Source organism: Diplotaxodon limnothrissa, linkage group LG4 (genome assembly GCF_057381915.1).
Source record: "Diplotaxodon limnothrissa isolate DT_005_m linkage group LG4, D_limnothrissa_male_GT1.1, whole genome shotgun sequence".
Taxonomy (NCBI): Eukaryota; Metazoa; Chordata; class Actinopteri; order Cichliformes; family Cichlidae; genus Diplotaxodon; species Diplotaxodon limnothrissa.
In genome coordinates, this window is record NC_140599.1 from 29,212,976 (window position 1) to 29,357,154 (window position 144,179).

The window sequence follows — 144,179 nt, forward strand, 5'->3', positions numbered from 1 at the left end:
ACTACTAGCAACAATGTGTTTGTTTTACGGGCTTAAATTGCCTTCATGCTTATATATGGAACTATGATTATGCATGATTATGATTTTATAGCTGCTCTTGGCCAGTGGGTTGTGAACTCCTGGTTGATGACCTGGCATTGAAGGAATAATAATTGTCTATCAGCGTAAATACATAAATATACTCCACAGTGAGGGAAGTGGGCCCCAGCCAAAGACACTGTGGCACTGTTATCAGCAATTGTAGAAGCTATCTGCGGTGGCCATGTTTCTACGCATACAGTATACAGACACTCCCAGGCTTCGTATAGCCTATTTGATTATGAATGTGTGTCCAAAAACACATTTTCATAAACATTTAGGGAACTTCAGGAAAATGTGACAGCAACATGAAAAACTTTCCATTTGTGGTGGCATAAAAATATGTGAAATAAAAGATTGTACAGACTTGGAGGAGAGCCTCATTATAGCAGTTTGAAAATCTATAACTCAAAGCAGACTTTTAGACTTCTTAATCTGAAAATGAAAGATAAAAGAGAAAGAAAAAAGAGAAGGGGAACGTTTGCTGAAACACATCACAAAATGTTGAAAAACCTGTTTGCAGTTATGTGTGAGTGAGCTGTCTTACAACATATTTATGTGTACAGTAAATATGAAAAATATTCATCTAGCGTGCCATCTGGTTTTTGTAGTCACGTAATTGGTTAAATGGTGTCACCTGAGTCAAGACATCTGACTAAAGTATATGGAAGGTGACACTTAAATACTCTTTAGAGGCACTGCACATTTTCAGTGCCCTTATTGGAGCACTAAGGCAGCAGAGATGAGCTCTATCAGGATTACAACAAGCAGGCTGATGGGAGTTATCATTGCAGGCCAGAGCCAAACACCAAAGACACACCTAGACAAACTATGCAACACTTGATTACACAGAATACCATTTCTTATTAAAAAGCAGTAAAATATTTCAATGCATTTCTTTTCAAAATAAAAGCCTAATCACATTTATGATTCAATTCATAATTACATTAGTGACCTTTTAATATTTGCCTTCTAAAGTTTGCTAAATCTACCAATCCACAAATAATGAGGCCCAACATTAACTTTCAGCACATTTGTTAAGACTGTGTGGGTCTTCATAAGCTTATGAATGGACAGTGTCCTCAGTGCATACATACAACCTGAAAATGCATTCAGAGCCTTGGTTAATAGTATCGCCTTTTTATGTATAAAAACATAGTTTATAGCTAAAAAACAAAACAAAACCTCGAAGGTTGCGAGACTTTTTCAGACAAGCAATTTCCTTATTTGAATTCTTTCCGCATTTGACTTCAGCGTGACACTCTTTGACAGAGGGTATGCTGGAGGCAAAATACTTGTGATGGTAGTCTTTGTTGAGTTTGGCGCCCCTTAGTGCAAAAAGTATGGCAAACAACTTTAGAACCAAGTTTTATTTATTTTTTGTCTCTAGCCCTGCTTCAGTATCTTTATGCCACATTTCTGTGTTAAATGTTGTGCCAAGAAACCCACCAATGGCAGGTTCTATCTGATCTGTTCATTCGTGTTAAATAAGTAATTATTTCATTTTCCTATTGAGGTGAGAGAAAATAAAAAAAACCCCAAAACAATTAGCATGCATAACAATAGGAAGTAGAAACCTAGAGAACGGGGTCAGTATTTATGTGAGGTACCCTTAACTAGTATGGCCCTACACCCATTTGTGTCAGAGGACAGAGACAAAACAGGAAAAGCCTGCTGAACTCGGCTGTAAAATAGTTGGCAGTTTGTGTGCGATCCTCCCTAGAGGTTGACAGCCTCGGCCCACAGAGGAAAAGCTGTTTTGCATGCAATGAAAAACACCTGGTTACCAGTTCCAAGAACCAAATACGTATGAGGACAACAATCACATGCAAGCATTTTAAGAAACCTATTAAAGATAAGACACCTTTAATTGTGAAAAAGTGACACACGCAGTACTTAAAGAACAATTGCCTTTATTTCTTGCTCCAGTTTTAATATCAGAAAACAATGCAAAAGGATTTATGGAATATGAGCTAGCATCTAGTATGTGAGCTTCATAGACCAGCTGGTGACGGCCCTTAGAAACACACATTTCATGCGAAAGTACTTTACCGAAACAAATTAGAGCAGAAACTTGGCTAAGCTCAGGTGCTGCAGACGATAGCATCATTACGTCCAATTGTTTTAATGTTGTACTCCTTTCAAATTTGATATGGATTAAAAAAAAAGAAAAAAAAAAAGTCAAGATTCCCTTTGCATCCACCAAGCCACAAATATGACAATGCAAATCTATTCAAAACCAGCAGAGTGAATTACTACTTTATGAAAATGATGAAATATCATAAAAATGCTTTAGTGACAAATTATTATGCATAGTGTGGTGCAAAGATAATGTATTTCCATTTGTATTGTTCCAACAAAAAAACCAAACAAACCTACAGTGAGAAACAAAACACAACTAGTCGGGTAGAAAATGACAGGCAATAGGACAAAAAGGTGAATTCCCTCCATATCATCTGCAACATCATCTCCCTGTCTTTGCTCCTATGATGAGGGAACTCCAGGGACAGATACATCATACCATAACCTTTAATAGTTGAAGCAACGGTAATCATTAATACCCCGGAGGACCACTATGGGAACAGAGAGAGGAGCCATGAGGCAGAGCAGAGTTTGGTTTACTGCTAGTGCTTCTCTTCTGGGTGTGTAAACCACAGCTGCACGGTTGTGTAGCAGTAGGGAGGTTTACATGATGACGCATGGAGCGCGGCTTTTGGTGATCTTCTGCAAAGGTTTGCCATCATAAGCATTTTGAATCGCGTTCATGACCTGTGCCAAGAAATACACAGTATAAGTGTACAATGACAATAAAGGGCTATTCTTTTCTAATTGACATATGATAGGCAAATTGTATGCACAGTACTTACGTCATCCTCATAAGGGAATCCACCAGTTTCAACCTTGGAGAAGACCAGCTGCCCATTGATTTCAATCTCAAAGCTACCTATAATACCAAGGGCAGCAGAAATAGGACGTGAGAATGGCGCTTTGATGATCTAAGCTCACAATAAAGGGAGGGGCGGAATTTAAGGCTGGAGCTATGAACTCGTGGTTTGTCTCATCTGATATGAAACAAACCATGAGTTCCAGCTCCAGCTTTATCTGCAGCGATCAACGATGACTTACCGGTTCTTCCCACGAAACCTGTCACGTCCGCATCGCTAAACTCATCCTTGACAACACGGGCGAGCTCACGATAGCGGGGCTCGTAACCTCATCCACCACTAAATTAAATAAAAACACAGGTGCGTAAGAAAATCATACAAGCAAAAGCAGAATCAGCGCTCCTTACTCTTGGCTCAGGCTGCTGCCTGCGCAGGCACCTAGCTTAGCTATGAGCTAGCCAAAAGTGAAACTGTGTTTAAACTGACAACAGACAAAAAGTTAACTGAAAATATAAAGAAAGTACGTAATATGAAAAAAAATACCAATATTCCACTCTGACTTTGACCCCCATCGTCGCTGATCCTCTAATGACCACAGAGCTCCGAACGTCTGCTTTGGTAACCACCGACTGTGTAAAACCAAACCGGAAGAGGGGCGGAGCTTATTTACCCCACAAACCAAGAAAAACCTGATCTGTCGAGAGAAGTCCGAGCACAGAGCTACACAATACATTTCTTTCTTTAAAAAGAAATAAATGTTAAATTAATTTTTAAAAACATTAAACTTTAACTAATTAGGTTATTTTGAATGGCTTAACCGGAAGTACTGCATGTAAATATCATTGTTAAAGTGCAGAAAAAAAGAAAATAAAAAAAGTGCAACGTTAGTGTTACACATTAATTATTTGAAAGCTAATTAGAGTTTTAGCTATTGTTTCATGGTTTGGCGGCACATTTTATTTGATTTTATTCACTCATCAGGCGAATAAAAGAATAAATAGAAGCAGGAAACAGGAAAACCTAAAATTTGCAGTTAATTTGAATAAAGGCATTTAGTTACATGGCGACACTACAGGATCCCAAAAATTGAGTGTGATTATGGTGTTAGTTTTTTATTTTATTTTTAAAATGTAATGTCCCGTGATTGCAAAATTACTTATTAAATGTTTTAACCCCCAAACCTCTCTGAGTATTATGAAAAAAATACAGTTTTTGTTTGTGTGGAGTAAATGATAAATGGTTATTAGTGTTTATGGCAGGCGTGTCTCATTGCTGACTGCAGATGACCTTCAGACTCTACACACTACCATGACTCCTTCAGTGTCTGCATTTTTCACACAAAGGCTGGAAACATGGAGTAGACGTGAGAAAATGATGATTGTTTTATACATTACAGGCTTATAGACAGCACAGATTTGGAGATGGCAACTAGCAATCTGTCAACATGTAAGTGTTAATATATGATTCTCCTTATTCACCACAAAACGTACACAATTATGTCTGAAACCCAAAGACTTTGTATTATTAGTGTCATGAAATGATTTCATAATGTTTCATTAACAAAGAAATTGGTCACAATGGATTGATTAGTGATGTTTCCACATTGTTTTGTTCATTTTTGTTCACTATAGTTTCATTGATAAGTAGCATGGAGTTTAATGCTGTTATGTAATACAGTGTTGAAATGTTTCTATTAATCCATGATGAAAAAAACCATAGTCAGCCATAAGGTATATAAGCTTTAATAAATCTTTCATGCTTCATATTTACTCATTTTTATACTTGCCTCATGTTCTAATAGCTGTTTCATTTATCCTTGGTTAATTTCTTTCTTCTTTGTTTAGAAGAAGTATCTTTAAAGCGTCTTTTAGTGCAATGCTGAATCAGGGGAAACTGCACCCATCTGTGATTCAAAGTGGCCGCACCCATAATAAAGCATTGCTTTAAGGCCCTATCACAGAGAAAATGGATGCGTGATATCACAATTTACTCCCGCACAGTTATCAAGAAGGGGCTAATTAGTTGTAGAGTGTGAAATGATTTATCTTTATCAGGGTGAAAACATGTTTTGGGATCTGATATAAACAAAAATACTTTTAAATTAGTCTGCCTTGTTCTTGTTGTTTGAGATACATGCATTTCTGATTTCAGTCTTTTTGATATTTTATGTCATGGATGGGAATTCATCAACAAGTAAAAAAAGAAGATTTTGGGATTAGCTTTTCATTCTTGCCTCTTTTCCTTAATGTGTATTTCTATTTTTCTTCTTTAGTGGATGGTTGGTGTACATCACAGTTAAAGATTGTCCTTCTTGGTGGCAGAGACTCTGGAAAGAATGCTGTAGGAAACTTAATCCTGGGTAAAGAAGAGTTTGGCACAGAAGAGAGGACTTTATGCTCCAGGAGGATTGGGAAAGTGTCCGAACTGCGGGTCACAGTTGTGAACACTCCTGGCTGGTGGTGTGACTCCAGTGCTCAGAACACACCTAAGCTGGTGAAGATGGAGATCATAACCAGCGTTGCTCTCTGCTCGCCAGGCCCACATGTGTTCCTTATAATAATTAAGGCAACCTCTGTCTTGTCAGAAAAGCGTCGGAAGGCTTTGGAGGAACACGTGGCCCTGCTGGGTGACGCGGTGTGGAGTCACTGCATGGTTGTCTTCACCTGTGCTGAGAAGTACAAAGACACAAATTCAGAAGAGTATGTAGAAAGTGGGGGAAAGGCCCTCTGCTGGCTCAGTGAAAAGTGCAGCCAGAGGTGTCACAGTGTTGTCCCGAGTGATAACTCTCAACGCACAGTGCTGCTGGAAAAGATACAGAAACTTGTCACAGAAAATGGAAACAGTGTGTTTGAAATGGAGGCAAAAATTTTATGGGTGAATGAAGAGGAAAAGAGAGAGATGGAGGAGAGGACTCGGCTGAGGTTAAAGAAAATGAAAAAACACAGATCTCTGATACAAAGTGAGTTGATGTGTATGTACGTATGTATGTGTGAAAGTTATTAACACATTTGTTGAAATCTTAAAAGATGAAAAACAGAAAGTAAGAATAATCTTCAGTGAAAGAGGAAGTAATGAAAAGACAAAGTACTAACACAGAGACAAAAAGACCCATTAAACAAGATGACAGTGAAAAGGGAAGACAGGAGAGAAAAGTAATTAATACTGAAACCAGATAATAAGGGAAACATTGCAGGTGTAGCAGAAGGAATAACAATGAAGTCAAAGTGGGAACTAAATTCTGAGACTAAAAGTCATCATGTAACAGAACATTAGGTAATGACAAAGAATAATAAAACAGAAGTGCAAAAAAAATAATCTTTAAACACTAGAGTAAAAATAAAGACCAAACAGAAAAACAAAATTAAATATATTAAACAAGAATACAAAACTCAAAAACACAAAAGCTAGACCCTGACAGTAACATGCAATCCAGTTTACTGAAACTGTGTGTTTTGGAAAACCCTTCGGGCAGTTTTTGCCCTGACGCAACTGGCAGATGTCATGTAACCATTTTGCAAAACTCAAAACCACAAGAAGCAGAAGTTTCAAAAAAACAAAAAAACAAAACCTCACCATGCACAGATGTCATTTCTCCAACTGAACAACTCCAAATTACCTCTATTTGTTTGTTAAATTGTGATACAACCTATATAACCCTCAAAATCTCATTCTCAACAAAACTGTTTGCCTGTGCTTAAAATCACACAACCAGCTAAAATCATAAGTGCTGAGGACTGATTACACACTAAAAAAACAGAACACAGTGTTCACTACCCGTAACCGAGGTCTTTCCAAATTCGTGTGCTGTCTTGCGCTTGTACAAAAGTTACAACACACGAAATAAAAATTTCCCTACGGCAAATTTAGAATCATGAGTTAACTTTGCAGCATATTTTTTGTCTGTGGGAGGAAGCCATGATGACTGTGCAAGCTCCACACAGAAAGGCTCCAGCTGACCACCTGAAACCTATAACCCTGCTGTTCATTACTAACCATAGTTGGCATCAACCCTTAACTTCCCTTTTCTGGACTCACACTCAACTGTTAAGCTGTATTAGTAGCAAGTGTGAACATTTATTTTAGTGCTAGTTGTGTTTCTCTTCTGCCTCACATTATGCATTGTGCATCACGAGTGAATCCCTTTGCCCAGTGTGTCATAGTGAGCTATTAGTGTACACAGAATTTGTAAGTGTTTTAGTAATTAGGAAAAAAACTGTAATAGTACCAGTAATCTTCCAAAACAGCTGAGAGCTTTAAGAAAGAGGTCCTTTATATATTCTGTGATGAAACTAGAAAGTTCAGAAAGCTCAATCCATAGCCGCTTACAGCAGAAAACAGTGTTGGCTACAAAGTATATGTCCAAGAAACTTCCACTTACTTTGACTGCTTCTTTGCTGACCATCGCCACCCCAAATGTCATCTGGAACATACACTTAAAATTGTGTCTGTGTAGGTGTGTTTATTGTGTCAATATAAACACAATCTACTTAACCAACCCTTGTTCTTCTTTACTTCTCTCAGATAAGTCAAAGGGAGTTACTAACATCAGGATTGTGCTCCTTGGAGCTAAGGGTTCTGGGAAGACTTCAGCACTCAACACTATCCTGGCAAGAGAGAACAACCCTAAACCCATTAGGACAGTCTGTTGCCAGGCTGGACAAGAAATGGTGCTTGGGAGACTGGTAACTGTGGTGGACACACCAGGGTGGTGGATGAACTACTTCTGTGATGAGAGCTCCAACTTTGATCGGGGGGAATTGGCGCTGAGTTCTTATTTTTGTCCTCCGGGACCTCACGTATTTCTGCTGGTGATCCGTGTGGACAGAGCATTCACAGAGACCTGCAGAAGAGCAGCACAGGAGCATCTAGATATGATCGGTGAACACATCTGGAGTCACGTTATCCTGCTGTTTAGTTTTGGGGACTGGCTCGGAGACACGCCTATTGAGCAGTACATTGAGAGTGAGGGAGAAGCTCTGCGGTGGATTGTTGAAAGATGTGACAACAAGTATCATGTTCTGAACAGTAAAATGAAAGATAAGGAATTTCAAGTCAGGGAGTTGATTGCAAAGATTGAGAAAATCATCACTAGCAGTGACAACGGCTGCTATTATAAACTAGAGAGGAAAGTGTTGGAGCAGCTGGAGGGGACGATGCGAAGAGAGAAAGAGAGAGCCAGAGAAAGGCTAATGAAGAAGAAGAAACAAAGGCAGATGGCAAGAGCTCAGCTGGGTGAGTTGGATAATTAACAAAGTCAACAAGATCTTGTTTTACTCATTTTAACAATATTTAATTTAGCAGCATGGTGGCTTTCTGTTTAGATTTTTAGAAATAAATAAATATATAACACTTCTGTTTGCCAGAGAACCTCAAACCTTTGACAGAGCTGAGAGTCGTGCTCATTGGTGGCCCAAAAATAGGCAAAAGCTCCTGTGGAAACACCATCCTCAGCAGAGACTGCTTTGACACGGCTGCTCAAAGTACTTCCTGCACCGAAAGGAAGGGAAATATCTGTGGCAAGATGGTGGTGGTAGTAGACACACCAGGCTGCCTCTCTGTGACATCGGACTTCTTGAAGGCATCCTGTGCTATACTTCTGGTTGTCAATCTTAGCTCGTCGTTCAAAGATACCTGGAGGAAAACCTTGCAAAAAGACCTGGAGGCAGGTGGAGATCAGTTATGGAGCAGATGTATGGTCCTGTTCAGCTATGGTGACATGCTGGGTGACACAAGCATCGAGCAGCACATTGAAAGCGAAGGAGAGCCACTGCAATGGCTTGTTGAGAAGTGTGGGAACAGATATCATGTTTTAGACAATAAGAACTGGGGAGATGGAGCTCAGGTTAAAGAGCTAATTGATGTGATGGAAGAGATGCTGGTTGATGAGAGGCAGGCTCTTCTTCACAGAGGTGATCACATGTGGAAAAGTTTTGCTTCAGCTCAAGAGCAGCAGATAGGCACAGAGCCACTGTGCAAAAGGGGACCAGAGGATTTCATGCGCAGCAGACCTGAGCAGTCCAATAACTGTGAGTAAACCTAATGAAACTATTTCTTTTATATGTCTTTTGAATTTGCCAATGGGTTTAAAGACTATTAACAAAATGAAAATTAGACAGCATTATGAGCTAATTTAAATAGAGAAAGTAAAAAAAATGCACATAATAAACATCACAGAGGAAAACACAAAGAAAGACTCATTTAGTATGTGGTCTATGTGTTTTATACTGTTAATAAATAATAGTCTTAATTAGGGATGGGTATCGTTTAGGTTTTATCCGATACCGGTGCCAAATCAGTACTTTTGAAACGGTGCCGGTGCTCAAACGGTGTTCAAACCGGTGCTTAAAGAATGGAGAACACAAAATTGGTCCAAAAACCTCTCATGTTCAGCTGTTTTTTGTAAAAATATAACAATGTTAGCCTTTTCTGCAGCTATGGGGCATATATGGTATCACTCTTGGCTGGAAGCAGTGCTTAAACAATGGAAAAAACACAAACTTTGTCCTAAACCTCTCATGTTTAACTGTTTTCCACTTTTTCTTTGGTCATTTTAGCCTTTTTGGCCAGGGTGAAGGGAGTATCTGCCATCAAACAAGAAGACAGCCGCATGTAGCTATGATGATGTTTGCTAGTTCACCTTACATGCATTAATGTAATAACGTGGTTAGCCTACTCAACGTAAATTAGCTACTCACGCAGAGAAGAACGGCTGCTGCCACCATCATCCGTCATCATTTCTGCTACACTGGCAGGGCTAGGGGCCAGGACTCTCCTCTTCGTGTTTTTGGGGGATGTTGCATAACAGGCAACCCACCCGCAGTAGATGTGCTCGGTGTGAGGTCTCGCAGCAAGCTATCAAATACGGCGCATTTCTGGGCTTTAAAAAAAAAACGCTATGCGTCGCCAGGTGTTTCATCGGATTTGAGGTGTTACTGTGATACTGTCAAAGGAGGTATCAGCTTAAAGCACTTGTTGCAGGCTGCTGAGTTTGCATAGTTTGCAGTGAAGTACAGCCAGACTTTTGACCGCTTCGCCTTGGACATTTTTAATCTGTAGCTCTGCTCTAACAGAACGTACGTACCTGGCCCCGCCTACTATCCTCGGAAACGTAAAATGATTGGCTAGAATCTAAAGTGTATCACAGCTCAGGAAAAAAAAGCACCGAAATAAAGCACCGAAATGTGCGCTGCTTTTCGGTCTGGTTACTACCGTTTATGTCAGAACCGGTGCCATCAAGGCACCGGACACCGGTACCCATCCCTAGTCTTAATAGTGAAGACTTTTTGTTGCTCACAGGAAATCACATCAAGTGTCATTATTTCCTTCACAGTGCCTGAATCTCTCCCCTATCGATCACCAAAGCTCTCAGAAGATTGTTCTCAGTTAGTAGCGTTACCAGCAGGAAGAACCACAGAGTTGGCTGGATGCATCATTGTGGACCAATATCACTTCATGTCCTATATATTCTCTCCGCTTTCTGGCAAACAAGTACTGAGGTTGCCAAAAGTGACTCAGCATGTCCCATCTCCTGCTCCTCACAACCACCTGAGAGTGAACAGGGAGGGTCACATGGATCCCATCCCACGCAGACTTGAAACAACGCATCTGGTTTCATCTCAGACACAGAACGAGGCATGTGTAGAACAAGATTTGATCAGTGTGCAATCACTCTGCCATCCTGCACTGATAGAGCGGACTCTTAGGAGGGTCTCTGAGTCTGGAGGCCTGCAGACATTCATTGATCAGTGGGGCAACAGCAGCCTGGAGGAACTGGAAGCCTTCGTTGACTTGCACTTTGAGATTGTGTGGGAAGAAGCCATGAGATCATGTCAGCCGCCTGAACCGAGCCACGCCGTGCCCGAGCAGGATAATGCTGTTGGGGAAGCTGGAGAGGAAGTGTTTACATCCATTCACAGGAAACTTTCAAAGCTGGAGCTGCTTGAGGAGATAAAGAGGGATCTGGCAGAACAGAGAAAGCGCGTGGAGCAAATCTGGAGGATCATACAGCAACTTGCATACGAAATCAAACAGGGCCGTAATAATACAAGCTAATAAAGGGGTCTCAGTAATAACAGAAACAAAGATCAATAATAAAAGCAGAGAATGGAAGAGAGAAATTGGTATTTTATCGAGTGAAATAAAAATTCAGAAGCAGTTTTTGGGAGGTTTATGTAAATAACAAGAAAAACTAAAGCAGATTTTATGGTTTTTATCCACAAGATGGCGCTATTGTATAAGGGAAGGTTGGGTAAACCATGTTCCTCTCACTCATTTAACTTTTTTTCATGGAAAATATTAGAAATGGATTATACAAATAGTTTCTGTCATCATTCATTAAATCTGATGTAACACACTGATGACTACACCTCCAGAAAAAAAGATCAAAGGTTAAAAATTGTTAGAAAAACATTTAAAACTGTCATAAAATCAAGGAAAAATGAAGATGCTGTTTCTTAAGTATACCTTTACCTATGGCATACTTAAAACAATATTCCAACTTCTATATAATAAAGTGACAGTGTTTAGATTGTAGATTTACAACAGGCATCTTTAAAAATGTGTCTAGTAGACAATGCCACAAGTGAGCGCATTTTAAATAAATAATTATGAAAATTCTTGTTTAAATATGGAAAAAGACAGTTGAAGATCTTGATAATCACAACCTAATGTTGTCCAAATATCTTTCTCTTTTTATTATAATACTATAAGAGCACAACTTAGGGAGGAATCTCTGTAGCGTTGTAGATGAAAGCAGAGAAGATTGTACGTCTAAATAAAGAATATAGCTTCTTGCAGAATCGTTAAAGCCTTCAAAGATTTAGATTTGCTGTGTTTGCTTATGCAGGTGTCTCCACGTCTACTTCACCCAGTTTTTATTCAAACACTCCAAAATCCAAGAATCTGACAATGGTTAACAAACAGGAAGTCAATCCTGCTTACTTTCTTTGCAGAGAAAATAGAGAAATTGCAAAGCTTACATTTAAAGTCTTTCCGCCCTCCAGTGTTTATCAAGGGCTTTCAAGTGAGTCACACACAGACAGAATGCAGAGGCTGATAGGGCTCTGGCAAAGTAATGCTGTGAAAGTCCACTGCTTTCAAGGCTAACTCTCAGATCTTTCCAAATATACATGTATGCCAACACCAGGAGGCGGGTAGCAATTTTTGATGTAGGTAAAAATTACTGATGTGTATTCTGAACCTAGATGCAAATATGAAACAAATACATCTGACATCTGAGGCCTCAAAAGTCTGGTGTGGTCATTCTTCCCAAGCAACATCACTGTGTTTCTCTTTATTAAACATGCATTATTCAACTTTGGAAATAGGTGTCTCCACATGGTAGTGAGAGATAAGACACCTGCTGCCTTCATGGCATGGTAATGCTTTATACTTATTGCCTTATTACAATGTTACTAGTGCGCAGAAAGCTATGTGATGCCAGGGCACGGATTCATGGATTTAGATGAGACATGGGATACAAATTTAAACCCCTACCTGTGGTCTCTTTGTGTGAACCTATTGTAAAAAGGATAAAAAACAAGTGATGAAAAATCAGTAAGGACAAAAGTGATCATGGTGACTCACTATCCTATTTTGAGTGACAAGAAAAAAAAAGTCCACAGCCATATCAGCTAGTCTGTGAGTTCATATTAGTAACCTAAGGCTGGTGGGAAGAGCCCTAGTTTTGCTGCTATTTGATCATGAATTAGCAAAGTGTTGAAACAAACCAACATTTTGACTTGAATGTGAAACTAGATGATAAGCCATATGTAGGGATGTGATCATGTGGACCAAAGTTCAAATTCAATTACAGGACGGGATAGTATCCAATAACTTTTGAGGCATTTCACACTAACCGCACATGCTGACCCCAGTGCGGCCCTAGAAGAAGAATTACAGGATCAGCAAAGAATTTGGGATTCATCCTTTGGGGATGGAAAATGTCTTCAGTTATTGAGATACCTCAGTCACGATGAAAGCAGTGGAATTATCAGCTGGCCTCCAGGCTAAAATGGACTGAAGCTGTGCACCCATGATTTGGCAACAGATGCTCCAACTCTGTAATCAGTGAAACTGGCTACTGAGAACAGGGTATAAGTGGCACATATATACTGGGAAAAACAAGCCTTATATCACAGTGGCTATGCTGAATGTGGGGCAAAATGTATCTCTTTAGTGGTTACACCTGCAGCACACTTTCTGTATTAGGACTGCACACACCTTATGTGAAAAAAAAGAAAAAGAGAAGACAGGTCTGTTTGAACTTTTGGCACATGCACACCTCTTATGAGTTGCTCTCATGCCTGATGGATCCACGGATGGTCGGCATATGCAGAGCATTCAGTGTAGCAACGGGGTCCAGACTACAGAATATTTATCATGACTGCATTTGAGAAAAAAGATTGATTTGAGAGACAATGCAGAATATATGTTGGTCTCCAGGAAGATGACAGGTATTAACCTCTGGATGCAAGGTTTTAAACACACTATGACCTGCACAGTTGTGTGTATGGTCATGGCCGTTTACTCACCTAAAGATTTTTGTGCATAAAGACACACAATTGTTGTGGAACTCCTGTGTATTAAGTTTTTTCAGTGCTTGTTACTGGGCTTGTTCTCCGATTGCAGCATCACTCACTCTCCTATCATCCACAATTTTATTTTGTTATGGATTTTCCTCTGCCAGCCTCAGCTCTGCACTCAAACTTGTACTTATTATGATAGCTATGAAAAAAGACAAAGAAATCTAAATGTAGGGACCCAGGACAGGGATGGAGACTTTTCGAGGATGGAGTTACGGGAGGCATAATAGCAAAGAAGTGATTTGTCGGCAATCATGGTCTATTTATCTCTGTCAGTCTTCATCTTGCCATTTTCTCTCTTTGCATTATACCTTTATATCATTAGTCCTTCAATCCTCTCTCCCTCCTGTCTTATCATCTATCTTCCTCTGTTGTCAACATGTCATTCCTCTACTTTATTCTCCCGCTGCCCATTTTCTCTCAGCCTATTCTCCCTTTTCTATCTCTCCACATGTCTTTTCTCTCAGCCGTCCCATTCGCTCTGCAGGTCTCCATCTCATGGTCTCCCCTTCCTTCTCTCAAATCAAGTCGTGAGTGTTCAGCCCTCCCCTCTCATTAAGGGAGTTCTGTAGCCCAGGAGGAAGTGCAGTAGAAATGGATCCCCCCCCTCTCTCTCTTCGTTGTGGAGGCTGTTCAGGAGACAATTCTGAGCCCACATCCATCTCCATTAGTGGGACAGCACAGCGACCGGCACGACCCCCCCCCCCCCAGCCGCTGCCCCGTGTCACGTTTCACTGCCTGCTATTTTTCCAGGTGGAGAGAGAAAGCCGGGCAGAGGGACGGCAGGGTAGATGCTGGGAACGGGTCTAGAGAAGAAGGAAGAGAGGAATGATTTAGACCTGGAGTAAAGAAATCATCCGTCCTCCACTTCTTTTCATGCTCTGATACACTGACTTCCCCTGGGGGTAATGTCTGGGACATGACGCAGTGTCCACCAGTGCACCTCAGCGGGAGTACTGAAACTTTCTACCTTTTTAAAGAAAGTCTGCATGATGATCTCACAAGTGCTTTAGGCTTACATAGCTAGTACAGCACAGAAACAGCTGCTATTAGGCCAGGTCATGTTTGTGCGTGCTACAGCTAAATGGTGAGTTTAGCATTAATCCGACAGGATGACACTTAATTCTATCAAGGCTGTGATTAACAAAGGCTTTTCCACAGAGACATACAGGGTATTTAAGGGATTATTTTAAATAGTAACTTTCTCTTTTTGTTTTTTCTCTTTAAATTCCACAGTTATGCCACTAAATTATGGGTTTTTTTCTTTTGGGGCTGTTCACGGCAATTTAAAAAAATACTTTGGCTAATGTTAGATTTTAGTGTTAACCAGCAATGGTTGTGACTCATGATTTCTAGCACAGCACAGTCATAGACTTGCAGTAGTAACTTTCTGTGAATCCACATTCCATCCATCTGTTCTCTACCACCTATCCTTATCAGGCTAGAGTATCCCTGCTACCACAGGGCGAGAAGCAGGGTACACTGTGGACAGATGGCCAATCTGTTGCAAGAGTAACACAGAGAGACAGACAACCATTAACACATTAACACCTATGGCCGCGCATAGACTTAACCCACTAACTCTTTTGGACTGTTGGATGGAGCCAGAGAGAGGATGCAAACTCAACACAGAAAGGCCAGATGGTGGAGTGGAACTTGCTGTGAGGGAAAGCACATTCTATCCACGTTTTCGTGATTGATTTCATTTGCCACCAATCTTTTGGGAATTTTTAACGGAAAGATTTTATAACTTTTGACTGTAGTACCAAGAAATCCTAGACTGTGTATAAAAGACTGGTGTAGCCACTGTGATGTTACCTGTTTGTTAGTGAGTTCCTGTTGTTGGTAAACGTGAAACATTTTACTTTTTCTGCAATGGCAGAATCAAGTGAAATTGTTAATCTAATCTGCCAAAACAAATGACATTCCCATTATTCTCAGCAGTACTGCAGTTGAACCTGGTCCCAATCTTCAAAGCAACTATTCCAAAGACAAACAAGACTGCAAATTTACTGTTTATTGCAGTAATTCTGGTGTGGTCTCAAACCCCCATTTCCCCTCGTGTGACTGTAGCATTATCGTGCCTGGAATCAGAATTTAGGTCAAAGTAACCTGGGCATAAGGAAGCATAAACAGCATGGTCATACACATGCATCAAGTGTCTGTAGTAAAGAGTCTTTTGAGAGGCCAAACGGACTGCAACTTAAGAAAACACCAGCAATAAGAAAAACGCTGCAAAAGCAAACAAAAATAGAAAAAACGAAAACAGAAATAGGAAAAAACTGATTTCCAAAAGCACAAGGGAAGTGTTTCTAGGGAGACAATAACCTGACGGACCAGTTGCAATAACTTAATCGCACTAGGAGACCCTTAAAAGAAGTGAAGGGTCTATCGGTTTTGTGAATAAAGAAAAGATGAGAGTTAAGTGTGTTAGCCTAACTATTTGCCTAAAAATCCGTCATCAGTATTATATGAATAATGAGATTAAAACACACTTACCTAGCATGTTTTGGTTCCTCCAACTGGTCCGTCGGGTTATTGTCTCCCCAGAAACACTTCCCTTGCACTTTTGGAAATCGTTTTTTTCCTATTTCCGTTTTTAACTATTTCCGTTGTGTTTTGTGTGCTTTTGCAGTGTTTTTCTTATTGCTGGTGTTTTCTTAAGTTGCAGTCCGTTTGGCCTCTCAGGGCCACTGTAGGGTATTACCACTGGAAGAAATCCAGTACATATCAGAGCAGCACATGCGGTCAGAATGTGACTTTTGTAGAACCATCTAAAAATAATAGCAGCTGTGCTGGAAGCAGTGCAGCTCACAGAAATGACCTTGAAGGCAAGATCAACCAAACTTAAAGGTACGATTTCTGTTTTTCATGGACAGGGTTATGGAATTGGATGATAACACCATCTTCAAGAATGACCATTCAGAACATCTACAGACACTGGACTTTGGATAGTCCATTTGACACTGTGCTTGATTAAGTTGGATAGATAAAGTTTAAATTCTCTGTTTTTAGATTTGTCTGACAGGGCTTCAACTCTCAAGTGCACAACTCTTTCATATCAAACCTCTAGGAACTATTATATCTAAATATGCAGTTTGCTCTATACGTATTCTAAGTAGTGTCATGGCTCTGAATCCTCAATACATGTAGAATATATAAGGGAAATAAATACTGTCCTCTTTATTTTTTCTCATTACAGAGCTTAACAAATTTATTAGACCAACACCCAATTGACCTGCCCTAAATTAACACGATAATAAAAACATTAATACCCCAGTACATGCAAGCTCTGTAATTGATATTTTAATGCCAAAATATAAAATTTAATGTTTTTTAAAGGCAGAAAAAAATACTAAATAACATTCATATTTTTAACTTACAGCACTCCTTTAGTTGTAATTCTGTTATACTTCTGGTCAAAATCAATGATGCATTAAAATAGCATCACTGTTTACTGCTTTCCTGATACAGGATGCTTTAGATGCTAAGAGCTTTGATGAAAATGTTGTGACAGAGGCAGTGAGAGGAGTATTGGGTTGACTTGGGATGGAGAATAAAGGGATGCATGATAATCAAATACTGTCTTTGTTTTTGTTGCAGACACAGGGCAACATTTCTCAAAAGTCTTCAGCTGTTTCAAAACTAGTTTAACCAATGAAACACAGGACATTAATGTGGGAACCCCTGTGCTCATTAAGTCCTCTTTAAAATGTCATTTAGCTTGTGGGAATTTCACTAAAAATGTTCAGGAGTACTATGAATATATCCAGGCTTCAAACATGGAGATGATGGAGGAGTTTGTGTCAGAAGTAAATGAGGTACTTTTGGCTTTGCTGCCACCTGGCCCAGACCAGAACAGCTGCATTTACACACTCACACCCAGGCCTCCCCATTCCATCTTCCTAAATTCATGTCTGTCATTTTGCCCCATCAGGATATGCCGGGTCAGGGAAAACCTCAAGGGCAAAGTTCAGGAAACAATTAAGGAAAATAACTGCACGCCAGTTGAGTAAATTCCCATTCCATTTTGAATTTGTGTCTGTTTCTCACAAAGTCTCACTCGTTAAATCATTAACCCCGTGACTGGAGACCAATAAAGTAACACAATTGTATGTTAAAAATTTAGAACTGCTTTGCAAGTGACTATTACAGGACCTATTACGGAGAGTGAAATGAGAGAATAGCTCCCCGTAAATCAATCAGCGGTGGCATACTGGGTTTGTGGTCTGACCCTGAAGTGGATTTCACCTTTAGACATTATCTTCCCACTCTGGCCAGGCAAAATGCTTCCCCAGCACTTTATTATTGGAACATGTCAGTAGCACTTAAATAAGATATATATCATGGATCTCTTATAACTTAACCACTATCTGTGTGCAGGATTGCAGTGTAACACTGGAGCTTGACTCCTATAGAAATGCAGTTTGGAGTCCAAATACATATGAAAACGTTTTTTATTTAATAGCTTTTGAGCATCATGTGTGTCTTTGGGCCAGTGTTTTTTAACTTGGAGACTCCACTGGATGATATGGTAATTTACCATGAAACTTTGTACAGACACTCACAGTTCACAGACAAAACACAGATAAAACACACTGCTGTAACTATCCATGAACTGTGAACTCTAATAACACTTGGGTGATCATTTTACTTTTTCTTCTGATGCCATCACCGGGTCAAAATTTCAGTTTACCCAAATTCTTTAATTTATACCCAAATGTTAACCAGTGCCATTCCCATCACAATCTTTAAGTATCAGCAACTCAAGATGCTGAAAATGTAAACATTACCCATCAAACACCAGTACATTACTGTTATCATCGTGATCATGTTAATGCAATTTAGCTCAAAGTACATCATGCCTAAAAGGATGTACATACAGGAAGAGGCTGGCACCAATGCAGTGAGCGGAGACCATGTAGTGTAAATTCAATTTAGCTTAAGCTTACCTAACCATAAGCTACATCTTTCTCTTTGTCTTGCTACTTCAAGAAACGGTGTGCAAGAAGTCACAGCTTTAAATTATGAATCTCAACTTTAACCTATTTTAGGCTCATTTTTACTTTCAAAGACATGATGGTAGCACCCTCTTGTTAACACATGTAGATTATTTTTTATATAGCAACAACTAAGGCAAAATGCAAAAGTGGTGGGTAAACAGCTAAAGAAACCCCATGATTCAAAAGTTTGCAGAACCTCCTTTTGCAGCAATAAGTCGAGGAAATTATTCTCAGTATGAGTTTATCCATCTCTCTCATGTTTATGGAGAAGTTTTAGTCCACTTTTCTTTACAACACTGATTCAGTTTATTTACTTTTGACTCCAGAATTGACTTCAAATTGTTTGGACGTGGCCTTATAACCCTTCCCAGATTGATGAGGAAGACAATACTGAATTGTTTCTTCGTTAGCAGTGTGTTAACACACACCTGAATACAGAGGTATTCACACTTGCTGATAATCAACTAATCAAGTGTATGTGATTATTAGTACCTAGCTGCTACGTATCCTTTTAATTCCTAGTAGCACTTAGTCTTCCCTCCACAGCTTCAGCATTTGGGCTTGGTTTTTGTTAGATAAATAATACCACGGTGTAATATGTCATATGCCGTTGTATTTACTTGGTAATTAACAGAAGATTAAAAAAAAATCCTGATATGTAAAACCTAGAAGAGGGTGTAGTTTCTTTTCTCCACTGCAGTTTTCATTAGTGACAACGTGTCTGAAGCACATTGTGTCCATGCTGTGAAAAACCTCTTGACCAGATTCTCCTGATATTTTTCAGATTTCATGAGTGAAAACAATCATTTTTTACTGGATGTTGATTTCTGATCTTTAATCTTTTCTTTATGGTCTTGGAAAGAAACCATGTGGAAGTATTTCATTCAGAATAACTGCTGTGGTTGGTTTTGTGTAGCCTGGCCTGCAGCTATCCAGACTGCGTGTGGTTGTGAGTCATAATAAGTTACATCATATTTACATCATTTTGGGCGTCACAAGAAACATTTTTTAGAAACCATTTATCAAGAGCACAAATATACTGATGTGCTTATTTGCTGTGACACATGAACACATTAATAGGGGTTATTTTATAAATGGCAGGATCCATGAATTTAGTCTGGTTTTTAAACAGTATTTAATCATGTGCAGCTATTTGACAGTTCAGCCATTGGTCTTTTTTTTAGGCAATAAAAAGGTTGGCTGAGTGGAGAAAGCCTGAGGTGTATGGCTTGAATAACAAAAAAACATATAGGAAAGTGAGGAGGTTATTGTAATGTGTAATGTGAAAAGAGGGATACAGGGAAATGAAATAATGGAAAAAACAGGGACAGGAAAGAAAACCACGCCAATGAATACAGATTTAATGTTCAGAGCTGTGAATTATGACAAATGGACATATACATTACAGACGCACATGCATGCACGCGCGCACACACACACACACATGCACACACGAGTTTATTTTGTCTCTGTGCCGAGGATTTCCAGCACATTAGCAACCAGCCATGTATGCCGTTTGAAGGAAGACGACTTGAGAACACAAGGCCTTTGATCACTGCCAGTGAAACAGAAAGCATGATGGGGCTGAAATGCAAGGCTACCACACACCTAACACACACAAGCAGAGAAACACAAACGCCTCTATCAGCCTTGCTGCTGTTCTTGCATGCAGTGGTTGAATCATATTAGGACGTAAAAACAAAATGCACACCCAGATCCGCGTGCACAAAAACGGATTAAGTAATTAAAACTTTCGTTACTCAATATTTTTTCATAGTATTGAGCTGCTGTGGAAGATCACATTCTAGATGTAAAGGATTGGAGGAAGGTAGAGGAAGAGGATCAGGTTTTGTATTATTGCTATTCAATATCTTCCACCCAGCTAATCACATTAGTCTCTTTTTGGTGCCCTGCTGTCAATGCACGTCCTTGGATTGCTCTCAGTCAACTAATCCCTTTTTGCTAACACATCTATCCTTCGCTTTGCTCCTAGCACTTCTTTTCAGATTTTCTTTTTCAGATTTCTCGACCGCTTCTGTCTCATTTCATATGACGTCAACTTTCTCCCAGATGCTTAAGAAATCAGAAGACCATCGGTGGCCTTTATGATCCCAGGTTGCACATAAAGGCACACAAAAAGGACATCATCCTCCCTTATTCATAGACATCAATTTGTGCACCATGATAATAACATTTCTGTTCGATTCAGAAGAAACGGCAGTCTTACGTACGGCGGTGCTCGATGCAATCTCAAGGTGCAGAGCAGGTTTAATAATGCCATCAATATTCCATCACCATCACCTTGAGTGAAACAGCTCATCCATTTGGAGGATAATAGTGGTGTGTTTAAGAAAACTAGACTTTCATGTCATTTTCAGGACTAGCAAAATGATCAAAGCAGCATCTCATAAACAATAAAACATGACAATTAAATTTTAAGTACCCATGTGGAGTAATAAAAGGCAGGAGATGAGTATAATAAAATAGCATTACCCCTCTTATCCATGGCTAAATTCATCTCACTCTTCTTTTTCTCGCAGTCAAGTTTTACAGTGGTTAAAGCCCTAAACACAAAATCGTCATGCTAGATATTACAGTGAATTGTTGGTGAAGAAGGGCAAATATTCAGTATGCAACCTAGTTTCCAGAAAAACACGAATGCAGGCTAAAAATTTAATGAAAGAAAATGATTGTATTTGTGATTTTTTTAAAGTCTATCTTTATTGTAAGACAGTAAAGATATTAAATGTTAAAAATGAAATAAATGTTTTGAATTATGTAAGCTTAGTTTGAATATTTATGCCACATTTATTAATGCAGGGCAGATTTAAAAAGACAGCAAGAGATGGTTTTTAATTAAAAGAGACAAAACAACTGGGTGACTATACATTTAGGTTAATTAGTAATGCCACTGGGCATGAAAAGAGCATGGCTATAGGTATATAGCTCCTAACTATACATCCTTCCATACATTTAATTTCACTTTTTCAAGTCAGGGTCACAGTTGGGCTGAAGCCTATCCCAGCTGTCATGAGGCAAGAGGCACTGTACACCCAGAAGAGCTTTCTAGTCTGTCACAGGTCCCAACTGGTCAGCAGATTAAAACCCAGGACCCTCTGTGAGGCAAACACTGCACCACTGTACTGCTAGGGCTCGAAGATTAAAAAATTCATACTAAATGAGAGGAAATGACTCGTTAAGATGGCCGTCTTTGCACGGATGTGTTCGTTTTCTGAGCCTGTGATCCTGCGCTCGCAGCGTCTGGTTCCTGTTACACTGGGACCATTTGTACTTAGGGGTCACATGTTTTACAACTTTGTACTTTCATGCTACTGCCTCCCCACGCAATGACAGCAGGGGATCTGCAGGTGAATCTGAATGTGAACACAACCCGACCACCAGCCATGTCAAGACAGAGGGCACAGACAGGCCACGTTTTATACGACCGCCCGGGAACGTCGCACCTGCTCAATAACACAGTTCGTCTCGGTGAGGTTTATCAAGTATGAAACAACTGGTATTTGGTGGCCGAGTGTGTGTTGGGTCACTGTAAATATGGTGAACCATCTCAGAAGCAATATGACACTCACTCAGATGTTTTACTACACCTCTGCGGCATCCTCCGGCTGCCTGGAAATCCATCCACTCTGTCACGAAATAGAGGCTTTCTGGCAAGATATGGTCATCCAGCACATGTGAATCAGACTTATAAGAATGAGGGCACCATTGGGGCACTTTTTCTGGGAAATGTTAAAAATAGCAACATCCAGCCAAAAAGTTGTAGTCACTCATTCTAACTAATTAATGCTGATGATTTATTGAACAGTGCTTATCCAGTAACCACCGGATTTCCTTCTGTTTTGGTTCAGGCAATACATTTCCCTTGTTTTGCTCACGTCAGAACACCATCTTATCACACGCAGAAAAAGGGTTAACCTCTGGAGACCTGGGGTGCAGTTGTATTTGGGGTAAATACACCATGCAATCTTTTCCACATTAGTATTCTGGTTTAAAAAGAAAAACTTCTAATAAAGCAATTCTTTAGAAAACACATAAACATTGATCTATACTGTTTCTCATTAGAAGAGATTTTTTAATGAGGCAGACCAGGCCTGCAACACCAGTTTTATTGTATAAAGTTAGAAAAAAGGACACGGTCTTAATGTCCACACATGCAATGGATGAGGAAGACTTTTGTGTTTTTTATTATCAATTTATGACACAGGACAAAAACAGCAGGGTTACACTGTAATGCTAAAATAGATTAAAAAAAATAAAAATAAAAGACATAACCCGGCCCTCACCATGCACCTTCCAAATCTCTCATTAGGGGATCTGACCATTTCTGCAACCTTCTGTATACTACAATCTGACATTTACACCCACTTCATGGTGTGATTGTACAGCTGTGTGGAAGTGAGGGAAAAGCAAGGTTTTGACCTTCTCTCGCTACCTTTCTAACTTGTCATGTGGCTGTTTCTATAATCAGACCTGTGCACAATATAAATTCTTTCTTAGAGGTATTATCTGAAAATATGCTATGAGATATGTTGTCCCATGGCTTACAATACAGAAACCTCTCTAATATGAAAAGCTTTATGTGTTGTTGCTTTTCAGGTTTTCTGTTATCCACAGTTTATGTTTTGTTTGGTTGCATTTAGGCACAAAGCTACTTGGGTGATCATAAAAAGGTTGGCTTGGGCTAAATCCATCCGTTTCATTGTTTGCCCTATTCTGCCCCATTCACAGGTGACAAAACAAGCTCACATTTCACATGTAACTCTTCACATGATCTGCAGGTCGCAAATCCAGCATGTACAAATTACACATAGTGCCATTTTGGCTGTAGATCAAAAGTTAAGGGATCAACAGTTCATCCTGAAGGGTGAACTGTCGAGTCAATGCCTGTATGAAACTTTATGCCAGTCCATTTATACCAACTCTTGCATGGCTAATTAGTTGGATGCACAACTACATTCATATGCATAAGTCATTATGAGAACAAAAGATTAGCTCAGATTTGCAGCTGATACTTGTTCAGAGTGTTTTGTAATTTGTCTTTGTGCAATTTAACAGTTAATCATCAACAAGTTAATCAGGAGCTACTTTGTTAATGAGCCTTTACGTCCTGCTTTATTTTTATGTGTTCCTTGGAAACTGTTCAGGAATTTGTCTAATTTATTGTAAACTTGTTTGCTGCTAAATCAAGTTCAGCTTTCTTTTCATTTCTGCCTCCAACTTGGCATCCTGTGTGAGTCGCTGGCGGCAGGTCATCTTTCCTGTTCCTTCACTATGGAATGTATATGGCTGAAAACACGGCTTTGAACGTCCAAGCACGACAGATGAGCAGGAAACTCTAAGATGAAAAGTCTTGAATTTTGACTCTCTGCTTTGATTTTGGGCAACACTGGTGTGTTTCCAATTAATTGGCCTTGAGATGAGAAAGAAAAATCTGGCTTTGTAAAAATGCACTGTAAACATGAGTCACTGAAGCACATTTCCCAGGGGGACAGTTTCTTTCACAAACATACACTCAGACAAAAAGGAAGCAACAGGAGAAAATAGGATTCATCGTGCTCTGTGGATAAAAATGCAGCTGAAGTCATTAATCACAAACTCACTGTAATTAGAAGAGGAGAAAATGTATGCCTAAGTAAATCACTTAGCACTGCTCAGAGGGAAAAAGAATTGTTAAAAACATCAGCCATGTGTCTTAAAATGCATAAAACAGCCTGTAAATGAGTGCAAGATCTGGTACTGCTGTTGTTTTGTTTTTTTCAAAATACATACAGTCACAGCAAAAAAAAATTACACCCTCTGTCAGTTTGAAGGTTTTAAATATCAGGACATAATAAGTTTTTCAGGGCATTTGCTTATGCACAGGTCTCTTAAGGTTCTGGCACAGCATTTCAATCAGGTTGAGGTCTGGACTTTGACTGAGTCATTGCAAAAGGTTGATTCTTTTCTGTTTCAGCCACTCTGTTGGAGATTTGCTGCTGTGCTTTGGGTCACGGTTCTGTTGCATTACTTAAGCCAAGCTTTAGCTGTTGGACAGGTGGCCTCACATTTGGCTCTAGGATATTTTAGTATACAGAGGAGTTCGTGATCAATGTCTGCAATGTGCCCGAGTCCTGTGTCTGCAAAATAAGCCCAAATCAGCACCCCTCTATCCCCATGCTTGACAATTGGTATGAGCTGTTTGAGCTGATATGCTTTGTTTGGCTCTCACTAAATTTGGTGCCGAGTATTATGGCCAAAAATCTCCACTTTGGACTAAAGGACACTGTCCAAAAGTCTTGTGATTTGTTCAGAGAGACCCTTACAAACAAGACACCCATGTTCAGTCTTTTTTTAATTGTACCGTGGTAAACTTTGACATCCTCACAAAGGCCCGTAGAGCCCAAGATGTAGCTCTTGGATGTTTGCAGTTTCTCTGAAGATTGACTCAGTCTGACCTTGGGGTGAATTTTTTGGGGCGTGCACTCCTGCAAAGATTGGCAGCTGTCTTGAACGTTTTCCACTTGTGAATAATCTTTCTTACTGCAGAATAATAGACTTTAAATTGGTTGGAAATTATGTTACAACCCTACAATCGTTAATGTCCCTCCACTTTGCCATTGTATTAAGAAACATCTGAATGCTCCAGACCAGCAAACTGTGAAAACGTCCACTTTTATAGAAGTGGTCTCACTTGCTCATTATCAGTTAATTAATTGCGTTTGATTATAAACAGCTGGCTGCTACTTACCCTAATAATTCCTATGGAAGGAGTGAGGGTGTTATGGTTGTTACTTGATGTGTAAAACCTCAGAAGCGACATGGGCATACTGCCTTTTTACTAAGCTACTGGGAAGAAGAACCCTTATATTTAAAACATTTATTTCTGCTTGTAACAGACCACAAATTCTGAGATGAAATATCCAGTTGAAATTTACAGTATCTGTTTTACATAAATATATTTGAAATATGGGAACACTTTTGTAAGAAAACCTCTCTATTTCATGAAATAATACCACAGCATGGTGCGTTAAACGCTAAAGGATCCGTTTTTATTCTTTGCTTTGAACCTTTGATATTAAGTTAACTAGGGAGAAAGAAATACACACACACACACACACACACACACACACACCATCTATATGACAGCCTAAAGATAGCCTGTCAGGAGGAAAGTGTATGCTCTCTTCCAGCTCTGGCTCAGCTCCAGTCTTCAACGTGTACTTTTTGTGGTTTTATATTTGCAAACGATTTGTGAAGGGTGAAAGCACCTCCTCCTCTGTGTTGAATCTCATCTATAATTCTTGTTTTTAGATCTGTAACCAGTCACAGGTGATGTACTATCCCCTACTTGGCAGCCAGTTAAAAACATGTGGCGTCCACTCTCCCGACTCCGTATGGCTCCCCCGGCATGTTTCCCAATGCATGCTGAGACATAACTGTATACAGTGGGCCTCCAACTGTTACATCAGGCACAATGTGTCACCTCAACGGCAAACAGATAAGAAATCAGTGTGGTTAAACATCACACAGGGGTCATCCCGTCTTTAGACTCAACAGGAGAGGCTCTTGTCTCGACTAGACTTATCTTTGTCTAAACACCACAACATCTGTATTTTATATCCACACCAGTATCCAAGAAATCAAATCCATTCCCTCAGTTTACATCGTTCTTTCAGATCTTATGCCATGTTTTTGACAAAGCAGTATTAACCTTAACACTGCTTTCCCCACATTTCTGCAGTCAGGTTGTGAACAAAAGGCAAGTATTGAATATGTGAATATTTTTTATTCTATTCATGGAAGGCAAAAAACCCCCATTTCCATTATGTTCACATTTAAATAGAATAAGTTAAGCACATATCAATATCCGGCAGAGAGGTGGTACACAAGGTAGGCCAGTTAGCTCAGTTGGTTAGAGCGTGGTGCTAATAACGCCAAGGTTGTGGGTTCGATCCCCGTACGGGCCACAAGCTGTTTTGGGAGGGGAAAGCTCAAACCCCTGAGCAAGGTACCGTCCCTACACGCTGCTTCAGTGAATGAATGCAGAGAGTAAGTATATAGGAAAAAACAAGACTGAGTGAATCTGAGACCATTTCATCATTGGAGATCATTTCAAAAATAAAAGGGGATTGTTTAAGAATACATTCATAAATAAAGGTTAGCCACTGTGGCTACAAGTGTACAAAAATGGTGATTACACCCACAGATGTGTTTTTCTATGATTGGGTGAAGACCAAACAGTAGCATCTAGGGCACAAAATTGCCAACAAATCTCATTTCTTGGAAAAGAAAGTCAATCCACATATACAGTCCCAATCAAAAGTTTAAGACCACTTGAAAAATGGCAAAAATCATATTTTGCATGGTTGGATCTTAACAAGGTTCTAAGTCGAGATTCAACATACAACAAGAAGAAATGGGAGTGAGACAAAATATTTCTGTGAGCATGCAATTTATTGAAAACAATGCTTAAACTGAAAGAGGCTGTTTTACAGCTGATCAAAAGTTTAGGACCACACCTCCAAAACCCCCCGTAAACCCCCCCAAAAGAGAAATCAAAGGTCCAAACATGAACTCAGTAATGAGTAGTTCCACCCTTATTGTTGATCACTTCAAAAATTTGTTGTGGCATGCTTGGCATGCCTCGAAGGGCATCTATTGTCTGGAACTGTTGCCCATTTTTGTAAACTTTCCTTGCCATCTTTCCCCAATGGTTCTCAATTGGATTTAGATCAGGGGAACATGCAGGATGGTCCAAAAGACTGATGCTATTCTCCTGGGAGAGCATTGGCTCTTTGAAAAACCCTGTCCACATAGACGAGGACCCTCAGTCATGAGCAGTGTTGGGCAAGTGACTTTGAAAAAAAAAAATCAGACAAAAAAACATAAAATCAGAGTAGAAAAAGTATTTTTTTTTTACTGTAACAACCACAAACATGTTTAATGAATCATATTTCATAACTTTAAATGCAAATATAACTTGTCAATTTTAAAATCCTATGCACAAGTTTGGCAAACAACAAAGTTATTTGCAGCCATTTACCTTTTACCTTGATTTTTTTTAATAACCATTTCAAACTATTTACAGAACAATCAGTTGTTCTGCATTCAATAAGATGCCACACAAATTATTTGTGCCACTCCAAAAAAATAATTTCTGTCCACTATAAAGGAGAACATCACAGCCTGATACCTGCAGGTCTGACAGCAGGTGTATCACTCCTGTTTCTACCTGGAGACAGCAGTCGCCTCATCGTTCTGACACACAACACAAAACTATCCACAACTCTACACACTAACTACACAAGAAAACACATTAACTACACACCCCAAACATGCTAAACGTCACAAATCTCTCACATCTCAAAACTCGCTCTCTCTCTCTCTTTTTCTGCTGTCTCTCTCTCTCTCTCTCTCTCTCTCTCTCTGTCTCTCTGTATATATATATATATATATATATATATATATATATATATATATATATATATATATATATATATATATATATATATATAAAAAACACCCAGCACGCCCCTGCGGGCGGTTTATCCTTCAAGCTCGGGTCCTCTACCAGAGGCCTGGGAGCTTGAGGGTCCTGCGCAGTATCTTAGCCACCATTACCTTCACCCTCCACATCCTCTCGAGCTCTTCTCTGAGCCCTTGGTATTTCTCCAGCTTCTCGTGTTCCTTCTTCCTGATACTGCTGTCATTCGGAACCGCTACATCGATCACTACGGCCGTCTTCTTCTGTTTGTCTACCACCACTATGTCCGGTTGGTTAGCCACCACCATTTTGTCCGTCTGTATCTGGAAGTCCCACAGGATCTTAGCTCGGTCATTCTCCACCACCCTTGGGGGCATCTCCCATTTTGACCTCGGGACTTCCAGGTTATACTCGGCACAGATGTTCCTGTACACTATGCCGGCCACTTGGTTATGGCGTTCCATGTATGCCTTGCCTGCTAGCATCTTGCACCCTGCTGTTATGTGCTGGATTGTCTCTGGGGCATCTTTACACAGCCTGCACCTGGGGTCTTGCCTGGTGTGATAGACCCCAGCCTCTATGGATCTTGTACTCAGAGCTTGTTCTTGTGCTGCCATGATTAGTGCCTCTGTGCTGTCTTTCAGTCCAGCTTTGTCCAGCCACTGGTAGGATTTCTGGATATCAGCCACCTCCTCTATCTGCCGGTGGTACATACTGTGCAGGGGCCTGTTCTTCCATGATGGTTCCTCGTCTCCCTCCTCTTTCTTGGGTTTCTGCTGCCTGAGGTATTCACTGAGCGCTCGGTCAGTTGGGGCCATCTTCCCAATGTATTCTTGGATGTTCGTTGTCTCATCCTGGACTGTGGTGCTGACACTCACCAGTCCCCGGCCCCCTTCCTTCCGCTTAGCGTACAGCCTCAGGGTGCTGGACTTGGGGTGAAACCCTCCATGCATGGTAAGGAGCTTTCTTGTCTTTATGTCAGTAGCTTCTATCTCCTCCTTTGGCCAGCCTATTACCCCAGCAGGGTACCTGATCACGGGCAGGGCGTACGTGTTGATGGCCCGGATCTTGTTCTTACCATTCAGCTGACTCCTCAGGACTTGCCTGACCCTCTGCAGGTACTTGGTGGTTGCAGCCTTTCTAGCGGCCTCTTCATGGTTCCCATTTGCCTGCGGGATCCCCAGGTACTTGTAACTGTCCTCTATGTCTGCAATGTTGCCTTCTGGTAGTTCATTCCCTCAGTTCTGACTACCTTCCCTCTCTTTGTTACCATCCGACTACACTTCTCCAGTCCGAACGACATTCCAATGTCATTGCTGTATAGCCTGGTAGTGTGGATCAGTGAATCGATGTCTCGTTCACTCTTGGCATACAGCTTGATGTCATCCATGTACAGGAGGTGGCTGACAACTGCTCCGTTCCGTAGTCGGTATCCGTAGCCAGTCTTGTTAATGATCTCACTGAGGGGGTTCAGGCCTATGCAGAACAGCAGTGGGGACAGAGCATCTCCTTGGTAGATCCCGCACTTGATGGTGACTTGTGCTATGGGCTTGGAGTTGGCCTCTAGTGTTGTACGCCACATCCCCATTGAGTTCCTGATGAAGGCTCTTAGGGTCCCATTGATCTTGTACAATTCTAGGCATTCCAGTATCCAGCTGTGGGGCATTGAGTCATAGGCCTTCTTGTAATCAATCCAGGCAGTGCACAGGTTGGTCAGTCTGGTCTTGCAGTCTCGGCTGACTGTTCTGTCTACCAGTAGCTGGTGTTTTGCGCCTCTGGTATTCTTGCCAATTCCTTTCTGTGTCCCACTCATGTATTGACCCATGTGCCTGTTCATCTTAGCCGATATGATGCCTGACAGGAGCTTCCATGTAGTACTGAGGCAGGTTATTGGTCGGTAGTTGGAGAGGACCGGTCCCTTCTTGGGGTCCTTGGGGATCAGGACCGTCCGACCTTCGGTTAGCCATTCCGGGTGTCTCTCGTTAACTAGCAGCTGGTTCATTTGTGCTGCCAGACGCTCGTGGAGTGCAGTCAGCTTCTTTAGCCAGTAGGCGTGAACCATGTCGGGCCCTGGTGCTGTCCAACTCTTCATACTGGAGACCCTTTCTTGGATATCTGCCACTGTGATGGTTACTGGACCCTGTTCAGGGAGGTCGCTGTGGTCTGCCCTCAGATCCACTAGCCACTGAGCATTGCCGTTATGGGTTGCGTCCTTCTCCCATATGCTCTTCCAGTATTGCTCTGTCTCCAGCCTTGGTGGTGCTGTTCTCTTATTATTGTTCCCTTGCCACTGAGAGTACACCTTTGCTGGTTCTGTGGAGAACAGCTGGTTTATTCTCCTGCCTTCTATCTCTCTGGTGTACCTCCTCAAGCGGCTGGCCAAGGCTGTGAGTCTTTGCTTGGCAGTTTCCAAGGCCTCAGGTATGGACAGCTTGCTGTATTTCTTATGCACCTTCTTTGTCGCACCTTTCTGCAACTCCGTTAGTTGGCTAACCTCCCTCCGTGCTACTTTGATCTTGCCCTCTAGCCTCCTTCTCCATGGAGGGTACTGCCCCTTGTGGCTGTTCAACTTGTAGCCAAGCATCTCACTGATCACTGCTGCCGTATTGTAGATCAGCTTGTTAGTGTCGGTAATCGTGGTTGTAGGTATTGTCCGTAGTGCTGCATTAACATCATCTAGCAGACCTTCTGAGGGTACTTCACGTAATCTTGGTAACCAGCTACGGGGTATCCAGGTTTCAAGCTTGGCCATTATCCTATTTTTCAGGTCAGTTCCTCTCGCACTCAACGATCCTTCTCCTATCGCACTTGGGGCTATGTACCCAATCTCGGGTGGGGGTGATGATATCTCCCCCCTGACCTGGCGTCCTAACTCCTCCTTGCCGTAGCATTTGTGTTGTACCTCGTCAATCTCTAGCTGTGAGAGCAGTCCCTTCTTTCGAATGTTGGAACACTGAGCTACTAGTTGTTTCGCCGTCATTGTGGATGTTGGGTATCGAAGAATCCATAGGTCCGTCATCCTATTCATGTAGCCCCTTCCGCCGGGGTTACTTGCGTAGTAGCATTCCAACAACGCCCTGTTTTCGTCTCTTGCCCACCGATGCCTTCTTGTATATATATATATATATATATATATATATATATATAAAACACCCAGCACGCCCCTGCGGGCGGTTTATCCTTCAAGCTCGGATCCTCTACCAGAGGCCTGGGAGCTTGAGGGTCCTGCGCAGTATCTTAGCTGTTCCCAGGACTGCGCTCTTCTGGACAGAGATCTCCGATGTTGTTCCCGGGATCTGCTGGAGCCACTCGCCTATCTTGGGAGTCACCGCACCTAGTGCTCCGATTACCACGGGGACCACCGTTACCTTCACCCTCCACATCCTCTCGAGCTCTTCTCTGAGCCCTTGGTATTTCTCCAGCTTCTCGTGTTCCTTCTTCCTGATATTGCTGTCATTCGGAACCGCTACATCGATCACTACGGCCGTCTTCTTCTGTTTGTCTACCACCACTATGTCCGGTTGGTTAGCCACCACCATTTTGTCCGTCTGTATCTGGAATATATATATATATATATATATATATATATATATATATATATATATATATATATATATATATATATATATATATATATATGTTAAAATTTCTAACTGTAGAGGAGGAAAAAAAAGTGGTCCTTCGAGACAACTGTATAATTAATCTTTTATGTAACTAATCTATTTAATAATCAAGCATCAAAATATTTACAGTTTTGTCTGAATGCTTAAACCCTAACTGTGATTCCTGTAGCACAATCTCTAAAACTATTCAGACTTATAGCGAAACCACTCACTGAGTTTGCAAAACTAAAAGCACAAAAACTGCTTTGCTCTCAGTTTGCAATTTTGTAACACACACTTTGCAAAACTGTAGGCACAATTCACTGCACAACACTCAATTACCAAATTTCCAACACACTCCTAGCAAAAGTATACACATGTATGGCTATCATTAACACTAATTTGCCAACTGTCTGGCACACTTTCACATGTGAAAACTTTTTTAGATAATTCGTTCACTTTGCAATCAGGCTAAGCACTATAATCCAGGTAAGCTGTGTGTGCGGAGTACAATGGAGGGAGCAGAAAGAGTGAGAAGTAGAGGAGGCCGAGGAAGAGGACGTGGAGGTGAAGAAGTAGGATGAAGAGGACGACAAGGACAAGGAGGAGCAAGAGGAAGACGAGGAGGGGGGAGAGGAAGATGAGGAGGGGGAGAGGAAGATGAGGAGGGGGGAGAGGAAGGGTAGGAAGAGTAAGAAATGGAATTGCTGATGACATCAGAGCTACAATAGTGGACCATGTAATCAACCGTGGAATGACCCTGAGGGTAGCTGGCCAACGGGTCCAGCCTAACTCGAGCCGCTACACTGTAGCAAGCACCATAAGGACATCTTGAAATGAGAATCGGTTAGTACAGTCACTTCGCACAAAGATTTGTAGCACTGCCATATGCCAATGAGAAACACACCAATACCATTGATGTAAAAATACTGAAATTGTTACTTTACAGAATTGCTAGATGACCAGATGCTGGGGGCAGAGGAAGCATGTTCACTGCAGACCAAGTAACCCATAGAGTCATTATGGCGACTGCAAATAATCCTATACTTGGAAATAAACACTTGTGTTTGTTTTGATGTGTTTGAATAAACACCAGTACTTGAAGTTTGGATCCCTCTATGCTTATGGATCTATGACAGAAGTATGAGCTCAAACTGACATAGCCTACCTTGTGCACAGAGAAAGCAAAAGCCAGATGTGTTTTGTATTCATACCATCAGTGTGCAGTTGGCGCATTGTGTGCTTAGTAGATGATGGCTTGTGTGTACTGTTTGATACGGAAACACCATTTTTACGAAGGTGTGAAGAGTTAATCCAGCTGTGTTTGCTTTTGCAAGAGAACTACAATGTTTTGATGATTGGGTGACAGGTTTTCTTATTTGTGTGAAGAGTTTTGCAAAATTAGCCAATAGTTACAAAAAATGTGCTTAAGCAATCAGAAAAAACTGTAAGTCGTAGAACGGCCAAAAGTTATTCACAGTTAAGGGTGTGACTGTGACGGTTGGTGCTTTCAGTGAGAGTTGGGTACGGTTTTGTCTTGTTCAGCATTCAGTTATAGTAATGCTCAGCGAACTCCGCCGTTTTCTTTCACACAGGGATTCAGACAAGATGAAACCCTATGAAAATACGAGATGGAGAAAATGAGGTTCATCCTGTTCAGTAGTGGAAGTCATTAATCACTAACCCAATTAGGAGAGGAGCTAACTTAATAAATCACTTTGCACAGCTCGCAGTGAAAAGAATTGTCCAAAAAACCCAAACTTGGTTATGCGTTTGTGGCTTTTGTCAATGCTACGCAAACACCTGACTTTATTTGCACACACTGCACATCATAAAGCTTCTGCTCATTAACTCAAAGTTTCTTTCCAGCACAGTTCACAGTCCAGGACCAGCTTCGCTTGTCCACTTGTGTGTCAGCAATACAGGATGAGTGCTCCACCTCTCTTGTGGCTGAGGCCAAAACTACACCCAACCACTGCACTCTTTTAAATTGCATAAAACGGAAAATATGTAAAGCGTGGGTGGACTTCATGATTATATGTGAGCACAGTGTCATCATTGGAATGTTTTTATAGTCACTACTTGAAGACCAAGTGACATCCTTTGTCTGTGAAAGACAGAAAATTCTGTTCTTTGACTCGTAACTTGGTGCTTGCTGGGTCCACTGAAATTGAAAATTTTCTATCCTACAATCTCTCTCTCTCTCTCTCTCTCTCTCTCTCTCTCCCCCCCCCCCCCTCTGCTTTTGTCCAGTTTTCCTCTTCAGTACAAATGAACTTTACTACTACTCACATATTTAAGCAGCATTAATTCTCAATGCACTAAAAGATACTCTAAAAGGTATCAAGACTGGTTGCGACAAGCCAAAGTTTTTCTCACATAGGTAAAAACCAATAGGAAGGTATGAACGTGCATAAGAGGAAGGACATACACTTTGCTCATTATTGTCTTAATAACTGGATTTGTTTTGATAAAACATGGTTAATTTGGCCTCCAGCTGGGTTACAAAAACATCAAAATTATATGGTCAAAAATTGAGATGAGTCATTTTTGATCACCAGATGCAGATACTATCTGCTCTTCCAATTTGTAGTAAATAGGTCATTTGGTGCGAGGATGAAGGGAGTCTTAAACTGCTATTTGCGATGTTTAAATGCTCACTGTAGTATAATTTGTGCTTATTGTGCAGTTAAATTAAGTTTCCCTTGGTCTGGTTTTGACTAAAAGAAGAAGAGATAAATAAATTACATACAATTAGATACATAAATAAATAACACTGTGTTGCCAGGAATGTCAAGTGTTGCTGCCCTCAACTAACGCCTTTTACCATGCAGCAAGCCCTCTTCATCAAGATTATATTATAATTGTGACCTTGCCGGCTGACATAATGTTTCCTTTTGCCGACCAGCAATAAGACTGAAACGTGATACATGCAAAAAGAATGTATCCTACCAAAGGCCTTGTAAACATATATCAGTTACAGCACTAATAGAGTTCACATTCAGAGGGCATTTTTCTATTTATGGCTGTTTCCTCTGCGTGTTGTAGAACATCTATGTTACACTGTTAGAACAGTGATGACAGCATCAACAACAAGGTTGAAACAAGCTAATTATTAACATTTATTTAACATGTGCAGGAATGGCAGGACCCGTGGTAATTACTTGCACTTCTATAGTGGCTCTACTGACACTGTAGTGATTATAGGTTGTAAATCCTGGCTCAAGCACGATCATCATAGGAATGCAATATCAAAGACGCTAGTATTGATGGAGAAGAGCGCTGTCAAAGTCGTGAGAAGGGGGTTAGATAGAGATGATACAGGGGTGATCTTAAAGGAGGATATAGGAAGTGGGAAAATTGATGTGTCCCGAGATCAATAACGAAGAGCATTCGGATCTCAACAGTGTAACTGAATCGCCTTGTGGCTGCTGCTGCTGTTTCAGGGACATCAGCCTCTGTGTCCCCTGAGCTGATGATCAGTGTGAAAAATGTAGAAATGCTAGTGTCAGGGAGATTGTAGAAGAAAAGGTTGGGAGAGGTTTGAAGCAGATAAAGCTGTCCAATTTTTGGTGACTCCAACTGGTTCGTTGCCACGTTTTCTTGGATCAATATCCATCAACACTGGTTTTCCTTAAATGTAAAGGCTAAGTACCTCAATGGGCATCAAACACAATTACAATCCTTAGACGTGCATTAGTGGTTTTGGAGTGGTCTCGCCAAATTTAGTATGATCTTGACAAAAAAAAAAAAGATGAAGCAGATGGCACTTAATGGGACTAATGTGATCTAAACTTCAATAAACCTCAACGTGTCTGGCAGGTTTCCAAACAAGTGTTTCAAAATGCACTATTTCAAAATGCAGTCAAAGTGTGAAACTGCCAAATACTGCACTAGAAAATGAGTCATGATTTAAAGAGACTTTTCAGCTTGGTAGATAAAATTCAGGACTAGACATCAAAAACACATTTATAGTCTAAACCCCTTTCAGGAGGCTCCTCTTCAAGTACGCACAGCACTAAATTGTGCCGTAGCATCAGCAACACACAAAACCAGAATTCAGTGAAAATCAATCCTTTTCACAGTGCACTTCTCGCTGTGAAGTGGGAGGAAGAAAAACCTCATCTTTCAGTCTTAAGCTCAAGATCATCACACAAGACTGAGCTGCTGCTGATCTGTGGCTCAGCTGAGTCGCCCTCTTGTGGTGCATGGCGACAATGCACCTTGAAGTCCATCATAGGACTATACTTTTTTTTTTTTTTGCAAAAGATTCACAACACATTCAAAATAATAATGACAATAAAAAGATAAAGTAGTAAACTAAAACCACTATTAAATATAAAAGAAGGAATAGCTGCAGTGATTTTGTGGACTTGTTTTTCTGTTGACCTAATTTTAGAGGTAAGTTTGGAGACTACTGGAATCCGTGGTGCTCTTTCTTTCTGTTTCCAATATCGTGCCTCCTTCCTTCACCTTTAGAAACATTAGAAGCACACTTTAGCATAATGCAATCCAGCTCAACAATGCCATAAGCTACAGCGAAGTCTTTGGCACACCAGCAGCTACTCCACCACAAAAAACACGATTAATTGAAGAACCAAACGCTACATTAGCATAAATATGCAGACACTCACGAATAATTGTCATTACTCGTAAACTGGCTGATACTCGGTGATCGACTTAGCCCAGGTGTTAGAAAGAGGGTTTCCCCAAACCTCTCACGTGACTCTTTCGTATAAGATATAAAGATACAGTATCATTAATTTTAGTAACGTGCGCGATGATATTAGATCAAAGGCAGGATAAAAGTGGCATGAAAGTGTTACTGTGGGGCCAAAAGAATGTAGACAGATGTGTCCACATACTTTTGAGTATATAGCAATAACAACAAAGACGTGTGTGGGGATTATTACTGAATGTGCAAAACATTCATGTCGGTCTTTAATAATAAATATGAATCATTTTCATTATTTGATATTTTTCAGCTAGTGAGACCTCACGTGAGACTAAAACGAGAGAGAGAGAGAGCGAAAGAGAGAGAGAGTGCGTGTGTGTGAGAGAGAGAGGGAGAGGAGCAGGTTGCACTGCAGGAGCATCAGGAGTAATAAAGTGGAGGGTGGACGTGGCCCTCTCCTCTTTTCGCCTGCCTCCTCCGCAGTGCACTTGCAGTACTCCGGACAGGACGGTCTCCTGCACCTCCTCCTCCGCCTCGTCTTCACTCTGTGTGCTGGTGCGTTAGTGTGTAAGTAGTGGCGCTGCTGAGGAGGTGCACCTACACTTGCAACTGACTCCGGTCCAGAGGTCCCGGACAGACGCGCGATGGTGCGGACTCATTGATAAAATCCGTGCCGCTGGAATTAAAATGAGCACTTCTGCTGAGCGGCTCTCCTCATACACATAGCTCTGCTTTCTCTGCACAACACCTCTTTTATGTGACTCCGGCTGACGAATCAGGATGACTTCTACCTTATCGCTGGTCATTTCATGCTCTTTGGTAAGTAGTCTGTGCAGTAAGTGACTGCAGCAGTACCCTGCTTCTTTAATGCTGTCATTCTTTAAATGGAGTTTCAGTGACCCGATGGACTTTTTCATTTCACTTTTTCATTTTTTCAGGGATTTCCTTTCACTGTGACGTCTCAATAATGATTCCCTCAGTAACATGCCATCTGAAGCTGAAATTGTTTCCCACTTTGCAAATCTGTGCTGTTGCTGCTCCTGTTGGGACTTTCGTGGTGACTTTTTCTTGACCATTGTATGGCATTTATAATCCGTTTTGAGAAATTTCTGTCATATCTTTGTAAATATGTATTTTATTGCTGTTGTGAGGCAAGCAGTAAGTCGTTTATCTGGTTAAACGTGACACGCGGGTGCTGCATGTAGCTACATGTCAACTCATTTGATTATGACTTTGTGGACAGACCAGTTGATGTTCAGCTGTGCGCGCACCCACCAACCCACCCACCCACACACGCACGCACGCACGCACGGAAGCACGCACACACGTTCCCCTAAATGCGCACTTGTACCTCCCTTTTGGTTTTCACGCATGGGAGAAAAAGTTCAGAAGCACTGCTGGAATTATGTTTATGGAAAATATCTTCGATATCTTCTTCACCCTGGGTCACATGCATCCACCAGAAGCTTCTGGTGGATGCTTTGACCTAGAGTTTAATGAGTTTATAATAATGTTTTGTCAAAATGTTTACTCTTTAGGGTATTTTGGCCATATTTGGGGTGTTAAATGAAAACCAGAGAAAGATGCTTGAATGTTCATGCAAAAATGTGGATTTTTTTGTTTTTGCTTAAAATCATATCATTCTTAAAATTAAAGTACTGATTATAGGAAAAAGGTTGATTATAGGAGATGGTGGTAATAAAGCCAGAAGCAGAGGTCACATCCTCCCAGCACTCTGTTAAGTGCACAGCAGCTGGTCTTATTGGGCTGTGTGGCTCAGTCATCATGTGAACAGCCCTGGATGTGAGTGGACACTCTGTTATGACAGCTGGTTTAAAGAGTGGTGACGGTCGGATGCACTTTGGTAGAATTAAATTTAGAAATAAACTCTCAAATTGACCATGAAATTGAAGTGGGAGCAAACCAAGCATATCATAGCTGCGTCACTGTACATTTTTATTAATATGTGTATGCATATTCCTGCTGCCCATTTCACTGTATTTGTCATTAATCTGTGTTTTAGCTGAGTGAAATTCCTGTGAGACGTAAAAGGAAGGGGAGAGCAGTTAGAGACATGAATCCATCCCCTGTAAGAAGGAATGTCTTTTATGGTTTTGGGATCCACCCAAGTTTCATTTTTGCAGACTCAAAGTCTGATAATTTACTCTCACAGATGCAGAAATTTGTGCAAAAACGTTGAGATAACAGGCTGTAAAGTCAGGAAAAATGATTAGGAAGAGGAATGCACCTTGAGAGCAAAAAGTGGAGTGACAGATAGGGGGAAATATTGAGCAAGAGAAGTCGGAATGAGAGAAAGAGAGAGAGCGGTGCTAGCTGCTCAGTACATCTGTTTCTGAATGAAAGCAGGGACAGTAGAGAAGGAGGGGGGGGGGGGGGGGGGCAAGGAAGGATGACAGAGAGAAAGACAGAAAAAAGACTGAATTGATGTCTCAGCAAATGTGAATTAAGTGGAAATGAGCTTTTGCTCGTTACATAATAAAAGCCACAGGACATGAAAGTGACTCAGTATAACGCTTTTCTTTGTTCTCCAACGTCTGGGTATGAATTCTTTTCATTTTGCATTGTTGTACACACGCCAGCGGAACAAGCCTCAGTTCTTTTGCGAGTAAAGCTGCATGGAATTTATATCAGAGAGGACTGAGGGAAATGAAACACAGAGGAGGTGATAATGGGGGAGGATGGGGCATTACCAGACAGGATATTAGTGACAAAAAATTTGTGCATTCATGAAAGAAACACCATAAAAAGCATTTAGAGTGCAGAGACCACATGATTAAATGTGGTGCTTAAATATGCAAAGAAACAAGACTTTAGAATTAATTCATGACCTCAGCTGCTGACTCACACGAGTGAACTTTTTTTTTTTTTAATCTGGGGCCTATCTCCCATTTATTGTTAAAAGTCTCCACAATGTAAACTTTCACCTTCAAACTTAATAAAAAAATGAACCTCCATCATGTAGACCAATTTGAGTAAAGGATGGATTTACACATTCATGTTATGGTTGAGGGAGGTTAGTGAGAGGAAATGCACTTTTACAATTTATAAAGTCCTCACAAGTGTAGAAATACAAGTGCTTGTGCGCATGTGCCAGAGGAGATCGGAAGCAGAGGCTGACATTCACAACAACTTTCACCTTTAGACAGTAATTAGGACAGGCATGTGTATAATGTCGTGCACCCATGATTTTATGCTTACTGCCCTGGCTGGAGCATGTCATAAGTTTACTATTAGAGCTGATGTGCCTTTAGGGGAGCTATTAGGACAGTTTAGACGACTGCCTTGTTTAAAGTGTGTCTAATGTAGGCGGAGACAACATGATTTATGATGAATCCCAATGGCAGTTAGAGTTAAGGAACAGGTTGGACACCTGGCAGTAATTTTCATCAATTTGCTTTGCCTTGCACGCCACAGCGGTCCTGCGCAGCACGTTTGTCTATGTGTGAAAGTTTGCTCTCCGATTTACTGTGCCGGTGTCCCGGTGTGCCAGGTGGCAGCGGTGCTGGCCTCCAAGACGGAGCGGGCTGTGCTTCTCTCCTGCGAATCTCGCCAGTTCACCAGGAATGGAGAATGCTGCATTGAGTGTCCACCTGGAGAGGGAGTGTTGAAGAAATGCGGCGTTACTCAGACCGTCTGCACTCAGTGTTTGGACAGTGAGTATTGTATTACTGTTATTATTGTGCATGCAATTAAAAATGAATAGAGTAATCAAATCAAAGTTACAAAGCAAGTTTCTCTGATGTTGGTTAATATATCATTATTTGGTGAAATGTTTGTTTTTTGCTTTAGGTTAAATCCTAGAATAGATGTGTGGAGAGTGAGGCTGCATATCCACTAATTAACACTTTGTTAACATTTACAGCTTTCAACTTGATTAAATACTGTGCAAACGCTCTACCAATGGCTTGCTATTATTTATGGCTGCAAAACACACAAGAGCCAAGGGGATTTTTTTTCTCATTTACATGAGCCAAAAGCATTTTTTTTCCTAACTGTAAAAATAGATTTTTTTCATTTCCACTAGGAAAACACATTTTTTTTTACTGATCAATAGGCAACAATGCATAAACCAAGCAAATTTCAAAATATTGTATTAAAAGATAACACTTTTGAAACCATTTTGTGATATTTACGGAATTTTGTGTTGCCTTTCCTATTTGTGGCCCTGAAACTTTCCGCCTAAACAAAGCTCAACAACAATGAGTCTTACCGCAACCAAAATACAACCACAAACCACACAAAGAGTTTTCATATAAGTGCAGAGTGGTTCTAATAAAGCAGGTCGAACATGTTTTTTTTTTTTTATCACGGGCATTAAGCAACCAACTCTTAAATCTTTGCATTATAGAACTTTAGGATGCAAAAAACCTGACTCTACTTCTTGTAAGGCCAATGTAAGAGGATTAAAATAAATCCAGAAACAAATCAAACACAGTATATACACATATAAACTCACGCACAGCTGCAAAACTGAATGTGATTACCAACATAGACACATGTGATCAACAAAAACTTTTAACAATTGCATCATCTTTATTTACACATGCCATTCATATTTGGGGGTCTCAAGATCCAAACTAAAAACAAAGATTTTCAAAGCCAGAAATACTGTTATTGACCAATTTGTATAAACTGTATGATCTGTCTCTATCAAGTTACCCCCAAATAATGCAGGAGTTCATCAGTTTGATGCTTGTAAGTGGGTCCAAATGTGTTCATTTAAAGCTCAGCTGAGGCTGTAAACCATTAGGGACTTGCTCTATGCTTTCCCAGAGTTGGGAATGGTTCCAACTTCGCAACAACACAAAGAAGAAAATAAGATTTTTGCATTTTGTCGTAGCAGTTCTCTTGTTCTGTAGCTCTGTCAGCATGCAAAGTAAAGGTCTCGAGTGTCACTGCGTAGTTCAACAAAAGCTGCAGAACTGTTTAACACTGACTTGTGGCGTGAATCCATTATGGCAACATGTGCTGAAAAATCCTTTCATAAACAAGAAGTGCTGAGCAAAAGTCTTTTAACATCAAAATCTTCCCATGTGCTAAACAGAACCCTCCAAAATATCAACTGGATGCCATTACGAGGGAGATGATTAAATTGTGGAGGAATGATTACGGACTGGCAGGAATACTTTTTATCCACAGAGAATTCAAGTCTTGGACTTGTGAATTTGTTTGCATAACAAATTGCAAATCTCTGAGCCACATTATGTTATTTAAGCATCTCAAGTCGGTCTAATTTCAATCCTTTGAAGTTTTTTGCCTTGGGTATCTCAAGAGCTGCAGTTGTTGGTGCAAGAACAGGGAGCCAGTTTTCTACATGTAGAGCAAAACAGTGCCACAGGCTGAAAAAACCCCGGGTAAGATACAATGAGTCAATTTCATATAAACCTACTGTGTCAAAGCAAAGGAAGAGGCATGAATTTGACAAAAATGGGCTGATGTGCAAAAGTAAAAGTGAAAATTTTTATGATTTTCCATCAGCGCTGTTGAAAATCCAGATTAAGAATTAATATTATAAATATTAGTTAACATTGAAAAACGCATCTGATAACTTGGAATGACTAAGTGGTGTCTGGAGTCTGAGGATAAGCGCGCTGCTATTTCATGGGCGTCTGGACTTTATCACTGCTTTGACGTCGTCTTGCACACCATATTCCTTTTCATATTGCTACAGCAAACAGTGGCAGATGATGTGCAGATGCTAAACCACAGCTCTACTTTCCTATAATGTGGGCTGGCTCTCTTGACTGTATTTCTGAATAGACGTTGTTTCATTCTCTCCCTCATCCCCAACTCCTCTACACCAATTCTTGTCGTGTCTCCCTTCATCTCCTGTTCTCACTTTTCTCAGCCAGCATGCCGCCCCCCTCCCCCTTCCTGTTGCTATGACTCATCGTCTGTATTAGCGGATAAAATGGTATTAGAGAGCCAGGCACCAAAGGGCACGATCTGCTCATTTATCATGCATACTGTTACATCAGTGCATCTTTACCAATTTGATCCAGCTAATTAAACCATATTGAAAAGCCTATTGTGCCTCTAACAGCGAACAATTATCTTGCTTTGCAATACAGGAACAGTATTCACCACTGATAAACACTCAACAATTAACCTCAAATACCCAGGAGGTTAAATTCAATTTCCGGTGCAAATGCATTTTTATACTTTTCTGCATTGTTTTTGTTTCAGCAATTTAAATATTAATGCACCTGAAACCCCCCAGGAGCACAGTCGCTAAAATAAGGCTGAGTGGCGTTTATATACAAGCAAAGGTTAGAGGCTAAAACAGCGACCTTACTCGAAAAATGAATGCTATAAATACATTTTCTAAAGTGCAGATATGAATAATTGAGAAGTAAAATCCAACACATCCATTTCCTGTTTCACGGTAAATAAGGGCAAATCTGTATTCACCTCGACCCCCTTTAATATCCCACTTCCTGTATCCCACTTCTACTCCTCCACCTACCAATGGTCTCCCCGGTCCCAGCTCGGGACGAGTGCCAGCATCAGCAGCAATAAAATATTTATCAGTCTCCTTCACTTTCACTGCTGTCATGGGAGATAAGACAACCAGACTTGCCTCACTTAGTAAGCCATTCAAAGGTGCTTGAATGCAATATGTGGGGCAAAACCCCAGGAGTCAATGTGGAAGAGCCCTGCTGGCCAACTGGACTGGGACTCACTGGAAATTAAAGGAAAATTCAAATCATGGAATGTCTGGGGACGGCTGAAGCAGAGCATCAAGTTTCTTTTAACTTTGGATAAAGAAAGGGAAAATGGAGATTTTCTCCTGGCAGGTCTTCTCTGGCTGTAGCAGATGTATCAGATGAAGATAGTTCCCTACATAACACCCTAAAAAAAGTGACATTAGTACGGGATGCAAGAGCGGACATTGATTGCTAAATTATATTTTGCCTAATTTGGTCTTCCTTTTAATAGCTCTGGTTAATAATATTCCCTCTATGTTTGAAACACCTGTTTTAAATCTCGGGGAAGCGGAAGTGGTCCAAAGAAGCAGGGTGATAATTACAGACAGAAACGATTTGTGTTCAAAAAGCCAAATAAAGCCGTCACGCAACTTTCCAAATGTTGATAATTTATCCTCAGTCAGCAGAGGGTCAGCGTTTTGGGTAGCGTCTAAGCAGAAACACGGTACTTTCTGTGAAGGGTAGGAAATGTCCAGCATTGCTCATGGTCACACCTAAAGTGCTGATTGTGAACATCATCAAATAGCCTCAATGCCATCGAGAACTACATTATTGATGACACTAATGGGGCTGAAACACATCAGCGTTAGATGAGGGGGGTGGTCCTCCTGGGCTGAAGTGGCACAATTTAAGTGCATCGCGCCCCCATTCACGACCACATTTCCCTTTACCCGCAACCACCTTTATAGCCAAACACGGTGACACTAAACGCTGATGTGTGCTCATCAGATCTCAGCTGGGGACAATTAGAAAGAAGGCCATATTTGATTAAAGAATGCACTCTCACCTGATGGCCTTTAACTTTCTTCCTTTCTTCTTTCCACATGAAAGCGCTGACGCATGCACCGCAGACACACGCCCACACACATCTCTTCTGACAGTTCCTGCTGAACACTCGCTGCATATGGTCACATTTAGGCATGTTTACGCACAAGAACTGCAAAGGGGACTCATGCATGCGAGTTAAAATTAGCGAGGAAGCCTGTTCGCAGCGGGATAATTGAAATGAATGAGGAGGGGAGGTTTACTGGTTGAGCCTGACTGAAATCAAAACAAAGGTTTCAACCTCACAAATTCAAATGATTATTTACTTTGGAGGTCTGGTGTTTGTCTGTGTCTGGATCATTCAGTTAGTGTCACCCTCCTGTATCACTTCTGCCTGCAAACAGTAATAAGAGCAAAGGGTGATGACAGACTCACCCTTAAAGAAAAAGCACAGGATTTGATGCTGTCTAAAAGGAAACTGAACGCACATACATCCCTGCTTGCCTCATTTCCCGTGACCCTTTCTCCTCCTACTTGTACACCAGCCCTTCCTCAACACTAGAATATGTTCTTTTTGGGGGGGTTTGGGACCACCCTCACAGACTGCTTATAGTTGTGCTGCGTCAAACAATCTAGAGAATCATTCGAGAGAATCAAGCGACTGCTCGCGCAGAGCTTGTTGATCATTCTACCTGTGTCTATATCATTACTTCCATCTGCTCCGCTCAGTCTGCTTGTATAATGTGACAGGTCTCATAGTCGGCCTCTTAGCAGCGCTGCTGTTTACAAGGTGTTTAGAGCTTCAATTGGTGCCAGTGTTTACTTGCCGGAGCCGCTTACAACGTAAAAGCAAGCGCTGGGACATTGCTGCAGGGTTTTTCACACTGACAATATGTTGTTTCTCAACACGACACCCGCTAAGCAATTCCTGTGAAAAACACATATTCCGAAGCATATGGATATGCAGATAAGAGCTCTGCAAGTCCCAGACATCCACACAGGCATGTGGCTTTATTTATAGTTCTGCCATTCCCAATGATTTATTTCCCTTCAAGACAAACAGCACGGAGATGGCGAGGAGATTTTGAAGAGTGTAAACTTGCTACGTGCTCCATTTTTGTGAAATTCATAGTAAAACGAGCAATGTCTGGTGTTAATTAAGCAGTTTATAAAGCTGCATTCTTGTCGCAAAATCTCATGTTGTGAAACCTTTATTCCAAACAGCTTTGTACCCATTGAATGTTGTGTACAACACAACAGTCTTTGTGGTGTTTTTGCAGCTCTCTCAAGGTGACCGCTCTTATATTATACACACACACACACACACACACACACACACACACACACACACACACACACACACACACACACACACAAAAAGGTATTTGAAAAACAGTGACACTGCCTCTGTAATGAATGTGAGCTTTAGTGTCGCCCCCCACCCCTGTCGGCCTTTCTACTATACTCTCAACTCATTCAACTGCTAAAGCACACTCATAGGGCACACAAACACTCTCGCTTTCACATTGTATGCATAATTCAGCAGGCATCCAATTATATCTGAAAATAAGTCTATATGAAAATGCAATATTAATAGATTACTTTGTGCCCCGAGGAACTCTCAGTGTAAGAATAAGCTAATTTGAGGTCATCATTTCCTCAGTCATGAACTCTCCCAAATCCTCCTGACTCCAAATAGCACAGAAGAACAAATCTGAAGAGCTTGGAGTAATTCAAAGGCAGCCAGTAATAAGTCACCACAGCTTTTACCTCATTTCTCTGATAACACTACTGTGGTCTGATATGTTTTTTTCTCCCTTTGCACACAACTCACAACAAAAACTTATACAGTGAAATGTGCCTTAAACTCAAGGTTTTTTGCACACACACACATACCCTGTGAAGGTTTAGCAAACATATGACACAAACCAGAAATAACATGTGTTTTATATAGATGATGCTACTACTCAGTCCGCCAGTTTACACACTCTTACTTCAGGCAGATCAAGCTATCCTACTGAACAGTATCTGCTTCTTATGTTGTTTGGTACCATGCAGTTAGACGTTTATGCCTATTATCAGCATTTGTGATGATGGTTATTATTTAGTCTTACTTCAGTTACAAAAAGCTTAAATAAAGGCGGGAGTTACATTGGATCATTAATGTAACTCCTGGAAGTGTTTGCCAATTTACATTAAAAAAATCCAACCTTGGTAATAAAGTGTTATTTTCTCTGGGTTGTCTTTATCTGTCTGAAGCAACTTGGTAAGAACTCAATGCGCCTTTTGCGATACATTACTGGGTAGTTCAAATAGAACAGTTTTTGACTGTAGCGCAATTCAAATTCCATATCTGTATTTCTCCCTCACCTCATGGTGTTATCCTTGAAATCAAGGAAGATCAGCAAGGAAAAGAAACAGGAGGTCAAGTTTTAAACATACGACTGCAGCCTTACATTATGTTATGATATATTCAATTATGATATGGCAATTAAAAATTCTATTTGTGCTTTTAGATCAGTTTATATCATGACCAGGTAACAAAAGTATCTTAATTTACTTAAGTCAGTGATGATGACTTTTAAAGACAGGCTTTCAGTGGAAGGATGTGGATGCACCTGCATTTCACTCCCCGTGTATGACTGAGATTAAAGCAGTTTACTCAGCGCAGCACAAACACTCTGGGATCAATATCATAATGAGCACAGCAGGCTTTTGACTCGCTCCCCAACAAGAGCACCTTTCTTGTCCCGAAGCACAAATCACTAAAGAGCCCAGTGGATCAATGTGTCCTTCCTTTTAATGAATGTGCAGTAAACATGATTAATGTCATATTACTCACTGTTTTTCTCCCTGTTTATCTCCTCACATTTCCTTCACTCTTCATCTTCTAATCTCTTTTATTTTTTTACTCATCTCCATTCCTTTCAAACCTTTCCTCTAATGTGTAGGCGAGACCTTCTCTGAGAACTACAGTCATACAGAGGAGTGCAAGACATGCACTCAGTGCACCGGGTTGATGCGGATGGAGACGCCATGCACCGACTCCAACGATGCCAAATGCATTTGTAACTATAACTATTTCTTCAACACTGTAACTGGCCGTTGTGAGCAGTGTACGGTATGCCCTTTGGGACAGGGCGTGTACTCCCACTGTGATCACGATCACGATACGGTGTGTGAGGAATGTGTCGACGAAACCTTCTCTGACGAGGAAAACTCCCTCGAACCCTGCCTGCCCTGCACCATCTGTGATGAAAACGAAACACAACAAGCTAATTGCACGCCAACCAGTGACACTGTCTGCTACAGTAAGTCTGCACTGCACGCTCTGCACACTCACGTTGGTTTCATATAGTTGAATTTTTTTTAAAGGATATTTTTTCACCTTTGAACGAAACCAAGGTAAAAACGAACCAAGATGGTTTCTATGCCAAACATATCAGGGGTAAAAGTCCGTTTAAAAAGTTAGAAGCTCCACACTAAAACTGCACAGTAGCTACAAGTAATTTTAAAACAGCATCATATATGTCTCAGTCACATTTTGCACAAATCAGCAGGGGTAACTTCCACATGTGTGGGAACAAACGTGGTCAGAGGTCATCCCTGGTCTGATTTTTAAACAGCAGGATGCTCAAAGTTTTAGCATTAAAAGGTCAAAGTTTGCTGCAGTGTCAACAAAGGGACAATGAATAATCGTCTCGACCACAAAACAGAAGCTCAGAATGTCAGAGCTAAGTCAAGCTCCTTGTACCAAAGGAAGCTATAAATTCGCTTGGGTTAGACAAGGCGTGAAATTGACCTCATCAGGGGGCCGCAAAGTTCAAATCTATGGGGTAAAATGTCTTCGCTGGTATTGCTCTCGATTTCCTGTATGAAAAAATGTTCTTCTGCATTATCTTATGGGAAAGCATGCTTGAACCAGTGAGGCAATTTTGAATAAATGCTTCAAAGAATGATCATAATAGATGGAACACTGGCTAAAGGCCTACTAATCTCTTGTGCACATTATCAATGTATTGAAAAATGTTTATGTATAAATTTTGGTATTCAGCAAGGAGCTGTAATAATCCCCTTTTAAACGTTGAGAGGGTTGAGATTTCATGGCCTCAAACACTGGTGGTGGCAGGTGGATATACCAAGTTAATGAGCCTCAGAAATTTGTCAAGCCCATGTTGTAGTAGAGAGGATGACTTGAAGCTTCTTATAATAGATTCTAATGGCAAAAAAGACAGTGGAGAAATGAACTGGAGGGAAAAAAAGCAGGAATAATGACTCTAAACATACATAACAACTTTTATATGAGCGCCACATTTAGCATTTTATTATTAATTGATCAGTAAGATAATTTTTTACACCATTCAAATTATGGTCTATTTTTTATATTGTTTGCCACCATGATAAAATGATAAAGAAATCAGACAGATTAATTGCTATTTTCAAAACTAATTAATTAGCTAAAAACTAAAATTTTTAAAAAATTAAAATTTAGACTTTAGTTTTAGTTGCCTGAATAATGCATTGGCTCATCTCAAAAATATATATGGTCCAGGCATATAATCTACTTCCACTTGGAATTTCAAAGTAATGCCTACCATTAGCCTGGCCTGTCCAAAAATATCTGCTGTCCCGTAGGCCACAATGCAGCCTTTTGCTGCCCATTTAGCGCCCACCCAAGCAGATCAACTGTGACCCGCCTTGTCCTGAGTGATGGTACTGCAGCAGCAGTAACGGTGGGGACTGGAGATGGCATGATATGTGACTGTTTGAAAAATAATAGCACCAGTGGGCCTGCGGGTAATGGCTGCAGTCACATGCGGTCATGATGATGCTTGCTGACCTTACATGGTGGTCTTTGATACTGTGCATACAGTAAGCTTGGTATGACAAAGGAGAAAGTGCCTTACTGGCAATTTTTACAGGAGGAATTTTTATATTTTATTCTTATCCCGCTGCCTTATTTTTATACAGTAAATAAGATGTGATTAAAGCATTTTAAAGTTCCCAGATCTTCATATCCAGCTGTCACCAAGTGTCAATTACATGATACAATGACAGAGTCAGAAAGAGAAAGAGAGGGCTGCCGCATATGTGCTGTGCTGGTATTCTATGCAGAGGGGTCGATATCAGTCCAGGGATTTCTTCTACTTGTGCTCAGGTTTCGCTGAGTGACCTCTATGAGCACCCACACTTGACTACAGTATGCACACACACACACACACACACACACACACACACACACACACACACACACACACACACACACACACACACACATGCAAGCTTAGTCGTCTCCAACTTCAGACACACAAATGTTTTATATGAGCATCCCGAATCAATACAACTGATAGCAGGCTAACATGACGCGCGCACACTCTTCCCCTGCCAAGTGTGATTTTATTCCTACGTTTTTCATTAAAGACGCTGCACATGCGTGAACCTTTTTGATCTGAAGCTGTAAACACCAGGGGTGGGTTTTTATAATCGATTCATCGATTAAAATCGATTCTGGCTTGGATAACGTAAAATCGATTCATTAAAATCCTGAATCGATTTTTTAATATAAATTTATTTTGTCCGAAATGCCAGAATCTCTGGTGACATCTCACAAAATTTCAAGAACCACCAAACAGTAAATGAGAGCAGGTACTGATTCTGACCCGCGGATCAGAATCAGTTAGATGTCGCCTTTCTCACAGTCGGGGCTGAAAGCCGACAGCTCGCTGATCCGGGTCCGCGCTTTGTGTTCACGCCCTTTATGCGCTGATTCTAAAGCTGTTAGTTTGATCTCTCTCCAAACAATATTGACCGAACCAGCAGCAAAAGAAGATCCAAACGCTTCACATAAACATCGTCATGAATTCACTCTTTTACTGTTTTGCTTCCATTGCGATGCGCAGCTCTCTCTCTCTCTCTCCCTCTCTCCCTCCCCCTCTCTCCCTCCCACCCTCTCTCTCTCTCTCGAACAGTTTCGCTTTCTTCATTATTCGCTTGCTTGTTATGCACAAGTCTACTGTTGTTTACAGCGCTGTCGGCCGCTGTTTTTTTCCCTTTTACATTCTTCCGAAAAGAAAACCTCATTTCTGCTGTTCAATACTGAACAAATTTTAACTTTTTAATATTATTCAAAATGCAAAATGCTTAGCCGTGTGTCTAATAAAACCGCTGTAACGTCAGAGGTAATGTTCATTAATTAATGGTTTTCTTTCGTTTTTGATGTACTGCAGAATATTTTTATAAAATCCCAGGCCAGGAAAATCACCTTCATGTTTTTCTGTGTTTTATCTTCAGCTACTTTGACACAAAGGCATCTGCTGTGATGCTCACACCTTGGATAAAGTCTTGCGAGTGTCAGCTTCCTTTTTATAGATACAAAAATATGTAAATGTTCTGATCTGAATTATACTTCTGACTGTCAAAATTTCCCAGATTTAAATCGAATCGAATCGAATTAAATCGAATCGTGGATCGAATCGATTTGGGACCTTGTGAATCGGAATTGAATCGATTCTAGAAATCAGTGACGATACCCAGCCCTAGTAAACACCTCCGCCACATTTTTATCGAAGATCTTTGATCCTGTTGGCCTTGAGATAGCTTTTCCAAAAGGTGTTGTCCGGCCTCCAGTTGAGCAGGTTTGCATTAAACGTGAAATGCTGAGCATCTGTTTGACAGCTTTTCCAAGAGAAGCGGAGTGAAAGATTAAAAACACAGATAAAGCAGACTTCTTTGCTCTTTTTTACCCCACGCTCATCACCTTCTCTCCTCCCCCTCTTTCTATCTCTTCCCACAGTGGCCCTCAAGTGGCTCGGTAAGCGGAGTGGTGGAAGTTGGCCAGTGTGCATTCAGTGCCTCCACTGCTGCAGTATAATTACTCCTGCTAATCAGAGCACTTTACAGCAGCTCCTCTGTTCATCTGTACCCCCTCCTCCGTCTCTCCTAACACTCTGCCTCTCTGTCTATCCTCCCCTCTACTCTTCCTATTAACCCCCCCTCACAGAAGACAGAGCGCTCACTTGAATAGTTCGTAGTACGTGTGCGTATGATAGATGTGTGCACGGCAGGCAATTGAGATAGAAGCTGAGCTGAGACAGAGGGAGAGTGTTTGGTGGCTGATAAAGAGGTCATTGTGCGTGTTCTGCGCCTGATAGTTGCTCATCTCCACCCTGAACTGGCAGCAGTCAAGACATCAACCACTGCTCAAGACCCTGGGGTTAACTTCACCATAAAGACCTCAATGGCTCATAAAAATTCAATCTTTTTTTTTCTCCCCTTTTGGTCCACACCCCACTAATAAACACATCTCCCTGAACACACAGGCCCACGCTCATAAAATCCAGGGTTAGTTTTATTTAGCGTCACGATTGTTTTAAACCCTCTGCTCCGAAAATTCAATTGTTAAAGTTCCACTGCTGCCTTTAAGCTCCTGCTCTGTTCCAGTTAGTGTATGCAGCCTCTGCAGGCTTATATTTGTCCTTTGGTCTACAGCCAGAGTTTTTTTTTCTTCAACCTATAGAAATGAGAGCATGAAGGAGTCACAATAAAGATGTAGCACACTGTACTTTATGTGTTGAGTCAGAGTTATGCAAAGGATGCTCCCAGGAGAGCTGTCGTCTTGGCTCGGAAAGAGATAAACGATTTACAGCAAATCCTAGGTGAGACTCGTACTGTAAGCATACATCTGCATATAGGGAGCACTGATTGCACCAAAGCGTACTTACAGAAGAGTGACATGATTTAAAAGCCAGTGTGAAGACAAACGTGTAGGGATTGCAACTTATTTGACAAACTGTATATAAGCCTAGACCATCTGCACACTTTCACACCTTCCATTCAAAATGTGCTCTATTTGTGAGCTCAGGTTGCATTGCTAATACCATTAGCCATCCCTGCATTAGCCGGATGATGTATGGCAGAGCTTAGGAAACCTGACTACATCCCAGGAAAGGTCAAGAAATGCATGTAATACAAACACCTATGTTCCACTCCCTCCTTTTAGACAGATCCCAATCAATAGTGCCGCTTTAAATAGGTCTCCGCATTATTTCTGTTTCTAAGTATGGCTCTGTTGTGCTCTGTTTTTCTGTCCCACGAAATATTTTTTCTGCTTTTTCAGCAACCCAATACCCTTACGACAGAACTGCCCCGCCACAGTCATGCAGAAAGACAGACCAACGTGGACTCTTAATGACAAACAGAAAAAAAGTCCAGACAAATTGCCCATCAAGATGCAAATGAACTATTAAAAGAATCATCTGTATGTAATATATGCAACAAATCACCATGAAGAAACCTGAGTATTTGCTATATCAGAAGAAATAGGACAGCTATTGGCTGTCATGGTCCACTGAATATCTTTTTCGTGTTGTTAACATCAGCGGTCACAGCAATCATGTGGTGTGGTTTTCCTTCCATTACTAGTCTTGTCTGGAAGATTGTTCCCTTACTCAATATCCAACATTCATATAATACAGAATATAAATGACATGACACTGATACATTCGAACCATGCATTTAAAGTACGAGCTAGAGGGGAGGTGGGCTGCAAAGTAGCTTGTAGATGTGTTAGCAGGAAAGTTGACCCTAGTTTTTTGGTGGAGCCTTCAAATGAGTGATTTGCCAAAGACGTGTGAAACAGAGTACCAGCTGACTGACGGTCACCTGTTGGAGTTTTTTTTTCTTTTTAGGTTAAATATAACTATGCCATTAGAATAAATTCTATTTAGGGGGCGCTAGCGAGCCAGCAATGGAGTAGGACGTGTTTCTGAAGGCTCCCGCTAACCGAGTTTCAGAATAAATTCTATTTAAATTTTAATTGAATTCTTTATATATAATTATTATTTAAAAAGGATGTTATATCTGATTTTAAATACACCATGTTTAAAGGTTATATTGTACTTATTGATAAAAGCTTAGAACACAGAAATATAATACGTGGAAACCAGATAGCAGCCCTAAAAAAATCATAACATCTGTAAAGAGGGGACACCGAAAGTATTTCGGATTGAGTGTCCCGGTGTTTGGCCATGAAGGAAACCCCAGGAGTCTCCACAGGGTTAATCCTGCAAGTGCAAGACAAAGCTAATGAGGCGCAGCCTGAGGTTCTGGTGGGAATTACTGGCTCAGATCTGAACCAGGCTGCACAACTCCGTCCCCACTCTGCTGTTGTGCTCAGAGGGGTCTTAGATTTGCCTGGACAGACCTCTTACTTGGCCTGCTCGACCACACTTTGACAGAAGGCATAATCTGTAACCTTCTCTGCAGAGCTTTTCTGTCATCTAACAGAATCGCTGCTTTGTAACTTGCAGAACTTTTCAAAACAAATGCATAATATGACAGGAGTGTTGGAGAGATATGATGGATGCATTGTTTTTTCAGAAGAAGCAATGCCATGGAGCTGCTGCAAAATGGAAAATTACATTGAAATAATTAATGGAGCTCACAACGAAAGAGGAAATAGGACAATTTATGAAAATTACTTCTTTACAGACATAGCTATGATAGAAACCAGACCCGTCCAGTAGCACAGTGCTCTTCTCGCTTCTCTGGCCTCAACAAAGGCTAAACTCAATATGATGACCTCGCTAAAACCCCAGACTTTGTTCAGCTAGAAACCATATGGCCTCAATGTTGTGCAGTGCGCAAAGATCACACAGATGGAGATGTGGCGAGGGGAGACCTGGCATGTAAGGCCCAAACTTGGTGTGGGGAAAGCTGAGTGTGTAGTGGGTGGTGGATATTTACCCCCTTAGTTAAAGAGCATTCCTTCTTTCTGCACAGAGCAACTCAGGAAGAACCCATCTGTCTATCAGAAACAGCTGCTACATGAGTGCAGCACGCCAGACATCTGCTTGGGGACTTGGTGACTTGTTTGATTATGGTATATGCACGGGAATATACAATGAAATTAATACATTAAGGTGTTGATTTATACACAGGAAGTGAATAAAGTTTATATGTATATTATACTATATACTTCTATGACTTCTTGGTTCTCAGAGAACTTATCTCTATTTTTGTAATGTTTGGATTTTTCCTTTTTTAGACAGTAATGGATGAATAAAAAGATTTTCCCAGAAGTTTTCATACAGTACTCCCCTTAACATTACAAGCAGGGCAAAATTTTCCAGTGCTTTGGTTTATGATAAACTATATATAGCAACAACAAGTGGTGTTGCTGTGAAACTAAAATGGTGAACGCTGTACAGAAAGCTGGTAAAAGTCTCCATGCTGGCACTGGCACAGCCTCCTCAAAATATTGAGCTCAGAGTGCATCATGTTAACTTCTGAAAATCCTGTCAGCAATGATGCAGTGGAACCAACTTAAAACAAAAGGGCAGTTCTAGTGAAAAGTTTACCTACATTCATCACGGACATGAATGCCATGGTAATTTGGAGCTTCCATGCAGTACACAGTCAGAGACAGAAATAAATATTTTTTTCGCCTGCAATGTGGACAGAATTTAATTGTGCTCTATTTCTATAGCTGTATATAAGCAGTTTAAATAACATGTTTCCTGTCTCATAAATGCTCCTGTCTCTCTGTTTTCTTCCTTATAGATCCTAGTTTACCTACCGATGTCATTCCTACCTCCGATTTGGATATATCTTCATCCTCCCTCCCTGATCCCTTCCTTCCTGATGCCTCCTACAGCCCACTGCCAGGAGGAGAAACGACTACGTCCAGCGCTGGTTCTCCTCGCTTCCTCGGTCACGGCCTCAATGAAAACCTCATACCTATCTACTGCTCTATCCTGGCTGCCATGGTGGTGGGTCTTGCCGCTTATCTCATCTTTAGGAGGTCAGTTTGTGAAGAGAAATAATTAAAAGCAACTCTATGGTCAAGGATATTGGCTCATTTGGGTTTTACAACTTATTCAAAAATATTGCCTGGTGTAGAATGAGTGAACAATGATGGTGGTCTGGATGTTGCTTGGAGCGACATCTGCCCCAGGCAACATCTGGTTGAAAAGTAGTAGTAAGGTGGCTGGTCGAATATTAATTCCAGTTGTGGTTGAAGAGGCTTTAAGCCATTTGTGCTAAAACACACCATAACAAAAAAACCCCAAACTCAGTTCTTAATACTTCAGAGAGCTGTCTCTCTTTTGCTCTCTCTCTCTCACACACACACACACGCGCGCACACACACACACACACACACACGCACACACACACGTTAGTTAGGACGTGCAACATGCAAGCACTCAGACAGACAGATACAAACCCAGGCTATAACACATTTGAAGCAAGTAAACAAGCTCATTAAGGGCATTGATTGTTTGAAAAGTGCCGACCAGAGGAAATTTGAGTGCCAGATTTATCAGCACAGTCACGCACACATCTGGTTAATAACCTCATGTACTTATTGACATGCATAGACAGACTGTAAATTACATGAATTTCTTTAACACCCAGTATTTTATAAGAAGAGGTGTTTACTGTACTGTACCACTAAATACCTCATGAATATTTAAATTACTGATTCACATTACTTTATCTTCTACAAGAAGAACACTTTGTTGTATTTCTTTTTTATAGTAGTTTGTATATTTATTTTATTTAGTGTTTCTTTTTCTTGTAGTTGTATTCATAACACTAATTATAATTCTGCTTTCTAAGATTCTAGTACAAAATATAACTATGCAGTTTACAGTGATAATGATGACCCACACTGAAAAAAATATGTTGTTGGATTTACTTAATTCAATGGTGGACATTTGTTGCACACAGATGTTTTGCTTTGGCAGCAACTTAAACAATTGAGTTAAATTAACACAATTTATTCATGTTCAATAAACCTGTGCAATTTGTGTTGATAAAATGTGACTTAAACATGTTTTGATGAAGTAATTTGAGCTCTTGGAATATTTTAATCCTTCACAATTTTCTCACGTTATCCCAACACGATTCAATAACTTTTACCCAATACTACTTGGTCACTTAAATACTACATGTTATCTTCAAATTACATTTTGCTATTATATTCTAGTATCAAATACACAATTTTCAAATGGAGGCCTTATAACAGATTGTATTGTTCTCTTCCAAGATGGTTGCTGGCATCCACCAGTAACCTTTCAAAACAACATGTCTAATTTCACTGCAGTAGGTAAAGAATTAAACTGACATTACTCCTCTACTGAATCTATATAAATCAACAGTTAAATAATGTCAGTTCTTCCGTGTTCTCTGGAATCAATCGCAGCAAAGAAATTAGACTGTTTCTTTTGAAAAATGTTGGGAAAGAACAATACAAAACATTCTATTTAAGGCCTCTGACATCAAGATTCAGTTAAACAACAATTATAACTAAACAATTTGAGGTAATGTTAGTTTCCATTAACATTAAATTAGGTTACTGAATTGGCAAACACCTTCCTATTAACACTACCCATTTTACCCCAATAACTAAAGAAATTAGCACTTGCAGGTCAAAAACTTTATTCAAGAGACGCAAAAATAACATTGATACAGTGACTGTCAAAAATTACAGCACTGATCATACTGTGACATCTTGGTTCAAAACAGCACACTTAGAAATATTCAACGTTCTTTACTTCAACTGAATGAAACTGAAAATACCATTTCACACGACCCATATGGGATATTTAGACTGTATAACTGTTCACGCTACATCTCTTCACTAGTAAAAGAAAGAAAAAATACAAAGAGAAATTTAAAAATGCTGCCAAACAGACAAACAGAACTTGTACAGAGCAAAAGGAAAAACAAACAACAACAAAAAACAGCTCGTCCTCATGGCAGTTGCAGAGTATATAAAAATGAACCCTGCGATCCGTTCCTGGAATTGAGCTTCAAAAATGCAGCAGAACAAGTGTGAGATTTAAATGTCCTCTCACCTAGAGCTGGTCACCTCACATGCATAACAGTGAGCTTCGTTGCAGGAGCAGTTTTGTCTTAGTTGTGAGCTTTTCTTGAGAGCTGAGTTGCATCCAACTCCATTACCACCCATTGAATCACCTCAAAAGTGTAGCAGAGTTGTGATGGGTAACTCATGTTGAAGGAATAAAAAAGGTCCAAACAGCATGGCTACTGCAAAGGTCACGTTATCCAGATCTTGAAGAACAACATCAGAAAAGTCATTGCCTGGCGCATCTCTGGAGACAGATGTTCATTGTGGTTTTCTCAATCTGTGCAGTGGCCTCAGTCAAGTCCTGGTTAAACACAAAACATTTCTTTAAGATTCCTTTTTAAACTCATCTCTTTTGAATCTACCAGTTCTAATGTTAGAGTAATTTAAACCAATGCAAGCAACATAGTAAATAGCTATAGCCAAAGAGTGGCCTGCCATGCTGCCATTCATGGTCTAACAGAGTTTCTAAGAGAGGGTGAAAAACATAATAATTTCAAATGCTTTACATTAGTTTTTGTTAGAAAGACACCGGCCCATCAGAAATCCAGGCTATGTCACTCAGAAGATGTTAGAATTTAGACTTTCAGCCCCACAATTTGGTTAGCTGTTGGTCAGTTGGTCTTTTTTTTTTTTTTTTTTTCAAACAAAAGCTAATGTAAATATTGGTGGGATTTTCCTTTGGTCATTAGAATGACAAATTTAAAGTTTTTTCACACTGATGTGACCCCTAATACAGGGGTGGGGGTGGGGCCTCAAGGGCCGGCGGCCGAGTTCACTACCAGGCCTCATGTGAACTTCAAATTATTAAAGAGGACTACTGGTCCTAACCAGTCCAATGAGGATCAAGTGGATAACTAAATGCATTTTTAAAGGTTGCAAATCCACAATCTACTCATAAAACACTCACCATGAACTCCTGCACCAAGATGTTGCAATTGTCTTTCACACAGATGCGGAGCACTTTGATGAGGGACTCCGAGCATTAATGTCATCCTTGACTATTATAACAAAGAAAACAGAGATTTGTGAACTTTTCAGTAGCACAGAAGAAAATGATCCCAGACAAAAACTCTTGACTTTTTAAACCAGTCAACATGCAACACCAGCATCTACAAAGCAATATCAAAAGTTCCTGTTTGACATCAACTTTATGGATATATAGTTTCCAGAACATTTATTTTTAAAAAAAGATAAATTTTTCTCAGTGGGCCAGTAAATGCATGACGAAAATTATGGCATCCTTTTAGTGGAATCATTACTCACAGGTAATAGTTGACTGTTTCAATGGATGTAGCATAAAAATCTTTTACTGACCTAATGCAATACATATACACTTTGTAGTTAAAGAATTTTAAAGTTCTTACTGTCATTATGGCAGCTACATCCTTTAGCTTTGTGCCCTGTTCCCCCGATCACTTTGCAAACACTTTCAGCAGACTGTCAGAGAGAAACTCAGCTCCGTCAGAAACCTTGACTGTAAAGGCATGGTTGGGATGCACTGGAATGCTGCATTTTATCTGAAATGACATAATTATTTTGAAATAACAGCAGGCACTGTGCTTGGTTAATCAGTAATGTTTTGTTGAATAAAAACTGTGTTTCCAGATCTTATGGGATTAAAAAAAATCCAAAGATGTTTGTTTCTGATTTGCAACCCAACAACCCACAAGTTACAACCTCATTTCAGTTCAAGTGTGCATTAATGCGAGTCCAGTAATCACCTTTCTGGCAATACATACAGGTATAAGTTAAACCTATGGCAGATTTTGGATTTCTCAGTTGTATTAATAGGGTGAGTATGCATGCACCTAATAATTATAAAAAACCCATTATAATTAAGTTACAGAAACGAAAATAGAATATACTTTCTTACCATAACACCTTGAACCCACAATCCATCAGCTGACTCCTGGTGAAATGCAGAATAGAGGTCGTCTCTCAATGTGCAGCAAAAAAAACAAAAACAAAAACAAAAGGACAGCAGGTGAGGCCAGGAGGGGTAGGGATGTAAGCTAGCATAATGCCGCTGATGATATTAGCTAAAGCTGTTCAATGTCCAAAATCTCACTAACACCATGGTGCAGTAAATACACAATGTAACTGAAGAGTCAGTTGGCAAATCTATTCACACAGAAAACCAAATTATGTTATGAGTGCCTCGTAATTAGGTTTAATGTGATATTACGGCTCTTGTGCCAAAGACAAATTCAAATGAAAAAGCGCCAATTCTTTGACAACAGATAAAACAGCAAATAAGCTAACGGCTCTTTTTTAGCATGTTACATGGCGACACTCTAGACGTTTAACTACATTTGGCTGAAATATGGTAAATATTAATTCAAAAAATCAAGACATACCAAAAACGTAGAGTTGGCTGCTCGACTTGACTGAGATGGATGCCTTTTTTAAACCACGATCCAAAGCCCGCGAGATGAAATCACGCGTGGTTTCACGAGATTTAACGTTGCTACCTTATTGACTTACTTCACCTGAACATGATATGAACAATTTAATACACCCTTTCTGCATATCATGTAGTTTTTACACTATATAGTTACATTTAACTTTAAAACATGAGGCAATTGTGTTAAATACATGCAAGATGCTTACATAAATCCAAGAGATGGCCAGTCCCTTTTTTTCAGTGCATAGCATTTTCTGAAGAAATACAAGTGAAAGTTACTCCATTCTAGCAGCTGGCTGTTGAATTTGAAAGTGGAAGCGACAGCTGTGAATGGATATCTATAAGGTGTTAGAAGCTGTAGCTAGTTAGCTAACTAATGCATTGCAACGAACTGATTTAAAATGCTGTCTCCATCTGGACTTTATAATGTCGATCACACTAAATGTTTGTGGCAAAATCTTTGTGTAATTCACAAATAAGAAACAGAAATAGATGGAAATGGAAATATTCTTTTTGTATAGGACTGTGGAGCTAGTTAGTCCATTAATTCTGAGGATGATGTAAAATATGAAATATAGTTTACTAATTTGTCATTTTAAGGTTTTTGATTTAGAATGATCTTAAATACTAAATGTGTTTAGCTAATATATCCAGTAAAGTGGGCAGAGCAGCTGGGATCTTCGGGTGATATTTTTAGGGTTCTAGCATTGTCGTAGTTCTTTCAGCATAATAAGTAATGTTGTTGCAACTTTCATCATTGCAACTGAATCATCACTTATAATTTTGTACATTCAATAGTTTTGTTTTTGTGTTTCTGGTTTTAGAAATGCTTAAAAAAAGCCAAAGAAAAGTAATACTTTAATGAAAGAAGATTTGTTTTAGTTTAAAACCATGACTGTATCTTTATCGCACTGGATCTTATCTGATGTGCTACTTTTCCACAGGTGGAATAGCTGCAAACAGAACAAACAGGCAGCTAATAACCGTGGAGCTACAAACAACCAGATGGTGACGCCGGAAGGAGAGAAGTTGCACAGTGACAGCGGGATCTCAGTGGACAGTCAGAGTCTGCAGGAGCAGCAGCAGCAGCAGCAACAGCAGCAGGCCCAGGCTGAAGTCCAGCCTCAGCCTTCGCACTCTCATACACAGGAACAGATAGGTAGGCTCAAACCCTAATCCCAGCTTTTCAGTCTTTCCGTTTGATAAATGGGTATTTAAATATCCAAAATGCTTTATCTTTCATCTTTCTGTCCTCTCTTGCTTATTGCAAATCAATTTCCCAGTTCCATGAAAGCATAAAGTGGAAATTGCGTGACCGTGTTCTAATAAAATGATAAGCCTGATGGGAGCTAAGGTGCTTCGCTCCATGAAAACCTGGCCTCTCATCACAGAAACTTAGACTCATCCCAGACTAAATACATTTTTCCTTCACGTGGTATTACTTTCGGTGCCAAGGAAAGTCTACCTCGATTAAATCAAGATATTCTACTGAGATTTTATCAATGTGTGTAGTGGTGTTTTTTGAGCATTGTGCAAGCTTTTCTCTCAGAGGGAAGACACATTTCTGCGGGATTGAGATCAAAAGCAGTATATCACCTAACAGCGGGACTAAAATCTACATTTAGCTGCCAAAGGCAGGTAGGTGAGGCCAAGTCTTACAGGTATTCACGATGCATTAGACTCAAGGAATGCACAGACTACGGCTCTGTAGGAAACCTGCCGTCAAAACAAGGTGAAAAATTTCAGTGTTGACAGAATTTTGACACAGATTCCATCTCAGTCAGTACATTGGAGGAATGTATAGACTGGGTATGTAACTGTATATGTATGATCTGTATTTGACTTTACCACTACTCCTCCATATATTTGTCTCTGGGGACTTGGGAAGTGTTTCTGGTGTAAGTCTTTAGGACAGATTGTGCAATGCAGACATGAAAGCCAGACAACATCTAAAAGGTTTGTTTGGAAGATGAACTCAATAAATGATGTCTGGCTTAGAACCAACATTATGCACTTTACTAATCTATTATAAAGCAATTTACCATGTCCTTAATTTACTTCTTGTAATGCAGTGCATTAAGATGGAGAAACGCAGAGATGAACTTTTTTGTGTGTGTGTTTTTGTTTGTCTGAGATATCTGCCATTACTGTTAATATAGATATATTAAGATAACTCCGAGTATACATTTTTTTTCTAGTGCTTTGCCATTTTTGTCTGCAAGCCAGAATTTCTGTGCTTCCTACTAAAGGCATAAATATTGTTAAAATTTTTTGTTTGTTTTAAATAAAGAGCTGTGACATTTTCAAAATTAGCTGGGAACTTTAGATTGTAGGGAATGTTACTGGATCAGGAAAAATCTGTGCATTTTGGGGACTAACTTGCAGATTTATATATGTTAAAGCAGCATTAATGTGTATGTTGAAATGTGTTTTGGATTGTTGGGAACAGCAGTACTTTTTAGCAAATTCATTATCAAGCTTTGGATGTAAAGACAATGTTTTACAGGATCAATATGTTAGAGGGATTTGATCACATTAGCTACCCCCCCCCCAAAATGCCAGTATCATCCCTTAACCAGTACAAGAAATATAAATGCAAACATTGAATTATTACTATATTTGAGCCCAGTTATCTCAAATTATACCAGTCTTTTATGACCATCTAATTCTCCTTTTAAATCAATATAAGATCAGGTGATTTCATTCGCTGCATAGCACTGAATATATAAACGCGAAGAATGAGGCTCGGTGAGAATTGTCACTGAATGTCTGGAAAAAAAGAGCCTTGGAGGATAAAAGTAAGTGCTCCAGGAATGTGAAGTGGCCTCTGCACAACACTGAGCCATCCATCGTCCTTCAATTCTCAAATAGCACTTACAAAATGAAACCAGCTTTTTTATTTGATTTATACATATAAGACTCAGTTTTTTCCTCTACTGAAGAGGTCTTAAGTTCACTCGTGATCTTGTTTTCAGTTGTTCTCGCTTGTCCTGTTCTTTCTCAGGGTTTTATTTTTCCCTTCCAAAGCATATTGTGTAAAGATTAAGAAATTGTTATAATAAGGATAATAGTATGCGAAGACAAACAACTGACAAATCCTTGCTTCTACAATCCGAACCACTGTGTCTGGTCTAGGATACCCATTACATTCTAATGAGGCCTGGAAAAAGCTCATTTTGTTCTTGTGTTTTGTTTGAGTACCTCTTTTCATTCTTCCACTCAACAAATGTGAAGCCCGCTGTATGTCAAAGAAAAGAAAGGAATTTCTTTTGGAGGCAAAGTTTGGCATTGGTTCATTGAGAGGATGACTGCCTGCTTAACACTGTCACCTCTTTAACGGACTGGCTCATTAGCAGGTGTTACGAGATGGGATCCAGGCCTGGGCTCCAAATCTGATGTAGTATCAGTGTTTAGCACGTGCTAATTGGCATTACCACCGTCTGTCGGTGCGGAAGCCATTAAAAAGGCAGCAAATGTGCTTGTGCAGGGGGTTGTGTGCTCTTACACAACCAACTGGGACTGTAAAAAAAGCAAAGGAGTGAGAATATGCGCCATAAATCCATGATAATCGCAGGGGGTTTCCTGTTTCCACTGAACCATAGTTAACTGGTAGCTAAAGTAATGGGAACAGCTTCAGTCAAAACAAGTCAAAGAGGCTTTTAAAACCAGAAACCGAGCACTGAAAATGTCCCCTCGCTTTGACTGACACACTCAATGAGGGTATTCCCTGCATGATTCACTGGTGAGGGGTGAGACCTCCAAGATGAAGGGTCCTCAGCCTCATTTCTGTCTGCTCATCTGAATTGAAAAGAACCATCTCATCTGTGCAGCACCCCTCCCTGAACTCTCCCTCGCTTACTGCCTGCTTCCCCCTATGAATTGTGCAGATTGTATGTGTTTAAAATTTAAACGAGACCTCATTGCCCAACAAACTGAGTCAAAGCAGGTGTCAGTCAAAAAATATTTAAAGGATTGTCAGAGTCATTGGAAAAAACAAAAGACCTGATGATGAAAGGTTAGAAATTTTAATGTCAAAACTGACCTAAAATAACACTGTAGCAAATGTACAGTCCCAGATTTATGCTGCTTAATCTTCCTATGAAAGCCACTGACAGAAGGTTTGCTGAAAACGCAGAGGGACAGTCTTTATTGCATCACTACAGTCCACCTCCATCATGGGGTTTACATGTGGGATTGCGTTTGAGAGCCCACGGTACCTGCAGAATCTCAGCAGTACATTCTTTACTCTGTAACATTATACAGCTGAAAGTTACAGTAATAATGCAGCTGAGTCATGTTACAAATCACTAATGCAATTTCTGCAGTACAAGAGGGATGACTCATAACTGGTTGTCATCCTCCCACATTAGCAAGTTTGCAAAAACTTCTCTGGGTGGAAGTATTCTCACTGCTGTTGTTATCTGAATAATGAGCATAGAAGTAGGCAGCAGACACCCCGCGTGAAATAAGTATGTATTTGGTGCACAGTAGAGCTGCAATGAGTCGACTAACTGATTAAATTATTCTAAACTACTTTAATAATTGGTTAAGTGGTTTGATTACCCTGAAGATGTTGGTTTAACAAATCAACACACTTGATGGTATCAACAAGGATTTAGGCTGTTTTTTCCCCCAAAGCCAGAGTCTTATTATTTCATCTGTTTTTGTCAAATCCACAATCAAGGAGCAATTAGGTCTCGGAAATAAGTTCACAACTAAATTAAATATTCACCCTCTAATGTCCTGACTAATATTCAGCTTCCCTTTTTATCCCAGGATGTAGAAGCAAATTTCTGAAGTGCTGGGAACCTGGTGACTAGTTTTTTGAATTAGCCTCTGGGGACAACCACCAGCTGGGGCTTCCAGTGTAGAGAACAGGCATCTGGTGCAAGACTTGCTGCTCTGTAAACCAGTGATTCTTTACAAAGTCAGATACATAAAAAAAAAAAAAAACTATAAAAATCTAAATTATGATCAGAGCCTAGCTTAAGGTTCAAGGTTGTATTTTGGCAAACGAGTTCACTCTATTGCTCCCACCATGTGCTGTTGTTGGCATTGTGCAAATGCACAATTGGGGTACAAATATCTTGCCCCATGACACAAGTGCATAAGCAGATAATTGATATAAAAAAAAAGACTATGGAGATTCATCAGCTTGGTACATGCTATCACAAATGCCTGATGACAAATAAAAATACAAAAAAGAGGGACCAGGCAAATTTAGCAAATAGGTTTATAATTTAGGAAGAAAAGACTGTGTTCATGCAGGGTTTAGTTAATCAAGTAAACACAAAAATATGTAGTATCCTTTTAAGTGCCCTAAAAATGAAAATGGATTTAAATGGAATAAAATGAGTTCTGAAATGAATATAAGTAGTGCTATTTGATAGTAAACTATCAAAAGAAAAACAGATATATATGTGAACATAGTAAAACACTGACTCTTAAACTTTTCCTTTGAGTTCTTGTGACAATCATGAAACCACAAATCACAATCACAATTGGCAAATTTCAAAGCTTAACAGTGGCTTTGGATCCAATCAGGATTCCCTGAATGTTCTGATTAGGAAAAAAAAGAGTCTGTAACAAGGCTTCGCTCTGATGGGGAGTTCACGTTTCAGAGTAGACCTGATTGAACTGGTTCAGTGAAAGACAGTTTGTATTGATTCTCGGAATGAGGTCGGACTTTATAAAACAGCCATGTGGCTATTATTATCAATGCTGCCTCTGAAATGAGGTGCATTGCCAGTTCAGAAACAGTTGGACTGAAGCAGAAGTGCAGGTGCAAGCCACTGTGTGTCTGTGTGCATGAACTTGTGCGTGATACAGATGGCTGGGCACTGGCCAGTGTCAGAGTCTTTCTGCTCTGTGTCACTGAGGATGCCTGTAGAGTGTCTGTTTAAGCAGAAGGAAGAGACGAGTGCTTTGGACTGCCGCTGGACATAATCAGAGTAGATGGAGAAAGGAAGCAGAAAAACTGGGTGTAGCGATCTTAGTGCTCTTAGTGCAGTATGATGTTTGGAAAAGGATTTTGTAGGAGGAGAGTGACACTATAGGTAGTCCCTTCTTCAAACTGTGTTGTACTGTAGTTCACTTTCACAAGTCTTCATTCCCAAGGTGTTTCCATGGTTTCCCTCAATCAGCTTTGTTTCCCATCCTCATGGAGCTAATGATCCAGTTTAACAAGCTTGAATGAGTGGATGACACCATAGGGCCCTCTACAGGGTAGTGTGTGATTATCCAGAGTTTTAGAGGTTTTACATGACTTATAGTAAGTAGTTTATTTTTTGGTGAATGGATAGTTATAACATTCGGGTGATTAGAAACATTTCCTCGTGATTAAGAAACTTTTTGAAGAAAATAGAACAAGGATCTTTCCAGTGCGAGACACAAGAAACAGTGTTGGTATGAGTGAAATTTCAAGATAATAAAAGAAGAGCTCTACAACTAAAAAACCCCCACCAGTGTCTTCTTTTCACAGCCTGACATATATCTTATCTTTTTCTGCAGTGGTTAGGGTGGATGGGGGTCCCCAGCCTGACTCGCCTCACCCTGAAGTCTGAGGAGACGGAGGCCCAAGACAAGGAGAAGACAGTGGGGACTTAAACAGTGGACCAAAAGGAAGACAGGCGGCCACAGAATGTAAAAACTGACTCTGATTTATATCTGAAGCTGCCACAGAGCGACATTTCGACTGATAAGGACCTCCCAGCACCTTTGGGCCACACGCTGACTCTTCCTCCATGCACATACAGTGTGCCTGGACACAATCTCTTTGGCAATATCAACCAAAATCTGAACCCGTGTTACACAGATAGGTAGATATTTGCCAGTGCATCTTGTATTACCTGACTATTCCAGTATGACATGACATAATTCTCACTAGCTGCCAGTTTAGAACCTCCTATCCATCTCAAAGCTTTTCATTTACCTTTAAATTTTATGATGACTTGCAATGAAACATCTATGCCTGATAGGTAAATAGGTAGAAAGACACTTCATTATATTCCCTCTTTTTTCATGAGCATCGAAGAGACAAAGGGAGCTTGTCCGTCTCACATCTTGCTCTGTGGCGTCCCACTCTTGGATAATCCTCTGCCTCTCTCCACGAGATTCACTCTATTAGACCCCCACTGTCATCAGCGATACGAAAAGCAACAGGGGAGCCGTGAGTCACTCCCAACTTCTTCTGAAATTTCTTTCTCTTGTATCATTTAACCACAGATGCGTTTCATGTCATGTTGTCTTATAAAAAGTCTGCGTCATTGTTTGAGATTGGCTACGCCGACTGATGCGAGTGACTCATATTTGGAAAAAGAGGTTAACTGTTTTGTTTTGTTTTTGCCTCAGTGAGATGCTTCTTCCTGACTTTCTCTCACAAACTAACCTCCGTTACGGCACCTAAAAAGGATTGTGTTTCGGTAATTTCACGCTTTTAATTCAACATACGCAAATGTATATCTTCTGTTTATGGTGCGGTACTTTAATTTTGTGGCTTGAGCTACATGGCTGATTCAGCAGTGGTCCTCCACACTCCTCCGTGGAGCCTGGATGTGCAACATGAGAGGGAACGTCTCTGCATTGTGGAGCTCTGCTGACTCATTGCAATGAGTTAACATGCCTGATGGGAAGGGGAAGCCGTCTAATGAGCAACAAACTACGTCATCAGTGCTCATTAAACTGATGTTTAAATGAATCTGGGACACAAAATCAGCAACAAGGAATCCCATCTATAACAATTTACGCTTACTGAGTGGAAAATTGGGACAACCCTCAGAGGCACACTTTCATTTCATAATCTGCACAAGCAACTACATCTTCACATTCTCACTCTTGCAGTCTTTCATGCAGCTTTGTCTGAGTCTGATAAACAGTGTGGAGGTGCTAATGCTTTGCCGCTGGCACTCACATCAACACGGGACCCATTAGAGAGACATCCTGACAGGCAGGTAGTAATTACCTCAGGGTTTCAGCTTCATTTACCCTCTGCTCCACTCTCATTGGGATTAATGCTGTGGACAACAGAGGGGTGACTACGCCCTCGCTGAAGCCTCAACGCCACATTACAAATCCTTTATCCCACTCTGAGGCTGCTGACATTTACTACATTGGCTGGTGATATAAAAGCACTTAGTCCAGGCTCACATCTAAAGCTGGGTGACACCTTTTATCATGGAGGACCACTTTTATGCTGCCCCCCTCCTGTTGCCTAACGTAGCTGTAAAAGCAATTGACATAGATACCTTGCAAAAGATTGTAGCTGAGCTCACCTGCATTGCTTTAGCATTCATTCCTTCAGGGGCACGTATCATCTCAGGGTCCCTCTTAATGTGGTGTGGATAAAATGATAAAGAGATCTTCAGAAAATTAGTGTGAATCATCTGTAAGTTGTGTAATAGACCTGCTAAGTAGACAAGTAAAGTAGCTAGAAAGACACGGGTTGATATAGATTCAGGATCTAGAAACAGAATCATTTAAAAGAATAGTTTGATTGCTTTTTTCACGAATATTTTGATGAGAAGATTGTTGCTAATGTCAGATCTGAACATTCAATATGATGCTCTCTGAGGCCGGTTAGCTTAGCTTAGAATTAATACTACAAAACGGGGGAAATGGTTAGCTCTGGTCAAAGGTACAAAATTCACCTACCTGTACCAAGTTCCCTAATAAACACATCACTTCACCTAGCTTCATACGAAACCTCACATGTAAGAGATGACACATGGCTTTTAAACGGGGATTATTTGTTATACCATTACCTATGGACAAGTGGATGTGTTTACTTGTTAGCAGAACTTGTCGAATTTAATGACCACCAGATAGGAAATGTCACACAGTGAGAAGAAGACAGAGAAAGTGAGTCATTATATCCCACATGCATCAATCACCTGGTCACCAACAGCTCAAGACAATTAAACTTTCTCTTCACTTGTGATCCATGAATCACTGCAGCATAATGAATGGAAGCAAATAAAACTCTGCTGTCCTTTGCTCACACCTCCTCAGCTGATGCGGTGCGGACATGTGACCACACACACATACAGACAGTGTATGATTCACTCCTCTATTGTAAGAGCCGGTATGAGTCATCCCGATCCTAGCTCTGGCAGTGACATTAAAGCAGACTCTGCTACAGCATGAGCGACCAGAGTGTTGACTTAACAGGAAAGTAAAAAAAAAGCCCTTACTCCACGACTGCATCCCCCTGAGGCCCAATCAGCCCTCCACCATTGAACTCATATACCCTGAACTGACTTATTCTGTGTTACTCTAACAGCTTGTAAAGTGAGACACACTGTAGGAATCTACAACCTGAATATAAACAGAAATATATGCAAGACCAATTCAAGGATAAGGTTTGAGTAGCCCTAAGTTTTTGTTGTAAATTGATTTTTCTTTTTTGTCTTTACATTTTCCTGTTTGTTTGTATGAATGAACAATATTACACTTTTGGAATCCGTATTTTTTCTAACTGATGTTATTTTGTAGCACTTATTAGACATAATATGAATGCACTCAAAGAGTGTACCACAGTTCAAGTGCCTGTGTACAGTGTCCAGTATCTTTGAGTTCAGATGTATGGCTAGTTTTCTTTTGCAGTTTTCCACTTATTTTGTGTTTTTTGTGTATTTTTAAAAATATTTTCAGAGCTAATGAAGGTTTCTAGTAAATCGAAGTCAGCACTATAGATGAACCTTGGAGACGCAAGCAAACTGTATAAACTTGGCACCAGTGTAAAGAGACTTACAGTACAAATAGGTTGCCAGTGAACACATACTATATGTTAACATGCTATAAATACTGGCAACTAACAGGGTCATGTAGCATTGCATAAACATGCCACCCAGGACTTCTACTCTTAAGCTCACACATACTATTTGTCAATAGAAATCAGCTCTACGGTACTGATTTTTTGCATGTACAGTAAGTTTTATCACAAACCTCCATCACAGAGGCAACAAGATATGTAATCTACAGTAAAATGAAGTCTATGGGGAGGTTCACTGTGATACTCTGTGATATTATTACTTGATACAGATAGATCAGGACTTGGTCCCAGTAAAGCTGAATGTCATCTGCAGTAACCTACTAATGTAAAATGCATTATGTAAATGTGAATTTCTTAGCGTTGATACAATACAGAAAAATACCCTAGAAAATGTATAAAAACAAAAATATGTGCAAGTGTAATGGACATCCATATTAAAATAAACAGATGTCATTGCATTATTTGTCTACTCTGTCTTTGTAGCTACACTGAGATTGATTATATTCACACGAATTGATAAATATGGTGTTAATATTATTGGTTAAAGGAAGAGCTTGAGATCTTGGCAAACCTGCTTGCTAAAAAGCGATGTGTTTTGCAAATATGAAACCTGTGCCAGCTGTTGATTAGCTTAGAGTAGCTCAAAGAATACAAGGAGGAAAACTAATAAAGCTTCAGTGTTTAAGCATTAAGATATTAAAATAAAATGAACAATTGCCACATTTAATTTCAGTGTAATAACTTTTTGTCATCACCTTAAAAACATGAAAAATTATGCAACAGTTGTAGATGGGTGAAAGTATGGACTTAATAATCCGGTTTGGCATATATTATTGCCTGCTTGCAAATGCTTTTATTGTCTGGTAGAACGCTGCGTCTTAATAGTTTATGAATTGCAGATCATTTCAGGCTCGGAGATATTTTTAGGCTGTTTTCGTTGTACATTTCCATTTCCAGTGACGTTTGAATCGGTAGACTTTGAGGTCCACCCCCCCAAAAACTCTGCAGCTTGCAGGTTTTTAATAAACTTGAAGCAGTTCATTAAGGATTTATGCTAATGAATCCACTCTCTGAAATCATCCTTCAGTTTAAGTTTCATAACTGACTGCATGACATGTACATCATTTACTTTAATATCCTGAAATGATTTCCTCTTTCCTTTGCCCATTTAAAGTGTTTTTTTTATGCATGGCTTGTATTTTCTTGGTTTCATATCAAAATCCGTGAAAACCAGGAGTACGTGGAATAGCAGTGTAGTGGTTAGCACTGTTCCTTGATGGCAAGAAGGTTTTGAGTGATGCTACGTTGGGGTACTTCTGTGCGAAGTTTAGATGTGTCTATGTGGGTTTCCATCCCCCCACAGTCCAAACTTGCTGGTTAGATTAATAAAGGGTTAAAAAAAATCACTTAAACTGCATATTATAATGTGCTGCATGAATGTATGTGATTTGTAGCCCAAGGGACTTATTGAGCTAAGTAAGACTAGAAGAGCAGTACAGTATAAATGTTCGTATATTTTCAGTCCATACAACATCATGCTGTAATCGATTAAATTTAGAAGCACTCGTAGACTGATTTGTTAGCTGCAGACACAGCCAGGCCAGCTACTGTATACTTGTGGTCAGCATGAGGAGAAAACACAATTGTGGTTAGAAGTTTACAAACAGTCATCATGGGCATGACCGTCATGGTAATTTGGGGCTTTTAATGATTTCTTTGAACTGTTCTTTGTCAGAGGGTAATGATTTTAGAGGAGACATATTTAATTTAAAATCCAATAAGAACCGGATGCACAAGTTTAAATTTATTTAGAGTTTTCTCTAATTCACAAGGGGGTCAAAAGTTTGCTGGCATGAAAAGAATACTCAGGACCAATACTCAGACCAATGGGTCCAAAGAACTGAAGGAGAATTGTAGATTTACTTAAGCTGGGAAGACTTTTTAAACAACTGAAGATTCCAATTTCATTAATTCAAACAATGTTAAGTATTTGCATGTGTCTTTGCAAGTATTTGCTAAAGCAGGGGTAGGCAACTCCAAGCCTCGAGTGCCGGTGTCCTGGAGGTTTTAGATGTGTCCATGATCCATCACAGCTGATTTAAAGGGCTAAATGACTCCTCAGCATTTCTTGAAGTTCTCCAGAGGCCTGGTAATGAACTAATCATTTGATTCAGGTGTGTTAACCCAGGGTGCGATCTAAAACCTGCAGGACACCGGCAATCGAGGCCTGGAGTTGCCTACCCCTGTGCTAAAGCCTGGAAGAAGACCCAACTGTCATGCTCAGATGGGAGGAAATCAGTTAGGATGTTCTGGACCAAGCCAGGAGCCACGGAGACTCAAAGCTCTCGTGAACTGGAAACTGCTGGAGCACCAGCATCACTGTCCACAGTGAAGCCAGTTTTACATTGCTTTGGGTCAAGAGGGTGCCAACCAAGAGAGAAGCCCCACCTCCAAAATCGACACCTTTAATGCAGCTTGACACATAATCTAAAGAGGGTGGGAAAAATCTCAGCAAGCTTTTTGTCATTGGGAAAATCATAAAAGATTATTTAAAATATTTCCAAAACGGAACACACAGGTGTCATAATCTCACAGAGCTATCAACATTTTAACATTTCCCACCCTCCTAGTTTTGATGATAGGCAATTTTTGTTGTTTTTTCCCCCCTTTTCAAAAACACCCAAAAACATTGTGAAAATGACCTCAAGCAAATGAAAATAAAATGCTTAAACCAGAAAGAATGGCGTGCTGGACTCACAGCCAAACCACAGTTTAAAACAAGACCATATGTGAAGGTCTACTGGACCCAGAGTGCGGTTCTCTACAGTCTTATCACCACTTAAACGTTTTGGATTCCAGATGGAATTTTTGTTCCTGCTACGTGTCAGAGACGAATCCTCAGCGATAAATCCTTCATCAACAACGAAATGACATAATAGCAAGAAAATGATCAAGAACGGTACTAACGTCTGTTCTGGTTCAATTTTTGTGAAATAGCACAACAGTTAAAAAAATGAACTAAAGGAATACAACAGGAAAGTGATGAAATGTTTTTGTACAGCTCCCCCCTTCACTAGTTTCTACTGAATGCAACAAAGCAGAGCAAGATGGGGTTGACAGATAAATTTTAATTTGATCAGCTGGGAACATTTACATGGAAACACTAATCAACAGAAGTTTTTCCTTCTATCAAGATTAATCAGGACTCCAACTCAGCTGAAATGACAAAAAAGCCCATAAAGAGATGAAATGAAAGAGATACGCCAACTTGAAGCAAATGTGCGAACATGCTCGAGGCGATACAACTGAAACTTGTCTGTGTGACTAATTTAAAAAAGAAACAAGCACCTACAAGAAGAATGTCTCAGCTTGGCTCTCGTTTGTTGATGAATGCTTTATTTGTAAATTTAAATCAGCAGGTTATAGCTTTATTCATTCACATAGACACTTATTTATACACTTAGATAAATTCATCAGATTTTTGCTAACAGGGCTTACACACTCCATCAGCACTTAATGGGCTAAAATGTGCATGGCGATTAATCATATCTGATGGATTCATGGCACAAAAACAGATGAGAAAGAAAAATTGATTTTTTTCTCAAAGAAACCGAAAGAAATATAATAATATAGTTATTTTAAATATGTCATGTGTTAAAAATAGAAAAGTCCAGTCATAAGGAACATATATAAAACAGATCTTTGTCATTATCTAAAAGATTTAATGATGACCAAAGGCAAAAATTTAATGTGGGCATTTCAATAAATATGCAGGAAATTTCTTAATAAAGCCAAAAGACATGAGACTTTCTTAACGTCTGAAAATGTGGTTGTCTGAAACTTCGGGGAATTTCAGCCAAACCCTGATATTATGAACCAGTCGCACTATTGGACTGACATGAGTGCAAAGTTGAGGTTCACAATACTTTCACATGTGCTGCAGCAGGCAAGCATAAAAAGAACCAGTCACACCGATCATGTCAATACTTGGAATTAGGCGCTAAATAAATCCATCCTTTTGTGAGACTGTGAGTGTGTTTTTTAGAAGAAGAACCTGTTGCACAAAAAAGCTTTTGGGCCAATATCAAACTTGTAAAGAGAACTTAATGAGATTTGACTGATGATTCGACTCATGAGGTGTTTAATGTTCAGGTGACCACTGAAATAAAAGTGTTATGACCCAGACATGATTTTGTATTCTGTGTTATTGTTTTCCCTCCTCCCTGCCTGAGGAGTGGTGTTCATTTTGTTCTATGCTTTCAGTTATGTAAGCTCTATGTGGCAGATGACCATAGGTTGGTGACCGGAGGTGCCAGCTTTAAATTAGGACCTGATACGACTGGATTAGCTCTGTCTGTTTCCAGACTCCACACCAGCCTATGCTGTCTGTCATTGTAGTGTCGTTGAGGCTAGAAGAGCTAGATTACCATCTACTTACATGTTTAAAATGTAGTGCTGGTAGCTGTGAGGTTGTTTTAGCAACCTTCTCTAATGTTTATGTCTGTGAGTTTTTCTTTTTATCTCTATGGTGGAAGGTAAGATTTTTTTTTTCTATTGTTTTGGTCGTGCCCACCATGGCATGCTCTATCCAAAATATCTGGCTTGGACTACAAATTTCACCATGGAGCTAGTCCTTAATTGTGAGTAGGGGACAAGATGGCCATGTTTTTGTTGCACTCTGATTTATGTTAAAAAGGATGTGAGAAATGTCTTGGCATTGTACACCTGGAGGAATTTCCAACATGGCTCCTGAGTGGTAAAATTTGCCTCTCACTTTGGACAGAGGACTGTGGTCTATACAGTGAGACACAGTCATGGCTGTGTTATGGATAAAGTGTCACTTAAAGAGGTTAACACATTTGATGAAATGATGAAAATGGATGGATGGATAATGACAGAGATTCAATTTTATTCCATTTCACCTTCAGTTCTTGTTTTTCCTTTCTCATTTGAAAATGGCTCAACACTAGTGGCAACAATCGCCACTTCCTCTGAGAGAGAAAAAACACGATTCAAGCCAAAATGTGGCTTTCATGTTTTTTAAACATTGACTGCTACATGTCACACCTCTGACTCAGTTCCTCACTACAGCAGAGCAGGTTGGAGTGAAATCAAAATTCATCAAACACTGAAACACATCTGCTTGGAAACGTTTTGGACTGTTGCTTCAGTCGGTCAATCTACATCTGCAAACAATGTGAGCTGACATTATGAAGGAGGATATTTTTAGAGAGCAGTGGTTTTTTTTTCACAAAGTGGAGGAAGGAGTAAATCTGTGAAGGTCTTCCAACAGGATCCCAGAGGTTGAACTCTGCACTCCTATGCTAAAACACCTGACAGATAAACATACAAGACATAAGAGCAAACAGCATGCATGCATAGCTTCAGAGAAAAGGAAACATGGGGCCATTTTTACCAGATTTTTGTGTTACGTTACTGTTACTGTTTCTGCTTTATCAGTGTTTTAATATATGTCTCTGTAGGGTGTGAAATCTATGTGGGAGAGCTGGCTTCAGGCCTGAATACCAGCTCTGCGTCATGTGTAGGGCACATAAGGAAACCATCCAGCCAAGCAACAGTTAACAAATAAACAAATCAATCCAACCCAGCCTCTCCCATTTGCTTGCATCCTACATAGAAATTAGCAGACCGCCCTGTTCCAACTCACTTAACTATAAAGACAGAAGAATTAAAAGAGAAAATGTTGGAAATGACTGACTTGGAGGTGGAAAATCGGGAATGAATAGACTTGATGACAACCAGCTGTAGGAGCGCCATCCTGTAACACCTCACTCTAGTGGATCCCAAAGTTAAACACTCCCCACTTTAGACCCTCAGCAGTCAGAATTATTTCAATTTATGGCATTGCACTTGTTGCTGTGGGGTTTCTAATGCATGTCATCTGGAAAGAAGAAAGATGAAATAAGAAAACTTTTTGCCTTTGTTCAGAAATTAAACGACTGTGTGCCTCGTACAGATCCTTAAACCAATTCCATATGTGTATGGACCCCTACTGTTTACACCTTTACAACAGAAAAGGTAAAGTTGTCCTCGTTTATTGATAGGTAATACCCAAATGAATGACTTCTTAAGTGATTATCTATGATGCTGCTCGCAGAGTTAACTTTATTTATGGAGTGACTAAGGAATCTAAAGTATGTCTTTTCTCATTTCTGATGCAGCAGCTCATTGGATTTTCACGCACGAATGCGGTTTGCTTAAATCCTGCTCTGCTACAAAGTAGCATGGACAACAAAGTTGACTAATGGAACGTTAGAGCGAGACTCACTGGGATTCAGTTTGCCCACATCCATAACTTGACTGTCACTTCATATCAAGATAGAGATGAATAATTTTAGGGCAGAGTTAGATTTGATTTTTCTTCCCTAAGTTGAGCCTCAGAGTGAGAAAAATGAAAGTGTGTGACCACCATTGTAATGCGTGCACCTTCAACGCCTGGTGCAATTCATCTTGTCGGATATGGAAGAATACTTTGTTACACACAGTTAACTGGGCAGAAAGTGAGAAAGATATTGGGTGATTCTAGCAGCACAAACAAAAAACAATAGGCCTCGGTGAGCTCTTCATATCTGATTAAATCAATGAAGCATGTTTCATATGTTTTTCATGTTTTTTCTGGTTTAAAAAAAATTGCATGAAACACAATGTGCATGCTGCATTAATTGACATTCAAAGATGTTTTATTGCCATAACATCCTTGGCTTAAGTCTTTCAATTTGTGTACCTTTCATGCCCTCTAATGACTTTCATACAACCTGTTTCCCTTTCAAATGTATTACGTACATCATTAACTAATACATTAATTATGAAAGTAATACAATTATTATTATATTATTATTGTTGTACATTTATAGGAGACAGGTAAATAATAAAGGCAACCTCTCCTTTGAATGCTAACAAATTTTACATTTAAAGAATATATTTCAAACTTGTAATATACCTGCGCCCACCCCCGTGTGTCCGGGGATGGGCGTCCAGGTACACACCGGCTCACTCCTTGGTGGCTGCTTGTCAGGGCCTGGAGCCTGGGGCTCGCTCAGGCCACTTCGGGGGTGGGGTGCCCTCGGCCTCTCGGCCTGGGGCTCGGTCACTCTGGCACAGCTGGCTGCCGGCGGAGCTCACGGGCACGTCACTGCAACCCCCCTGGCTTCTGCTCCGCGGCTGCTGAGTGAGCCCTCATCTGGGACTCTCCTCAGCTCTTTCTGGGACAGTGGCGCGGCTGCCCCTCTGTTGGTCTTCCTTGGTCTCTTGTGTTCTGGGGGCCTCTGGATGTCTGGAGTTTTGATCTCCTCCATACCTGCTTCATGCCCTGGTGGACGGGGCTGTGGCCCCCCCACACCCTCTAGCAGATCATTACATGAAGGAACCTTTTAAATACAAGCGCGTCCATGCTCACAGGTGTACACACGGGTGCTCACACACACACAAACGACACCCTTTTTGGCTCCTACCTCAAAGCACACTCTGCGCTGTCGATCTTACGTGCTGCACAATAATGTTTAATATTTAGTATTTACTGTTATATTCCCATAGATCATCGTGATGTTGTTTATTATGTTGCTCTTTTTTCTTCTGCTTGTTTTCTCTTTTTTCTTTCTCAACAGGTGATTGAAATATGTATTTTTTGTCTGCTTGTTTTGTTGGTTTTTATTTTTTGCCCTTTATCCCCGTCCCTCTTCCCCACTGTTTTTCTTTCCCTCTTTCTTTCTCCCCTTTCTTTTCCCCAGTCAAATCTGTCCTGTATTTAGCAAGTGAAAATAAAATAAAATAAACAATAAAAGGTGAATCAAATAGACCATTACGGCAAGGCTGGGATGGTCCATTTGGTAAAGTAAATCCGTTGGGCATCTTTCTTCGCCTTTAGACAATAATTCTGATGGCAAAAGAGCCAAACGGGACAGGCAAAAAAAAAAAGAAAAAAGAATGTATATATTTCACAATGTATTTTTTCCAAGTACAGCGGGTGCCATTTGTGATCCAGTCAACACTTAGATCAGAAACTATTTATTATAACAGAAAAAAAAGCTTCCTCAAACACTGAGGAAAATGTAAATAAAAAAGAGATGAAATGATATGCAAACCTCATAAACCCATATTTTTCACAATAGAACATATAAAACAGGAAATAACAATATAACATATCAAATGTTTAAACTGATAGAAAAAAATGGTGAAGGGGCATGTTTACCACTGTAAAAAAATCCTCTCTTCTTTCAGTGAGAAGTTTTTAAACATCCAGGACTCGAGGAGACCAGTTGTTGGGTTTTTGGGACAGAAATGTTGTTGCATTTTGGTTTAATATACGATTCTAGCTGCTCTACACATGCGGCTCTGAATGGCTGCTTTCTAGATGGTTGCTTTCCAGTTATGCATTTGCACTAATGCACCCTCATACCATCAGAGATGCATGCTTTTGAACAGATTGCTAATTTCAAGTTGGACGGTCCCTCTCCTCTTTAGTCCTGAGGACGGTGTGTGCATTTTATTCTATAAGGAATTTCAAAGTTTAGTGGAACAGTTTTCCACTTTGCCTTGGTCCATTTTAAACAATCTGTAGTCCAGAGGAGGTTTGTAGATTATATTCACTTATAGCTTCCTCTTTACCTGATAGACCTTTAACCTGCATTTCTGGATGGCACGGTGAACTGTGTTCACAGACACATTTCTGGATGTATCTTTGAGCCCATGCAATGATTTCCGTTACAGAATCATTCCTATTTCTGTGTGTCGCCTGAAGCCCTGAATATCAAGGGCATCCGGTATTGATTTTCAGCCTTTCCCCTGTGCACAGTGATTTCTCCAGATTCTCTGCATCTTTTATTGTATTACGCAGTGTAGATGATGAGATATTCAAACATATAAAGATGAGCTATTCTTGGCAATTTTACAATGAAGAAAATTATTGTGGAATTGTTCCACATTGTGAAGACAGATTATTGAACTGTGGCTATATTTGCTTCTGAGAAAGTCTGCCTTTCTAAGATGCTCTTATTATACTACTGACCTTAGTAGCTGCAAAATTTTCCACTAGATGTTTCTCGAAGAACTTTTTTTTCCAGCATTTTGTTTGCCTGTCCCGACTATGAGATGTGTTTGTGCCTTTTTTTTAATTAAATAGTAAAATGCCTCCGTTAAAGCATTTAGTATTTTTCATTTTCTATTGTAAATCTGTGTTTCATTTGTGTTCTGTTGTAATTTACATTTTACACCTCATGCAGCTTTCTTAGAACTGGATTTGTCACTGATTATTTACCATGTTGTCTTCAGGGGCATGAAACACGTTATACCAAAGTCCTTCCTAGAAGCAAATCCCTTGGCAACACCTTTGGGCTCTTATTTTGGTAACTATTTTAAAACATTATCTAAAATAACTCATTTAAATATTACTTGGATATGATTTTTTTTAATTTTATTTTATCTTTCTACGTTTGCCACTGCTACTTGAATCACCATTTTAATGAGTTATTTTGGGGGGTTTGTAATTCTATCAATATTTACAACACTGTGTTTATTTTTTCTCTCTAATGTTTCAGGATTCTGAGTTGGGTTGGGTTTCTTTGCCATTGCTGAGCTTGTAAAATTCACTGACATGCTCTATACGATACTGAGAAAAACAAATAAACTTGACTTGACAACAGATGCATCTGCACTAAAAGTCTTTTTCCTAAAAAGTATTTACCTTCACCAGAACATTACTGTACCATATGTTTATCTGGACACCCACAGGTGGCACACCCCGAAATGGAACATACTGTAAAACCACAACATTTATAAATATTTATGAAACTCTAAGTGCCTAGGGTAAAATTTGGACACGGTTTGTTTTTCCCACTGTTCTCCGATACCACGAAGACCTAGACTGTGCTTGCATGGGACACCTGGTCTCATATTCTCTGGCTTAAATTCTAATAGCCAGCAGACGGAAAACACAGACTGGGTTAATTTTTGTGACACACCTTCTCCTCACTTTGATTGCAAGACAAGAAGTGATTTTTCCACTCTAATCATCTTGGCTTTTCGTCCTTGACTCCGTGTATGACAAAAGGATAAACAGTTCATATATATACAAACATGTATTTAAGCATTTCATTGTACAAATGAAGTTTCTCTTCAACAAACAAACACTTCAATCGACCGCACTGATGAGTAAACTTCCTCCGGGCACTGAGGCTGATCAGAGGCATTACAGCATCCTTTTGCCATTCTCAGTGATACCTAGAAAAAGGGGCGAGGTAAAGCAATCTTAGATCATTACACTGAACTCTGCTTTACAGAACACTGTTGATATCCATTACATGCAGTGAAATGCTGCAAGATGCACGTTTTGCTTTCAAAACTTCCCTCAACAAAACAAGCACTGACTACAGGACATGGCATTGAAGTTAACCAAATCCAGCAATCAGGTTTTTCTCATTACTCTTCCATTCACACCTTCTAATGGACTCTATTTCTGTCAACAACAATGCACACAGAGTTGTTTTTTCCCCAGCTCTGGCTGCAGATGCAGTGCTCAGACGCTTTCAGCACTATGCCACTTGAATACTGAGTATCTAGTGCCTACGTAAAAATGAATGTTTGGGATCCCCCGAGTGTTTTCACAGTAGGTGTGCTAAGAAACTGTGCGGGCTAGTCAGCAACTGTACTGCTACATAGTGATGACTATGTAGCTGTAAGGATACAGGAATGCGTGATAAGAGAGGGGGGGAAAGGGTGTTTTGCGAGATAGAAAAGATAGATGGCAGCCAAGAAGGATTGGGCTGCTGTGGTGTATTTCTCCTCAGGGTCGGAGATGCTGGGTTCTCACAGCACATCTTGCTGCATCTGCACAGGGCAATATGTGCAGGTGACAGTGAACAGACAGCTTGCTCTGCTCCACAGCACACCTCAGTACAGCAACTGGACCTGGAAATCAAATTTATGATAACGTATTATCTTCTGCATGTGTTAGGACTGAGACTATCACAGTAAACCACCGCTGTGTCATGGTGAAAAGAATTTCCATTTCTCTCTGCTCTGCTTTTCTCTGAATAAAATATATAGTAGTTGAAAAGCCAAGTATCCAGCCCAACCTCCCCCCCCCCCCCCCCCTTTTCCAAAAAAAACCAAACAAACCCCAAACATACAAACGAGCAATAATGACAAATCTTGCTTTTCAAAAGATTAATTTCTGTAAAACATGACATTGGTGGTTAATCAAAGGAAGTCTAATGTAGTTATGGGGTAGGACCAAAGGGCACGCCTCATTCTCATTTAATTTCCTGTGCAGATGGTAACATGGGAGTCTAACTCCTATATTTTCTGATCACTTATTGTGTCATGTTTCCTCATCAAGTCCTTCCTTTGGCCTCCTTCTGTTTTGCAGTAAAGGAACCACAGAGAGGAAGCTGATTCATCAGCAAGAACTTGGGGTTTTCTGGTTCTTATTGTCCATTTAATTGCATATTTTTTTCTCATTCGACCGCATTTAACCCACATTCATCAATCTAGTGAACACTGTAAAATACACTGTATTCAACTGATGGAAATTAAAGATATTACATATATATTATATTTTCTCTCTCATAAATACTTGTGTCTCTGGTGATGGCAGTGTCGTATTGCTAGGGCATTTTTAGATTAGATGAAACTTTATTTATCTCTCGGTTGGGTTCCTCTGGGAAATTCAGTTAGAAAGAAACAGAAGCAGGGGAAGCCATGGACCTCGAAATTTACATTCCAAGTTCCCCTTGCCTGGACCTCCCCTCAGCAGGTGAACATACAGAGCCAGGTGAGCTGGGGGGTTGAACCAGCGACCCTGAGTTTTGAGCCTACTAGCCCGCCACATGACGGAGTAGTAGCATATTTTTAAACCTTTGGTAATCCTATTCTTTTTCCATCCTAATGCTACCAAGAGCCTGATATTTATGACCCTGAATAAAATGTCTCAAGAGCTATTAGATGGATTATCCGGCCATTTGGTGTGCACATTTATGTCCCCATCAAGATTATTTGTAACCAAGCTGGTGGCCTTTTTACATTTAATCTTTTCCCCCATCTGGTAAAAATTTAAATAAATAAATAAATCAATAAATAAAAAGGTCAGTAGTGTGATTTAACACTTACTACTAAGCACGTTTTTATCAAACATTTCCACTTTGCCCAAACTACTGATATGTAGAAGATATGGACAGGGTGCCTTTTTGGCCTCAGTGACATCTCAGACCTTTTTCTAAAGCTAACCAAGAAGTTTTTGGTGCTTTAGCCTAAACAAGCAGTGAGAAAAAGTGAACATAAAAATCAGTGAGTGAAATCAATGCAAAACAAAGTCATAGATGTCCCAGATGGGATATAAAATGTCTCTTGGATGAGAACAAATGACTGGGACCACTTAGCATCCAAATGAGGATATTGTCCGGCTGTATTAATGCCCTGGGATAAGAACAAAACATGTTCCCATCAGCCTTACATATAATTTAGAGCTCAGATTAGAAATAAAACCAGCACCGGGCAGCCTCTCACATGGCTGTAGGCTCTCATTTTATTATTTCTATCCCTCCTTTTCAGAGTTGTGGGGTGCTATGGAGCCTATCCCAGCATGCATTGATTAATATGTGCTGTGCACAGGGCTGACACACACAGGCAAACATTTTGACAATCAAACCTTCTGAGCTTTCGGTTCATCCAAACTGCATATATTTGGCCTGTGGGAATAAACTCATGCAGGTATAAAAACAGCAGGGTCCTCAGCGGCCTTTGAGGTGTGAACAATAATCCAATTTTATACTTCATTTATTGATAGAGCAGGACCCAGTAGGTACATATAACTGACACAGAGAAGAATGGAGAGAGCAGTTAAATACAGACATGCCACCACATGTACCTGTTGATTAAAAGAGAACACAAAAAAGCTAAAATTATACCTCATACTAAATCAAGTTCTACAACACTGCATAGAAACTATTTTTACTTTGTCTATGTGTCATTAATTAAAAAATAAAGAGAACTTACAGTGCTACAGTCAATTAATGACAAGATCAATATCATAAATAGAAGAATATAGAAGTAAAAAATGTAAAAGAACCACTCATGCTGAAATGTTTAGTAGTTTTTTTTTTAGAACATGTCTCTTATATTGATAAGTATGTGTCATTACTTAGTTGTTTGGATGGGTAAAATATCATGAGCAGTCACATTATTAGCCAGGAATGTGTGCGAATATTCTAGTGGAAGAAATACATTTAACATTAACAAACAAAAGTTATGACTACTGCGGATGAAAAGCTGCAGCCACTTGTAAAAAGAATGATGAAAAGGTTTTTAATCAACTAATAAATACCAACATAAGGAAGGAAAATGACAAAATCATTGGCATTCTGAACATAACAGGAAGTATCAGGCGCAACAAAAAGAAGATCATTACCATACAAATGAAATAATAAAGAGCCCAACAGCACCTGCTCCTTGTTTCCCAAGTATGAGGAGAAAAACGAAAGTGTAATGCAGAGAATAAAAGTCTGATGATTCACAGTCTCATAAAGCTTTACAGATATATTGGATATTCATAGCATGTATTTGACAATAACAATGCTGACATTTGCTTTGAGTAAATTGCTGCCTTTGTGATTTCCATCTATCCATTTTCTGCTATGTTCGAGTTGCAGAGGCAATAGTCTGAGTAGAGACACTTAGATCTCCCTCTCCCCAGCCACCACCTCCAGCTCGTCCAGGATGACAATGAGGCAGTCCTAAACCAGCCCAGTAGATGTAAGCTCCCCAGCATGTCCTGGGTCTACCCTGGGCCTTCTTCTGGGAGGACATAGCCGAAACACCAAACCGAGAAGGCACCAATCAGGTACCCTAGTTATATTCCCAAACTGCCTCAGCTACCGTCTTTCAATCTTTAACCTTCAGGACAACCTACAGAGGATGTACACTATGATCGTATATGTTGCAAAATGTGAGAGTTGCAGAATAAAAAGTTAATAATTTGAAAAAAATGTGAACTTATATTTTGAAATTTTTGCTTGTGAACTTGGGTTTGGAGTTTGGAGGTGGAAGGCACAGGAGTGGAGGACAGCCAATCAGAAAACAGAAGATGAAGAGGTCTCATTCCTCGCTCTCCTCCATCTGCCTTGCTGGATTCACAAGTGCCGAGCACATGTAGCCAGGGTAAGTTTCCTTTAAAGCTTTGTTTAGCACATTTGCACTGTGATTAATAAGGAAATCAACACAGACCCAGAAATCCCGCATTAGGAGTAGCCACTTCTAATTTAGGTAACGGTAACAGTGCTAACCAATGACTGTTTTCTACAGTCATTGGTGCTAACGGTGCTACCTAACTAGCTATCCAACATAAATACACTGATCGCTGTGCTGCCCTGACATTGGCGTTAGTTTGGATATATGTCATACATTCAGTTTACATCAGAGCAGTGTTTTTTTTTATTCAGTTTGTCCCACTGTTGGCAATAATAGAGAACTTAGTTGACCTCAGTGACCCCTTCACTGTGAACAACAGCACAGTCGCTCAGGGACTCAGGGATCCGTATATCACACTTTAAATCACACTAAATCAGAGTGCCTGGTATTTTAGGTTCCTGGTAGAGTAACTTGATCCTTTGTTCATCATCATCATCATCATCATCATCATCATCATCATCATCAGGGAATTCTAATTTGCTCATAGTCTGACCCCTCACCCTGGATCTGCTTGCTTTGTGAGACCTGTGGTGAATCGCACAGGACAATGGGCCACGCCTTTATCATGACAAGATAACGATCCACAGAAGAGATGTTTTCTGATTTGCATAGAAAGCTTAAACGAATTCTTACGTATCAGTAAAGTTTTTCCTATTAACTTTAATCACGTAAAATCGTTTGTCTATATTGATTGATTAGCTTTTGCGTACGTGGCCCCTCTCTGACCACTTTCTCTGACTTTGAATCAAATCTAAAGCAACATACATATTTTTCAGAATAAAACCCAATATAAATCTCACTGTTTGCACAGCTTTCATAACAAGTGTGCTCATTAAAGTGACTGATCACTAATGCCCTTTCTTTCCCATGTTTTTCAGTCACAGTTTTAAACATCTGCTTCTTTGGTCTCACAGATTTATGTAATGAATTTTCTTTTTTTTTTTCTGAAATTGTTGTAAAATTTACACAGTTCTGTTGGCTATAAATGACATGTGACCAACTCCACATGTGAAGAATTAAACTGCATGTTACCAATATTTGTGGCTTTTTGATTAGCTGGTGAATAAAACAGCCCCTCCTGCTGCTTACCAAGAATGTATGACAGAACGTTTAATACAGCAGTAAACATTAAATGATTGCAGAATGCAATACATCAAACGCACAAATGGAAATAAAAATCACAATAGCTTGAGCTTTCAAAATATAGTTATTTTTATTAAAGTAGATCAAATGAAGTATATACGCAATACAAATATATCAAATTCTGTAGGGCATGAGCCAGTGGTGTGTATACTTAATTGCTCTGAAAATCAGTTAATAGTAAGTTTGTTACTTTGTCACTTATGTAGGCCAAAGTGCTAACTGTCATAGTTTCATCCATCCATCCATCCATCCATCCATCCATCCATCCATCCATCCATCCATCCATCCTCTTCTGCTTCTCCTGTAAAAGAAAAAAAATCCACACAAAAACCACAGTGGCTTTTATTGTTCCGAAAAGCCATACTGGCACAATGCTGGATTTCACAACTCACTCCGCATGTCCACATAATGCCATAAAGAAAAGCTTTAGCTTCCCACAAAAATCCTCTGCCACCCAACCGCTGATTGCTGACTCTTCTTAGTGAGAGGTAAAGTGGTGATTAAAACAAAGGGAGGCTACATGATCCATTACTGGGGAAAAAATAAAGATGATGGGTGGAAAAAAAATCACCATATAAAAAACCCACACTTTTGTCTTTGGAGGTTCCACTGAGAGGACACCCACATACTGTAAATGAACCCCAGACCACTAAAGTAAAGGTGCAGTCATCAATCAGAGCTCTGCAGTTTCATCAACACCATAAGGATGTGGGTGTGTTGAGAGGCAATGGGACTCACAGTCCCAGCCCCTCCTTTACCAAGCCTGCCAAGACATGGAAAGAATTTCTTCTCTACAATTGGCGATATTTATAACCCGTTGGCCAAAAGAATTAAGTATCTTTATCTGCTCACCACCTGCTGTGTGGCAGAAGGTCGAGGCTTTGGCAGATCAGGTAACAATAAGCAGTATTTGGCAAAAAGGTTAAAAATGGTTCAAGGTATTGGGTAAAAAGGACAATAAAGAGTGTGAGTGCTGCAGTCTGGAAAGCGGACACAAAGTGTGTCACGTTAACTCCCAAAAGAGTTCATCAATCAGAGCTGTAGTGCAAGGGGGGCTGACAGCTGCTAGTTTAAAGGGATGGATGAAGGCATAGTCTGAAAAAGAATATGACTGAGCTGCAACTACAACTTAGCAGAAGTTAGAATAAAGAATATTTTTAATAACTGTTTTTTTCCCCTAGCATTATACCACGTGTCTCATCTGCTCTTTCCCCTGTTGATGTCTCTTTCCTGTCATGGGCTTTCCTTTCGAGGTCTTATCAACACATCTGTCTGGAGAAGTTAGCGCTCCCATTCATTTTTACACCATGTTTTCCTAAAGCGTCACTAGATCCCCAAACAGCTCCGCTCATTCTCAGTTTCCCTCCGGGCACTTTTGAGAAAAACTGTGTGAAACTAAAGACCTCTGACTAACCGCTGCCTAATATTAACCTGCAGAGAGTCACTGACCCCCTAACTGGTCTGATCAGACAAGCCTTGTGCTGTTACAGTACGAGAGCTAATGAAGAAGCGGCATGGTGCAATGCATTCCACTGTAGCATAACTGACTTTGCACGAACAGGTTGATCTATAAATAAAGTTGGTGAACATCTGTTAGGCTAAAATCCCCTGTTAAAGTTTGTCGCTCTTTGTGGGACCTCTTACACATAAACTCCATGTAACAGATGGAAAGCTAATGGTTTCCAAATGGAATGACGCCATCACATGATCTACTTTAGAGCTGAACTGGTAAACTTTTGTGTCAGTGAACTTATCAGTAAATGATATCAGAAACACAGATGTGTTTGACATGTGTTTTCCTGGGCAGTTCCATTCCTCACACCATGCCCTAGATGAATATATTACTTAGATATGCTGATACCAAATGTCACCTCAAACTCACTATAAATAGACCCAGTGTTTTTCTATCTTAAAGGAAAAACACAAATCCAGGCGTATCCAGCAAACTCAAACCTAAGCAGCACTAACAGATGGCCAGACAATCATTTTCTATAGAGCTGAGGGTCTGGGTACATTTGCAGATCCAACTGTGCTTGTCATTAGCCAGCCCACGTGGATCCACTTGTTCTCTTTATGGAAATGCTCCTACTAAATTTTTATTAAATTAGACTTCAGTGTTGCTCCCCTGCCTACTTCACTGGTCTCACATGCTTCTCTCCACATTCTCTCCAAGCAGCATTAGTCAAATAGTGAACTGTCAGATACAGAACAACAGAGCAGAGCAACTGTTTCATTGGTGAGCTTTTTCAGGACATGCTTGTAGCGATGGCAGGCAAGCAGAGCTATTGGACTGACTGAGTTTCTGTGTCTAACTAATGGTTTTGAGGCTTTGTGGGGAGAAAATGGATGCTCTACCTTGTGCAGCGCTAAAATACCCAGAGGTCCTGTTCACAGTACATGGGATGTACAGTTACAGTTTTTCTCAAATGTTAAAACACAAAAGCCAGTCCTGTAACCCAAATGACCAGTAGTCTAAACACATTTACTAAATGTAGCCACCATATACCAGTACCATAAACACATGTCACATGAAGACACAATTCACAAAACACAACCCTCTGTACTCATAAATCTAAACACATTTTTCCTTGCCAAAACACATGTTGCAAAACAACTCTGCACATATTCTCAAATGAAAGCTCATGTGATGCAAAATGCTTGCCACAGTCACCAATCTGTGAACACAGGGAACACACTTGGCGTCAGTCACTACACACAACGACTCAAAATTGAAGACACCTGTTGCTAATGATGTGACCCCACCTATGAAAGCATAGTTTGGTGAAGATGCCAAACAATCACAATGGATGAAGGCATTCGAGCGTGCGGAAGGAGAAGAGCTGCAGGCCAAAGAGGAAGAGGGGTTGAGATCAGAGGAGGAAGAGGTGAAGGCCTAAGAAGAAGAGGAGTTCGGAGTAGAGGAGGAAGACAAGGAGGCCAACAAGAGAGAGGAGAAGGTCCAGGTGGGAGAAGAAGACAACCTCGCACCATCATAACAGATGATATGCGAGCAACAGTAATTGATCATGTCATTGTCCATAGCATGACAATGGCTGAAGCGGGACGAAGAGTACATCCAAACCTGAGTAGGTCCACCGTGGCCACCATTATCAAGGCATTTAGACAACACAACAGGTATAGTACGCTATTGCTTTCTTTGTCACACTACAGTTTTACAGGCCTGTGAAAGTGGTCTGTTACCTTACATGTAGTTTTACATATAAATCAGTCAATTGACAACACATGTTTCTTTCTTTAGAGCTGAAAGAATGCCACATAGAGGTGGGAGGGTTGCCATATTCACAGCGGCACAAGAAACCCTCATTGCAGATATGGTCCGTGAGAACAACTGCATTAGACTCCGAGAGATCAGAGACAAAGTCATTGCAGATAATGTAAACTTTGAGAACATTGATGCTGTCAGCGTGTCCACAATAGACCGAGTTCTCCGGCGCCAACAGATGAGGATGAAACAGGTCTACAGGGTTCCCTTTGAGCGCAACTCTGCGCGACACATAGGACAACGTTACGAGTATGTGCAAGTACGTATACATCCATGTCCACAGTACAGTTAGTGGACATACTGTGTTGCTTAGTGGCCTACATTACTTCTGGACTACCTGTGCTACCTGATTGACCGTTCTGAACACCTGTACGCTTTCCCATGTTCACAGAGGATAATGCAGTTGGACGCGATGGCCAGACCCCATGAGTACCTCTTCCTGAATGAGGCTGGCTTCAACCTCCAGAAACGAAGGCGAAGAGGCCGTAACATCATTGGCCAGAGAGCCATCACTGAGGTTCCTGGCCAACGGGGGGGTAATATTACTCTTTGTGCAGCTATGGGTACGGAGGGGCTTGTCCACCGGCATGCTGTCCTTGGGTCTTACAACACCCAACGTCTCCTCACCTTCCTAGAGGAGCTAAAAAACATCCTCCTGGACCGTCAACAACACCATCCTAGGCTAGCACATCACATGTATGTGATCATTTGGGACAACGTCCGCTTCCACAAGACACACCAAATCAGAGAGTGGTTCACCACAAACAGTGACCACTTTTTAAACGTCTGTCTGCCACCCTACTCCCCTTTCCTGAACCCTATAGAGGAGTTCTTCTCATCATGGAGATGGAAGGTGTATGACAGACAGCCATACACAAGAGAGAACCTCGTACGGGCAATGGAGCTGGCCTGTGCTGACATCCCAGTGGAGGCCTTCCAGGGATGGATTCGCCATTCCAGGGCATTTTTCCCGCGGTGCCTAGCAAGGGACAATATAGCCTGTGATGTGGATGAGGTGATGTGGCCCAATGCAGCTCGGCGACATGATGCCGCACAGTGACTGTGTGTAATACTGTAAAATGACCGTATAGACAATAAAAAAGACTTCACACCCTGATCATGTTTCCGAGAGTACTGTTGTGTGCGATAGATTCTGTTTTTGCATTGAGTTGTGTTACAGTAGTGTACGTACATGCAGGATGTTTTTATAGATTTATACTACTCATATGAAACTCACAAATCTAAATGCCTAATCCTCTGCAGAGATCTACGACGATCCGTTACTGTATAGTTTCTAAAATATGCATTGGCAGTTATGAAACAAAGAACCTTCTCACAAATTGAGCATTGTGTTTTCAATTGTTTTGCTGTAGTGTGTAATGCTGTGTATAGTGTTTACAGTTTTGACAGCTTCGAGCTGCTCTCTTGGTGTGGGAGTTTGAGTTTTGCAGTGGGAAGGTGTGGTTGTGTTTATGTAGCTTTAGAGAAGGGTGTTGTGTTTGGACATTGGGGGACCTGGTGGTAACGTTTGTGACATGTGTTTTAGCATTTGAGAAAAACTGTAAATTGTGCTTAGTGAGAGTCATTAAAACAGAATTATTGCACTAAGTGCTACGAGGAGAGTAACTAAATGAGCACTTGTTAGCTTTATAGCACTAGTGGTATTGGCACACATTCTCAAACCTGCAACAATATAGGTTTTGTGGGCCACAGAAATTTACTTCAAAGAAGGTCATCAAGGTGACAATGAACTAATTCTGTGTAAGGTTCAACAAACATCAGTATCAGCAGAGTATTCAGTTTAAAATCTGGATGGTATGTAGGTAAGAATAGTATTAAAGTCAAGCAAAAGTTAACACATTCATGAACACATTTAATTTAGGCTGAAATGGCAGAGGTAAAAAATCAAATTCTCACAATACAACTGCATTTTATGCATTTATGCACACAGAAACAAAGAAGTGCCACTACTGCCAGAGCCTGTTATTTGATTTGAAGGCTGCTCACACATTCTGACATGCATTAAACCAGTGACATATAGCCTGACATAGATCGTATTGGTTCCAACTTGCAGACTGTGACATGGTTTGAAACTGGAAGATCACTCTTACTGGAACAAGGAGCATTTTAATCATGGGGTTTGTTTGTTCCAACAGCATCCTAAAAAAGCCGTCCACCTCATATTGCCAACCATTTAAACTTAATATATATTCAACACCAACTACAGCAACATTATGTGCTAAGGGCAAAATAATGCCCCACTAATGCACAACATCATGATAACAGCAATATGTTACTGTCTGGCTTTAAATGTGTCTGTGTGGAGATGGGTGGCTTAATGTACTAAAGAATTACATTGGACAGCAAGGGCTGGAGGGCCAGATTTGACAATAAGCCTCACAGAGCCACTGCTCAACATGAAAAATGATGCGACTCATCTATGAGTGCATCTGGTGAAAGAAGTAAGTTAATGCAACAGACAGCCTGGGGAAGATCAAAAACAAAGACCTGAGTTCCTGCCCGCAGGGCCATCCTGGAGAGTGGACATGTTCATTATGAACGCCGGCCTAAAGACATCAGTCAGATAGATCACGATGTTAGATAGCTCGCCTTCTCTGTTGTGAGATTACATATAAATGCAAACAGTGCATTAATGGGTTTGGATGAAAGCCTCTGTAGACCATAGAGTTCTCTATTTCTGTCTGTAATGAGCTTGGTGATAGCAAAGTTAAGAATGTTACTTATATAAACTGCACTTTCTATTTGGCATCATTTAGTTGTTTGCATTACTGTGGTCCTATAATTAGAATTCTTCAGGCATACGATTTAAAACAGTAAAAGGTCACTGAGGATTTGAAGCAGTAAATTTTAACTGTCTAAAACCAAAGTCTAAATCCATTTAAATCCAACGTCAGAACAAACAGTTCAATTAAAACATAGTCAAGGATCTCGGCTGTCGCTGTTGTCACTCGTTGGTTGTATGTTATTTATGCTATGACCAGTTTTCTCCATGTAGTGGTCGCTATGATCATGTGCAGCATTGTCGGTTCAAAGGTTTCTGTGTCCACTGCTGTCATTATGGCTGATGGAGTTTGCAGCTTACAGACAGCAGATGCTCTCCTCTGCATGGAGCCTTTGGCAGGCTCGTCTTCACCTTCATCCATCCGCTGACACTTTTCATCAAGTCACAGCCACTTGTAAATTAAACAGTGAGAATTATATAATGGGGCAGCAGCTTTGTTATATGAGTGGTGATGATGTGATACAGTTTCCATAAATAGTGTCGATCTTTAGTAGAAACATTTTATTTTCAATAAAAAAGTTAGATGGATAGGTGAAAAATGAATAGAAGCTTTTCTCACTGTGATGTTGCAACTGGGCTTTACTCCTCATTTAACTACATCTCTACTGTAGAAACAAAGTGAAAGCAAACTCTTTGATCTGTCTATCTTTAAAACCAAATATAATTTTCATCTGACAAAAACTGAACTCTCCACAAATGTCTTAATTTTTTGGAAAGGTTTGATAGATTCCTTCCACTCATGGAGGTCTTTAATGCATCTACGGTTACAAGCAATAAGATGTTTAAAAGAAATGTGAAAATAGATGGTCATCTGTAATGGTTTCATTATTGCCTTAGTTTAACACCATATTAGGTGCAATAAAAGCCCATGCCGTCTCTCTTTAAAGGTAAAAGACTTTGAACTTGCATGGATGTAATTTCACAGGAATAGTTTCCGAATCATAAAATCTGGTTGAAAACATTTACGGCATTAGGTTGGCATTAGGTGCACTCAAAGCCATCGGCTAACCACAAGCCTTTCAACTGGTTTGGAGGTAGATTCGTCTGTTACCGCAGATCAGGGAACAGTTTGTGATACCACAAACAGCTGCATGGAGAAGTATTTACTGTAGCAGCCTAATTGAAAGAACAGTTTCTGTTATTCTGTTAGGATATACAGATATTATCTTTATTTGCTGCCACTTCGCAAAGAAGTCTTTGATTATTTCTATATTGTCTCCTACACCGTTGTTTTAAAATCTTCTCGCTTTTTTATTGGTCACACCTGTTTCTCATCTTGTTCTTCCTCCTACAGGGGTGGATCATTTAACTTGTGTGGTAGTTCTGCATTGTCTCAAAGTGGCTTCCAGGTGCCACCAATTAGCGTGCCAAAGGTAGGGAGTTTAACAGGGACCTGGAGCAATGCTACAATTTTTATATATGTTTGCAAAGGTTAGAAAGAACATGACAGTTGGCCACTAGGAGCAAAATGGTAAAGTTAGCGAGGTACCGTTTGAATGTTTAAGTTAGCCATGGTCTATACTACGTGCATATTCTTAGTAATGTTGGTATGTCAAAAAAAAAGGCGGTTGAAACACAAAACTAGTTCAAGACGAAGTATTTCAGCTTTAAGACATGCTGCTGCACACAAGCAGTCCCACACTGGGTAAATATGTGGTATCAAAGATGTGAGCACGCACAGATGTAAGGTCTTGCCCTGTGAAACTTATATGACATTAAATTAGCAGACACAACCTGACCGTCTGTGTGCTGTGTTGTGATAGCTGAATCAGCGGTAGGCATCTGGATGAATTGACATGGGAACGAAACGGCAGAAAGCCACAGCAGGTGTTTCAACTCCAGTTGGAGGAAAAAGAAAGTGAACCATGTCAGGTGTCAACCACAAACCAGCCCAGAAATCCCTTAATTTTATTCCCAGTGGGGCCTGTTCCTTCTCTAGCAAAACGCGAGGTCTCTCCCATGTCTTGCTCCCACTGCTTTTATTTTGAAACTGCCAAAAGTGATTACACGGTAGTTGTAAATAGGCACCAGCTGTCAGGAGAAAACAGGACACAATGAAGCGTTTTAGAGGAAGTTGTGTGAAAGGCTGATAAAGCCCATAGCTATTTTTTTTAAATTAGTTTGTAGAACCTTTGCTCTTCTTATCTTTATTTTGAAGTACTTTCACTCGTTCGGTTTCTCAAACCTTGTACTTGTGTGGTCCTGGTAAGTGTTTCCGCATTCATAGAGCTATCTTTAATTTCACTCCATCAGAATAAAAAGCACAAAGCGGCATGAGTTGATGAACACAGTCACCTCTTTCTCCTTTGTCACAAAATTGGAAAATGCAGCGTGTCTCATTGGGGCTGCAGTGCAGAAACCCATCCGCATCTTGTTATTGTGGCTTGTTTGCGAGGCGGCACGGAGGCTGGAGGTTATTTTCTCAGTGCAGATGTGCTCTCTGCCCTGCAGAGGGGGAAATGCAGCGGTGTGGAATAGAGAGCTTTTTAAAAGCTTGTGAATAAAAGCTTTGACATCCTCCCTGCCCTGTATCCCTACAGCCATTCTCTTCTTCTGTTTCCACCAGCCGCCCTCACGCCACTGTTTCTACTGGAGCATGTTGAGATGCAGGGAACACAATTAAACCCCATGTAATGAAATCACACTGTTCTGGTTAATGGAGATGCTGGTGAACGGGGTCAGACGCTGGACTCTAAGTGGGCTTGTGTGTGTGTGTGTGTGTGTGTGTGTGTGTGTGTGTGTGTGTGTGTGTGTGTGTGTGTGTGTGTGTGTGTGTGTGCGTGCAGGGTGGATTGAGGTAGCTGTCAGACCTTTCTTTTATGTTTCAAATGGACCACCAACCTTGTCTTTCTCAATAAAACAGCCTACAATTTACAGACGAAGACCAAGAACTTGATTTAGTCTAAGTGTATAAAATACTATAAAAAACCTTCTCCTTAGATGTGTTATCATGTCAATATAAAGAATTCATTTGACGGAGACATAACGGGGGTTGGAGTGGCTCTGTGCCGCATATTCTTGATTAAGCTCATAAAAATGGTGGCGTGTTTAGTCTACTCGATGGAACAAGTGAAGTGATTATATCTTGACCTCTTGCATGATGCCAAGAATGGCAGCTAACAAATTAAGCAGTTATTCCAGCGTTATTAATAAAGACAGAAATAATGTTTCCAATAATAAATGCAGTTCTAAGACAAACAGTGCAAGAACAGCACACGAAAAACTCATTACGCTGAACTTAACACATCATTACACTCAGTGCGACCTTAACCAGCAACACCTCAATGCAGAATCACATAGATTAAAAACTCATTGACATTTAATTCCTGGATCACATCATAGGAAGCTGGTGACCCTCGATTAGTGCAGCATGAGTCAATCTGCTTCCTCTTTATACTCCGTACTGTAGATGTCAAACCCTCACATGCAACACTTGGGAATTGCGACTCAAACTCTTTCTTCCACCTCAGAGGATATTCAAGTGGATCTCGAGCACACTGATCCTGAAAAGTAAATCATCCGGATAATGGAAAAGATGCATATACGCAGAGGCACCAGCAGAAGACTGGATTAATGTAGCAAATGAGGTGGATATGTCGCACAGCAGCACTGGGCTGGTGGCTGCTTGGAGCTTTGAGACATGAGGTCATTTGGCATGTGGCACGCTCCTTTCTTACACACTTCATGTTAATAAACTGTATGATTGTCATGTTGGTATTTTAAACAGGAACCAACAGTTAAATGTTTATTTGGAGGTAGTTTGTTCTATTTTTCAGGCTACCAGAAAAATATGTTTTCAGGAAAAAAAACAGTTTAATGAAATGGATTAGTTTGCAGTCTTCTTTTTTTGGCTGCTGCCTTCAGGAGTCGTCACAGTGGCTCATCTCCTCCCCGTGTCATCCTACCTCTAGCATCCTCTCTGTCACATAAATCCTCTGCATGTCCTCCTTCCCTACATCAGTGACTCTTCTCTGTGGTCCTTCTCTTCTCTCCTGGGGCCTGGCAGCTCTATGTTAAAAACCCTTTGTCCAATACAGCCCCTGTCCCTCTTCTGCACATGCTCAAACCATCCAACTGGTCTTCTGCACACATCACACTTCTCTCCATTAAATAAGCCAACTCTATCCCTTTTGTTGTATCCATGGATATATTTAAAATCCGTACTCTTACCACCAAACTCCTGCCTTTCCTTTTGTCTTGCTTCCTCCCACCCTTTCCACAAATTTCCACTGGCACACTGCTGGACAACTGCACTGGAGGCTTTCATTGTTGACCCTGGTCCCAACTGAGCCAGTGTAGAAATCTCATTCAAACATCTGTTTGATTCAGCCAAGATTTTGTGCCCTTACTGAACCAACCCTCCCCAGTCATCTAGGCTTGGGATCCAGACTAGGAGATTACAGGGTTGAATCCTCCTGGGGTTTAATGGGCTAGTTTGCAGTGCCAATGCTTAAAACCAACAAAGTCTTTGAGGTCTCTGTTGGATATCTTTGAGACTGCAAAAATTCTAATGAGCATCATTTAAATGAACATTAAGCTCCAGACACATATCATTTTACTTAAAACTTCCCACATTAATACATTTAAAGGTAATCCTTACCAATTTAGTGATCTGTTTTAATGCAAGTATTTAAAATGTAGTTTAAAAAAATGCAATGGAAGCACTCAGTTAAAAATAAAAGTGAAATTATGATAATCACGAACTTAAATGCCATTTAACCTTAAGCTCAAATAAAAAAAAAAAGAATTTACCATCGCAGTGACTGACGTAAACCAAGCTAAAATAAAAGCTAAAAAGCAAATTAATAGTTTAGCCGGTCAAGTGATAAATATTAGCACCTTTAATGTGAGGATTTACTGCTGGTATTTCTGTTATTGTATATAATATGTTAGTTGAAATAATGAAAATAGGTTAAGCGGTTTGGAGACAAAGTTAAAGAGGCTGAGATGCTTTGGACATGTGCAGAGGAGAAATAGTGAATATACTTGACAAAAGATACTGAATATAGAGCTGCCAAGCAAGAGGAAAAGGGGAAGACCACAGAGAAGATTCATGGATATAGTGAAGGGGGACATGCAGAGCGTTGGTGTGACAGAAGAGGATGTTATTGATAGGGTGAGAAGGAGGCAGGTGATTGGCAGTGGCGACCCCTAAAGGGAGCAGCTGAAAATCCAATAACATAAAACAAAGCAAAGAACGAAAAGCAAACAGATTCCATATAATATAATACAAGTGGATTGGAGATGTATTTGTTTTACTTTTTTTAACTGGTGATGAGGTTTATGTGGTGTGAAAGAATACAAAAGGCCCACTAGTGTTTCAGTCCATTACTACCATTCATGTACAAGAGACCATTGGAGTTAATTGTATTGTTATGTGTGTGTTGGATGGGGCTGATATATTGTAGCACACTGTCCCCTTTTTCTTTCTAACCCACTCACTACTTGTCTTCTTCAAAAGCAGTGCAGAAGGCCTAATGGGCTGGCCAATGTTATTGGCTTCTCTGGGGTATTAATCAGCTAACTGTCTGCCATGGAGGTGGGCAACACTCCTCACACTGATGTGCATGCTTTTTAATCAAAACTTCCTGCACAAATTGCAGCGTGCTTGAAAAGCTAAGATTAAATTACTACTTTGATCTCTCAAATCCAATTTAGTGCTCTGAAGTTTAGCGTTTTAGTGCACATGCATAACAAACATATCTATAAGATGCATGCTAGCATGTTATCTCAGAATGACATCTGTATGAAGACCTTAAAATTACCTCGGATTATTTTATTTTTTTTATAAAGTGGACCAAAAGGATTTTTCTTCCAAGAGTTTGGCACTGAAATACCTGCTGGGAATAACACTTACTGAAACCCTCACTCAGGTACCTAGTGTAGAAATCCCTTTAACAGCTCCTCTGTTGCAGAACCTGGCTCCAGACCAGCATTATTATTGCCGTCTTTACATTTAAACCCTCACATATGGCTTCACCCAGGAATGATTTGTGAATCCAGTGGTTCACACTTCAGGAACGCTGAACACTCAGGGCAAATAATTCAAGGAGATTTTCAGAAATGCAGATCTGGGGAATTAAAACCAGGGCTCTGTGATTCAACGACATCTGAGAAGCTGTAGAACTGGCAAAGGACTAGGTAATTGTCGGATATGTAACAGGAGCAAGTAATGATATCTGACACCATTTGGATTGCTCTGTTTCGTTGGTGTTTGTTGCTGACTCTGCTTCTCTTCGTGTTGGTCAAACAGAAATTTAAAACTATGTTTTGTATTTGTTTAAATAGCATGGATTTTGGGCCAATAAGGCAAATTGATAAGCAGGAAAAAAACTTAACTGACTTTTGTTCCACACATATGAGGCATCGGCATCCAAGCTGGGTCGTAAACTGCAAAATGTATCTGCAATGTCACCCAGCTTGTGTATGTGTGTGCATTACTGAAGCTCATCTGTAGTCCATTAAACAGCCTGTCCAAGAGGGGTACTTTGGTTTCATGGGAAACTTATCTGTCAGAGCTTGTTTTCTATAAATCTGCTGTTTTTCTTGAAGAATTATAAAAAAAATTTAAGTACACTGAATGCATCTCAGATATCAACAACATAGATAGTGGCCACACATCTAACAAGCAAGTGACGCAGATAAAATGGATCAAAAGCATATTAGGGGTAAATTCAATATCGTCTGCTCTTTGTATTGCACGAATCCAGGAAAGATAACACTTAAGCAGAGGAAAGTGAGAGGAGTAGAGGTGGCTGATGGAGGGTAATGTAAGAGGAGGGGGAACACAAGAGTGTAGGGATGAACAGCAGTTTCAGAAGATGGCATATAAAGGATGCTTCTTTCTTTGTTGATAACTGTCTGGATGAATCATGGGGTGGACGAAAGGCTATCCAGTTTAAACTAATGTGGAGGGAATTTATGGTAACACTTAAAGAATGAGATCAATAGGAGGAGTGCTTCCAGCAGGGAGGAGAAGCGGAGCACGCTGCCCTAACAGAGTCAGTATCAGCAAGCAAGAATCGGTTACAATTCAGCAATAGCAGGAGAGCAGTCAGAGAGGAAAGTCAATATATGCTACCTGTTGCCTCCTAACAGGCTTGATCTTTCTCATAAAGAAAATGTACACGCACTCTTGATATTCAGTCACTTTGCTGTATTTTTGCAGTATTATTTATAGAGACAATTAAAGCTTGCATTTACTTCGACTTATGGTTTGAATCACAATTATTTCTCAGCAGATGCATTTATGCACCGCTAATTGGTTTTGACATTTTGCCCAGCTTTGGATCTGTAATACTGAATATATTCACTGGTTGTTTTTCAAAGGAAATATGTAGTTGGTATACCACACAAGTTGGACGGCATGGTCATGGTAGACCTGACAGGAAAAGCACAGAAATTTGACACTGTAGGTCCTGAGTTAAAAGCACTTTGGTAAAAATTAGGTAAAGACACCAATTCTAATTAATTCAGTAAAGCTGTTCTCTCAGAGCTTGGATATACTCATTAAAAGTTATGAAACTTGTAGGTTGGGGTACAGTTTGTTTTTTAATTTCTGGATTAAGCACGACTTTATTTTGAAATGTGTTTGTCTTAATAAATTAATCGTGAGTATGTTTGTATTTTTATTCTATTAGGTTTTCTCTGTCTGTTTCTTTTTTGTCCTTTGTTGAGACATCCATGTTGATATTTGGTGTAGCTTTTTCTATGTTAAGATGAAAGTTAAGTTTAGACATTTTTTGGTAAAACTACAATGATTGATTTTTATCTGTTTTTTTAAAAAACATTTATTCTTTTTTCAGACAATTTGAAGTAAATAGAAAAGCGAAGAGAATGAGAAGCAGATGATAAAAATGCATCAATTAGTCCATTTTCTTCTGCTTATCTCATTCATTCATGGGTGGAGTTGGGGGGTGGGTGGGCTATAAATGCTATATTTACAGTATAAAGCATTTTTTAGGAGTAAATATTTACATATAATTGAAAAGTCAGCAATGTGATTAGAGGATAAGAAAAGCTGATTGGTAAAATGTTTTTAGCCCAAAGCACAAAATATACATCAGGGAAAGTGTTACCAAATGTTATACATATATTAAAAACTATTCTGCAACATGAATAATGAAAAATGCATGTTGTAGTGGATTTTATGATGTCAGAAGCATCTCTCTTCTGAGAAATATTTCAGCATTTAGCCACTTTATGAAAGCCACAGAAATTTCCAGACAGCCAACATGGAGCAGAAAGCGTACTGTTTTCCCTTTTAATGCTAAGTTTATATAATTGCCTTATAAAACGTGGCAGACAGACCAACATGCAGCCAGTGGTTACAACTGTGTTAAACCTCAGCTAAGGACCAAACCTGCTTCATGTCAAATTCATACCTTCACCCCCACAGAGGAGACCCTTCACTTCAGGATCCGATTTTTCTTGTGACCCTGAAAAGTGTTTAAAAGGTGGTATGAGATGCTCGCTGGCCTGCAGAATCAGATTGTAAGGGTTGGGGAATAAATTTGTGGCCTTTTGCTTTCATTAAAAACTGTTTCACAGGATGGGGTTGTTGCCTCGCTTCGCAGTGGAATGTTTTATCCAAGAAGTTTCTCATGATAATCATTTATGCTCGGCTACAGCTGATATTGCCTTTGCTCAGGCGGTGGGTGGATGCTTTTTGAAGGCAATGTGGCATTTAAACAGTAGGGTGAGAGCTGGAGACATGAATGAGTAGCACTGGTTTTTATTTTCCTCTCTACTCTTTCCCACATTAATATTTCTCTCTGTTCTCCCCCTCATCCCCCCCCCCCCTCCATCCTGAAACTATTGACATGATGCCTCAAATACTGATTGAACACATTGCGCTCATTATAATGCTGGATCTCTATCCAAAATAAACCTTCCATTCTTTCTTTCTTTCTTTCTTTCTTTCTTTCTTTCTTTCTTTCTTTCTTTCTTTCTTTCTTTCTTTCTTTACTCCCTCAGGATTTAAAGTTACAACAGTTAAGATCCAAAGCTTTTTGACTTGACTGCATCTTTTTCGTCATTTAGCCTCTTTGAATGCAAGTATTTCTTGGATTTAGTTTGGGAAAATTTGTATCTGAGACAAGGTCAACATCACTGAACAATTTTACGATCCAAATGTTGAGGTGAAGTAAGAGAGGGATTGAGAAATCAGCTGTTAGAGAGAACTTCCCATAATGGACGCCAGCACTAAAACACTTTCCAAAAACATCCTTTTTGTTAGCTAAAATAACACTAGGAACTATTTTGAGAGTAAACTTTTGATGTGGACTGAGCTGTAGCTATGTTAACATCTATTGCCAAAGAATTAAACCTTTAAAATTCATTGTGCTTTTAATTATTTTAGATGGAAGTCAGTCTCTATGCAGCTCTTTGGTACCGTCAGATCTCTTTGATCCACATCAATATATGTGCACACATGGTAAATGTCAGTGTCTTGGTGCCATGGTGCAGTTACTGTACTCTAATACTGAACCTTATGAAAACATATTAAAAGAAAGAATTACAGACAAAACTTGTGGCACATGAGAGATCTGAAAGTATGGCACCCTAAGTTTCAGGACAGGACTCAAAAGTTTGCAGCCATGGGTCACATGAAAAGACCTTTGGCATTGTTGTGGTACATTTTGATTAAGCCTTTTTTATAGAAGTGATTTTAATAAATTCCTTTGTTGAACAGTGGTATGGCCTTCAAGTTTGCTTGTGATCTTGAAGGGAACACTTTAATTTATGAGGTAGTTTGATGAGAGGTCAATGCTTTCCATGCACAGACACAGAAAAGAGTCCAATAAAGAAAAATCCAATATATTTAGGTAGGGATGCAGACAGCTGAACACTGCAGCTTGTAACCAAAATAACATGTGCTGCATTTCAAAAAGGGGTTACCTGTCTGTCTCTCTGCAGTTTGCCATGTGTTTGGCTTTAGTTTGGGAAGACTGGGACCTGCTGTCAATGTGATAGAGTATGTTAAACTAAGGGGGAGGAGAGGGCGATGACAGGGTTTAATCCCTCTCTGTGGCACAGGCCTGTTGTCCATGTCACTACCCCTGTGGTTTAAAAAAAAGGATAGATCAGATCGAACTCTTAGCCTTGCAACTGAACATGTTTGAGATATAGAAATCCAAGAAGAAGGGAGTGAAACAAAATGCATGTGGGGGTGAAAAAACAGGAGAGGTTTGCTGGAGAGACACCAGGAATAAGTTCTCACAGGCAACATTTGAGAAACATCCTGATACTCCCATGCATGCACGTTCAGTGTCACTGGACTTCATTATAGCTTTACTAAGAGATTCGTATTGTTGTTCTGCTGCACTGTACAACAATACGCCCACCTGCAGGTATGGCATGTCTGTTTTATTTTAAAATCCAAACCTCTTATTACAAGATTTTGGGCCAGCCAGGGGCCACTCTGGGAAACCCATTAGGAGGTGTGTGTGAGCGGAGCCAGTGTGCGGTTACAGTAGTGCAGGACTCTGTCTAATGACTGAAGTGGTCTGTCTCTGCACTGTAATGAAGCAAGAGCTACTTAATCTTTAGCCTGACTTTATAAGGTGTCCTTTCAACTCCAATGGAGCTGGGATAAGTGTAACCCTTGAGAGAAAAAACCCTTATAAAGTACAGCATTTTGACTGAGCAGAGCTGCCATGCAACATTCAGCTCAGCTTGTAAGGTCAAACTGCTTGTGTCTCCATTATGAAAAGTGCTTGTTTTATTGCTGCACAACATGTTATCATCTATGGCAACAGTGATTGGGCTGCAAATACACTAACAATTGGAGGAATGGCACAGTACGGCGAGGTAAGGTACAATTAGAGGATTAAAGACCACCAGGGCAGCTGCAGTCTCAACTCTCAGCTGTCACTCGTTTAAAAACAAAAAACTGTGACAAGGATTGAGAGGTAGATTGCAATTTGAGGCATACAAATATTTTTATGTGGCCACTCTGGAGTTCGAGTTGGCTGAGTTAAACCTCAGTGGATGGAGAGAAGGAGACAGGATGGTGGTTATAACACTGCAAACAAACAATCATTCTGTCATTACATAGCTTACAGAACAATGCATGATTAAGAAAGAACTTTTTACACTGCTCTGTTTACTGTTATTTAGGCCTTTGTAGTGAATTGCTGTGACATTTGCCTAAATGTCACAGTAATTCATCTCCAATTTGTAAAGATCTGCCACTTTAAACCACAAATGAAAATGGATATATTTACAGGGAGAGCTAGTGGATCGCTCATAGATCGGCATTGCTTTTCAAAGGATGAGCAACAAATATGGCAAAAAAATCCAGTTTCTAGCTATTTCCTTCTTTTGGCTTTACATTTGTTGGTTTGTATCCTATGACCTGTCTGTCTACAGGAAACTGAACATGTCAAAGAGAAGGGAAGAGCTTTTTTCAATGTTTTCTCATTTACAATCAATAAATACTTCTGCTTTTCAACTCCCAAAATGTTCGCCAAGAATGTGAGCTAAATTTTAGTCTACTTTTATAAACTTTTTCCAAGAACAGAGGCAATCTCTGGATGAAAAATTCAAAACATGAGGACGTGAGCATGTGAAATGGCCTTCTAGTTTACTGAAACAGATACTTCACTACTGAAAGTCCCCCTGGGAGCAAGGTAATCATATTCTGTCATTTCCTCCTTACATGGATGAAGGACAAACCTCAATCATTGTTCTCTGCATTGCAATATTGCCTTTAATGATGTTTATTTGTTTTATTAACTTTATCAATTCTTCTTTAATGACAGCAATGTTACCTTCAGCCAGAGAAATCATATTGTTTCATTCAAAGCTGATATTTTTTTCCCCTTTGGGCATCAGAACAGCAGAAATCTCTAACAATTAATATGTTTACTTTAACCACAGTGCTCTGATTGATTCCTTGATTGATTGTGTTGGAAGCCAATTACACGACCCAAAGGATCAGTGCTATACAAACAGTGTAAACAAGCCATTACCGCTGAGCCTTTGCTTCCTTGTAGAGATGAAGTACAAATACAGGTAAAGCTCCTTTTTACATTTCTAAGCCATATCCTGTTACGTGACCATTGGTCCAGTGTCTGCCTCTGGCCCTCAAGCAGCCCCTGTAATGACCTTAGTGACCTTTTTAATGGGCGAGGACGTTGAAGAATAGACATAGCCAGTGGTTCTTCATCAAGGTAGAGAAAATAAAGAGGAAGGAAGTGAAAACTTGGAGAGTTGATGCTTCCCATATGTCAACATCACTAAAGCTTGTTTCTAATCATGGCATAGCCTTAAGACGTATATGGAAAGACTAGTTTTAAAATAAACCAATCACTGGTATTATTCCCATGGCACCTACTAAAATACGCAAGTAATGATAATAATGAAAAATGATGAGTAAGAGGGGCTAAAAGTGATGTGTAGGCCCAAAGGTAGAGATCATGGCTACAAACATTAACTATCATGAAGCCACAGATACACAAATAAGCAGCTTTGAAGTATTGCTGCCCCCAAGGAAATTAAGCAAGGGCCTTAGAGCTATCATGTTCTACTAAAACAACACTAGTTACTTTTCATACTCTGAGATGACCCATGCAGTAAGCCATTCCCGTCTCCTAAAAATTACACTTTAAATACAGCTAAACTGCAACTTCAAGGGCCTTTTCCTGTCAAAAAAGTGGTCACATTTAAAAAAGATGCCTGCATAAAGAGGCTTGAAGATTCAATTTTCACTTTCGTTTGATTTAACTTTAATTGAAACTTTTTTATAATTCATTTGTTGTTTAGTCTTCGAATAATGGAGGCAGCCATCTTGTCAAACACACCCAGGAACAGCCCTCTGAGTGATGAGGGGTAACCATGCATGTAGCTGTCACCAAAGCAGGAATTCAACATTACCATAAGCCGTGTCTGCTTCCCTCCAATTTCTCCCATGTCAGAAGACGCGGCTGTGGTGTGTTTACACAACTTCAGATCCCTCAACAGTGAACCAGAGCAAGAAAACTCATTTAATAGAGAACGACTTAAATGACATAACAAGTGAGGCACTTCATATGAAACATCTCGTCGCTTACTAGAGACTTATTAGAAATGGGAAAAGTTGCATGTATTGCCGCATGGCTTCACAAACCATATGTTGTGTGTGTGAGTGTGTGTGTGTGTGTGTGTGTGTGTGTGTGGGGGGGGGGGGGGGGGGGAGTAATCCTTCACTGTCAATAAGCTAGAAAGCTCACACAGCCATTGCAAATCAATTACAAGTGATATGAGGCTGAACACATGTTGCGTTGCTTACACACTGTACTCATCTCTAAAACTGCACAATAGGTTATCAGTCAAAGCCCAACAGTTCATTGCAGTGCCTGACGACATGTCCAGCTCCAGCCTGCTGCAGTGTTTATGTTTACTGGGCGGCGTTGTTGCTCAGTCTGTGGGTTATTACACTGTTTCCTGGGACCCAGACGCAATCTAACCTCACCCGTCTGCTGGTGGAGTGAGAAAACCGATTTAGACTGGACCTCCGGCTATCAGAGTGGATTATACATCCAGCGTGTCTGATAGGCATGGGATGGGGCACCTACAGCCTTAAACTTGCTTAATGGTTTCTCAGCCTTGCTTGGTTTTCTGACCCATCACCTGCCAGACAGAGCATATCCAGAGAAATACTAATACTATGACTCCTACTTTTTGACAAAGCCATAATCAAACCTTAATACAAGGGCAGACAAAGAGATTTAAAGATGCCGTTTTTGTTTTTTTGGATGCTGTTTGCTGGTGCCAAGTGGCCCAGAGCACCCCAGAAGCTCCCACTTGGTTTATTCTGGGATCACTTATATCACAGCTATGACTATATTATATTGTCTTCTTCAGTAGGTTTAGTGTGAGTATCATACAGCTGTGAAATTTAATTCTTTTATGTTCAAAGGCTGTTTGGACCCCACAAATATGTGGGCTTGAAAACTGAGCTTGACAATTTCATGGACTACTACAATTACATCTGGATCTTTGTACTGATTTACAGAAAGGGTAGTTGGGAACTGAAGAAACTTGATTCTGGAAAATCAAAACAGCATGCGATAAGCTGCAGTGATCCAAAGAGGAGGTGCCGATTTTCAGTGGGAATGGCAGCATAGATTTAGTCAACATGATAGTGTCACAACTGTGCAAGATTCACTCGCGTAGATTTATTGAGGTGTGGCTGATTGAAGTGCTGGTAGTGTTTAAAGATAAATAGTCTGACCAGAAAGCACTATGCAAAGCTATCTGCATGTAAGTGAGGGCAAGGAGTCACGGATACGAGTAAACTCAATCAGAAGTCTTCAGCTATTGTTATTGTTGACTTCCCAGTGATATACTGTTCATGTGTATTTCATTTAAGGAGCATTAATCTTCCAATAAATAATCAGAAATGCTGTTCAGCTGCTCCAATAGTCACATCTCTCTCTAGTTTGTTTTTTAAAATCAAGTTTCATCATTTGTCAAAAAAGAAAACCAAATGTCTCCCAGGAGGGACCGCCTGAAAACATGACTGATCCGGCAATGTACAAGTAATCCCAGGCTATAAACTCTCCCCAAAGTGTCTGCATGGTCCATATGGTTCATATAACTATATAACTATTAGCTATAATTGACCAGTACTTGGGTAAAATGCAGCCAATCTCCAAGCTCCAGTCCCTTCAGCTCTTTGGAAAGTAGAGTTCAGGAACGAGTTCATCAATCAAAGTAAGAAAGCTGGCAAACGAAATAAACATGTCATCACTGTTACGTGGACATAGTGTAACACCTTATATTGAAACACAATGTGAATAATGAATGCGTTCTTTACTTTTGGTGTATCTGGCTGCATTTGAGTTATAGCAGTGTGCTGTTTGCAGTGATCTGAAGCAGTTTCATCATGGGGTCAGATCACTCAGTGGAGCCCAGTAAACCGTCCTCCCCACAGGCCCGGCTTGTAATGACAGAAAAGGGAGAGGCACACCTGGACACCATCCAGAATGACATACCCCTCTTTTCTCTAGCTGACTGTAAAGCATGGCTGTCAGTGGAGCTCTACGTGTTTGTAAGTCCATTTTTATGCTTCTCTCTCTGTGTGTGAGATATGATGCTTTACTTTGTCACATCTATGAGAGCAAATGTACCACGAACCACTTGAACTGGCCCCCACTCATGCATATGTTGCTGAAGCATCACATCAACAGTGTCAAACATCTTTTATGTGTGTGTTTGCAGTGGAAACCAAAGGTGATGGTTAGTGTGTAGGATGTTTATTTCATCAACGCTGTGGGTATCCCTGTGCAAAGCACGTGTGTTTATGGAATTTGGACAGAGGTAGCAATGATAGTACTGACTAAGCAAATTACACAAAAGTCTCATTTGCACATAAACACACCCGGAAACACTTCTACACATGTGTATACAGAGATGGAAATAAAGAGAGACACACATGTGTTACACTGCTGTTCCTCATTTGTGCTCTGTATCTGTTGTAGCTCTATCATCTGTTAAACGAGGAAGAGTAAAGTTGAAAGAAGCACATTTTGGGACAGTTTAATCAATGCTTAGAAATGTGAACAAATGTCTCCCAGAGCGCCATGCTGTCATGATTTACAGTTTGGAGTGTTTTCTATAAAAACAGCGCTTAATTAAACAGCAGAGCCAACACATACAAAGCACAAAAAAGCTGTCATGTCTTTTATGTGCATTAATGAAGGCATTATTGACACATGGAGGGAGATCATTCTTCTCCTAATTGCTTTATGGGCAAGGGTCAAGGGTCAGGGTCATCAAAAGAACAGTGACTTTGGAGCTTAAATTCAGACAAGTTTGTGTATGTGGATGTATTTGTAAATGTTAAATGTAGATTCACTTATAGATAAGAGAGACTACTCCAGAGTGCTAAAACAGTAGCACTGGCCCAGTGGAGTCCACAGAGAGAATATATTTAAATAATACTAAGAGCCTTCCTAAGTAAAATATTGGATTAAGAAAATGAAATGACCTGATGTCAAATGAATGACAAATCTCTAATCAGTATGGGTTACATTTTTTCAAAGCATGCATAAGCACATTTCACATACTTACTGTGAGTTATTTTGACCTGCAATAAAGTAAGCCACCACATTGTTTAATTCAGTATACCGCCTATATCCAAACAAGAAATAGAATTGTAGAGAATGCAAAAAGTGTATTTATAACTGTAGAAAAGTCTTACTGTGAGTGACTGGAAGAAAACTGAAAGAAACGGTCAAACCTTTAAAGTACAGTAGGCTTTAAGAGCAGGCATGTTGCTTATTAAAACTTGAAACAGATGCTGATCTGCTCCTCACTTCATCTTCTTCCCAAATATTAGTTGGAGGTTCTTCATTTTTGGCACAGTAGATCTAGAGTGCATTGCAGATGTGCGCTTGCAAGTGAAGAATAACGGAATTTCCTGGAGCAATTTTAAAATAGCAGCAGTTCAGGAATTGTACTGGGACTTTTCTTGCAGTTTGGCCATATCTAAATCAAATTTGTTTTTTTCCCAGAAGCCTTGTGATTGCACCTCATATGCCAATAAAGTGAGCAAGACCCAAGACCCAACATGCATTAATCTTCAGTTATTGTCTTCATACTGGTTATGCTTTGATAGTTTTGTTCCAACACTCAAAACATACTTGAACAGATGTTTGTTTCTGCACCAGCACCAGAGCTACTTGATTCATCTGGTTCCATCTGTACATTCAGTCCATTAACACCTCTATACCTTTCCCCCACTTCCATCACCATCATCCTGTCCCATAATTCCAGGTTTTAGATCTACATTTACTACATTTAGATCTACATTTACTATGGAAACTTATAGTACCTGTGAATGTCACGTCTCTACCTGTTCTGAAAATACACTTTACAAGACCTGGCTCACACCAAACTTTTATAGACTGTCACATGGTGCAGGTCAAGCCTACACGTGTTCATAGCATCTAAGGTCTTCTAAACTGTGTCATTTATTAGTCCCAGATGATCAGGATAAATTATGCAGTATTCATTCCAGACTTTCTTGAACAAAAAAAGCCGGCAAGTACAATGATTTCTGAAGTTTTCTAGACTTATAACATTAGAACAATGTTTTATACAGAAGAATGAATGACTTGAAGTCTGTGCCTTCCGCTCTAATGTCGTCGGTGAGGATGGGCTCATTTGTATTTTTGATTTACAGTGCTATGAATTATGAAGCACCATTTCCCAACACAAAGGACTTATATTAGATTAGCCTTCTTTAACAGGTTAGAAAGATAAATCCGTTTGGGAATAATCTTAAGGGAGACACCCATTCTTCAAAATCACACCAATAAAAGAGGGAAAGGAGAAAAACCTATTTGGAGTAGAGATCCCCGGTTTCTCTCGTCAAAGTTGATCCAAATTGGAACGGATTTTTCCTTTCATTATTTGATTCAAAACCTCTCTGTTCACAGTGTGAGTGCCGACTGGTGACGTGCAGAGCAAAACATTGTTTATGCCTAAAGGCGTCAAATGCCATGTAGTTTCAAAAACGCCATTACATATGGAAAAAACAAACAAAAGAAACCTCAAAAAACATCAATCCTAACAAGGCTGCGTTTGTGCATTCTCTATTACATTTTAGCACAAAAGAAAATCAGTCATAAGGAGACATCGGGGTGCAGACTCTGTCAAAGAGGTAGACGTGTTGTTTTCTTTCTATCAGGCTGTATCAGAGATCGGTATGATCTTAGTTTTGCATAGAAAAACATCACAAAAGTTCAACATTGAATCTAATTACAAATGTAGCAGTCCACCACAAAAACAAAACCCTTTACAGATAGGAGGCAATCTTAGCTCAAATGACACAGTGACCTTTGGTTTTGCATACTTTACTGTGCCATAGATCTTAGTTTAGGAAAAAAAGGAAGAAAGAGCTATAGAACCACCTCTAAAATAAGATGTTACATCTCCAGGGGTACCCTGCCAATAAATTCAAATTCCCACTAAAAGCCAAAACAAGAGTGACAGAGAAATGTATTCAGATGCTTTATTCTGCTCATCTTATTTCCATTATAAACCTCTTTGGGAGGCTGGCAGACTATTATATGGTCAGGTGAAAGGGCCTAAAAATACATTATAAAAAATGATGATAGAAAGATTGCATTGTTGAAAGGCTAATACAAATGCTGCTGTCACATAAATAAGGAAAAGAAATCAGCCAGATATAGAAACAAAGTGGTAAAAAAGGATTAGTCAAGTATTCAGTAAAGTAAACACTGTTTTACATAGAAAGAAAATCTCTCATTGTTCTCTATGTAAAACACAAGAAACTGCAAGTCAGTATAGAGGACTTACATCCCTGCACATCTTTTGCTTTAAGAGGCTCTGTTATTAAGAGAGAAATCCCACTCTGTGTATCCTTGAGTATAATAAGAAACAGGGGCTGGCTCCTTAGAACTACTGTTCGGTATGTGTACATGATTCATCAAGCATGCAAAAAACACACGTAAATGACAGCCTTCTCACAGAGTATCCTGGGATTGTGCGTACGATTTTACCACCCAGACAGCAGCTTTCAGCTGGTGGGACGCAGGAGCGAAAGAGGCGGGGGGGGGGGGAATGAAGAAGGGAACGCATTCATCTTCTCCTCAAATGGAGATGTTATAACAAAGGGAGTATAGCACACTCACCCCAGGGATTTCAGGCATTTGGACAGAGAAAAGTGGATTGTACACATATAAAGGCGTACACTTCTGCACTGTGTCCAGCCCCGAGTCCCCAAGCACACTGTATTTTTTTATGTGCGTGCTGCATAGCCCATCATACAGTTGCTTTCGGATGCCTGTGCTGAAAGAAACTGCTTTCAAGATGGACGAAACATAATTGGATGTGACTACACATGAGCCAAATTGAGATGAATTGGAATACGAATCAATATCAGTAAGTGACCGGCTGTGCCGTGGCGCACAATAGACCTGCAGTTTCTACCTCTTCTCTCTGTGTGCAGCTCTCATTTTCACCACAACTGGGTGTCTATATAGACTCATTAGTGGCTTATGGGGATGGAGGGTGTGTGCAAGTAGGAGGTGGAGGGGCAGAAGCCATTACAGGAACCACCTGCCTTCTATTCTACCCATTGCATTAGCTTGCCCCCTGCCTCTCAACCATCATACACACTCTATACCAACCTCAATACCATCCACTTAAAAGCCCTCTCACTCGCTATATCAGAAATCCACTTTTATAAGATTAAAGTGAGGGAGGTGGACCAGACACCAGCATAAAGGAGATGGGGGTGAAGAGGAGGATGTGGTATTCAAGGATGTTAGGCTCAGAGGAAGGGGAGCTCCTCTGAGAGGGCATTTGAAGCAACACAGTCCGAACATTTTTTCAGCTGTGAGTAATACAGTGGCTTTGGGTAGGCAGCCCTGTCATCACCAGCGAGGGTGTGGGCAGTGGTACAGTGTTAAGAGATGAAGAATGATGGAAAAAAACAAGCAAGACAGAGGGGTTTTTCAGCAACTTGTAAAGGCGATGTGCCACGGAGTCCCCTAAAGAACGATGATGTCTGTCCATAGTTTTATATGAATGAAACTAGCCCGAGGGCTTCTTTGGTCATCGAACAAAGTGAGACTCAGTGTGTCCGTGTGCATCTGTCATGAGTGGATTAGTAAAAAACTTTGGGGAGCAAAACCCCAAAGTTGAAGCATATGGTCAACACATTTCTGAGTTTACATGAAATGATCATTAAAGAGGAAAATGAGAGCAAACAATATCCCCAGAACACGGACATCAGACGGGTAAAACGGGGCAGATTTTGAAACAAATCCGGTCCTGTTTGAATTAGCATCGATGACTGAAACAAATGGTGATGATTGAAAAGCGATGCACGATTCGTCTGACATAAACTGAGAAGATTGACATCGACAGCTCGATCAAAGAAAACAGAAAGCAGAGACATAAATGTAACATTATATGGTCGACATGTGATTTGAATAAACAAAATGACCAATGTCAGGTGAAGAGGTAAGATTAAATCAACATGCCTCTGCCACTTCTTCCCCTCTCCAGTGAGAAAAGAACCCCACAGGTCGGCTCAGGAGTGAAAACAGTAGAAAAAAAACATTTGAAAAACCTTGCGTTTTCCAATCATTCCTCATGGGAGAAGATAGCTATTTCACTTAATTCTTTACAAGGATATTGTTTAGATGGAAACACAGATGTGGTTTCACTAACTAATGAGTAGCACATACATGCTTACACACAGTGGACTGGTATGGAAAGAAAATATACAACAAGGCTTCGGTGTCTCATCGCTCAGCACTATCTCTTCCTCAGCATCTGACATCCAGTGAGTTTAAGGCTTTAGATGAAGCTGTTACATCTGTTTCCCAAGTCACTTTAAAGCACCCTTGGATCCTCTGTGGGTAAAAATTGAATCTATTCAATAGTAGTTAGCTATATAGACATATACTGTATGTTGTGTATAAATCCACATGTACATTCCAGTCTCCTTTTCATATGGCTGAAAGCTGTTTAAATGTGTTTACACTGTATTTTTCTCATCCATTCCCATTTTATATAGACTGACAGGTACTACACGCCTCTTTGTTGTGGCTTGGTATTCTATTTGTTTCATCCTTTTCTAATTTGTGTGTTACATGTGGTTTTAATGATTCGACATAAAAGATTAAATCATGCAAGGCAACATTTCACTGTAGCAGCCCAGATAGTAGGGGGAATTAACTATGTGAAGCTGAAACCTCTAGTGTTCAAGTCTTCTCTGAGAAATGATTTGATGTCACATACCTGAGGCAGTTTTAAGGCGTTTTTCACCCTCTATTCAAACTTTTATCTCTGCACTAACAGGCACATCGACATCAGATAAAATGTGTCACTCTCACAGTGTAAGAGCAGTACTCTCACAATCCAGAGGCATCAGACTGGTTCTGATGACATCACATTTCAAATTACATGCTTGCAGTGTATGTGTGCAGCTACACAGACAACACCTGTTGGTGTGAACATCAAATATGAGGCTCAAGAAATTAAGGCCAGTCTTATATTGTGTAAATTGTCCATGTGCAACAAACATACATGATATCAAATTGGATCAAGAACAATAGTAGATAGCTGGCAGTATGATAAAAGAAAGAGTCCTATTATGTTGGAGACCGAGTGATTTACACTGACAGACAAATTTAAGGTGTAAGAACACATCCTTTTTTGGTGCAGAGCGTAGACAGCCACTACCATCATTCTGATATTAAATAGTCAGCTGACTAGGGTCTTGTGCTTGTGTCCTTTCATCCTCAACTGCAGGCGTGGGAGCTGAAAGGCAACAATAACATAAGAGCCCAGAGATAAAGCAGCCTAATTTTCATGGCTGCCCAGGTTGGCTGTGATAGACAGTGCCAAGGTGCAGGCAGTGCCAGTGCCATACTGTGATGAATAGGTCCTGCGGTGCGTCGTGACTCACTCCGCCTCAGGCGGGCACTGTGCCCACCCCCTCTCCTACACTCTTGGGTGCTTTTCCTCCCATCCCTCCTCTACTGCAGCAGATGAGTCAGAGAGGCTGTTACAGTATGAGATGGAGGCAAGGAGCAAGGAGAGGGAATTAATAAAATAAAAGAATGAGAAGCCTGCCATTAGGAGCCCTCCCCAGCACACAGTGATGGCACACTTGATTTAATTTAAGGTTTTTAATCTAAGAAAGGGAGCTGTGCTTTTATATCTCTTTCTCTTCTTGGCAGGCAGTGTTTTCAGCTTTCCAGGGAGTTCTAATTGTTTTAAGCGCTTCCTGGGCAAGTGTCAGCCGTGACGGCCCCGCGTTATAAGCAGAAGGAAGGGTAGTGGGCACTAGTTTATCTTCTGTACTTTGGAGACGCAGCTGAACGTGTCAGAAAGTGTTATAAACCTTGTGAGATGTAAAATAGAGGGGGAGTGTAATATCTAACACCTGACAAGAATTCAGACCAGTCCAGTATTAGCCAAGCTGTCATTACAGTCGTGACACTCTGCACATGGGCACATGTCCACCCACCTCACACACACATCAAAGAGAATCACCGGGTTTTGGTTTATTTCATGACCTTCATCTTTGTTGTAACCTTCATTGCTCAAAAGGTGTTAGAGTGGAGGCTTTGCAGGCTTTTGAGGTCAAGATAAGGAATTTCTCATTTTGCTGGTGTCAACTGAATGACACATTTGTCCTCTCTGTTACACTGGGCATCTGCCCGTAAAGAAGGTAGGGTAGTTCAGCTGATTCGAATTATATCTACTGTTATTACTGGTGAGATCTGTTAGTGACAACACTGGAAGTGATTACATTCATACCTCCCAATTACCAGGACCATTCTGAATAAACAAAGTTTGTTAAATAAAAGGACTAAAGGATAAAAGGCTCTGCAGAACCAAACACTGAAACTAGGTTGGCTATTATTAGACTGCAAGAAAATCTCTCTGTAAACTGTCTTTAAACTTCATATACACAGTGATTCATCACTTTATTAAGCACAGCTGTACAGTGTAACAAATTCCAGCACAATACTGAAAGATGTCTCTGATGTTTTACTTTTTAACTTTTATGATAAACTCATACATCAGCGCGTTGTTTGTCCTGCCCCTGTTAGTTAGCATCAAACTAAGCAAGTTTGCTGTTCTGATTTTCAAGTTTGCTTCACATAGAAATTCACTGCATTTTACATGTTACGGCTATATGTTTTTATAAATAGTTTTACCTATTTAATTTCATTTACATTCATTAAATTTTGCTTTTAAAAATTATGATCTTAATACTAATTGCAGAACCGTTTTAAATACTGGCATGTGCTCTCACATATCTCGAGTCTTTGATTTCACCTTTAATGTTCTCCTCTGCCTCATATCATATCTCACCTAATAGATCTCTGTCTGATTTCATCTAATTTCTTATCAGTCAGATCTTAACCCTAGTTTCTCCTCATTCGGGGCATGAATATAAAGTCTGCAACTCAGGAAACAAAAATAAACAATGTAACAATATATGACTTACATTTGGCCGATCTCCCCTTCAGTGTTATTTCTTTTTGAACCCTTGGACTACCTGCCGGTTTGTGTGTCTGCTCTTTCATCACTGACTTCAAACCTCCACAGAAATCAAATATCAACTTCAAACTAGCCAAACTTTTATTTAAACTATCACCACTTGTAATAAAATCCAAAAACTGACACCAAATCCAGCAGTTTCCAGTGGAAGAGCTCACAGCGTGCAAGCACAGAGATGGGCCATTGGGTCAACACAGTTATTGCAATGTATATAGATATTTTTGGTAAAGGATTAAGGATTATCATTCAATTTCATCCTTTGTTTTTTTATTTGATAAAATAAAGATAGGCAAAGGCTGTGTTGTGTAGTATTTGACTGGCCCTTTCCATCACTGGAATGATCTTTTCTGGGGTCTCAATGTTTTCTTCATCTTTCCTTTTCTTCTCACTTAATTATTATCAGCAAAGAAGCATGTAGAGAGTATACGCCTGGCTGTGGATGAAGCTGCATGTTCACATTTATGTGTGCTTGTGATAGGTTTGTTCCTGATTGTCCAAGTTGACCGTACATGGGAGGCCAAAACCATCTCCCAGTGGGCAGTCTTGCTTCCAGCCTTGGAAAGATATGACCCTGGAGGTTAGCTCAGTCAGATTTCAACCAAATATGGTTTGAGTTTCATGGAACTTTATAGCAGTACATTTATTATTTACTGTATCTTAAAAGTCACCTTTTTTTATTTAATTTCAATCTCTTTTAGTGTTATATTTTATCTTTATCGTTTATGTCTTCTCTCACACAACATATCTACGAATTATAACAAAAATCAGACACCATACAGATATAAATAAAGTGAACTTTCTCCTTTTTAAAATAATCCAGTACTTACTGAAGTTGCACTCATTAGCAACCCATTACCTCTGGTCAGCTCATTAGAGCAGGTCTATGTCTGACGAAGACCTGAGCTTTCATCTGGCTGTTTATTTAGAGTACAGTCAGTGTCAGAGGAACTGAAGTGTTACTGCACAGTGAGCAATGGTGGTAATTGAATGTGTGTTCCTGTGTGTGTCCTTGCTCACATGTGCACAACTGATGGAGTGAATTAGTCTGAGCATAAAGAGAATGACAAAGTGCGACTTTCTGGGAGTGTGTGTTTATTTTCCAAGATGTTTGATCCATCATGTTCAATTGAAACCTGCAAACCAGCGACCCTGCAGCCTCCGACTAGTAGAAAAATAAACCTTGAAAAACCATGAAATCTTTCCACTTCCTCCACAGCCTTCACATTCTCCACTGACCCGTGTCAAAGCGAACTGGGCTCGATTCGAATCCTTTCCTCTCTTCGCAGCGCCCTCAGATCCACATGCCCTAAATCACAACCCCTGCCCTTGACAGCGTGCGATGGTGCTGAAAACATCTTTCCCAGCTTTTGATTGTGATGGATTAGTCAGAGCATAAATCATACAACAAAAGAAAAAAAAAAGCTGTCTGGAACTATAATAGTGGCACAAAATGGCTAGTTAAAGCAGGTGTGTGCTTCAACAGCTGAACCAAAATCTCTGATGAAATGCAACAGTTTTACATACAAAAAAAAAAAAAAAAATCACCAGAACACCGTAAATGATCTGCAAAGGTTAAAGCTAATCTTTAAAATGACCACCTCCCCAATGCTTTTTGCAGCTGCTAATTCAGGATGCTTATAATCATAAAAATGACATATAAAATCAGGCCAAAGGTCAGCATTACATCACCACAGTAATTCACGGATTCATTGGCTATTTGGCCTTTCCCCATAAATATTGCCCTGTCGCACAAAAAAAGAAAAAAGAAAGAAAGAAATGGAAACATTATTTCCACATAACACATTTTTTCTTTCACTCTTGCAGTTGTTGAATCGTAATAAATAACAGTAGTAGGTTGCAAATTATCCTGCATCCAAATTCAGTTTCCTGTTAGTTCATGCATGACCTTCTGCACATCAGTGCTGGAGAGATGAGGGAATAGTGTGTTGCGGATGTGTGTTTACAAGCATTCCTGAAGATATTGCTGAAACCCTTGTAATAATATCATTGGAGAGAGTGGGAGCAGCAGGGAGGCTGATTGGCTAAAGTGTTTGAGAGAATTGAAGTGAGCTGTTTCTATAGGGATCAATTCTTTCCCTCCTAGTCCCCAACCACACATGAAACACATGGAACTGATAAAAACCTGGTAGTCATACGGTAATGCTGAACCAAATACATGCACTACAAGCAGAGAGATGAGAGCGATCATGGGAAAAGGGAAAGAAACCCACTAGACTGTGCTCAGAATAGGGGGCTTTCCTTGATATCTCACTTTTCTTCATAAAACGAAGAAATTTGTGTGGGTCAGTGACAGCGTGAGCTTCCAGTAAGTCGGGCAGTAATCTGTCACCATTTACACACATGCCAGGCAATGAAATGTGAAATGTAACCTGTAAGAAGAACATTGAATTTAAGAGGGGGAAAAAAGTAACCGATTAGATGGTGCCATAATAAAACTAAAAGCACCATGTACTTCAAGCGTTATATAGGATTTTGCAAGCAAAACACGCAACCAATAAAAGTTCTGTAGGGGAATTGGGCATATTACTTACAAAAAAGCTGCGATGCATTTCCCCTGGTGTCTCTCGCCCTTACAACTGTGGTGGAACGTATAAATATTAAAGCCTTTCATTGGTCCATATGGCAAATAGCTCAACCAAAGTGTGCTTGCTCACTTTCGTTGAGTCTAATCAGGCTGACGTATGGTTCAGCTTACTCTGCTTAGACAATCTTGTTTGTCAAAAAACGTGTCCAAATGCTGCGAGACAAAGAACAGACATGAAGTTTATTTTATAAGGAGTGGTTTGCACCACCCGTCTGACAAGATGGGGCATCCATCAAATCCAACTCCTACACTAATTTGCAACACTGTTCTCAGCTTTTCCAGAATCGTACAGCTGTAATACTTATCCATGACTGATGTAAACCTCCTCCGTGGTGCAGACAGAGCTACTGGCCGGAGCTGACAGATGGTAGTTAACACAGGTATCATCTCTCAAACACCGAGCTAAGATCAAACACAACCAAACTGAAGAGTGAGCACGTCTCTGCATGAACATTGTACTGTATGGCTGTCGGAGGCCACATTTAAACTCACTCCTGAAATCTTTAGAGAAACAAAGGCCTCAAGGTCATAGCCATCACATAATTTTTACTCAGCTGGAAAAACGACCAAAATTAAAAGATGTATAGGTATATCTTTCACATTAAAAAAGGGTCAGTTAATGTAATCGATGCTAAAGCAAGAAGAAGAAATCATATATTTAGTGGTACCTAACCATCCACATATTTGGTTTAATGTTCCAAAGCTTTGAGTTGTCTGATTGATAATACAGTAGAATTTTGTATAACATATATGTCATGTATACACGTACACATGACATATATGACACTGTGCTACACAAATGAAATTCCATTCACGCCCACTTTTGTGGGCGGGTGACAGAAGACTCAGAGATGGATATCTTAAAGTGGGCAAACAAAACCAAAAACCATCTGCATGGCTAGAAACCATTACTGCTAAGTAGAAAAATATGTTTTTATGTGGGCTCACTGTTCCTTTACATAAGTTGTTTTCACATATTAACTTCAGTCAAAGTTGGGAGAATCATGTTGGGATATTGTCCACAGTATGTACTGTAATACACAGCAGAGATAGTTCTTTTCAGACACGCTCTCATGGAAGTACTTACTACTTGTTTTTGGCAGGGATGGTGCCTGGGTAGAGAGTGTAGGAGACAGGACATAAAATACAGACTTCCGCTATTCTTGCATAGGTACAATCAAATATCACACAGACTTTGTTCTTGTTGGCAGGTTAAAGACCATTTAATGTCTGGCCTGACTGAGTCAGACACTTGCATTCTCACATGAGCATGTGATGTCTAGGAAGGAAGTACATATGCAAAAACAGCTGCTGCATATTCTGCAATATTTTGTTATAGAGCAATTGTACTTAGTAGCATCCTAGACTGTTTGTTGTTTTTAGGGAATTCTGGGCTTTTTGCAATTTCTAAAACGATGTGTGCATTCAGTACATTATTTGCATGACAGATAGAACAAAACAAAATATGACAAAGCTCATTTACAATCCTATTTGTGAGGGCACGATTACCATGAGGACAAAAAGGTGGTACGTGCTTTAATCTACTGCCCAGCTGCAGGTTGACTGCTATTACAGAGGGTGATCTCAATCGATGGCAGCACTCTGGATTAAATTACAAATTAAGTTTAGCAGGGCTGCTTTTTCCCCTCTTTATTTCTACAGTGTCCCCCAATGAAACTCCACTGCAGGCTATTTCCAGTGCCCTCATCCCGGTTAAGTTAATAATGTGAACCCAGCCTGGATGCAGCTTGACACACAGACCTACCACTGAATCACTGGACCTGGAATTGCTCAGACACACCCAATCAATCTTGAAGTGGAAAGGGGTCATCCCCAGAGCACCCCACCCATGCACCTCATGGCCTCTCACACCAGTCAATACGGGGCATTATTTTGATAATAATTGCATTAGATTTTTCACAGAGCGCAGCAAAACAGCATCCCCTTGGACCCACTTACTGGCAAGAGCTCTAATACGCTATTGTTGATTCATGTATTTGGCTAAATTGCCTTATTGACCATGCTCATTGACTTTTTATTAATGGATTCAGTGTGTTGCACTTATGGTCAAAGGCACTGACTCCTCACAGTCAAAATGCCAAGTGATTATGAAAATGAAGGATAGTGAACCTGCACGGGCTCTGAACAAAGCTGGTTTTCAAGAAAACCCACCGACTCAGCCTGCAGGTCACATGGCACAAGCTGCTCGAATCTTGAGTAAACAAGCCATGCATCAGCATCACTAGGTAAACACAAGCATGGATTTTTGTAGTGCATCTCCATTGTTTTCTGTCAGTAGCATTTGTGGAAAATAGTATGTGCATATAGAAGCACAAATTCCTATGCAGTATTTTTACTGTTGGTAAAAACGATCCAGATTTTACTGATTTAGTATTTAGTATTTATTTATTTATTGTCATTGTCAAGAACAATGAAATTGCGTTTGGGGCTTCCATACAACCCAAAAAAAAAGAAGAAAATAATAAATACCCCTTAAAACCCAAGAATACCCCTTAAAACCCATTTGAGACTGGAGGTTGTGTTAGTCACTGCTGGGAAAGACAAAGTGCTTACTGTCATACTGTCGGGAGTATTAGATGCACATGATTCACTACCTACTAAAAATCTATCATTAAAGCATGATATGTTGTTTTTGCAAAACTGCCTTCATGACTGGATTTTAGTAGGTTTGGCTGATTGCTATGTGGTGTGTATTTAGGTTATGCGTGGGTGAGGTCCAGAGTGAATACTGTGGAACTCTGGGGGCTACATACTGCAGCTGTTTATAGGCTCCACCGCAGGAGTCTAATGAGGGAGATGCAGTCAGGGTAATTACACAAAAGTTATGTTTCCCCATCATTAGAGTTAAAGGTAGCGAGAGAGAGAGAGGGAGCACCAGGGAGAGTGGAGGTCAGGCATGAATTGGTGGTGTTTTGAGTACACGTGTGAAAAAAGATAGCTGAAGCAGCCAATTTAACAGCCTTTCTTCACAATGCCTAAACCACAGCTGACACACAGGTTGCATGCCTTAGCCTAGTTGGACCCTTTCCTCTGCCAACGCCCACATTGCCTCCAGACAGGCCAGGAAATCACATGACAAGAGAAGGCCTTCAGCCTCTGGGACTCTCAGGGGGCTGAAACCACATCGGCCTGCCACAGAGTGGTGGTGATCGCAAACACAAAGTGATGAAAAGGCGCCATGACAGCGTGAGAGAGAGGAGGTACAGCATGAAGAGATCGGTTTGTCTAAGAAAAACTGGACTGCGGCTCTTCTGTGCGGAAAACAGAAATGCAAAATTGTGCAGAGTGGCCTCTCTGAGTGTTGTGGTAATCCTTTATAGATTACAGAGATGTCACTGAGTTACTTTGTTGAAGACATAGAAATGTTTACAGACCTTTTTTCTCTTTTTTTAACCACAGATGTCAAAACGTGGCACTTTCAGACCGCATGTCTCAACTCATCAAATATATATAAACATAAATAGCATAGAGTATATTTCTATAATTATCTGTCACATTCAAAGCACAGCCCAGTCTCATAACAAACTGTGAAAGAGTCATGAAGAAGAAAACCTTTTTATGTTCATGGAAAAAAGGTCACCTTTTTAGTGTCTGTGAGGACAAATTTGTAAGAAATGTATTTTAATAATATGTATATTTAATGTCCGAAGCAAGATTTTTGTTTAGAGAAAGTAAAGAGGTGTCTTCACTGGTAAGATTTATGCAAAAGACATGGCAGTCATTGTATTTTAACTCAAAACATGACTGTTTTTCAGCTGCAACCACATTTACTCAGTGATATTCAATGACTTCAAGTGACTACTGAAGAAAAAATGCTGGCTACACGATGCTTTGATGTCTAGCTGATAAACTTTTCTCGGCTGTCATTGAAGAGACTGCCAGTGAGAACACAGGACGCCGCTGATTGACATGCGACCTGGTATTCAATAGATTAGAGGGTTACCTAGGGCCTGGAACGTCTACTATCAGTGACGTCAGGCGTTGTTAATGCCTAAACATAACCAAGCGATTGATGTTTGATTGAAAATGATTAAAAAAAGATAATAATTGAGTAAGAAAATATGTGACATATTTAAGATGAGTAGAAGTTCTCTTAATGTGGACTTTTGATTTTATATACACAGACACATCATCAAAGAACTACTAAATAAAGATTAGGTACAGGGACACAAAAATGATGTTTTGTATCAAGAATGACAAATCACTGGATTAAAGGTCATGACTGACACACAAACAAACTACCATGAGTAGCACAGCAATATGCATGACCAAAAGTCAGGCTTAGTCTGAAGAAGAAGAAGAAGCAGCTGTAATTTTCTGTCACACTGTGAGACAAGGTGGTGGCAGTTCTGGTGTTACTGGTTTGGTTGCAAGTTATATGTGACATCTGACAGACTAGGCCAAGAGACCCTCGCAGCGCCCTTGCTTAAAAAGTAAAGTAAATTGTGTATAACATGTTATATATCAAACTGTATGCAGAAGCAGAGCTGACAAATATCAACCACTAAACTTTCACAGTATTTTAAATGTGTAAACATTGGTGAACAAAACAAGAATTCCAATGCTGGAACTTAAATTATTTTCTGAACCTTTACAAATCTTACAAACCTTTAAAATGAGTGCACAGAGCTTCTGAAATCATTCACGATTCAATCAAAATTGAAGGATTTTTAAATGAATTTTGTCAGCAGCAAAGCTGTTTGGAAATGTCGACAGCTTTGCAGTCCACAGCTAGTCCTGTTTCGGTGTGTGCAACTTGTCAAACCTGCAGCATCACCAGCTGGCTGAAAGACAAATGATGAATCATGGAGAATCTATTCTAGGCCTAACCATAGCATAGTCAGACTTGACTGATACGGTGTAATCAAACCTATTTGAACAAACAAACAGAAAAAAACAAGGGTAAATAGTGAAATTGATCAGTTTCATTGTAAACGTTCATCTCAATTTACAGAGCAACTTCTTGATTTGACCCACTGTGGTTTCTGTAGATTAAGTAAGTTTTCCTGTGCACTGACTGTGTTTATCAGCCAAATTTTAAGAGTGCTCACTTTCAAGCTGTATAAAGTGATCTAGATAAACTGTTTACAGCCACCCTGACATCTGACTACTCCTGTTTCTAGATCTGTCAAGATTTAAGCAATGCTGCCAAATATCTGCAGTTACTTTGATAAGTGTGCTATAAGAAGTGACAGAACTTATAGGTAAATATTTAAAACCAGACCCCAGATGAAATAAATATGTTTTAATTGTGGAAAAAACATTATTTTTATGTTCTATCTAAATAAATAAAATTGTACACACATACAGTTAGTGATTAAAGCAAAATTGTTATGGACTCAGACCTGCATTTGATTAGGCAATATATTCTGAATCAGCGAAAATAAAGTATGAGTTGTGCTGTGATCATCTAACTATAAATCTTTCAACCTCCACTGTGAATTTTCAAACATTTCCTACAATCTACTCCTCATGTGAAAAGAAATGTGTATTTCATCACCACAAATGCAAACTGGAACTGCTTAAAAACCTGGACGTATTTCACGTCTGTGAGATTCGAAGCCGTATGAGACCCGAGTGAAGTGAGGGGGTGGAAGGATGACAGGATCATCTGTGAGCAGTGGGGGAAGACCCACAGTCGCCTCAGTTCAACGAAAATCTGCCGTGTTGTCAAAGAACATAAAGACAAGTCAAAGGTCAAATGTGGACACATTATGAGAGCAACCCTGAAATCTCCTGAATCAATAAGCCACTCTCCTATCACATACTTTGATGTTTATCTTAGAGACTCACCATGGAAACCAATAACACACTGCTCTGCCTAATTGCATGAGAAAACAGAGAAACTCTGCTGATGGCAGATTATTGAGAATAGGGGGAGTGTAGGTGATAGGGGAGGTGGAGGCAGACAAATTGAGCAGCAATTACAGTAATCATCATTAGAGATTTCTGTGTTTCATTTGACTATAAATGACAAGTCTGTGCTATTACACAGACTGGGACCGGGTGAAATGGACATGTTTGTCAGCCCCCGGGAAAAAAGATATTTTTAAAGAAATGATTGCATCATCACATTTTTGTTTTCATTTTAATCTATCATAGAGCATCAGAAAAGCACAATCAAGACATGATCACAGCTGATTCACAGCTGTGGTCGTCTCTGTGTGCGCTTCGTGAGTGGCGATCGTGGTTGAGGCAGGGATGACTCACAGCTTGCAGTATCTTGCAGAATGAAAGTAACTGAAGAAAAAGCTGCAGAAGGGAGCTGGGCTTTCCATCTTTTATATTTTCACGTAAATTAAGGTACACTGAATTTGCTGAGTAGAACCAGAAAACTAAAAATAACCTTGTACGCACGAAAAAAAAAAAAAAAGTAGATGACGCAGAAGCCTTTTTTTTTACTTTTGAAAAACTGTGTTAATAATGTATAATGAAGGTTCGGGAAAAGAAACGGCTTTGTCGATTGAAATCAGTTGAAAAATTGCCTGGCTTTGAACCAATAACAATTTTCATGCAATCTGTAAACTATCAGTATATAGTGACCTGCAGAAATTGTGTATGTGGTATTGCTGTAGTTAAAATTATTCAGCCCATCAGAAGTACAAAACTTGCCTCACAGTATTGGATCATAACTGTAATTGCAGTACTAGAAAGCAGGGAAAGCAAAAAAAATGTACTACAACATGCAGATTAAATTAATTTGCCTCAATAAAACTATCAGTCATAGCCCGACAGCAACATCTAAATGTTGCACTCAATTGAGTGAGTCCAGAGTTTAGGTTTTAAAACACACATAATGTTTCACACGTATAATCTAGCTGTGGTTGTACTCAATGATTTAAAGGACAAGATAACAAATTTACCCAGTACAGATGTGTCTTTTTGAGCCCTAAAACTATTTTTATTCATCGTCTTATTCATACATCTAAAAGACAGGACATTTTTTTAATGATGACGGGTACAAATAGTCCTTGTACAACGTGAAAATACATTCTAGCTTTCACAAACTCTGTGAACTGAGCAGAGTTCCTATTTACCAGAGTTACCATCTTTATCAGAAAGAATTTCCCTGTTTATTAAAATGCAAAGGTGCAGTCAAACAGGAAGAGACTGGCAGCGGCTTTGCAACTAGAAACCATTCAATGTCAATGAAACTGTAGCAATGACAGGCAAAATAACAGGTAGCGTCACAAAGATTATAGGTTCTGAGTTAAACATACCTCGGCTTTGAAGCAAGCAACTTGACTGACTACTACAGAGTTTGATATACACAGTTAGGTATGGAATTACCACCAGCGAAGTAAAATGAGGCAACTGAGTTGCTTTACGTTTAGAAAGGGCTTAAGCGTAGGGCCTTTTTACACAATAATGTCAAAAAGAACATTTTCACATGACTCTGTGAAAACTAAGTACACCCCATGCTTCAAAGACCAATCTCTAAGGTTGTTGTGAATGCCTTTTGGCCCACTCTTCCTCATAGTCTTGTTTCATTGAGGTTGCTGGGCATTTATTTAAGCAGAGTTTATGCAGGCCTCACATTTGACTCTAGAATACTTTGGTATAAAAAATGGTCAACTCAATGACGGCAGAGTGCTCGGGTCTTCTGTCTGCAAAACAAGTCCAAGTCATCATACCTCCACCTCTGCACTAGTTATGATGTAACATCACCTCTTCTGCCTCATCTGTCCAAAGCATATTATTCCAGAAGACTTGTTGCTGTCATCTTATTCCATGCAATATTAGGGGACACAGCTGAGCTGGCTGTCCAGTAACTCAAGTCACTGATGCTGACTGAGCTTCTCAACTGTGTTTGCAGTGCTGCCGCCTTTTGGAACATTTGCAATTATCTAACAAAAGTAATCCAGTAATCCAGATTACTGGAGAACCATCCACGAAGTCTATGCTCCAGTGTTAGGATGCTGTAGTATTCTGCTATACGGTATTTGTATATTGATTTACATGTACCTGTGTCCGTGCAATGCACCAGTCCATGGCTGTGGCCTGCTAGCCAAGCTGTTAGCCTTTTAGGCTTAGGCCAACTAATGTGTGATGTTAAAGTGGAACTTCTTTCAGATACAGTCTGTGTTTTTTTTTTTTTTTTTCTTTTTTCTGATGTTCTGGTGTTTAGAGATAATACAATTAACTTTTTTTTTTACTTTAAAGCTCTGGTTTTGAAGGATATTCACTTGATTTGGCTGATTCATACAACTAACTCATCATACCAGATTTACATGAACTTTTAAATGGACTATTGCTCTGAATGATGGATATGGATTTTCACTCAACAAGTCACTTAAGAAAGCAGCCAGTATAAACTCAGTATAAAAGCAGGTTCAATGTTCATTTAGGTACCCGACTTTTGTTTTAAGATAGACTCCAAAAATGTTGAACTGCAATTTAAACAGACTGAGAGCACTGATGGAAGTCTACACAGGCATTAAACTTAAGGCTGCCCTCAGTGTACTCAGTGGTTCCTCACATATTAGTGACTATGAGGTTGTAATTGGACCTCAGATGTTACAGTAAACACGCACTGAGCACACACCTTAATAAGGTCTTATGCACTTACTCACACTCACACACACACACACACACACACACACACACACACACACACACACACACACACACACACACACACACACAAATGTAAGTGTACATTTTCACTGCAATGTACAGACGCACACACCTAAGAGCTAATTCTGCTGGGAATTAATACTGTATAATATTACAGTAATGCATTACATTGATATGTTAATATGATATATGATGGATGATGTTTACATTTTTACATGATGTGATCTAGGAGACTAGTGCTACACTGTCTAAATGGCTTTGGATTTCTGAATCGAGTCTCTTGAAATCAACATTTTTGGAGAAATGATTAACTGTGTAACAAATTCAAGTAAAAGAATCACTATTTTCAAGTGCTAAATTCTACTGAATCTACCTGCATACACACAGCATAGAAACAAAAGTAATAGTGTAGTATGATCACGAAATTAATGCCACCTAACACCAGAAACTGCAGAAGTGTGTACACCTAATGTGATTTTAAAAGTACAGTGGCGCCCAGCAGTCAGTGGGCTAAGCATTCGATGTATGAACATGTGTACGTGTATCTCCACCAGGTTGCCCTGATAGATTTTTCTAGTCGCCATAGATTAACACACAAAGTTGAAATATCAGCCGAGCCTCAGGAGAACACCTCCCAGCACTGCCAACTGTGCAGAGCTACTAGCTGCAGAGCTCCAGCAGAGGAGATCTGCAGGCTGCAGTATAACATTTCACTCTCATGCAGCAGTGGTCTGGATTGCGGTCATACCCCTTAAACCCACCGGTGACAACCGTTTACATACCAGCCGAATCGACTGCATTATCAATCACACATGTTAAAACTGGATCGCCTGCTGTTGTGACAAGCAGCAGATGTATTGTATCTACAAAATGGCTGCGGGTAACAATGCAAAACTCTGGAAGTTGAAATAGAATCCAGAGTTTAACTTTAGTGAACTGCCTTTGCATTTTTGACCTGGTTTATTTATTTATTTTTTATGCAGACAAGGTCGATCCTACTGGTTGTTTTCCGACAACAGCTTATACTCACAAAGAGACACATTCAGAGCTGAGTGCTTCTCAGTGCAACTACGGACCTCAGTGAATCATTTAGCTGCTCTGCTGGAGCTGTTTAGTTTGGAGGTGTTTTCACACTTGAACTGATTAGCATGTTGTGCACTTAAGATCACTTGAGAGGTGTTTTCACCCTCAGAAAATTGCTTCCATACACAAGAAAATAACTGTAAATCACATCACGTTTGTGTGTATCTCTCCATGTCATCAAAAGCACTTTTTGTAATTTCACATCGCAATCACTGAAGAAAAAGATGATAGATGCTATTTTTTCACACGAGATTTTATTACAGTCAATTTAAAATCATGTTACAGTTATTGTATGTGCTTGGCTCTCTATGCATGAAGGTGTGCCTCCAGAGCCCAAAAGTGAAGTCAACACAGACGTGCCAAACGTTAGGGTTCCCAGAATGATTAGTTGAGGCCTAAAAAGTAAGTCAGCCCTCCTGACCTCTCATGTTAAAGCTGACAGCTGAAACAAACAAGTTTATAGCTTGAAATAAAATAAGGATTTGGTTGTTGCAGCTAATTTCTTGAGTAGACATGATGGGTTTTTTATACTATTGCAATTTTTTAAGTTAGGGAAGTTGTTGCTCAGACTGACAGCTTAGCTTACATAGGCCATGCATTAGCTGGCTGTCTGCAAGACTTAACATCTGCTAAATAAACTAATTGAATTGGATTTCTCATGTCTGTTTATCAACCTATCAACCTGCATTCAACTCCAGGCTGCAGCGTTTCTGTGTAAACTTGGTCTCCCCATGCTTGTGTGGGTCTTCTCCAGGTACTCCAGCTTTCTCTCACAGTGAAAAACATACGGAGGTTAGGTGACTATAATCTGGCCATAAGTATGAATGTGAGAGTGAATGGTTGTCTGTCCCTCTGTATCAGCTTTGCAACAGACTGCTTACCTGTCCAGAGTGTAACATGCCTTTTGTCCCATGACAGCCAGAATGCGCTCCTGCAACCCTGAACTGGATAATAAGAGGAGATATATCGAAGTTTATGTGTTTATGTTAATGTGGCTTTCAGGGTGATCAATCGTACTAACAGCTGTCACATAAATCTGTACTCCACTTTTGGTAAATGAAGTTAAAGTCTCATTTGAATGTTACTTAGAAATAATTACCTAGTATGTGTGTGTTAAGCAAGCTTGCTCATGACTTAGTCCACATAATCATCCTAATACAGTATGCCCACATCTGGTTCCAAAAAATCTAGGCTTCAAGATGGAAATCCACAATTCCACAAACAACATTGTGACTACATCCATAGTTTCAACACTGTAATCTTTTACAGTTTCATCCTCTAATGCGTACGCACACTGCAAAACTTTGCAGTACCTAAAAATATTACGCACAGCTGCTTTCATCCATGCATGTGGAAACGGCGTTAAAAAGACGCTGGCTACACCACAGCACCCTTGTTTTTTTGTATGAGTTTTGAGACCAACATACACACAGACTCATATGCAAAAAGTACCCTACAGAACTTTGCTCAAAGACACCGGAAGGACAATTCAATTAATTTTTGCCCACCTACCTTTAGTCCAGAGATTCAGACACAAAACCATCTAGTTACAAGCACTCAATTAAAATAAATCAAATTCTCTAATGCATAATGCAGCAAAGCACTCACTTGATTAGTATTACACTTCAGTAAGACCAGTGCTATGCATTAAAACTGTCCCTTTTGCATAATTAATGAGACACTTGGTTCCAAGTACCAATTACGAGGGGTACAACGGCAGAGTCCAACTGAACACTGCAGCCATCTGGTCCAGAGCTCGCCTGCCTAACCAGGAGAGAGGCATAAATAAAGCTGGAGCAGCCGGCCCACATGCAGACCCACACCAGCTGTGTCTTTGTCAATATGCAGCCATGAACAGGATGTTTCCGGCTTGGATGCAGGGACAGGAGGGAAGATGAGAAAGAAGGGGAAAACATGTTGAGACAAATAAATGGAGAGAGGATAGCAGACAAAAATTAGATAGAGTTACAGTAAGGACACAGGAAATGCAGTGGGGGGGAATTACTAAAAGAAAAGAGAAGTTTTACCCACTTTGAACAATTATCAAAGAGAATGCCATAACACTGTGGTGTGCCGCCAGCATCAAACAGAGGATTTCTTTGACACTGCTGTTTAGACACAAAGAGAAAAATATGCATAAAGTGCCACACTTAAGCCAAAAATATGCATTTAAAAATGATGAGTGTTCATGAAATGCAGGTTTTCTCAACATCCAATCAGAGCAGTTCATGTGGGAACAAACAAAAAAAAAATAAACAAAAGCACCGACATACAATCAGCCGAAGCATGTGGACAAACAAGCGATGGAAAAACAAATACTCCTGAGGGCCACAGAAAGGCCAGACCGTATAAAAGTACCCTTGATTACAGACACGCTGATGAAGAGTGGCTCACAAAACACAAAGGTCGACGCTGTGGCAGAAGAAGAAAGAAGGTAAGAAAGAGGGGAAAATACAAATACGCGGCTCTGTTGGGATACATCAGTGTGTGTTTTGGGGGTGGTTGCTGGAATGTGTTTACAGTAAATCACTTCCTGTGAAGGAAAAATGAAAGCATTAGAGGATCGGAGGAGAGAGGAGACAGCTGGCAGGGAGTGCTGAGTAAATCAGGACCATCTTTTTATCATGTCACTCAACGACTGTCTAAGATACCTTGTAAAGCAAGCAGAACTGCAGTGTGTACATACACTGAAACACGACAGTGGTGCTTTGTGTAAATGGAGAGAATTAGATGAGTTTAAATTGAGATAATCAACTACAATCAGTGTTCAGCAGCAATCTTCTATGTCCATCAAACAGCAACCTAAGTCATAACACTGCAAATCCATACACAGCCTCAGCATGTTCCAATCAAAGAGGAGGCTTGGGAATTAAGCTACACAATAGTCATGAAACCCATTAATCTGTAATAAACTTAGACCACCTACAACTGAGATGCATGCTGAGGGCCACTGCAGTAAACAGACAATTACAACAATCACAAGCAGAACTGTACTATTGTGCAGCATCAGGTATTTAGATCAAAAGTAGTCTAATATATGGAGAACTAACTGGACTGGGTGATTTTTCACAAAACAAACAACTACAATAGATGTTGCTGCCAGCTAAGGGTTTTCTATCCTTTTTTTCTCCACCCTCTTTTTTTTTCTTGGATGGCTGCCTAGCTCGGTTTAAACAGAAACAGAAGCCTGTAATGAGAACTGACTGCCTTTTACTAAACAAAAGCATGAAATGAAAATAGTCTAATGTCCCTTATTCACTTTGGTTTTTTATCATTTGAAATCTAACGCTGACAGAAAAATTTTACACTGAGCTTGAAAAATCGTGCGTATGCATGTGCGCTTTCACGTGATTCTTTTCTTTTCCCACAATTCCTGTGTGTGTTAGTTTCTGTGATGGTGTTTTGAGCATGACATTTAAATGTGTGTGGAAGATGGAGTGCACCATTAGGTGCTCTGATGCACATCCTAAACCTATTGTCTAAGCCTGATCATCGTTCACTCTGATCGCCCTCTACAGCAGAACCTTGTGAGCCTTTAAAAACAGATTAATAAAAATAATTTTCTCCTCCTTCTGACAGCAGCCTGGAAGGCATTACAGCAGGCAGACCCCGGACGATCTCCAGGAGCAGGATTAGCAGCATTAACCAGACAAATTAGGGTCTCAGTGCCTTCACAAAGCCGAAAGAGAAACTCTCCCTGATGTTCATAAACAAATCTCCCCAAGTTGTTAATCTAACTGCTATTCCACTTTGAGGCCACCCGTGCTCAGCATGCCCTTGCCACCTCTGCATATTGACTAGCTGGCTGAGCGTGGCAGAGTCAAGGTTGTGTTAACCTATTGGAAGTGATGGAAAAACAAACAGGGGAGCACAAGTGTATAGAACAAAAATGGATGTGAAAATAAACAACAACAGTGCTTCAGTTTTAGCACTAATTGCACTTTCCTGGTCTTATTTGCTTTATGAGCCAAAGTTTAAAAAACTCTCCAAAACACCACAGATGTGACACTGAAAGATTTTAAGCTCAGAGCCATTTACATTTGCAGTGAAAGGCCTGCGCGAGTACCAAGAGGTTGTATTACGCCACGTATCAAAGAACATAGGTCATACCACATCTCCTGGTGTTGCTGCTGCAGATTATGTGGCTCCAAAAGAGCAGGAGGTTTGTTTTTAGCAAGGTTGAGTTTCTGTGGATCACAGTCAGCGCACCTAAGCTCTATCCATCATGCCACAGGGCAACACTGCTGCTAGAGCAGGGCAGAGGCCTCGACCCAAATAACACCAGATAACAAAGTATAGGAAGCCTTGCTTGTGATGAATAACCCTGGTGAAAACCTCCCCTCTACCAGGTGGTGGCTTGTAAATAAAACTTCACCCTTCGGCTTGTTTCGCTCCGTCCAACATACCTCCTTCATTCAGCTTATTTGTCACATTTTCACTCTTAGTGCTAACAGAGTAACTAAAGTTCAGTGAGTGGCTTACATAAGCGGAGAAACTTTGCTGATCCATTAGATGCTATGAAGCATATTTTCTTTGCATACTTTATACTTTAATGTAATCAAAATGCAAGCAAAAACAAAATGTAGATAAAAGTTGTCGTACATGTATATATACCTAAATTAAATCTTATGAAAGCAAAACTGTTGGCAGCGAAGATTTGAGATGGTGTTTGGAAACTAAAATCTACAACAAGCAGGTACATAAACTGGAGTGACATGCACATGTTATAGGTCATGACCCCGTGCTAGCAGGATTCTTACATGATGGGCTTAAAGCAACGCAAATTACAGCCCTCAATACCTGCTGTGATAAAAACATATATTTCATAAATGTTTTCCAGTTAATACTTCTCCCCATATATGCTGTTTTTCATTTCCTCCAACTCCCTCAAGCTGCTGCTTCTACACTGAAAACGGGACAATTGTCTGAAGACGAAAGTTGCGTTTTGCAAAATCTTATGACAGTTCTGACAAATTTCAATTTGAACACTGACAAGCATGCAAGTGGGATGCAGACTTTGGGAACCAATCTTGTATCTTAATCCCCTATGGTCCAGATGAAAATATAAAATTAGCATATAATCTTGAATGTCACTTTTCTCCCATTAGAAAAGAAAAGCTCTGTCTCAATTTGACAGACGTTAACAACTTCTCTACAGTGTGTCAGAAATAGGAAGTTGCTTCTTGTCTAACATTATGAAACTATCTCATTTGGCATTTTGGTGCCAGTTTAGCCTTTTATACTAATAACCATAAGCCGTGTACATTATTGCATTATTGTACATATTGCACCCCGTTATTATTTATTTAACAAAAACTAAGTGAAAATGCAGAAACATTTGCATTTTCAAAATGCAAAGGTCACCCCGTGATTTAACAGTACAAGCAACTATAGCAGTAATGACTTGAAGGTTTTCTGTATGACTTTATCAGTCTCTCAATCGTTGTGGAGGATTTTGGCCTGCTTGTCTTTACAGCATTGTTTCATTTCACTGAGGTTTTTGGGCATTTGTTTATGTACAGCTCTCATAAGGTCCACCCACAGCATTTCAAATGGGTTGAGGTCTGTAATGTGACTTGGCTGTTGCAGTGCCTTTCTGTCATTCTGTTGTAGATTTGCTGGTATACTTGGGATCATTACCTTGTTGCATGACCCAATTTTGGTCATGCAGCAGGACAGGCATCCCAAACAGATGACCTCACATTTTGACTCCAGAATACGTTGGTGTACAGAGGAGTTCTTGGTCAAATCACTGATTGCAAGGTCATGTGATTGCATAACAAGAATCGAAGTCGTGCTGCCATGTTCCTTTTTGAGAGAAGAGGTTTTCTCCTTGCAACTCTTCCAAACAAGCCACACTTGCGTAGTGCTTTTCTAATTGTACTGTCATGAACTTTAACATTTAGCATGCTGAGAGTCTGGGGTGTTCTTTGAGTATTGCACAGGCTGACCTTGAAGTGAGTTTTCTGAAACATTCCCTTCTGGGAAGGTTGGCATTTGTCTTGAATGCTTTTTTACTTGGAAAAAAAAAATCATTTTTAGTGTAGAATAATAGATATCAAATTGTTCGGAAAGCTCTTATTAACGCTTCTCAGATTGACAGTGAGCAACATTTGCTCTGCTACGACCACTGCTGATTTCCTCCTTGGCATTGTGTCAACACACACATGAATGCTCCAGATCAGCGAACTACCAAAACTGCTGCATTTATAGAGGTGGTCATACTCACTGATGATCATTTAATCAAGTGGATTTGATTAATTGGCTGCTACTGATCCTTTTTATGGAAACAGTAGAGGTGCACTTGGTTTTTCACAAACTCTTTCTGCATTTTGATTTGTGTTAAATAAATAACTGTGCAATATGTCATGTTTTGCAGTTCAGCTGAGCTTATATTTACCCAATTTTAGGACCTGCCAAGACTCAGATAACTTAATTTGTCCTGATAAAATCTTATAATTTAAAAAACCATGTCCTTTATTTTTATCATAACAGCAAACACGAGTGGATTTAAAGGATGTGAACATGGAGCTGAATGAAGAAAGCAGAAATAACATTTAGTGGACAATAAATTTCACAAATTTGTTGGAGAGTAAGGTATAAACTGCAGACTTTAAGAAAGACTCAGTGATGAATAGAGAACAAAGTAACTGTGACAAGAAGAAGGTCATAGGAGAAGATGGTATACTAGGGTCTATGTGATGCATATCCTGCCAAAGCAGAAGAATTACATTGATAAGACTGGTCTGCGGCAATAAACCACCCCCATGCCCTAAATGCAATCAAATGACTCTAAAGCCACTTTGTATTCTTTAAACACAGCCACACTGCAGTTGATTTTTGCTGTAGGATTAATCAATCACACTTGTGAGTCACCGTCAGCATCATAAGCACCTAATGAGTCTCACAGTGACAAAGTGCCTAGATAACATAACTCCCATAAGACAGCTAGTCACGTACAACTTTTTCATTCATCACCACGTGGAAATTGTTTAAAAGCCACACCAGAGGCCTATGTTTAGCATCTGTATGCACACAAACAATATGTACACAAAGTTAGAAAGTCAAGGGCCAAAACTCCACTCATCAGATTCTCTTCCATCACTGCTGCTCATGAAGAATCACTGTTTCTGAGCAATTTTATACTACGAGAGTGAAACATTTCATATCCTCTTATGTTGCTCACCAGGTAATCCACCTGTAATCTAGGCCTGAGAGCCATCAAGAGGGCATCTCTGCGGGATCTGGATGCTGTCGTCATGCTTGACTTTATCACTCGGAATGCAGTGCAGATTGCTTTTACTACCATGCATGAGACAAACCCATTTTTGTGACCACAGAAAATAAGATATATATGATGATGAGATATAACTATAAAAAGCAAATTATATAAGAGGATAATATGTGAACTTTGCTGCACTGATTCTTTGTCCTTTGTTGGAGTAGCTGTGTTTACCCTGGAATCATCTGTGTGCAGTTCAAGGGCAAAGGTTTGAAGTATAAAATAGCTGCCAGATATACACATGGTCAAGATTAGCACTCTGGGAGAAGTGTGTGTGTTAATGATAACAAGGATGTTGGGATAGAGTAAGACTTTTCTTCATTTGTTTTTTGATGTGGCTATATTGGCGAGGCACTTTGTGAAAAGAGTGAAAATATGTATATGCATAAACCCACTCGCAGAAGTGAAGAAAGGCTGATGATCCAGTGCTGACAGTAAAATCAACAGCTTGGCATTTTAAATTGTACTGGGCAGCTTTTCAGTTGAAACTTTCACAAAAACAGCTCCACTAAAAATTGTGTAACTTGTCAGTAAACTGTAGATCACAAGTGGGTGTACGTAAAGGAAGCATTTACTGCGGACAATCATCTGAGGAGACCAACTCTTCTGATGTGGAAACTAAAATTTTGCAAACAGAGGATTCCCATTTTGTCACACATGCACTTGCAAAATAAGACTAAAGTGAGCAACAGGACATACAAACAGTCTCAAGGTTAGTATCTTAGCTATTTACCTTCTTCAAAACCAATACCACATTTTAAAAATAAAGTAAGGACTGGCATAAGGGGGACATATGTAGGTTAGTTTTGCAGCATGGATTTTGGGAAGAGTTTCTGCTTCTTGGCACTTTCAGCAAATTGTAAAACCGCTAATAACAACATTTATATTTTAATGTTCTCACTGCAGTCAGTCCAGAATCGTTTGCACCCAAGTAAAGAATCCAGTTAAATAAATGGTCGCTTAGACATAATCTTCAGCTGTTATATAAACCACTGTGACCTCACAAGCCTGTCACTTAACCACTTTTACACATATAAAAACAAAAAACAAAATAAGATTTTAAGAAACAGCTTAGCTACAATTATTTATCCCGTAGTTTTCACTGATGCTATGATGAGCAATTTGCTGTTTATTCCACTTTATAGAAGGATACAGTCTTTTCCTTTTAGTGTTACCATTGCCAAAAATTCAGCTTTATAGATTTCGGTAGTTGTTAGTCCAAACAAATATTCTTTTATCTTGTTCTTTAGAAAGCCAAATTAATCTTCACAGTGTCGTGAGCATTTTTGATTAAGCCTGGGAATGTGCAGTGTTCAGCCAGGCTGAGTGGTTGAAGAACGATCCAAATCAGACACAGCATGTGCATTTGTGGATGCTTTGAACACAGCTCACAGCCTATACTATGCAGTCCTGTGAAAAACTAAGTGACTAAGCATGACCGAGACTATGAAGGCAGATGTTTTGACATTTTGATGGTCTGGAGCATTCAGGTTACCAGGAGAAAGACTCTTTTCTCTAAAAAGAATATGACAGCATGGTTTAAGTTTGCAAAGTTGCAACTGAACAAACAGGAACACTTCATAGATTGGGATAAAAGTGGAGCTGATTGGCTAGAGTGCACAGTACGACATCTGGAGAAAACCAAATGCTTTAACCAAATACTCATACGCAGTATACACGATGTTTTTAACTTCTGTAAAGAGAAACCAACTCTGAAGTGCTTTAAACCAAGAAAGTGAAACATTCATCTCAAGGACTCAAAACTGGACTTGAGAAACCAATGGGTGACATTAGAGTAGCTTTGTTCAACTTTTATAATGTCAATGTTAATAATGTATACATGTTATTTACCAGAAAAAAAGGAAACCACAATAGTTCTACTTTTGATCCAAAAAGTCATTGCCAGCATGGTGAAAGAGAGCGATGAATTAAGTTAATAATTCAATTTTATGACAGTCTTCCCCCGTTGAACATTTGAAAGGTCACTGGTTGTGATTGTGCATTGAACTAAAGACTAAACTCACAGAACTCATCTCAACATCGGTTAGATGCCAGCGTCGTGTTTTGGTCCAGGGAGCTGCACAGGCAGATGGAGGACATGTCCTCCCCACCGACCACAACTCCACAGGACTCAGTGCACAGCAAGCTGGGACAAAACATAAAGATCTGACCCTTTGAAAAACTTGGCAAACTATTTATTTTTCTCCCCAGCCTTGTTCAGTAAGGCTGTTTTGTCTGCAGAATAAATAAATACACTTCAGTACTATCGGTTTTCCATACAGCACAACTCCCCTGGTCAACAGAAACATGTCAAACCAGGCAAATAAATAGCTCCCCTGTAACCCAAATAAGGTAATTGCTCGAATCCTGTACCCCTGCCTGCTCTTTTCCTGAACATGAGAATCAGTGTAAAAACACCCAATCCCCCACCTGGGCCTGAGGACAGGAGACTCAGTCTGCCCTAAGCACTTTAACACCTCCACCTTTATCCACTCGCTTATCCCTTTCCCATTTATGGAGCAAGACAGGCTACTCCAGTCGCCCCACAAAATTCATGCCAAATACTGTGCAACATTAGTTTAAATGAATGCTTAATAGATATCCACAGGGAATTATGGTCATTCAAGGAGCAGATAATAGGACACAGTAAAACAAACAAACAAAAAAAACATACACACACACACTCACAAAAAAACCCCTTATAATAGCATTGCAGTAAGTAGGATTAAACATAAAAAACCCGCAATTTAAAGTGAAGCAAATTACAGTATATAAAGGGCACAAATTAAAACTATGTGTGGTTTAAAATATGATGTGCTAATTGGCAGCTTGCAATGCTGCATGATTACACAAGCAATGAGGTCAAGACGTTTTTTAAACTTGAAATCTCAAGCGCAGACATAAAAACACATTATTACATGCTGCATGCCAAAAAAAAAAAAAATCCACATTTGTACTTTTAAACAAAAAAAAAGCAAACGTCAAAGCTCAGCTGCCCAAACAGCATAAAGCCTGACTGCATTCACAAGCTTGTCACTTGTAGTTGAATGTAAATAAAATGTTAGGATGGATAATGAGCGTGGAGGTAGAGGTTGTCCAATGCACACACCTTTAACCTCAACCTTTCTTTAACACTGACCCTTGCCTGAACCCAAAGCTCACACCTTCTCCCCCCTAAGTCGCTGCACCAACCAGTAAGCAGATGATTCCCCCACCCCCACTTCTCCCTGGCGGATATTCAATAGGTTCAGTGGAGATAAACTGTGGTGCACAGTAGTTGTACACACTGGGCTCAGAGCTGTTTGACTCTCTGACCTCCTCTATATGACCCCAGAGGCCACAATAACGTAGGTCTGCTCCACTGGACTGCTGCGAAAGAGTGGAATCATTTACCTTCATACAGGGACAAGTGTGAGAGAGTGACGACTGGGGTGCTCTTCATTTCGGGGCCTGAGGAAATGAAAAGTGTTTTCAAATGTTTTCACAACCTAGGAGGAGGGGAATGTGGTGATGCTGGGTGGGGAGGATGGTCACAGTGGCGGTGGTGGTAGCGAGGGGTCACCAACACACTCTATTACAGTATAGTCTCAGCTGTACGTATGCCAGTGCCAAACTCTTAAACACAAATCTGTTTTTGATCAAATAACCCAAATCAGCTAACTTTAATTTTGTGTACTGGAGCCACTGTGTAATATAATTCAATCTTCTGTTTTGCAAGTCCAAAATCTCATTTATACTATCCTCTAATTCAGCCTCTCCCCTGGCTCTAATGAATATTTATGCATTCTAGTGTGTTTAGATTCGAATTTTACACGGTTATCACTTGGGGCATGTCCGAGTCTTGTAATTGTTTCCATCCACATACAAGTGTTTACGTTACAGAGCTTTCCCAGCAAAGCAAATGTTTTCTATGCACATAAACAGAGCCTCTAATGGCATCAAGGATGGTTCAGTAGTGTTATGGTCAGGCCAGGTATACAGTAGTGTGCCACTTTAGATAATTAGTGCAAAATTGTGAAAACTGTTGTAAAGTTTTGTCTGAATCATGGACATGCTGGTGAGCAGTGACCTACAAGCTACATGCCCTCAAGTTAAAATCTTCTAAATACACTTTTTCCTCTTTCTTCTTGTATTCCACTATATACAAAACCTGATTATAAACTGAACCATTTACTCTTATTTATTTACTCTTATTTTTTGAGTATAGTAATTTATTTTTTGCTCAATAACAATTCCTGTTTTTTTCTTCTCTCCAGAAGCCTATACATCCTGGTCTTTTTTGTTGTCTGAAGAAATTTTGTTAAGGCTTTTCATAGCCTTGCTACCTTCTAAGAATTCAGATTTCTGTGACTTTAAAGTACAACCCTGTTCACCAGTGTTAAGGATTGTCCGTAGCGATAAATGGTTGTTCTACAGAACTTTCTAATTCTGACCATTTCAGCTGCCTGTTACAAAATTTTACTGTTTTTTGTTCACTCTTACAAGTCTAACAGCATTATTTTTGACTGCAGCAAATTGGCTGTTTTCGGGGAAAAAACCACACTGCACGCTATCTGCTCACCACCGAAAAAGCATTCAGACACAGTTAAGAACTTTCAGTTCATCACAGTGACTCATTAAACAGCTAAAGTGACGTTTTCTCCAAGAGAAATAGATAGAGACCAGTAATGGAGGTTAAAAAAATGACTGTTGGACTCGCTTTATCCGATACCCAGAAATTATAATTTTGTTCTGCAACAGCCAGCTGAGAAACACAGTCGGCGTACAAAGCTTTCACTGCCCTAATGTGACCTAAAAAGGTTTATAGCATACATCACTTTCAGTTTAGTCTTGATATTTTAATATGCATTTTCAGAATAACAAGCTATTCAGCAAGGAGAGGCTCATCATGTTCCAAATAACTGTTTGAAAAGTAGGCATACAGTCAGAGGGCATCACATTTTCTGTCATTTTTCCAGCATGCCCATGCAAGATGAGCTCTTTTTTCAGCAATCAGTAGCACTGATTAGTCTGATACTCGCACCAGCCCAACATCACCCCCACTGTGGTCCCTTCAGTGGCACGCCCTTCTTTAAAAGCTTTTTTAATTATGGCAGCCATTAAAGCAGGCTGGCTCTGGGCTCTAACTGATGGTAGTGCATGCACCACTGCTCCTCTGAGCCAGCCACATGCTTACTAGCACTTACACGACCATACACACATACATGTATAGTGCACACAATGACTTGCACACATGCATACAAAATGCACTTATGGGGACAAAATGGTTTGACCAGACAACCAAACTGGCTCCAATGGCATTAAATCTGTCAAGTCATCTTTTTTTTTAAGGCTGCAAGAGTGATGGTGGCATGGCCTTATCTACTCAAGAGACGTGGAAAGGAAAGCAAGAAAAGAGCTGCTCCCTTGAGCCAGACACATGCTTACAAGCACTTATATGGTCATACACACAGACATGTATCGTACATACATCAGACTTGCAAATGCACTTATGGGCACGAAATGCTTCGACTGGACAATCAAACTGAATTATGACAAACCGATAAGGTAACTAAAAAGCAGCAAGGAGCAGTGACATAAAGCACTGATGTCGAGGTGCGTTTCTGCTACTATTCTAGCTGTTCCACATCAGAAAGTAAAATAGAGAGGGTAAAGCCAGGTGTACTGGATGTCTCATCCACTTAAAACACAGCACACTTTCAATTATTGATCTCCTATCATGAAATAAAATTGAAGAGCCTGACATCATGTTCTTGATGAGTTGTAGTGCTATTGCCAGAATATCACAGGGAACCCCAAAGTAGGCTTGAGTGCCTCAGAGCCAAGCAAATAAAAAAACATGAGCAGTTCTTGCTTGACCATGTAGAAGTGCAAGTGTAAGTGCTCCCAGGCCAGTTCAACCTATGTAAATGCGTCTGAATGTGTCTGGGTTTATAGGATCCCATGACTGTCTGGTCTACATAAGTAACTAATTCAATTGTCACTGTTCTAAGAGACATATTTGACCCTGGGGCTTCAAGGGGTCACGCTTGCTTCCTGTTTGGACCAATGGGAAGTCTCTAACAGCGGTCTGACAGGCTGCTACAACCACTCTCAGGTTACACCGCCATGGTCTGTGAGCCACGGTGCTCCCGAAGGGTAGTTTTTCGGAGGCGTCCATATGTGATGTGCAGAAGAAGGGTGGGGTTCTGAGAGGGTTGCACAGAGCTGCAACCCTACCCACTTCAAAGGGTCACTGTCATTCACGTCCCTGAGGGCATCCTGCTGTTCTCTCTCTGTCGCTGCTCTACCGATCTGCCAAATACATAAAGGCGTTTACACAGGTCCAGCACAAAGGCCTTGAAGTTGGACACCTTCCCACTATTCCCTCTTGATGGCCTTCCCTCTGTGTCCCTGATTCTCAGAGCATTTCAGCTGATGGTGGCTCCACTTTGATCAACCCTAAAAAAGCGGTGTAACTTGAGGACACCACATTAAGATCTATGTTAGCCCTTCAGATAAAGCTACATAGAACATATGGAGCAACCTGCAGGGGCTATACTCTGTGTAAAAGTGCACTCATTTTATATATAGGTTGAGACATATTGCAGGCTTGTCTGTAATAAGGGTGGATAAAAGAAAAGAAGATGGTCACAACAAAGCCTCTCTTGTTCGTGGTATTATAGTTTAGCACGTGAAAGAGCATGCTGACTGATAAGACTTTAAGAGGTTAGACTGACGATTTACATGCAGACAACATTCAGAATTTAACACTTTAGGTCAACTGTGTGACTTCAGATGGAACTATAACCTTGACAGAAAATGATATTGATTCAATGGAAAATAGAATCCTGATTTTACCACTTAAAAGTCTGATTTATTGCTGTTTCAGTGTGTCAGTGACAGCACCATAGGATGTAACATAGAACAGACGTACAAGTTAATTGGCCATAACTCTTAATCCTGCTCAAATGCTCTTTTAATCTCACGGTTTCCAGGTGATGGATGTGTTAAGCAAGACAAACCACTTAAAGACACCTTCATTTGGAACACTGGGGGATGACCTTGTGACACAGCTTCCATTTTTCTCTGTTGGTTAACCGATTCTGATTGCCATCACTCGTGCTGATTAAGTAAACCTCAGTGTTAATAGAAGCAGTTCTGACAAAGGTTCAAATGTATTCAAGCTGGGCCCTGGAGGCACTCAGGCATAATACATTGCTCTAGTAATGATCCAGGAAATGTTTGTGAGTGGACCAACTGGCTTGTTTAAGGTCAAGGGTTATATAAAAGTTGGATTGGTTTAAAATTTGTAATATGATGGACACAGGAGAGTTTCAGTGAATGTCATGCCTCTCAGTGGGTAATCCTAAGCCGGTCCTCTGGGCTCCCTGAGATGTTTATTTTTAGTATTCAAGGGAGGTTTATCATTATAACTAAAGGGAAAGTGCCAGAACTGAAAACCAGCGGTGTTAAAGTTTAGCCACTCTCACCTCCCATGAAAACCCAAGCAAACCGATACACAACCCTGAGCCACTAACATCTTTAGACATGCTTGCCCCCAAACACATGCTGCGAACGGGTCAGGTGGCGCTCTGTCACCAGTGATCAGGAGCATATGAGCAGATCACAACGTATCCTGACTAAAACCATGAAAATGGTTAATGGATTTTTCCAGAGATCAGGTGTCATCCAGTCCAAGCATAACACTGTACTACCTGCTTTCATTTAAACTACATCCCTGACAGTTTGGTTTTATGTTGGAACACTTTAAGAGTTGCCACAAAATATTTGTAAGTTGTCATGTAGTTATGGTGCTGCTGTTTGGTGTATAACAGCTTGGTTTTAATCTTGATGACAAGGCATTTTTGACAATTTCCAGAGGATTTCAAGAGAGTTTTATGGAATAGAAAGTTTAAGGAGTTTCCACAGCCTTCAGAGAAAAAATATAGCTCTTAACACTCTCTTGGCGGTCATAGAAAAAGACACTTATAATTCACCCTAACAATCTGAAAACATTGTAGGAAATAAAGAGTAATGACAAGAAAATTTCTGTAACGCATTAATAAACTCTGACAAAACAGTGAAGTAAACCATACAAAATGACACAATCTAAAAATCGCTATGGACCTATGAAACTTAGACTGTAAGTGAGGCAAAAAATAAAAAGCTCTACCAGCTGGTGGTGACAGACCACGCCATGCTGTCTGCTTTGTATCCATTTTAAGAAATGTCAGTCTCGCCTTGTTAGGATCAGCTCTGTGATGCTTTAGCAGATGTTACATCAGTAATTTTTTCTTTTGTCTTTTTTGGTATTTAATCCTCTCAGTCAGTTCTCCTTCTTACATGCCTTGTATTTAAAAAATAATATTAGTGTATCTGACTGATGATGTTCCTTTCTTTGAGTCTTAAGAATATTTTAATGGCTTCGCTCAGAGTTTCCCCTGTTGCTTTACCTTTCTACCAACAGCAACATCATTTGTACTGAATTCAAGCATTGATGTGTAGCGTAAAAATGGCCTCATAATCTTTTAAACAGTCAAACTTCAGCACTCTGCATACAGCTGCACAATTTTTCAAGTAAACTGTTATTTAACCACAAAACTGCAGCAAACGTTACACACTGCTTTTATACTGAGTGTATCATTTCAGTATCAAAAGGCATAAATTAGTCTCTATGTGGTTTTGTCACACGAAGATTTAAAATAATGAAACAGAAAATGTAATCAGGGATTTCCCTGCCTCAGCCTGGTACTGACAGAGATTTCTTCCTGTTAAAATGGAGTTTTTCTTTCCCACTGTTGCACAGTTCTTGCTCATAGGGGGCTGATTGTTGGACTTCTCCAATACTTTAGGTTTGATGTTAAAATATTTATTTACACAGCGCCAACAGAAAACCACAACAATCATATGACCTTCTATGAGCAAGCGCTTTGGCGACAATAGGAAGGAAAAACTCCCTTTTAACAGGAAGAAACCTTCAGCAGAACCAGGCTCAGGGAGGGGCGGGGCCATCTGCCGTGACTGACTCGGGTGAGTTACAAGGTCTTCACCTTATAATATAAAGCGCCATGATCTGACTGTTGTTGTGAAGGTTCCTAGTTTTCATTCATGGTAGAAGCCTTTACATAATATGATCATAATCACTAATAGATTTTGGGGTTTTGTTTTTTTATTTAAAACATCTTTTTATAAACTGAAGTTCTCAACAAGTGGAAACGTTGGCATGTTTGTAAGACTAAATGAAGTGCACAGTGGGAAAAAAATAATTCTCTGGGGATCATGTGTTGTACCAAAGTTCATTAACATACTGTATCAGTGTGGACTGAAATGTTGCACCGAAACACCGGGCAACAAACCACACCGCAGTGTGGCTAAAAGATTTGAAACATTTGTACTGAACCAGCCTCTGTGTCTGGGCCTCCTTGTCATCATCTGGAAACAATCAAGTAATCCTCTTCAATAAGGAGAAAAAAATGAAAGAAAATTATAAATCTGACAAGTCCCAAATGTGTCTCACTTCCCTTCAGCAACTCAATTAACCCTCTGTGGTGCATTTAAAGTTTACGTCGGATCTCAAGACAATCCTGGAAGGAAAAAGGTCATCTTGTGAAAATATTTTGGTGAAAATGAGAAAGAGAATTCAGAAGCATATTTAATACTGTACGATCAAATGGGGGATAAAAGATTGGTATATGGGGAAATATCCAATAAATTTAAGAATGGAAAGGAGGAAATGAAACATAAAGAACAAGGGATTTATGTGGGATTAATGGGTCCTGAGAGTGTAGACCTCCCCAGAGGTAAGAATTTAATTCCTTTTCATCAATCCAGACCTCCACATCTAAAACTCTCTTTATCTGGCAATTTCATATTTTTCTACTTCCAGCATCTGTCATCACTCTTACTCTGACCTGTTCTCTTATTGTGACCTAGCTTCTTCTCAGTAAAGGCAATGATTAGCATGAGATGGAATGACTTACTGCACTGTCACAGAGCAGATCAGGAGGCTCAATCAGCCGGATGTTAGCTTGAAGTCCCTCATATATTTATGTATCCAAAAATTTAAGATTAACACTGGAGAAGAGAGTGGTGATGTTGATGGGAGGGGCTGAGAGTAAGAAGATAAACAGAAAAATAAATCTTTGTGTTGACCTGCCATTTCCTTATAGGACATTTTGCTCCTCCTAATGATACCACTGTGTTATCTTCTTTCAACGAACGGAACATCCAGTTGAGTCAGACTGATACAAGATAGAGACTCAAATATACGTCAGACTTGAAGCCTGATGTTATCTGTTTCCTCTAAACCGCCAACAGCAGCCAGAAAAAGACTCCCAGCAAAAGTGTTTCACGCAATAGAGCAAATTGTCACAGTGAACAAACACTGACACAGCACCGTGTTCATGATGCCTCCACTGGTGGATTGATGGATACTGATATCAATGCAAGTGGAGTCCGGACAGAGCCTTAAAGTGTAACCTTTGGTAACAGCACCCCATAGTGGCAGCTGGTGTTGCTCATTCCTAAATCACAGCTGGGCCATTGTAATATGTGCATTTTATCAAGCACATCTGTATTAAATCAGAGAGAGGACAATTAACAAATATAAATATGTTAATGCAACCTGTGTAGTTTGGGTTTTATTTAAGCAGTTTCTGCCATACTAACATAAAGACCTAAATGTGAATGACATGAAAATTCAAGTCCCCAAACGTTATGATAGTGCTTTTTTTTTAAAAATCCATGTTTATTTTTTTATTTTTTTATTATTTATTTTGATGCCCACAATTCAAAAAGGTGTTTTCACAGTCATTTTGTGAACCTTCACAGAGAGCTCAGTTCTTTTTTCGGGACCCTAGTCTCTATAACATCTCTGCTAGAAATGTGAAATGTGTTAGAAATGTGGTCAGAAGACTCGGATAGTAATTCATGCATCCTTTGCTTTCTTAAAAATCTCTTATTCATCATTGGCACCTGGGAAAAACAGACACAGAGATGAGCAAAAACAACAAAGAGATCCAAAGAAGATGAGGACAGGGGTAGGAAGCCATATATGTTAGCACAGCCATGTCTCTCCATATTCATGATTTGCGTTTTGCCCAAATTACATTATTTTTGTTATTCATAAAACTTGCATTTAAAGTTTAATCATGGATGACAGCTCAGCTGTCAGCCTTGTTCAGAAATAGATATAAGTGACCTTCGAGGATAAATGTGAACAACCTACACAAAAACTGATCAAACTAAAAGTCTTAGTTTGATCTGTAATAGGAAGACACATTACGATCACCATGTCTCCATGTGTGAA

At 40.0% G+C, this 144,179-nt stretch overlaps 4 protein-coding genes across 5 annotated transcripts; 3 read left to right on the plus strand and 1 right to left on the minus strand.

The window, feature by feature from the left end:
• Nucleotides 1-1,994: 1,994 nt before the first annotated feature.
• Nucleotides 1,995-3,602, minus strand: LOC146634113 (migration and invasion enhancer 1-like). The gene is made up of 4 exons (XM_085352791.1): nt 3,507-3,602; nt 3,205-3,302; nt 2,946-3,022; nt 1,995-2,847 (listed from the first exon to the last, which is right to left on the minus strand). Exons 1-4 carry the CDS (start codon nt 3,533-3,535, stop codon nt 2,764-2,766), a joined length of 288 nt encoding a protein of 95 aa, XP_085208917.1. The 5' UTR covers nt 3,536-3,602; the 3' UTR covers nt 1,995-2,763.
• A 782-nt stretch (nt 3,603-4,384) lies between these two features.
• LOC146634114 (GTPase IMAP family member 8-like) lies at nt 4,385-11,015 on the plus strand. Its single transcript, XM_085351899.1, has 5 exons — nt 4,385-4,409; nt 5,236-5,922; nt 7,485-8,195; nt 8,327-8,989; nt 10,294-11,015. The coding sequence occupies exons 1-5, from the start codon at nt 4,385-4,387 to the stop codon at nt 11,013-11,015; spliced, it is 2,808 nt and encodes a 935-aa protein (XP_085208025.1).
• Nucleotides 11,016-37,066: 26,051 nt separating this feature from the next.
• On the plus strand, nt 37,067-66,311 carry ngfra (nerve growth factor receptor a (TNFR superfamily, member 16)). Of its 2 annotated transcripts, none has more exons than XM_085352793.1 (6): nt 37,067-37,136; nt 39,829-39,984; nt 46,755-47,114; nt 54,364-54,604; nt 60,026-60,240; nt 65,592-66,311. In XM_085352793.1, the coding sequence occupies exons 1-6, from the start codon at nt 37,091-37,093 to the stop codon at nt 65,642-65,644; spliced, it is 1,071 nt and encodes a 356-aa protein (XP_085208919.1). In that variant the 5' UTR covers nt 37,067-37,090; the 3' UTR covers nt 65,645-66,311. The 2 variants fall into 2 exon arrangements, with proteins under 2 accessions (XP_085208919.1, XP_085208918.1); XM_085352792.1 differs by having other exon boundaries at nt 37,091-37,129; nt 39,822-39,984.
• A 20,422-nt stretch (nt 66,312-86,733) lies between these two features.
• LOC146634116 (uncharacterized) lies at nt 86,734-88,535 on the plus strand. The gene is made up of 3 exons (XM_085351900.1): nt 86,734-87,327; nt 87,452-87,734; nt 87,867-88,535. Exons 1-3 carry the CDS (start codon nt 86,996-86,998, stop codon nt 88,533-88,535), a joined length of 1,284 nt encoding a protein of 427 aa, XP_085208026.1. The 5' UTR covers nt 86,734-86,995.
• The last annotated feature ends 55,644 nt before the right edge of the window (nt 88,536-144,179 follow it).

What these genes read in the sequence shown, in the direction of transcription:
- LOC146634114 (XM_085351899.1), top strand. Translation starts at nt 4,385, where the DNA reads ATGGCAACTAGCAATCTGTCAACAT. An exon ending in AACTAGCAATCTGTCAACAT is followed by an intron (nt 4,410 to 5,235) that starts GTAAGTGTTAAT and finishes TTTCTTCTTTAG; the next exon opens with TGGATGGTTGGTGTACATCA. An exon ending in ACACAGATCTCTGATACAAA is followed by an intron (nt 5,923 to 7,484) that starts GTGAGTTGATGT and finishes TACTTCTCTCAG; the next exon opens with ATAAGTCAAAGGGAGTTACT.
- ngfra (XM_085352793.1), top strand. Translation starts at nt 37,091, where the DNA reads ATGACTTCTACCTTATCGCTGGTCATTTCATGCTCTTTGGTAAGTA. An exon ending in TTCATGCTCTTTGGTAAGTA is followed by an intron (nt 37,137 to 39,828) that starts GTCTGTGCAGTA and finishes GCCAGGTGGCAG; the next exon opens with CGGTGCTGGCCTCCAAGACG. An exon ending in CAGTGACACTGTCTGCTACA is followed by an intron (nt 47,115 to 54,363) that starts GTAAGTCTGCAC and finishes TCTTCCTTATAG; the next exon opens with ATCCTAGTTTACCTACCGAT.
- LOC146634116 (XM_085351900.1), top strand. Translation starts at nt 86,996, where the DNA reads ATGGATGAAGGCATTCGAGCGTGCGGAAGGAGAAGAGCTGCAGGCCAA. An exon ending in GCATTTAGACAACACAACAG is followed by an intron (nt 87,328 to 87,451) that starts GTATAGTACGCT and finishes TTCTTTCTTTAG; the next exon opens with AGCTGAAAGAATGCCACATA. An exon ending in AACGTTACGAGTATGTGCAA is followed by an intron (nt 87,735 to 87,866) that starts GTACGTATACAT and finishes CCATGTTCACAG; the next exon opens with AGGATAATGCAGTTGGACGC.